The 128,023-nt window shown below is 30.8% G+C and overlaps 7 protein-coding genes and 1 pseudogene across 9 annotated transcripts; 3 read left to right on the top strand and 5 right to left on the bottom strand.

Moving 5' to 3' along the window:
* Positions 1-11,703: 11,703 nt before the first annotated feature.
* LOC100817001 (trihelix transcription factor DF1) lies at positions 11,704-15,182 on the bottom strand. The gene is made up of 2 exons (XM_003556104.5): positions 14,594-15,182; positions 11,704-13,756 (listed from the first exon to the last, which is right to left on the bottom strand). Exons 1-2 carry the CDS (start codon positions 15,073-15,075, stop codon positions 12,121-12,123), a joined length of 2,118 nt encoding a protein of 705 aa, XP_003556152.4. The 5' UTR covers positions 15,076-15,182; the 3' UTR covers positions 11,704-12,120.
* A 15,416-nt stretch (positions 15,183-30,598) lies between these two features.
* LOC100816474 (uncharacterized) lies at positions 30,599-36,207 on the bottom strand. The gene has a single exon (XM_003556103.5). The coding sequence runs from the start codon at positions 35,579-35,581 to the stop codon at positions 34,244-34,246; it is 1,338 nt and encodes a 445-aa protein (XP_003556151.1). The 5' UTR covers positions 35,582-36,207; the 3' UTR covers positions 30,599-34,243.
* Positions 36,208-38,925: 2,718 nt separating this feature from the next.
* On the bottom strand, positions 38,926-43,727 carry LOC100815943 (fructose-1,6-bisphosphatase). Of its 2 annotated transcripts, NM_001255239.3 has the most exons (12): positions 43,452-43,727; positions 42,733-42,780; positions 42,504-42,578; positions 42,322-42,383; positions 42,133-42,199; positions 41,848-41,961; positions 41,491-41,577; positions 40,951-41,021; positions 40,797-40,862; positions 40,021-40,107; positions 39,859-39,934; positions 38,926-39,213 (listed from the first exon to the last, which is right to left on the bottom strand). In NM_001255239.3, exons 1-12 carry the CDS (start codon positions 43,608-43,610, stop codon positions 39,106-39,108), a joined length of 1,020 nt encoding a protein of 339 aa, NP_001242168.2. In that variant the 5' UTR covers positions 43,611-43,727; the 3' UTR covers positions 38,926-39,105. The 2 variants fall into 2 exon arrangements, with proteins under 2 accessions (NP_001242168.2, XP_040869002.1); XM_041013068.1 differs by lacking the exons at positions 42,322-42,383; positions 42,504-42,578 and having other exon boundaries at positions 38,928-39,213; positions 43,452-43,547.
* Positions 43,728-48,739: 5,012 nt separating this feature from the next.
* LOC100815405 (ubiquitin carboxyl-terminal hydrolase MINDY-3) lies at positions 48,740-60,284 on the top strand. 2 transcript variants are annotated; one of them, XM_006606100.4, is made up of 8 exons: positions 48,740-49,785; positions 51,338-51,416; positions 53,341-53,486; positions 56,164-56,190; positions 56,475-56,598; positions 56,756-56,941; positions 58,779-58,850; positions 58,973-60,284. In XM_006606100.4, the coding sequence occupies exons 1-8, from the start codon at positions 49,379-49,381 to the stop codon at positions 59,795-59,797; spliced, it is 1,866 nt and encodes a 621-aa protein (XP_006606163.1). In that variant the 5' UTR covers positions 48,740-49,378; the 3' UTR covers positions 59,798-60,284. The 2 variants fall into 2 exon arrangements, with proteins under 2 accessions (XP_006606163.1, XP_003556149.1); XM_003556101.5 differs by lacking the exon at positions 56,164-56,190.
* Positions 60,285-65,298: 5,014 nt separating this feature from the next.
* On the top strand, positions 65,299-75,293 carry LOC100814875 (eukaryotic translation initiation factor 5B). The gene is made up of 13 exons (XM_003556100.5): positions 65,299-65,473; positions 65,569-67,811; positions 68,445-68,935; positions 69,022-69,129; positions 69,215-69,315; positions 70,185-70,275; positions 70,369-70,479; positions 70,554-70,619; positions 72,190-72,249; positions 72,356-72,913; positions 73,968-74,087; positions 74,465-74,584; positions 74,681-75,293. Exons 2-13 carry the CDS (start codon positions 65,636-65,638, stop codon positions 74,744-74,746), a joined length of 4,068 nt encoding a protein of 1,355 aa, XP_003556148.1. The 5' UTR covers positions 65,299-65,473; positions 65,569-65,635; the 3' UTR covers positions 74,747-75,293.
* Positions 75,294-80,739: 5,446 nt separating this feature from the next.
* On the bottom strand, positions 80,740-82,051 carry LOC100814343 (vacuolar iron transporter homolog 4). Its single transcript, XM_006606099.4, has one exon. The coding sequence runs from the start codon at positions 81,688-81,690 to the stop codon at positions 81,031-81,033; it is 660 nt and encodes a 219-aa protein (XP_006606162.1). The 5' UTR covers positions 81,691-82,051; the 3' UTR covers positions 80,740-81,030.
* Positions 82,052-95,904: 13,853 nt separating this feature from the next.
* LOC100798511 (serine decarboxylase 1-like) lies at positions 95,905-98,068 on the bottom strand (annotated as a pseudogene).
* A 5,998-nt stretch (positions 98,069-104,066) lies between these two features.
* Positions 104,067-114,657, top strand: LOC100797987 (serine/threonine-protein kinase STY46). The gene is given in 17 exon segments (XM_026127498.2): positions 104,067-104,407; positions 104,520-104,634; positions 104,885-104,994; positions 105,156-105,278; positions 105,567-105,639; positions 106,393-106,503; positions 106,934-106,964; positions 106,967-106,983; positions 107,151-107,290; positions 107,407-107,514; positions 108,112-108,185; positions 109,926-110,101; positions 110,655-110,750; positions 111,868-111,948; positions 112,112-112,162; positions 112,906-113,046; positions 113,381-114,657. Coding segments are annotated over 17 exon segments (1,656 nt in total). The 5' UTR covers positions 104,067-104,225; the 3' UTR covers positions 113,408-114,657.
* The last annotated feature ends 13,366 nt before the right edge of the window (positions 114,658-128,023 follow it).

Genomic DNA, 128,023 nt, shown 5'->3' with positions numbered 1-128,023 from the left:
CCACATACATTTCCTTTTTCTGGCATCCCCAAGTTTGGCCTGGTAGGCGTGGGATTGGGCTTTCTTTTACACAAAAAGCAAGTCAACTCCATCTGTTGGCTACACTCTCCTTTCAAACATTCCTTTGTGCATGATATATCTCTATTCAAGTTTAGTAATAATCAGTGATAACACATTAAGCAAGAACATGGATTAAGTCTCCAAGAGAAAATAATCCTGTCTCTGTTCAACTTGTTCGTTAGAGACCGAAGTTGAAGGGATATAAAGGCATGCATAAGTTTTTTTTTTTTTTTTTTTTTTTATATCTTTTGCCAAAACATTTTAGCGTTTTGCAAGAGGGTAAAAATGGATTTAGGTAGATTCAACAACTCAATTTGACCCGAATTAAAATGAAAAAAATGGGTTGATGAAATATTCAGGATAAATCAGACTAAAAAAGTGTAACATGATTATTATTGGGTAGACTACTAAATTTGGAATAACTTAAGTTTAATGGATTTGAGTTTACTATACCTAATTTGGATCAAGTTTAATCGGATAATACCCTACATTTAGAAAATAGCTTATCACTAGTTTATGACAATTAAATCTGAACCTTTCCTCAATATTGTCGAAAAAAATCCCCTTTGACTAGAGTTGAATTTAAGTATTCTCCTCTTTTTAGATGTGAGATCAAGACCGAGGATGTGAAAAACCTCGCCTACATAGATGTATGTGTGCACACATACAATTAAGTGAATTAACAATAAATTTAATGTCAATAATTACCAGAGTATGTCAATCAAGTAGTGTGTGAGTGATCTTGAGTTCTAATCCTACTATGTAAATGGCGGAATAAGATAAATTTCATTGAATTTGGTCGAGGACTTTTAATACATTATTTTTTTGCTATTTATAGAGTTTGGTTAAAGATTTTTCCTTTAGCTGCTCTTTATGTTTCAATCTTTAGCACATGTTTGGGCTTGGTTCAGATCCGAGCCATTGTATTATGCCCACATTAGTTGTCAAAAAGGACTAAATTATCTGCCAGCAGTTTATTTTAGTGTTATCAACATGCAGGTGTGTCAAATATTCTAAAAGAAAGTAAAAAAAAAAAATACTTGGAGTCTCTGCCAAAAAAATTAAAAAGTTACTAATTAAATCAACTATATTTCTTAATTCTTGTAAATACTACCTCGAGAGAGAGAATAATTTCCAAGTAAAAAAAAATGTTTTTTATTTTTTCTTTAAAAAATGATGCAAAGTGCAAACAGAGACTCGAATAAAAACAAAAGTAGGTGTAAAATTTGGAGTCCACGTGCAGCAAAAATTTATTGGAGTTGCCGGCATTGTCATAGTGCTTTGATACATATGTTTTCTTGCTCCTAATTTTATGTGGCTAAGAGATTTTCGCATCAACACCATATATAGAAAAGCAATAAGAAGTTAACAGCTATCCTCTGAAATCCAAAGCTAAATTTTAGCATCCCATGGACCATCATCCATTAATATCCTGATCTTCTTGTTTTCCCACCGACCTTTTTTCAGATGGAAGCACATTCATGATTCATTAATTCGGTCCAACCCATCATACACAACATATATACATATACATATGCATCTGCACCATCTCTAAAAAACACAATGATTACACTACACAAATTTAAATTAAACAAACAAAAGAAAGTTAAGAGGAGGCAGAGCCATATGTATAAAGAAATGAGATGACAAAAGAAAAAGTTGTTTGGATTCGTTACACAAAACTGAAAAATATTACTGCTTATTAAGAAGAAAATCCACCATGATTTTCCCCATAGGTTTCTCCTATATAAGGTTGAGATCAGCACCATTCTTCTAACTACTAGCTGGTTTCGGTGTTGTTTCTGGCAAGTGACCTTCTTCTGCAGAAGTGAGATTTTTCCCCTGTGAAACCAAATACAGGTAAATATATAGAGATAGATTGACACTGGATTTTATCATGAAAGTTACCTGCAGACAGGAGTCTCGTAACTTTCTACTTTCTTGGGTTTTGTATGTTTTGTCATTTCTTTTTGATATAGGAGTGATCAATTTATTCTTAGGGTTATTTATGGTTCTTATCATTCACTTTTTAAAAATCTAATAATATATATATATATATATATATATATATATATATATATATATATATATATTTGGATTCAATTATAGGAATATAATCATTCCATTTCAGATTATATGACATTTTAAATTTTGACATATATATTAAAAAATATAAATAATTAATTAAATATAAAGAAAATATTAAATAACTTTTTAATATAACCTTTATCTCTTTCATGACTCATTTACTCATTTATTTTTCTTATAAACTAGTAGTCTCACTAAGTATGAATTAGTATTGATCAAGGATAATCTTAAAAATTCAACCAAAAAAAATATTTAATGAAATATTAATTTTATAAAATAATATTTATTTTCTAAAACATCATATAATCTAGAATATATTATTTAAACTTAATTTATATCGTTTATGAAATATTGAAATTATTGCTATCAAACGAATAATTAATTCCACCCGTTGATAATTAAACAATTATATTTAGGATGCACTGATACGGCTCAATGCTTATTATATTATGCTGAACATTTCGATGTATCATTCCAAAGCTTTTCTTCAATAGAATCTTTTCACTTCATGATTAAAAGCTTCAATAAGAACTGCCGGTTCTCGATTGAATATTAATTCTGTTATCCTTCTCCATTAATGCACAATATTCTTTATTTGGGTGCATAATTCAAAATATTTTACTATTTCTTTATATAATTAATTAATTACAATTGCTTCCTATTGTACTTTTAATGGTTAAAAAATTATAATTGTTTATATGATTCAAAGAAACTGTTGCTGACCACGTATTCGGCAAATGCACATGCTAAAGTTATAAATTGGGTGGTAATCAGATTCCAATATCTTTCACGGTTCCAACCCCCCTCCTCCACAATTAATTTTCAACTTTGTGATATTGTTTTATAAGTTAAGAAATTTATATCTTAGCCATTTTTGTGACGTTTCTCATTATTGTGATATGAAGTCTTATATATTCCGTAAAAGAATTACTGAATAGTATCAACTTCTTAATTACTCACTCTTATTTACCAACTATGAAGTATAAAACCGTAATACAGGAAATAGCTTTTTTTTATGATTATACAGGAATTAGTATACATTATAAAAATAAACTTTAATACTAAAAAGTATATCACAATCCTCCTCTAATTAACTTCAGAATTGAAATATTATTTTTAAGACATGTTGTTTGATTTTTACTACAAAATCATACAACAAATAAAATTAAAAGATAAGATTCAATATAATAAATTACTCCTACATTGTAATTGAATGGTTTTCAATTAGATACATAAAACTACTTTCGCAAAATATATGAACAATAAACTAACCATTTATTAACATTTTCGACCATTTCTTTCTTAGAAGTTACAACAATATGACTACAACCGCCACTTCAATCGGTGGTTATATCTCATTCTTAATCATTAAGTCCGTCTTAATCTTTTTTTCTTCAACTGAATAATATATATACACACATCCATAAAGAGTACAAAAATGTGGTACCATTATTCTTTTCCTCAACCCAACACGTCTCTTTATTTTAGAACTATTTTTCTATTTTATTTTTATCTCATCTTTTTTTTCCCTATTAGATAGTTATTATAAACATATGCTTCATTTTCTTCTATCATATTTTCACTTCATTACATCCCCCAACTTGAACGGGAATCTAAATTGGTTAGTGGAAGAAAATTCAAATCCAAACTTAAATTTGATGAAAATGGGATCTTTTTATCAAAGTTAGGTTTGGATCAAATGGGTAGTCATAGATTTCGATTTACTTGTCATGCCTACTAGATTCTTTTAACAAGTTTTTGGACTAAAATCTTGAGAATGAAAAATAAAAGTGATTAAAAAAGATGACTCTATTAAAGATGATTAATAAGATTTTTCAATGGAAATTATTCATTTACAAAGTGTTATTTTTGTTATGAAAAATTTTTAAGTTTGGGAAATCAAGTCTGGTTTCAATGGTTGAATTTTTTATGGAGAAAGTTATTGACAAAGGTAAAGGAAGCATAAAGGGTCAAATATACATTTGAAGAAAGTCATTACAACAAACTAGTTTCGATATGATTTTGCACACTTGAAAGTGTTATTTTGATGAAGAAGATTTTGATAGCACAATGATGCACTCCAAAAGAAAGTTTGAATTCAAATTTAAATGAGAAGTTACAACGATTGATGAAAAAGGTTATGAGAAAATATTAGACATCATTAGATCTAAGTAATTAAAAATTTGTTATACACGTGTCAAAAATCTATGATTTAACCATTAATATTAGGAGTCTATAAATAAAAACCTATGATAACTATTTTCATTGGATTGAATTACTATTATTCAAATCATTAAATACTAACAATGTCACACTCAAAAATGGTTCCCGTTTCAAAGATTGTAGTGTATGTATTCATCCCACTTTTAATGAATTTATGTTTCATTTAATTTTATGTATCTTTCTAAACCTTTTATTTTTTTCAATCTCCATTTCTTCTCTAAACTTTACTTTTATCCAATCCCATTTGTTTGTTATTAATTGAATTCATAAGAGATTGCATGATTATAATTATTATTGAAAAGTATTACTATAGGAATTGTTAGAGAAAATGTTTATATAAAATCCTTCGTTATGGATACCACTATTGAGATTATTATTGCTATTTTCATGAATAGTTAGACAATTATATTAAGTTGAAAACTATAATTGGTTGTTTGATTAAAAAAGACTTGTAATCAAAAATGGATTTCATTTCTTATTCTTAAAGATTTATTTGTTATAGAATTACTAGAAAAAATTAACTTATTAGAAATATAAAATAATTTCCAAAACTATTTACAATTTTCACGGTTAACACAAAATCAATAAATATTCCACAACTACAACATAGTACCCAAAAAAAAAAAAACACAAGGACGTGAGCATGTGTCGATAAACCTTCGAATTTGATTGCCTTGAATTGACCTAACTAGAATTTAACTGTCTGGATTTGGTTTGCTTTCATTTAGTCAACCCTATCATATAGTTGGGTGTCGGGTTAATGAAATGTAAAATTGATTAACTTGACCTAACTTATTATAGTATGGCTTATCTATCTTTTTGATAAGTACAATTTTTATCCTTTTAGTTTTAGTTATGGAATGTCGTCTTTTATTTAATAATATATTTGATTGGGTAAATTTTTTCTCTGATTTTTTTTAAAAAAATTCATAATATAATAATATTTTGAAAAGTTGTCAAACTATCCAATGCAAACCAATCTGACTTGAATGAAATCGGTTTGGTTCGAGTCTTTTACTAAAAAATAATGAACTTATGGCTCAACCTAACTTGTCAATCATGTTTTATTGTTTTGAATTTTAAAAATGACCTGATAGAGGACTATCCAATGAGGAAGAGTTTGACTTAGGTGAACTCAATATGGATAGACCAATCATTTGAGCAAGGAGTAAAAGATTTCAAGAATAGCTTGGCAAGAGACTAAATTCTCTCATGGAGAAAAGAGAAGAAGAAACAAAGCTTATAAATTTTAGCCAACTTTTAGAATATAATTTATTTTTGTTTTTAATTGTATTTTTGATTTATTTTTGGACTAGTAATGGGCTATGCCCTTTTATTATTATTTTTAAGTTTTTTAATTATTAGATTAATTATTGGGCCTTGAGCCTTGGACCTAATTTAGGATTTTTAGTATGAGTTATAAATATACTCCTTAAACATTTTATTGGCAGCTTTGGATGAAATTTCAGATTAGACGAAATCTTAAGTTTCCATCAAAGAATTCTATTCTTTGTGGGAGTCGTCCTCAACTTATCAATCTTCTATGATTGTGACGTTGTTTTTTTCATCTCCTTTTCTAATTTCGTCTTTTCCTTTTTATTTTCCCCAATTTAAGAGAATCTCAAATATGTTGTTTATTTTGCTGATGCTAAAAATTAGATTCATAAATTAGGATTCCATCATGACCATTTTAGACCAAATACAAAAAAATTGGTTTAGGATTATCAAGTATTCATGATTAACAAATATTTATATAATTTATATTGGCAAAATTACAAATTTGGTCTTCCTATTTGTCCGAAATTTGCAATTTTGGACCCCTATAATTTAATTCACCAATTTAGTCTCCCTGTTTTTTGTAATCTCATTATTTCTGTCTCCAATCCTGAAATTAGACGTTGATTGTTAATTGCTTACCTTGACCGTCATGTCTCATACTTTATTGGACGCTGACTATCATATGTCGTGATTTTATTGGAGATTAATGTTAATTAGGTACACGAAATTAACATCCAATAAGTGTGCAACACGTGATAGTCAATGTCCAATAAAAACATGACATGTGACAGTCAACATTAGCAAGTAACAGTCAATGTCAAATTTCGGGGTTAGAGACTGAAGAAATAGGATTATAAATGACTATATTCGTGAATTAAATTATAGGAGATCAAAATTGCAAATTTGGGACAAATAGGAGACCATATTTACAATTTTGCCATATATATTCAAATTTTATAATTTTTTTAAAAATTAACAACGCTCAATCACATTTCATATAAAGATTAATAACAACCGGATTAATACAAGAGTATCCAATAATTTTTCCCTTATTACACCCCTAAAATACACTGAATAGGAGGCGATTCTTATCAAATTGAGATGCAGTGATTACTCAATAAAGTATTAGGTGTAAGAGTCTAAACAATGAATTCAACAAACCATTCTGTACTCAAGAAAGATTGGTATCTATTTCAAGAAGAAAGATAACAAAACACATCACATGTAATATGATATGTAGTATGTATTGAAAGAAAAATAAAAATAAATAGAACATGAAAATATCGTATAAGTATATAAATATGATTGTTGTTGTATTTTTGTTAGTATTTACATCAGTATGAGTGTTACATCATCATTAATTTGAATGGACTAAACTAAAAATAAACATAACTTATAAGAACTAAAATAAAAAAAAATGACATATTTGTAGGGTTGAAAAATCATTTAAGTCTCAAATGAAATATTAAAATAGATCCTCAAATTATAAATATTAAAATTCATATATCTAATAATGTGATACACTTAACACTATTAAGTTTTTATAAATTCCTACTATGAAAAATGGCTTTTACAATTGTTACTATTGTCACTATCATTAATACATGTCATTGCGGCCATTATCATACTTACATTGTTGTAGTCACCACCATCGATAATATTGTTGTTGTCACCACCATAGTCACCATAACTATCACTACCATTGTTGTTTCGGACACAATTATTATTGTCATTATCATCATCACTAGCATCATTATTTCGGCTGCTCCCACCACCACCACCAATATTACTATCGTCGCCTTCACTATCACTATCATTACTATCACAATTGATTGGAGGTAGTGAAGTGTGTGAGAAAGGCACAAAAGGATGAAGCATGAAGAAAGACTCAAAAAAAATATAGATAAGAAAAATAGTTTGACGATAAAAGGAGTGTAGAGATTAAGATCTGAATAAATTAATATTAAAATATTTATTTATTTTATTTTAATACATAATTAAAAGCTTAAATATTTTATTATCCTTGTAAATGTCATTTGTTTGTTTCAGTCCTAATAAATTATATTTATTTTGATTTTCATCCTTTTATGTTAATGATGATCTGATACTCCATACTAATATGATATGCTGATATCACCAAATAATGACGTGATATGTCATTAGTATTTTTGTCATGTAATCATTTTTTTAATGGTGACTAGTAATAGAGATGGTAAACAAAACAAATACAATTTAGAAAGATTAAAATGAATACTTTTTTTAATAAAAAAACAAAAAATACTAAATTACAAAAACTAAAAGAATATTTAAACCATAACTTTTTTTAAAAATCATATGAAATTCAATGCAAGTTAGTAAAATAAAATTTATTTTTAATTAGTATTTACAATATCATACTTAACTTTTATCTTTTAATTAAAACTAACGGTGAATAAAAGGAACAAGAGTTGAGTCTAACAAAAAAAAGTTAATATCTTATAACGAGTTAAATCAAAGCTTTAATATTTATTGAGAGTGTCCAACAATGTATTAATTGAATAGAATTGTCTTCAAAAAATCTAAAAAAAAAAAGAACAAAGTCTTTAAAAGACAAGAAGTTGAGTAAAAATGGCACAATATTAATTGAAGAATTTAACATAAGAGATATAGTAGTTTATTTCCCAAGTGTCTGAGTCTGTTAGATTAGATAACAGTGAGCAGTGATTGATGGCAATGAATAAGGTGAAGCGGGTGTGTGAGCATGAGTTGAATTTGTTTGCCTCCGACAAAGGAATAGGGTCCGTAGACTTTTTCTGCATGCACGTATATATGAATGAAGGTACTGCTGTAACTGGAGCGTTTATGCCTCAAACTGTTGATGTGTAACAGAATAATTATTCCTATCCGTAGGAGGTAAATGCAGGCCAATCAATACTCTGGGCCACATCTTTAACGCGCTATTTTCATCAAAATGGACAAAATTGTAGGGCATACATAAGTCAAATAGAGACATGCACCATCATGTTCATGGGAGAGACTCGTATTTTCTGCCAAATCCACAATTTCGAATATAACATCACCTGTAAATTAACCTTCATTCCCCTCTCACTTTTTTTAATTACTCTTTGTTATTTTTAATAATTCTACTCAAATTATACAAGTACCTAAAGATTTATATTTTTATATTATCTTAACCATAAAATTGAGGGTTTTCTTTATTTTGAGGCCATGAAGTGGGACTTTTGTAAGTAGCGATTATTCCTTGCGTGTCCCATTTTGGTCAGAATTCATAAAATAAAAAACGGAGGATAAGATTACAGGGTGTAATTCAAATTTGTAGTGATGAACTCAATAATAAAAAAATCATTAATTAAAACCATGTAGACATTAAGCATAAATACTATTAATTGGACTATTGGAAAAATAATTAAAACCGTGTAGAGATGGGGAAATCTGGAGGCAACAATGCCTGTCAATTTAAGAGACAAAAAGTTTGATTTTATCTTAAAAATAAATCGAATTCAATTCTTATAAATAAAAAAATTTACTCTTTTAATAGATTCACATGATGACTAAACATGAATTATTCAAGATTCAACCAGTCTTCATACATTAAAAGTCTTTGACAAAAAAAAAACCAAATTTATTGATAGTATATAAATAATTAACACAACAATATGATGTATAGTATAAAATGCATTATTGCTTGGTACAGATTCAATAATTCAAAATTAAAATAAACTAGTATTTTAGCTTGTATATAGTATATGATAAAAGTTTATTTTATATAATTAAAATTTATAATAAATAAATACCTTTTACTATATAATTATATTTACTATATAATTATATTATAAATTTATAATGAAGAATTTAAATTATAATATAATATTATTTTTAACTATTGATAATTAGAAGTAAAAAAATATCGATAATTTCTTTAAATTTAGAAATAGAAATAAAAGAGAGTGGATTGAAAATGATATGCAAATAAGAAGATCAAATGGAGGGTAGTTTGAGATGGTTCAAAGATAATTTTTTACTAATTGAAGGACATATCCAAATAATAAAAAATGGATAGAATTAATATTACAAATATAGGGAGTGAAAATAATAAAAGACTCACTCTCTAAATTGTATTTACAAAAGTATATATATATATATATATATATATATATATATATACACACACACACAGAAAATTAACTAAAGAATATAAGAAAGGAGAATTGGATACCCCTTATCATCCTATCCTTTGTTAAAAAGTTCAAAGGAAAATTATGAAACATTGAAACCTAGAAATGATTCCGCCAACTAAATGAATTTGGAAGTGATAAATTAACTCGGGAGAACGAGGAGTATGATTTGCATTGACAACAGTAAACATACGTCAACATTTAGTAAGAGCAATAACTAGAAAAATAAATCAAAAGTGTATAAAGAGGAGAATTAGATACCCACCAAATCATTGTGCATGAGTTTAAAGAAAAATAATGACCTGTTTTATTCCAAGTGAAAATTCCTTCATCATAGCAATCTCTCATATGTGCAAATATGTATATATAATATACCAAAAGCACTACATAATCTCTCCCATTCCCATACTTATAAACCAATCAATATACACGTCTTTTTAGAGAAAAGAAATTAATAAAACACATTTATCATTTTTTTTAAACAAGTACACATTTTGTTTTCAGAAACGGGATCTGAGCATACATTAGATATTTGGATGCTGATGAAAGCCTGACAAAAGCACATTAACAGCAGAAAAAGTTGACCCATTTAGATGATGATCATGATGATGATGATCATGATGAACCTTCATCTCTTTCTTAGGACTGACACCCATGAAGAGAAACACATCACCTTGCATGCACAGTGCCACAGAGACAACAACTGCATGCTTGTGTTTTAGGTTCTTTTCAGAGTGAGGTTACTCACAACTCACAAGATTCCTCTTGGTGGACCCTCCCCTTCAAGGGTTTATGATTTATGACTCCATGTGTGATGAGCATTTTCTGCTTTCAGAAGAGTCTCTTACAATGCAAAATGTAGGGTCATTATCCTAACAATTTAAGGCTCCTTTAATATCATTTATTTATCTTTCTCTTCTCACTTTTCACGATTAAAACCTTGTTTTGCAACCCATTTTTTCTGCTCCAACAACAGTTAAATTCCATAATTTTCTGATCCTCTTTTATGATATCTGACAAATGGCTAATAAGTTAGTGCAAAACGGAAAACGGGGCAATTAATTCACCAAAATCTCAAATAATTTTTTATGATGAACTTAAATATAAATAAATTTATTTTATTTTATTTTATTTAATATTATTATTTTTAAAATATCTTTTATTTAATTTTAATTCCTTTTTATTTATAATTGTAAGTTTCAACCAAGCACATTTTAAAAATAATTTTATTTTTTTACTTGATATTAGAAAATTAAATGATGTAAATTAATATTTTTAAATAGTATAAAATTATTTGTTTTTTCTTTTATATATATATATATATATATATATATATGTGTGTGTGTGTGTGTGTCTAAAGGAAATTACTTTTTAATATTTTGAATTTTTATATAATTAGAAGTTAAATTTTAAATAATTTTAACGTATTTGTTAGTCACTGTAAATATAATAAATTTTAATTTTACTGTGAAAAAATTATTAATTTTTTTTCTTATAAATCTTAAATATATTATATTTTGTTTTGCAATAATTACTAATGTGACAGGTCTAAATGCAAGCCACATAAATAATAAATAATGATAAAGACTAAACTTTTGAAAAAAAATTTATAAAGAGCAAAGTTAATTTAAAAATTAAAGGAATAATGTTCAAATTTAATATATTTAGGCAGAATAAAAAGTATTTATAATATTTAAATAACATATATTTAAAACATTTGACTGTCTACTATCCTCTGTGCTAAACTTAATTTACACCAACATATAAGCTAAAATAATAATAAAAAGAAGAAGCTAAAACAAGAAAAAAAAAATGTGGGAATTGAAAAAGAAGTCAATGACAGTCATTGGAAGGGTAAGAAGATGTCAAAACTGAGAGATAAGAAAAGGACAAAACCCGAATTAATCTCCTCCCATTTACAGCACCAGGAACGAACATAAAAAACAAGATGAAGATAAAAAAAAAAAAAATACAACCTTAATTAAGGCCCCTCTTCTTCTTTATTGGTCTCTATCTTAAATTCCCTCTCTGATCGGACTTTTATTTATTCTCCCAAAAAATAAACAACTTTTTTTATAAAACAGAAAAAAGAAACATATAATCTTACTGACTATATGCTACAACAAAGTACCAACCAACCAAAGCAAACCTCATCTTTCCACCACAGGTCGATACCACCATTACCCATGCCATTGCCATGTGTAACTTCACCCTACTTGAATATTCAGTTTCTTAAATTTCTCCACCACAATGGCCACCTCCGACAACCCCTGCACTTTCTCTGACCCACCCCACACTACTCCGTTGAAGCCCCCACTGAAGCAGCAGCACCACCACCGCCACTTGTTTTGTTTGCCACTATCTCATAGTTCCCACCACCACCTTCTTCATCCTCTTCATCCTCTTCTTCTTCTTCCTCTCCTTCCCTCTCTTCCTCATATTCATCATCTTCGTTCTCCATGTCTTCCATTGTGATGTCCCTATCATCCTGCTGCTGAGGTGGCCATTGCTGCTCCGGCTGCACCATCAACGGTGCCACCGCGCTCTCCGCCTTCGCCGCCGCGGTGCTCTCTTCGGCTTTGTGCTTCTGCCTGTACAGCGCGTCCAGCTGGTGGAAATAAGGGCACGTCTTGGAATCTTCCGGTCTCCGCTTGTTGCTTTCCTTCACTTTCTTGAAGTACTTGTTGATGTTCTCCCATTTCTCCTTGCACCTTTTCGCGTTTCGGTTGTACCCCAGCTTCTTCATTGAGGCTGAGATCTCCTCCCAGAGGGGACCCTTTGGTCCATTCTCTTGATACTTCTCATCCATGCTCGTTCGAAGCTTTATCAATGCCTGAACCTCCACTTTCGGCCACCGAGAAGAACTCGGTGGCAAGAAATTTTCGCAGTTGTTATTATTGTTATTGTTGTTATTATTATCGGCTTTCATTATCTCCATATTGGTCACTTGTGATACCACTGGCAACACCACAGGCTGTGTAACAATCACAGGCAGTGGTTGTTGCATAGGAGCTGGTACTATATTAGGTGGTGTCACTTGTTGTTGTACCGGTGGTTGTGGTTGTAGTTGTGGTTGTGGTTGTACGAGGTTGATGTTGGTCAACGCTTGACCGAGGTTTTGTTGTTCGGCTATTTTTTGAAGGAATGACATAACGGCTGCGTCTTTGGCTGCGGCTATGGACCTTTCTTGTGCTAAGATTTCTCTTTCTCTATTGATTCTTTGCATCTCTTGTACTCTCCATGCTTCTTCTCTTGCTATTCTGTCGTGTTCGCGTTTCTCTATTGCTTCCAAGAACTTCTTTTGTAGCTCCTCTTGCTTCTCGATCACTTCCTTCATCAGTCTCTCGAAGAAATCCTTCCATTTGCGCTTCCTCTTGCGTCTCCTTTCCAATGTTTCGTCGGAGGAGGTGGAGGAGGAGGAGGTGGAATTGGAGAAGGTGTCGGTGGGGAAAGAGAGTGGTGGGGTAGGGTTTGATGGCGGTGGGAAATTGGTAGGGTTTGATGGAGGGTAAGAAGGGATTGTGAGGTTTATTGATGGGGTGGTGAGAATGGGTTGAGGTATGGTTATAGGGAGTATTGTTGTTGATGGAACAGTGATATTGGGGACACTACTTGTGGGTATAGTGTTGGACAATATTGGCTGCATTGGCACTGTTGTTGTTGGTGTTGGAATTGGTAGTGACATTGATGATGCAGTTGTTGTTGCTACTACTCTTGATGGTGCTGATTGTAGTGGTTTTGATGAAGGGTTGGGGGAATGGGGTGTTGGAGAGTGGTTCTCAAGGGCTTGTAGTTGATCAAAGAAACGATATGTTTTTCCATCTTGTTTCCCACTTCGACCTTCTTTGGTTCTCTTGTGGTACTTGTACACGTTCTCGAATTTTTCTTTGCACTTCTTGGAGCTTCTGTGATACCCAAGCTCTGCCATTTTCCTGATACACAAGGAGAAGACAAAAAATGAAAAAAAAAATAAGGAGAGAGAGAGAGAGGAGAGTTTTCTCCTGGGTTTATCTTATCTCATCAAATTCAGCTAGAGGACAAAGGATAAAAAGCATTGTGAGCATGAGATAAACATAAAATAAAAAACATATATGAGGTGAATTAATCAAGCAGTGGGAAAAAAGAAGTAAGTGAAAAAGAGATGGGAGAAAATGTAAAAGTTGCACGTAATTGAAATTTTGGGTAACAAAATGGCATGAATTGATGATGAACAGAAATGTCTCCCATGAGAAACACATGAACCCGAGTTAGAAGATTTGACAGATAATCTTCTTCCTTAATTTCCCGTAGGAGTTGGTATGCGAAATAAAAGGGGGAGTGGGGAGAAAAATCTCGCTTTTGATAATTCAATTCAAGTGGGTAACTTATTTGGAAAATAGGACATGAATCAAAGTAAATGTCAGAAAAGCAAATCACACCCAAATCGTGAAGACTGCAAATCTAAATTCTTCTATAATTATTTTATGCTCTTAAACTCCAAAAGAAAGAAAGAAATTAAGAAAAAATACACAAAAAGGAACTGGAAAAGGAAGCAAAATCCAATAGAGAGGAAAGATTGAATTGAATTTGAAGCTAGAAGAAAACTGAAAACCGAATACATTTGCAAGAATAAAATTTAAAAAGCAAAAGCAAAATTATTGAATCCACAGATCTCCTCAGCAAAATTGACATGAATTGAATGAGAAGAAGCAAAGTGAAAAGAGAAGAGAAATGATATATATATAATAAGATAGATTAATATATATAATTGAGTAGTGAGTGACGCATACCTGGATACTTCTTCCCACAAGGGACCTTTAACACTTGCATCTCGAAACGCCACGTCCATGTCGGAGCGTATCCTTAACAAAGCCAAAGTCTCTTGTCGCGGCCACCGGTTACCGCCGAAGCTACGTTCACCTTCTTCGATTCTACCCCTCTCATCGTCCCCCGAATTATTTGATCCGCCACCGCCTCCTCCGGTCGTCGTCGTCGTTGTCGCATCATGCGTGGCGGTCGCCGCCACTACATCGGCGGAGGCACCACCTTCTCCTCCTCCTCCTCCCAACAGAGCTGAGTCCCCGAGCATAGTCTCTTTTGGGTCTCTCTCTCTCTCCCTCTTTGCCAAAACAGCACCGCAACAATTACTTACAGCAGCTGAGAGCAGGAGAAAAATTAAAAATATAAACAGAGCAAAAAGGGTGGTGAATTCTTTCAAATTTTTTAGATGCCTTTTTATTTTGTGTATATGTATATGTGCTTGTATATACATACCAAACTTCTCTCTCTCTATATATGCGGGAGGTGAATTTATTTATTTTTATTATTTTCTAGGAATTATTAATTGTAATAGGAATAAATAAATATTTTTCTTTTTTTGCTTTTTTATTATAGTATTTTATAACTTTTTTAACGTGTTTCCTACTTTCCTTTTCTTCTCTTTTTTAGCTGTGGAATCTTCAGTTATTTTTATTTTTTTCTGTATTGTTTATCTGTACTCATACGGTAAATTCACCTGACTCTGCTCTTTTGATATGGTAATAAGGAATGTGGCACGGAAAAATAGAGCAACTGGAGTATTTATTTATTTTTGTGTGGTAGTATTTACTTAATTATTTATTTATGAAAATAATAAATCGATGCATAGATTTTTGAACAGCTGCGAACAGTGACGATGGAGATAATTGTTGATTTTTGTCTGTCCAGCTATATTTAGTTAAGGGCTGGCTCCTGTAGGTCACCTTTTTTGTTTCCCTTTTTTTATTTTTTCTATTTAAAAGTATTTTTTAACCCTTTTTTTGGTCTGAAATTTACGTTATTATTAATTTCCTTTTCTTGGGATGAAGATGAAGATGAGCTTTGTTGCTTTTTTTCTTTTGGGATGTGTTTTTTTTTTTTTGGATTTCAGTAGCGGTTAGACATACTCATTGGGAAAAGACCAAACAGGCCCTAACGTGGTTCCTGCATTGACCTTTAATCATTGAAGCTAATCTATCCTATATTTTATTTACATCAGCGTGTTTGTGATCTGGGTTTGTCCCTCAGTTTCACACCTTGTATATATTTTTATTATTATTTTGATTTGATTTTTTACAATGTAGATCTATGGCTTACCCAAAATGCCCTTCTTTTAAAATTTGTTAATTAACTGGGGAAAAACATCGGGGTCTTGATTTTAATCTTCAACTTGTTGCCTACAACTGTGGTACTCTACATGTGGCCTTTTGGGGTCCTACCCTGATCGTGACAATTGAAATTTGGACAAATTTTCGTTCACACACCCGATAAAAGAAAATTGACAAAAATAAATAAATAAATAAAGGCTTAAATTAAAATATCTTTTTGTGATTCTACGCGGTGTGTTTTGGTATTCAAACTTGGTTTGTTATTAAGAAAAAAAGTGTAATTCAAGTAGTATTTCATAACGGAGAAAATTGTTTATCTTAATAAGTGGGAACCACTGTTGAATAGAACTAGTTTGAAGGAGGTCGTATTATTAGGCCAAGCTATTTATGAACAGAAGTAAATGGTGGCCAGTTCTGTTGGGTTTGTGACCTACCGTAATAAATGGCGTCAAAGTTTTGATGGCCGTGATATTGTGGATCATGGGTGATTCCGAGAAGAATTATTGGTTTGCTAAATTTAAACAAAGTAATTACTCTAAAGGAGTACAATTTGGTACTACTACTCACCATTTTTTTTACTATGACATTTGTTATATTAATGTGTTGAGGTTTTGGCTAAAGAATCAAAGTACTCCTATTAGGTGGTAGTATCACATAATAATAAGAATATTAAAAGCTTCAATGAAACAATATTTTAGAAAGAAAATAAACAGGAATTCATATTTGGGTAAGGACTAACAAGAGATATCATTATTTTTTGTTAATGTCTTCATTTATTAATTTATTTACTCTGTTCTTAGTATAAGATTTGCGTAGTATTTTTTTAAAAAAAAATTATTGGAATCATATGAAGTATTTTTCAAAAATTTGCATATCTTTTTAATTACTTAAAATACTAACTATAAAAAAATAAAATTACTAACATTATTAACTTGATACAATTATTAACTTTTAAGTTTAAGTACATTTTTGTCTTATGCTATCGTCAAAATCGATTTTCATATTCCTATTTTTTTTTTATTTTCTTACAATTTTGATTTTGTAGTTTTAGACAACTTGATGTCAAATATTTAATAAAAATATTAACATAACACTTTATTACAAGGTTATATTAGCATGTTGATATTGATGTAACACTTTCTTACATTGTCACCATGTTATGTCAACATTTTTATTAAATGTTTAATGCCAAGCTAATAGATAAATCAAAATTTCACAATTAAAATAGTAAAAAAAAAATATAATTCATAAAAAAAATTAAATCAAATTTTGACAATAGTAGGAGAGCATAAATATGCAATTAAGCTTAATTTTTATTTACTCAAAAAGTCGTTTCATTTTTCTGAATAAATTTTGGCGTGTTATTAAATATTTAATGGTTGTTTATTAATTATTAGTTCTTATAATAATGAAATTAAATATATTAAAAGAATCAAACAACAATCAATTCTTCTTTGATCAGAGAGAAAGCAATGTGATATCATCTGGTCCAATTCTAATTGTCTAAAACAAAATAAAATTGTTGAACAAAAAAATGTGTTTGCTTAAATATTTCATAAAACATCCGTTTCTCACACACACAAAAAAAATGTAAAACTATCTTTGGACGCAAAGGGGGAGAAAAAGCGGTCCATAAGTTTTAAAGTCCTATTCCAACTTTTTTCAACAAACTAAATTTTGAGCATTTGCTCTAACATGAAGATTATTTTAGAGTATTTTAAAAAATCGAGATAAATACTTTTTTCTCTTTCAAAGAATATCTCTATTAGTATTCTAATATATAAAAGTAGTTGTCTCATTAATCTATAAATATTTTACGAATTAGCATATATAAATATGAATTAGTTTTCTTATAATCATTTTTTTAAAATAACTATAATGGTTACTTTTTAAAATAATACATGTTGATAGTTTATTCTTATACATACTGAACAATCACTTCCCCTCGCGGCTATGTGATTAGAAAATATTTTCCGAAAAATGTGGGTTCGAACGTGAGAATCAATACTGGCGAGGGTTTGGTTTTCTAAAAACACATATGGCTTTTAATCTTCTTTTCATTAGTAATCAAGATTATTATTAACCTTATTCATTAGGAAGATGCATGTAAAAATTATCCATTTAAATATAGTGATGTAATTATATATCTAATAACATGCATGATAAGATTCTCTTATGTTTTTTTAAACAGAAAGTAATATTACTTGAAAAGTAAAAAACATGAAATAACATAAAAATATTAAATATTTTATTCTATTGATAAATGAAAGCTTATTAAGTTAATTTATAAGAACAATTTATATAGAAATATTGTAGAAATATCAAATTTTTTAAAGAGAAATATCGATCTTAAAAAACTTGGATGTTGTGTTAATTCTTAAACCAGGAAAAAAGGATTTAGATTAGTTAATTGAATAGTATATATGAATTATTGTAAATTTTTTTAATACCGAAGGTTGAATTCATATGGATAAAAAATGAAGAAAAATTAGAGAGCAGGGATATATAGGTTATGGTGTGACATATGGGATGATTTCCTATTTATATATATATATTCTATATCAAAGACAATGGCTCCTACAGTCCTACACATATACAATTATGGCACCACGGCTGAGCTAAGTGAACGTTGCGTTTCTCTTTCGAATTTTAAATTCTAAACCTCTTTGATCGTTGCACTTGCACTTGAAAATGACTTGATATTGAGATAAGGTTGTTGAATATTTGAATTTTTTATTTTTATTTCACTTGTTATGTATTTCATTTTGTATTCTTCTATATTGGGTGTGTATTTTTGTCAATTGGAATCCGTTTTGCGAACCATTATTTTACATGAGACAAAAAGAAAATTTCTTTTGAAAGACATTATTCCTTAGAATTAGTAACCATAATAAATGTTTACAAAATCATTTTTTCCTGCGGAGAAATGCATTCTTTAATTACGTTAACTTTTAATGTCAATAAATATGTGTGGCAAAAAAATTTGGTCAGATATGAAATGAAACCCACACGGTTAAAAGAATAGGAAATACTATAAATGGCATGATTCACTTAGGACAAATTACATTTACACTTTCGGAAACTTAATAAAATTATATCTGATATTATGTTTTTTTTTGCGCCTTTTTTAATCCATATAATATGACCATATAAGAAAATGGAAAACGAGTGCCAAAGTTATATTATCCAGCTGCCCGATAATATTGAGCCAGAATATTTTCCCATTCTACCACTTTTTTTCAGTTAAACCTTAAAATTTGTATGTGCATCCTGTCTCATTAACTATAAAAAAATGGAACTGAAATATAACAGGGGAAAAAAAATGAAAAAGTATATTTACTTTATCTTTTTTTTTTCTTGCCATCAATTCAGTAAGTCAATAATTGAAACAAAACAAGGGGAAATGCAAGCACATATATAATGCAAGGATGCGGGTCCCACTTAATCAATATACCATTTAATGCATATAATCATCTAGGATTAGCTTTTTATTTCGAGATCTATTTGTACAAATCTAATTTGCAAAACACCTGCGAATCATGCGCAGAGGGCATTTTAGTTAAAGTAGACTATACCCAAGGGCCCAAGGCAATGGGTAATGGTGGGGTATCTAGGTAAATTGGTGATGGCATGTGGAGTTACATTTTTATTTTCTTTTGTTTTAAAAAATGGTGAATCATAAGCTTTTTTTTTTTTTAAATAACTGGTTAAACCATAATAATTTAAGTAAGTTAATCTATGTGTTCGCCAATTGATGAAAAAAAAAGGTAGGCAATTGATAATATAAAAGAAAGATTAATGTTTTTTATATTATAAATTGAATTATCACATTTCATTAAAAGTGTTTCAAGAGCAATTTTCAAAGCTAGTATTTTTAAGAATAATTTTCAATAAAATATTTTTTTAAGAGTTATTTTCACTTTAATTGTCTCATTTTTTTTCATTCTTAAATATATATCGAGCATTTACCAAAAAAATTATATCTCAACCATGTCAATCGATCCACTCTCCTTTTTATCTTTATTCATGTACCCGACAAAACTAGAAAGTGTAAACTTATTAATAGGAATATTTCATTCATTAGATAACTCAGAAAAATTATAATCCCTCAATCTTAAAATAAGTGTCATATTTTTAAAAAAATAATTACAAAATAATTGTCACATTTTATTTTCAAATGTAACATTAATTGCTTTTTTTATTTATATTTCTAATAAATATTACTTTATTTTTAATATAATATTAATATTATTCTCTTTTATCTATTTAATAAAATTAGTTTTGTAAAATTATTATTTATTTATTATTTTTTTATGCATGTAAAATAATTTAGGACGAAATTTATTTTGGGACAGTAGTTATCTTTTATAAAGTCGTAATAATAATATTTTTAAGGAAAAATAAACTCTTAATTTTAATCCAGCTATCGAATTTGATCTTAGATATGAAAAGACTTTAATAATAAGCAATAAATATCTGATTAAAATCTAACTAAAATGATACCAGATTGGATCGAAATATGCATGTGTCAAATAAATTAATACAATGATTTACCTATTTCGTCTAACCAATTATTTATTACATTTAATTTTAATTAATTCATTATAATGAACTTAGTTTGATGTGTCAAAGGTTGATTTTACTTCTAAATGTGTATTGTACAATATAAGTAAAAAAAAGTTGAATATATACACGTGTAAATCAACTATCATGAATTAATTTAGCTTAATTAATAATTTTAAGTTTGAAACTTAGGTGTAGAAACAGAAATGAAACGAATAATTTTTGTTTGGGACCAAAAATTTAACACATGAATCAATCATGAATATTGCTATAAATAAAATATATAAAATAAACAGAAAAAAACTACACACTAATAATATTATTAAAATAATTTTACATTGTTATTCAATTATAAATAATTATATATGATAAGTTTTTTATTTCTATAATATTTAATTTAAATGTTATTGACAATAATTTTTAATTAATTTATAATATTAAATTATCAAGCATAACTATTAAACTTTTTTTTAAAAATAAAACAGCAACAAGTAAAAGAAGAAAATGACACTGGCTTGTGCTGCCATGCAGCCTTATACATTTTTAATTAAAATAAATGTATCAACATGGTAAAATAGTTGTGTCATAGTAAAAGAAAGGTAATATTAGCATATAGAATGCCAACTGCCAGGAGAAGGGAGCAAATATATAGTAATGAAAATAGATGTAAAGGGAATTTTGTTAATGTATGAGGGCTACTGCCGCTGTAGCACTTAACAAGGTTCCGTCCTTGTATATATATGTTAAAATAAATTTTTTTATCGTTTATGATAATTATATTTTCAAGTGAGATTGTCATTCATGTAAAAAATATGTGATCTTAAACAAAAGTAAATAAATAAATATTTAATGCTATTATATGCATGTAAAAAATTACAAATACATGTATAGATAGGTTAAACCGAATAGCTTAAGTGAATTTGTTACACCCTTAACTATCACCATAAATGCGTAGCTTAAAATAGATTTTAAAAAATTAAGATGCACATTATTTTTATTTTATCAATTGTTTTATAACATGCGAATATATTTATGACACTTGAATAAGAAGTTGTTAGATTAAACAATACTTATTCAATTTGGATAGTTGTAGCCATTGTTTAATAGAAAAATATAGGGGGGGGGGGGGGGGGGGCTTATGGAAATCACATATAGCAGATATTTATAAATCATAATGCAAGGAGTCAGGACCACAGATGTTTGGTAAACAATATTTCTCTGTTTTTCCATATAAATAGTTGAGGATGCAATTTTTTTTCTATATTTTCAATGTGGAGATATTATGTGAGACTATTCCTGTAGGTTGGATCCTAACTAAGTTTATATATATATATAACATTACTTGAATTAAAAAAAATATTATTCGCAACATTGCGAGAATTTGAACAACATACAAAATGAAATTCCAAATTCTAAAATAAACTTGCATACTTTTCAGACACATGAATCCAAATGTCATTTTATTAGTAGTTTTAAATTCAATCAAGCAAACTCCACAAACCATTTTAGTATTCCGTAAAGAAAAAAAAATTAAGACACAACCACACATGAATATGTCTCTCTTTTGTTCATTGAACATGTGAGATGGAATATCTGATTGGTTAATATTGACAGTGAATAAAGGATAGGAACTCATGTACAAAAGTAAGCATCTCATCATAACATTTGCCATACCCCTTTCTTCAAATACTTTTTCTCCCTTCCTTTTTTTCTTTAATCTTTCTATCTCTCTACACTTCAACAATAACTTGCTTAACCACATTGCTTGTCTTTCAAAACATCAAATTAGATTTTATTCGTTTAGTTCTATGTCTCCTTTGCTTCGCTGGCAGAACTTCTATATATCTAGCTGGATAAGATGTGTATGTCTCTCTCTATATAGAGTATCAAATAAAAAAATTGTTTATACTAGTGATGAATGAGAGTTATAAATATAAATTATTAGGCCTTATTTGAATATCGATCGTTAAGATTCAAAGAAAAATACATATAATTAAATGATCATTAAATAACTTTTAATTTTTTACCAATATTTATCTAAATTTTTTACTTTTCAAAATGACAATTGTTCTCACTTTATATATAAAACTTTTATATATATATATATATATATATATATATAACTTCACAACTTAGCTAGCTAGCTAGAGAGAGAAGATGCCCTACAAAATATTTTTTGGTATTTTATTATAGTAGCATAATAACGCATACCATAAGTGTAATTTCTCTCTCTGTACATTCACTGTGTATTATACGTGTAATATATACAGGTAGCCTAGGGTATGCATCATCGACAATAGCACCCTGAAGTGCGGAATAATATAATTGGATGCAATCACATAATGCAATGGCATTGGCAGCTTCTACCAGAAATTTATTTTCACGAAAGTTGTGATGGAAGATGTTGACTACATTATGTGAGTTAACGCATATTCATATATGCCATTATATTGAAAAGCGAATCATGCCAGTACTTAACAATATGTGCTTACCAGAAAAACGAGAGATATATAGTGAAAAGAAAAGACTAACAACACATTCAATCAATGGTAAAGGTTTCTTCCAAAGGCACTCACAAAGGCCACAATCTAAATGTAACCAATGCAGACGCTAGTGGTATATATGTCTTTCAAAAATAATGAGGTTATAATGATTGAAAGTAGATGGAGGAAACAATCTCATCACATCTTTCAACCAGTAATGATAGTATTTTTTTTCTATTAGTCAATATATGCTATAAATTTCAATTCGAATGATTGGAACTTACAGAATTTCAAGTATATATAATAAGAAATTTTCATTAATTTTTTCTAATTAATTACATCCGCGTAATTTAAACTATGATCAATATCTTATATATATTACACTATAAAATTACTTACAAGCCCCTGCAGCTTAATAAACTGCATTCTTGTGACTTCCATTGTAAAATAAATATAATTTCTGCATAAACTAGGGTTAATTTATGTATTATATTTTCAAGTTCAAAAGGCTTTTTCATAGAGTACGTAATGAGTGTTTACTGTAAAAACAATGTTTAGAGTGGAGCTAGTAAGGATTTACAGTCCTATTACAAATAGGCCACCAACAAACGAAATTTATATTCAAATTCAAGTTCTGTAATTATTAAAAATATATTTAATATATTAACTACTTTATATTATTGCATGTTTATATGTTTATCAGCATTAATAATAATTTAATAATAAGGATAAAACTACACAACAAGTAAACAGAAAAAGTTTAAGTCACGATTTCTACTTTACAACTAGGGGATATACACTTGTGTCTCCATATTTAAAGTAATTAACTATCATGAATAAATTAATTTAAATTAAAAAACATAAGAAATGGCCTAGCTGTAACTTGCGTATTGCAGTTAATCTTGTATAGGAAACATTGAAAGGGAATAATATGAATGGAGAATGCAACTTGAATTCATCCATATAGTAACAATTCATGGATTACTTACTGTGTGTGTCAGTTTGTCTTTTACTGAAGAGAAACATGCTTCTATCTAACATTTTCCTCTATGTACGTGGTTAAAAAACACACACTACAGCTAGCTTTGATGGTATATATGAATATGAAGAAGGTTAAAACCCCACCTCATTCTTTGTTTTCTAGCAATAAACTTTCCTTAAAAGAAAAATAATAAAAAAGAAAGTAAGAAAGAAACTGCATACTGACCATGCAGACAAGGAAATTACTGAAAATAGTGGAAAATGGGGATCGGTTGTCACTTATTGCAGTTGCTGAGACAGGAAAAAAAAAGGAAAAAAAATAAAAACCATATACATATGCATATGCACTCATTAAATACGTAACAATTTATGGATCTGGATGACTTTATATTTACAAGGACCCATATGAGAAAAAAGTTTTACATGTAGACAAAAGGTTTACTTCACATGGGGGGTGCATGTGATGTGAATGTACACTTACATCTTCTGTCTACCATGTGGATTAACCCTTAGATTTATCTGTCACCAGCTAAGCAATCCACCAATCTGATTCATTTTTTTTCTTGCCCCCCCTCTCCCTCTCCCTTCGTCTTTTCTCTCTCCCCTATTCCTTCCCTCATAATCTTGTCCAAGTTAATTTAAAACCTAGCAAGCAAATGACACGCATGCCCACTACTATGTATATATCCCAAGGACTAAGAAAATGGTAAAGTAGGGCTAAAAGGGTGATTATTGACCTTGCTACAGCCACCTCTCCTTTTTTACTTCCATTTTTCTTTATCACGGATGAAATTATTGTTGCATTTTGGAGCAATCGTGATGGGTTAAAACAATGCTACCATTATTCTTTAACTTTTCTCAAAATTGCCTCACATGCATCTTCCTCTTTTTCCCTAACCTTTAAAATGATTCATCTAAGAAGGCAAGAAGGATTTTCAATTTTGATCCGTTAATTATATGAAGCAAAAATATAAAAGTATCAATTAGTTAACAGATCATTTTAATTTTAAGTTAGTGGTGTCGTACAAATTAACATTCACACACTCTCTCTTCTAAATTAAATATTATTATGCATTAAAGTTTGCTTCATTTGGCGTACAATATCTGGTTTGAAGTTTGGAATATAGAGTAAACAACTGCACGGGGGAAAAAAGATGGCGGTGAAGAGTAAATTGCAAGCAATCATAACCATGTGCAAACGATTTGGTCCTTTACAATAATTTTATTTCTTTATTACTGCCCTTACTTATAAGCTACAGTAACATTATTCCTCCACGTCTTGTACCGTAGATTCATTGGAACGTGGAACCATGTGCATATTGCACGTAGGGTCATAAAATAATTAACCAATGTTACTTATTATTATTATTATTACTAGTACGTATTACCATTTCTGGGAGTAAGTAATAAATTAACTATGGATCAACTAATGAATGAATGCTCTAAGGCTGTTTTTTAGAATAAGATTTTTTATTAGAAATTACTAGCTAGTATCATGGAAGTGTGTTTCTAATAATTTTCTATTAAGCCTTTTCATTTTTAATCAATGATTTAATAGAGACTTGTTAGCAGAGCTTTCTTCGTACTATACAATAACTACATTTACCCACTCTCTTTCAATGCTAAACACTTTTTGCTAAACATTGCTAACCCTAATTAAGAACCCACATTTATAAGAAGAATGTCGCTGTAAATGGGCCCAAATGTGGGCCCCAAGAAAGAAGGCACTCAAAAAGCCCATATTGAGCAAGGAAGGGTGGGAGGGCCCTTGTCCCCACAAACAACAATTTACAAGAGGGAAGAAGAAAGGGAGAGTACTACGTAACAAATAAACACATCCTTTCACGTCCACTTCTTAGCTTTTCAATTTTCTTTTGTATATCAAATTTAATGGCCTGAATTTTTTGTTTTAACTTTTTTCTTCTTTCTTCTTTTTTTTTTTTTTTCACTCATCCACTTCCGTGATGTAAGTCTCAAATGGTTAATTGGATAAGCATGTACCAACGGACTTCACATAAGTGTGTTTCGTAACTCTTTCTTCGTTATCATCCTAACGGACCACAAAGGCAATAACCCCAGGAATTCCAATAATATATTTGAGACCAATACAAAACTTATATATTTAGCAGCGAATATTTAACATCAATCATCAACCACAGTGCCAACACAATGATATAGATAAGCAGAGTTCATAGTCTTGATCAGGTCATAGCGGATGGAAACAAAAAATGCAATAAAAATAAAGTTGAAACAAAAAAAAAAGCAGCAAAAAGGTGTCACTGTTTTTCAGCCACGTCTAACTTTAGTGCCGCCATTGCTAGTGTCTTTTATTTTATTTCTTTTTTGTCGTCACTGTTTCACACATTTTGATAGCCAGAAGAGGGTGCATTTTAAATGAGTGGAATATTGTCTTCTTATGGAGCTTCATTGATTCCAGTTATATATGTGGCCACTGGCATAAAATTAATTAATATTAACAAGAGAAATTTGATTTCTATTTTGGACTAAATGGAGCTACTCTAAAAATTCGTATGCGCATTAGACCCATGGGTTGATGATTAGATGTAAGGAAAATTCTAGTCAACAAGTAGAGGGTAAAGGAGAACACTTAAGAGTTGAATTTATATTACTGATTAATTAGAATTAGCATAATTTATATTTGACCACTACTGCCTTTGACTTTGCATTGGTTTAGATTGAAAAGTTTTACAGGGAATATGGAACATGGACGCAATAGAAAAGAAATGAAGAAAACTAATTAGTGAATAATAAAAACTATAGAGAACAAAATATGTTAATAGTTTTTAGGCATGTACGATAATTTAGTGTTGGAAATTTTAAATGAAGTGTAAGATTTGCAACATGATTAAATAATATTTGTTTATATTTGACTCCTCTAAATAAAATATATTTTTTATAATAAGAAATACAAAATTATAATCATTAGTTAAAATAATAATAGTTGAAATTACAATAAAATGCATGTAAATATATTATTTTGAATTTATTTAAATGTTGAAATTTTAATTAAAAATACTTATAACTTCATATATTCTACTTTCTAACATATATAATACATTTTAAAGAAATCAAATTCTACATTTATACTTTTGAACTCCTATAATATATCTTAAGTTGTTCTTTTTACATAATTAATTCCAAACATTTTGGTATTAAAGAGTTACAACTATAGCAAAATAGGTTGAGTCTAATGAGTTGACCTAATAAACTTGATATAAAATATAGTTTGGGTTGAAAAGTATAAATAAGTCTGCATTATTTTGCTCCAACTTGATCCAATCCAAAAATCTTTCAACTTGAAGCTGGTAAGTCTTTTCTTTTGATCACATCTTTTTATCCATGAAATTTGAATTCAATTTTACTTAAATTTACTTAATGTTGAAATTTAGGATATTCAAATTAATAGAATTTAACTCAGCAAGGTATTTAATAGAATTTAGGATATCTCACGAAAGTGGTAAATGAGTTTAAGTGTGTTTTGATGTTAGATTGATTAATAGTGTATTTAAACAGGTTTGCATGTCTTACTCCTTCAACCTAAATAATAGGATAGAATCAATTGACTCATGTTTTAAAAATGCGGTGAGAAATATAACTCATTCTATTTTTGTGGTAATTTAGATCAACCAACTATTAAAATAACAGGTTTAAAGAAACTATTTATAAAAAAAAGTAAAAATTAAGTTATGGAGGTTAATAATTGATATTTGTGTATGAAATGTCATCACTCAACATAAATAATATACATCAGCATTTCGCTCCATCAATTTAAAAATTACATGTATAACATTGTCTATCTAGGTAAAGCAAAGTCAATTTTAGAAAAAAGAAAAACAACAATGTAATAAAACCTATTTTAAATAGAATAGTTTGTGAAATGTATTCCTTGGTTTTAAATGCATGTATATGCACATTTATTCTGATTCAGTTCCATACATTCTACGCAATGTTCTTATTTTAAAGTTTCAAACAAGAAACCATCTCAACAGCCAGACATCAATAATCCCTTGGTCGAAATTGATCTAGTAAGTTGAAAAGCAAACCTTCTAGCTATCTTATAAGTCAATATCCGTTATAGTGTCATCTATCTGTCCATTAAAATTATTGACAAACTATACTAACATCATTATCGATGTTATTTATCTTGTGTTATTATATATGTTATAAATACCCACGTATTGACTCTTGAGTCAAAACAGCTCAACTTTGGGAGTATATATACGGGTAATTTAGTCATTAACAAAAAATAACCCAAATGTTGTTTTTTGTCAAATAATGGTGTGGACATATGGCTTTATATAATTTGGATTTGGAAGAGGGAGCCATGATTATATGATTTTTTTTTCTTTCTAAAATATGAGTAAAGTATTATAACATTTTATAAGTTATAATTATTGGTAAAGACAAGCATATACAACAATGATTGATGAAATGACAAATAATAATATTGAAGCTAAAAATTAATCAAGTTTGTCAACAAAAAAGAAAGAAGAGTTCATACTTTGGAAAAGGAAAGTGAAAAGAAATCAAAGTCTTGCCAATATGGCACGCTCCGCCCCCCGCGCGGCCGTGGTGCCCGTACTGTAGCTCCTTGTCGCGCAACGGCACACCTGTCGTCACACTATCTTTGAACCAATTTTTTTAAACATTGATTTTATAACAAATAAATACTATATATTATCATTTAATTATAAACCATTATATACAATAAAAAATTAATTATATTATTGATATGAAATATTTACTGTCTTTATTCATAGTTAATAAGTTTGTTAAGAGTTAAAATTTAATTCTAGATCAACATATTATATATAATAAGTTTGTTAACTTTTATTAAAAATTACATTAAAAATTATAATAATTCTAATCAAAGAGAATAAATTATGTAAATTAAATTAACTATTAGATCATCAATAGTTTCATATGGAATATGAATTTTTTTATCTAAATGTTGAATAATAAAAACATATTACTTTAATTGTTTGTAATAAATTTTATTAAAATAAAATAATTATAGAAAAGTAATCAAATAATTATATATTATTTTAAAAATATATATTGTGTTAATTTTAATTTATATAAATAAGGTAAAAAATAATTTTATATTAATTCAAATTTATAAATAGGATACGTGTGAAATTAACTTTCATTCCATTAGTTGATATAAGTTGACGGCATGCAGTTCTAGATATGTACAAAACTAAAATCATAAGAATTTGAAAATATATAAAGTTATATTTAATAAAATTCGTAATAAGATAGGATTGGTGCAGAAACATCACAGTCACACATGCAGAAACTACTGATAAGTCACGTTTAACAGAAAAATAAAAAATAAAAATTGTATTATCAAACGATTTGCATTTTCAATATGGGCTTTCAAATGTTTTTGGTGAAAACTGGGCCTTTAATTTGAAAACAATAATCACCATCTCCTTCGAATGAGTTGGAAATAATGATTTCTAGCATGCTGGATTATTGTTTTTAAATTACCTTTTTTCTATCACTATCATACATTTATTTTACTCCTCCTCCTGTCTCTCTTTTTGTGTAAAATTTGATGTACAAAAATTGTATATAAATTACTCTCATTTTTCCCCCGCTAACTTAAATCATGTACATTCATTCTGTGGACGAAATATGTAGTGCGATTCTTCATTTATCATTCATGATTGAAACCAAACACTTTAGATGGATGGAATTTCTTGAATTTGGTAGAAATCACTTTCTCGTACCAAACCACCCTAAAGGAGGAGAAAATGCCACTTTTATTGGTCCAATTTTTACCCTTTACAATCTTTATTGACTTGCGTGACATTTTGCATTCTGAAAAGGATCCTTAAAATACCGAACAATTGTAAGCATGGTCCCTAGATAAAATTAATGAGAAAATTGCATATGCAAATACCAGAGAAATATTGATGCTGATTATATTCCCATTCTAAGTGCTGCATTATTGGAAATAAATAAGTTCATAAAAGTTGTACTCACAAGAATACACATTACACTTCACTGTCTGCAGTCAATTGGATAGCTGTAATCAGGTAACTAGGCAGTAAACCTGTTTACACGGTTAAAATCCCCAATCCATTTTCAAAACAGCAACAAAAAATAAAGCACAGGGGTGGGAACAGATTGGATACGAAGTTAACACCTATCTAAATTTTGGAAAGATTTATGATGCTATAGATTAGCCTTAAAGAAAAGACAATAATCTCTTTTAGGGGATGAGGTAGAGGAAGAAAGAGTGTTAGCTAAGTTTTAAATTGCGGTCACAGACACAGTCATGATTTTATCACGATCCTTAATGTTGCACGAAATTATAGAAACCTGCTATCCATGCGGTCGCAATGCAATCAGTGACTCCAAAAACATTGATGATTATGATGTTGCGGCTAGTGAACCATTTTTTAAAACCTTGGTTGTTAACATAGATAAACAATAGTTGCAACTTGCAACAAATGTATCACATTAAATATAAACGAATAATATCATCGGCTATCCACCCACAAAACTTTCAGCTGAATAGCTCTTCAAAATTTCAGATCCTTTCCTTGATAAATTGGAAAGTTAATCTCTACCCAAATTCCCACTTACCCCAACAATATAAATCAGTCCCAGGTGGCAAATTCCAATGACTTTTTTAAGTATTAGTAAGCTTCCAATACTCTGCAAGTAGAAAACAATTCACCTATTGTACTGCATCCATGATTGAGGCTTTTTTCTTCTTTCGTTTTTTCAAGATCAACCATTGAAGCTATCAATTCAGGTTCCGGATTTCTTGAGCATCAGATACTAGACAAAAGTAATGAGCAAAAGCATTGATCCTCTGCTAAGCCTAATGATTACAATTTTGATGGACAAAATATTCTCAAAAGTTTAGAACATCATTTGTTGCAGCCTCTAAGATCAACAAAACAGAAAATTCCTAACAGGGTAGTAATGGTTTGTATGGAAGATAGAAGGTCGTTGGCTCGTGGCAGTTTCTGTCAAAAACATAAAGAGGAAAGCAAATCTATACGGAACAAATATTTCTGAAACAGCACCAACCATGAGAATAGGAATAAGAGCCAAGCATTTGAGTGTGTTAGAGAATGAGATAGATTAAGAAAAGAAATTGGTGTCAAGCATATAATCAGACTTATGAATCCCAAAAATTATCAGCTATATTTAATTTGTAAAATTAAGTACTTATCAGTTAAAAACCATCTGTTTTATAGCATAGCCAGAAGACATATCATGAGAACCATTTGTAGATGTTTAAACACAAAATGAAAATGATGATTTTGTCAATTGCTCCACAAATAGACATATTTCCCTTCACCCTTGCATTCATTGGACTCCCTACATAATGCTGAAGTACTGATAGAAGTAATCATTCATTAACAACCACAGGAACTAGCTCCAAATAAAGAAGTAATCCACTGAAAGTAGGATACTCATATCTATATTTATCTACACTAATATAAAGAGAACATCTCCCACAGTCCTTCACGTCAATTAAAAAAAATCAAATACCACCAGTATGGAAGTAAACAGTTCAGGTTTGGGTTGGATCAACCTCCATACCCAAAATTCAAATAACTGAGACATTTCCATAGAAAGGGAGTTCTATACCTACGGACACTGGATAAGGAGAATTTAAGTAAATGATCTTGAATATCAAATCCTCCTTTTTAAGTCTTTTTTCTATCTATAATTTATTTGAATTTATTCAATTACTTGAAGACAAGTATTAAATTATTTTTATACTTTAAAGTTTCAATGTAATAAATGCTTTCCTTTTCATTAAATACTTCATTGTTTTGTTTTCTTAACTACAGCACTAAGGATACTCTTTAGCAATCTCCTTATATCAAATAAAGTATTGTTACTGGTTTAAATATTTATGCAGGTATTCAATTAAAAGTTCAAGACATAAGAGAGCACACCCATATGCAAATAAGAACTCCCCCATACCACATCCACATTCAATCAAATGTGTTTTTACTCACCCATACCTGCATTTGAGTAGGGTATATAATGCTAAATGGGCAACCTACACCCATTTACATCCCTGCATTCATTTTTAAAAAATATTTTATCATGCCGTGCGATTACACTCATATCAGGGTTGCCATTGACGGTAGAAAAAGTAAAAAGAACCACACATTTACTCTCCCCATATGGAGTTGAACCTAATTCACAGCAAGTTGAACACATGGCATTTACCCCAAGAGACACAGAATATCACTACACCTTTCATGATATATTAAATGCATTTTACATCACAAATCAACATAATAAATGCATCTTTAAGATAAATTCACAAGGTCATGTTGCACACACAAATGAATTTACATAAACACATTAAATCCAATACAATCAAGATGATTATCATCTCCAGTTGTGCATTAAGGTATAACTTTATTGGAAAATCGCCCCATTTCATCAGCTAATAATAGACTACAAAGTGCAAACATAAATTCACGGTGTTCTCAATGCTAAAAATATGTCAATCTTTTATTCCTAGCACCAAATATAGAGACACTTAAAAAAAATCCCTCAATAAGAAGAGCTGAATTATAAAAAAGAAAACTCAGCTTTAATAATGAATTAAAATCAAGACAATTGGAACCAAAATTATAACTAAACCAGGAGAAAGAAATATTGTGAACAGTTAGATAAAAGAAATTCCGGGTGACTAACCTAAGAGTGTAAGGCTGTAAGCTTTTAGCAAGATTTGGTTCTCAAAATAGTACAAAAGCCTTATGACCAAGTAGTCAATAGTTTGATCCTTGGCACTCCTATTTTTCATAACTAAAAGTTTCAGTACAAGTTATGGCCTGTGCTTTGTCCATCCATCCTTTATGCCCAAAAGATTTTCCTATGATGGACACGTTAGAGATATAAAAGCATTTCCAAGTCTGTACCTAATCATTGACTTGGTGGCCAGGAGTTTGATCCTAACCACCCATAATTTAGACAATTTTAAGATTAAAAAAATAAATAAAGCAAGAAAGTTATATAGAATATTTATAGTTATACTATAAGACTAGTATAGAATGCTTCAAAATCCGGACTCAATAACATACATTGTTGTAACTACTAAATAGGAATGGGATTCTGCAGTATTTACATGTGGTTTATGTTTGTGTAATAGAATGAGATAAAATGATGTCACCATACATGAAATTTGTAGCTTAAGTAACTTAATAACAAGCACAATTTCGTCACAAGCAAAGATGGCATATATTTCATAAAAGGGAAATGATTTTTTCACACTTTTTCCCCTTAAACCACCTTATACACTTCTTTCCTTGAAAAGGGATATGTTCCCTGCACAAGAAGGAAATTGCCCCAAAATATCTCAGTACTTCACTACAGCCAAAGACACCAAAGAAGAGCATAAAATGGCACAATGCCATAAAACTTTGTCCACCTACCACCCCAACCCCAAGCCTTTAAACTAATGGAGAAAACTGCTACAACCACAGAAGACAAACTGAAGATTCACAAAAAGAACACCAAGATTCCTATTTCAAATGTTACTGGCTTTGGGGCAATGTAAAACTTCTCTGTATGAGATGCAAGTAACCCCAAGTTGGTGAGGCCAAAAATCATAGCGCTCATAAAACAAGATAGGACTTCTGTGGAAATATCTCTTTGTATTGATCGATATGAAAAAGATGCAAATATGAGTAAGTGCATGTTTATTTGAGAGCTAGTTAACAACTCATAAGATTGCTTACAACCTAACTAACTAGTACAACTAACATAGTTGATTAAAATCCAGTAATAAGGCTTTCCAAGAAAAAATAGCCATCTATTGAAGCAAAGAGTGACAAAATGGAAAAAAAAAACACAAAACACTTGGAAGAAAACTCAACAGCAATAGTCTAAACATAGATGGACATAAATGATTTCAAGAATGAAAATAACAAATAAATAACCAGAACAATATATACAGGCTGTAAAAGAAATGAAAGGACAGACAATATGTAATATTAGAAAATTAATATTACAAAACAAAAAGATTAACGGTGTTTCAGCTACCCAGTCTTTGAACATAGGCAACAAAACTTCAGTAGAGCCTAATCATTATGCACTACTATTAAATTTAAACAATACAAGCAGGAGTGAGAGTTAGATTTGCAAAGTTCCCCAATAAAAAAAAAACCCATAGTTTCAACTAAACAAACCACATCTTACCAAAGACAGCAAAAACAAGAAAAATGGAGCACCATGCATGCAATGCAATTGCCACAAAGCTTGCAAGAGTGCTGACCTATTTAAAGCCAGTGCCCATTTCCTTTCGCTTCAGTTCTAAAGCAATACGTTCATTTTCAAGCTTCATTCTTTCATTTTCTAGGCTCAGCTTCTCCAACTCCCGATCCTTTTTCTTACTAAACCTCTGCCACTTGAATCTCTGTTTCTCTAGTTCCAGCATCTCGACCTGAATTTGTAGCTTTTGTTCTTCTAACTGAAGGGTGTGAGATTCAACCCATTGCTTCTGTAACCAAGCTGCTCTCATGCCTTCAGGTAAACCTTGATTCACATCAGATTGGATCATCTGTCCATGGGGATATGAACTTTTGTTGTATTCCTGACAATTTAAAGACTTACCAAAAGTATTAGCATCTTCTTGGCCTTGGCATTGTTTCAATTTCTTCATAGATCCGCCTGATGGCCCATATATTCCTCTACTATCACCATGAGAAGCACAATTCTCTTCAAAGTCATCATGATCATCAATTTCCGCATCTTGATCATCTTCATCATGATCATCATGATGGGACCTTCTGATATCATCATCATGATCGTCTCTATTTCGGAGAGCTAACTGCAGTGAACGTTGCAATGCAGGATCATGGGGTAAATGCAACCTGTTACCATTATGATAAGAACACATCTCTTCATAGAACAAGTGTTTTGAGCTCAATATTTTCCGGACGTCGTCTTTTTCTTTCTCGGAAAGAAAATCTATTACATCCAACAGTGCAGGATTTTCAACAACCTGACAAGAAGTACCCCTCCCTAGCATATCATTAAGCTTTTTATACCTTTTATTAAGGTCATTGAATTTATCCTCACATTGCTGAGGCGAAACATGATAACCCCTTTCAGCCATGACCTTGGAAACAGATTTCCACTTACCCTTCTTCTGTAAGACTGCAAACTTTCTTCTTCCGCTGCTACCACCATCAGCAGTTACATCCTCGCCTATATAAGAAACAGCTGTTATCAGAAGCCTTACCATCTTATCAGTCCACTTCACACGCTGCCAAGGTGATCCTTTCTTCCCTCTAGTTGTTTCATGGTGACAATCAACACCATCCTCAGTATAGCTCGGCTCATCTTCCTCACTCGCTGAGTTTTTGCTTCTGTCTCCTTTACTAAAGTCAGTCAATGAAATGGTTTGGTCACAGTTCTGCATGGTTCCCATTGTAAGTGGAAACCCATCATGAACGGTGGAATGTACAGAAGACCCTTGACGCGGATGAGTTTGATGTTGGTGCATTGTATGGGGATGCTGTGCTTGATGCTGAACCCGAATCGGCAAATCAAAGCCACCAAAAGAAGTTCCACCTTGAATTATACCTCCCTGTGGCAAATTACCTTCCATTGCTTCACACAAACCACAACCCAAATCAGACAAATGAACCCATTATACCTCAAATCCTAGTTCCAACCCAATTTCTTTCAACCCTTTTCACCTTATCTACAGAATAAAATCATGCAAAGCCATTTATGCTCAATCATCCAACAGCTTTTTCAACCTCATCTATTACACCTTAGATCTTCAAGTAAAAAAGCCATCAAGCTAACAGGAATCTCTCCACCAAATATCATTTCAGAGAGATCGAGAGACCATTAGACCAATATCTAAAATCCACACATGTAAAAAAAACTCACATGCCAACAGTGGGAGATAGTTCCAAAACAACACCCAGATGCAAAACAAAGGTAAAAAGGTTCAAAAAGTGCAGAAAAACAGCATCAAAAACCTTCAAGGCTTATGAACAAGGAAGCTAAGCTACTTATCTGCTGAAAACCTGCACCCTCATAAGCCAATAAAAAATGACCTTTTTGCAACCAAGCCCAGAATCCAGAGCTGAAGATCAGGAGAAACACATCTATCACGCAGAGAAAGAGTTTGAAGAAAGGCTGAGAAAACTGAAAAGAACCCCACCAAAAAGGGAGAGAATATCAGGAAAACCTAGTGAAACAAACACACAACCATGAGAAAAAAAGCCGTGTGATATAATTAGTGACTGACCTTTTGTTGTTTAGCGAAAGATTATACTAATAATTAATTAATTAATATACTAATCTTTCTATTAATAAAATTAATTATTTATTTTGGCATACATATTTTTTTTTAAATTAATCTTTAATATATATAATTTTTTTTATTTTCTTCATAAACTATTAAGATATAACTGTTATCACCTCCTTTAAAAAAAATTGCAATTATTTTTTTTTACTGCTTTTTTTATATTTTTTTAAAAATAAAGAAAGAGAGAATTGTGTCTTTTTCAATTAGTTATCTTATAATTTCATGTTATTCACTTAACAACCCTGGCAGTTTGTTTTAAAATAATGCAAAAAATATTAATTATTTTGATTAAAAAAATAATGAAATCAATAATTATTGATATAAATAATAATGACTTGTGTTTTTTAATAAATGATTTATTATTTGAATCTCGATTGATTATTAAATATAAAATAAATTATATTAAAAAAATATCAATGTCATGAAAAAAATTAATAAAATATGAAAGTCTTGTTTTAATTAAGAAATCAGGCAATAAATGTATGGGATATTATACTTAAGCTACTTTCGTTTTAACAAAAATACAGAAGTGGTTATGTGTCAATCTAGTTTAATAGTTGATGTACATAAGACGCCAAGGATAGAAAGAAAAGAACCTTAACAGGTTCAATGTATTGGGAGATCTGGTGGGTCCCACCCAAGGCAAGTTGGTGTCGCATTAAAAAAAAAAATACATATATTAATAATTAATATATTTGTTATGATTAATTGAAGATAACGCCAAGCATATTATAGTCGTCAGTCACAAAATGATGTCGGGGCCTCTTTTTGTTGCAACTTGGCAGTCCAAGAGAGATCTAACTAAGCATAAAACAATGTCATGTTCATGCATCCTCTCTTACTTTTGATTTAATATATCCATTCTCCCATATAATTTGAACGGACAATATTATAACTTATTGATATATTATATGAATCAGAGTTCTAAAATCAAATCTTAAACTCCTTCTTTTTAGACGATGACAAAAGTGGCGTAATATTTTTAATAACAACTTGTAATGCGTCATTCTAATTCCCAAATATAGACTATTAGAAATGTGTCATTCTTAGTCTCAAATATAGACTATTGGAACAAGTAGGCATCAGTTATACATGGCTGACTCAATGACTTTGGCATGATTCTCTATTTTTTTTTTTTAAATTAACGCATGCAATTAAAAAATATAGAGGATGTTTATGTGAGTGTGTGAATGGCAGGAATTACATCAACCCCATCCACCACACCAAAAAGCATGTATAATTCGATAAAACATTATAATTAAATATATATATATATATATATATATATATATATATATATATATATATATATAAACAGGTATAAATAAGATTAGACATCACAATACTTGTACTTGTATCCAAATTGTAAAAAAATTGTTCATAATTACTGACGCTTAAACCTACACCACCAAAAATGTTGTTGGCCAACTAGGCTCTTAGATTTTTTTACGTAAAGTCTATAAGTCTGACATCGGTTAAATACTTCGATGGATTGGATACTAGTCAGAAGAGTAAGAGAAGATAACCTACAAAGACTGATGCTCAAGAATCAAGACAGCTTGTGGTGGAGGTATAAGATGATTAAGGTAGAATTGCACATGAATTGTGTAATTGTAATACCTTCATAAGGTGTCCTTTCATAGGATAAGTCAATATAAAGTAATTATATTCATTATGGAAAAATGACTAAGTCTTTGAATTAACCCTTGTTTTTGGGGGCTTCTAGCCTTACATTAGTTACTTCTTCATTGGCTTATTGAGACAAATTGCTTGTCTGTGATTAAATGGAGTCCATTAGGCCTTAGTAGACCTAGGTTAGGTCCAAAACATATAATAATTATCAACTATACTTAAATTAAGTAATGTACGGAGATAATTTTTTTAAAAATGCATAATTAAAACAATTATAACCCCTTTTATAGATTAAATTCATTGAGCTTGAATATATTTCACAACTAGCCCAAATTATTAATTACATACTTAGTTTAAGATGTTTGAGATTTTTTTTTACTAGTTACATAAGCAATGTGTGACATACATGTTCAAATAAGAGAATTTGGAAAATTTTAAGTATATCTAATCGGAAAAATGAAAAGAAAAATCACTCTCCATATAATTTATAATATAGGAAAAAATTATTTCTTTCAGTTTTTCTTTTTTTTTTTTCTCCTTTTTCAATCCTTTTACTTTTCAAGCACACCTACAAACTAAAATAAAATAAATATTATTTAGATCATAAAAATTACAAAAACATAGAAAGGTAAAAATGATAAAGTAAAATATCTAACAATAATAATAATAATAATAAATTTGATCCATCTAATTTTTGTTAAAGTGGCAATGTGAGGAGGTTTATCAACCACTAATTTTAAAACTAATTTTTTTTTAAAACATAGCTCACTTCAAATCAACAATTAATAGACCCAAACCCCCTCACTTTACATATCTCCTTACTTTAGAAGAGATAAACCCACTAATCATAAATTTTCCCAAAAAATCAGAAAATTATAATAAATAAACAATAACGTATCAAAATATCGAAAATAAATTATATCAATGATGAGATTTAAAAAAAAAATCTTATTAATCCCTCTAATAATAAGATTATAATAATTAATATTATAAAACTATCTGCATAAATTATAATTATTATTAAATTTTAAAATATTTAGATATAAGGAATAAAATAATTTTTCTAAATCACAAAACATTAATAACTTTTCTTAACATATACATGACATGTGTAACAATTAGATAACAATTGCTTGTGAGTAGCGAAAGACAAAGATAGCTTTCTTCCAGCTTCATTCCTATTTTTCATCAGCAGAGTAAAGAGCCTTGATTTCCTCTACATCTTCATAGCTACCAAGGAATATGGGAGATCGCTCGTGCAACTTCTTTGGAACCAAATCAAGTGCCTGTTGACATAGCTAGCAGATTCATCACTTTCACTGGCATATGATGCATTTATAATATTCTAATTAAAATCAATATGGATTCTCTTATTTTTCTTAATGCTAATAGAGGAGAACAAGAAACACAAATTTTCTGGTGCTCAAAGTAGTGGAAGTGAATTTCAACTTCAGAGGAAAAAAACAAATTGTCTTTGGAAGACTCTAGTCGTTTATGTCTCTTTCATGCTTGTCTAATGTAAGTGAGGTTTTGGAAAAAAAAAAAAAAAAGTTTAGGAGAATTGAATTATGAGAACTCTAAATAGTCAAGACATGACTCAAGACATTTGTAATTATATTTATAAATTATTCATCAATTAAATTCTCACATCAATAATAAAATTCAAACTCAGATCCTTGTGGAATATTTATTACAAACGTGATCAAAATATTTGGATGAGAGAAAATAAAATAAAGATGAGAAAAAATATGAATAATAATATATTTTTTTGTTTATTTTTTTTAAAAAAAAAAATCTTTCTTTCTATTTTCTCTTTAATTTAAATTTCAAAATTTCCTATCTTTCTTTTTTTTTTTTCCCTCTCAAAAATGGGTCGAGATAATTTTAGTCTAAACTAATTTTTGTTTTTCTCCCTATTTTCTGTAAATTACCCTTTGGTTGCCGGTGAAAGCCTGTCCTCCTGCTTGTTCCATCAAGAATGACATTGGGAAGACTTCATAGAGTACACTGCACCAATCAAAGTTAATCCATAAATTATGTCTTCACACTTCATTCAGTAACCTTAAATATGAGAGAGATTGAAAATGGCATACCGAAGTTTCCCATTTGGACTCTTTTTATCAGCCGGGTACAGAAAGATACCTCCATAAAGCAATGTGCGGTGAACATCAGCAACCATGCTGTTAAGTTACAGAAATCACAGACAGAGTAATGTCATAAATTAAACATATATTTTTGTTGAAGGTCACCAAACATTTGACTCAGTGATTCAGTAGAAAAATTCAGGTACAATAGTTTATGATGAATTGAATATAATGCAAGGACAAATTATCTAGAAGTGTCAGTCCACTATTAGATTTAACGATTGCAGCTACGGATTATATTACATTTTTCTTTTATCAAATCTTCTATTAAATTAATCATCCATAGGTACTGTAAAAAAAATCCATAGGTAGGTTCTTTAACATTTCAAACAAAGAACAAGGTTACCCTGTTGAGCTTTAGTAATTATAAGTCATGTAGCTGAACGAAATATGAATACTTTCAACAAAAAAAAAAAAACTGAAATTATACACACTACAGCTGCTAGAGTTGGAGTAAGTGTTAACTTTTTTTTTTTTTACCATAACTAGGAATTCTATGCCAATGAATGGTTAAATCATATCTGTTTTGCCCTAAATGACAAAATGGCACACTTCATTATAGAACTGTCCATCTCATGCAATGGATTAGTTATCTATATAGGCTGTAATCTGTGTTTGTTTTATCATGGTAGATGTTTGCATAACCAACTACGAGAGGACTAAATCAAGAGCAACTCAAGCAAATTAGGCTCCTTGGAGGATTGAGAATTCACTATACTCTATACCTTCCAATATATCTTAGGGACTTTGGTGATGAACCATCTTTTGGATACTTGCAGTTTTCCACATACCTGAACAGAAAGAAGGAAAGGAAATCATAGTGTCACAAACTGCATTATAATGCCTGAAACATTTTAACACTATTGGATTTATACATACATGGTAGTAGGGCCATCCCAGTTTTTAGCATTTCCTTCATTCACTGAATAGATCTTGCCTTTCTTTGGGATCTGAAAGGTGAACCACAGATCAAGCAATTAAATTATGACTGAAATCAATCTTAGATGGTTTCAATAAAGATCATGTGTGCCCTTAATCCATGAACTCTGTGAAGATTCATTCACTAAGTTCTAATTAACAGATAGACAAATATTAATTGAACGAACAATCATTGCTGCTTTGACAATAAAAAGTGGATAAGATATTTTGTATAACATATGGATGTGTCCTTAGATTCTTAACTCCAAAGGGTTGAAACGGGCAATTCTCTTTCAGCAAAACGATATTTATGACTACCTAAACAGAGATTTTTCAAGGAGAGAAAATTCTGATACTTGCTTAAGAGAAAAGAAGTAAGCGGTTGGGTAAGGATTGAGATTTTAGTTTGAACAAATGTGACTTTTTTAAGAGTTGAGTCGTCAGACCAGAGCATTTACAGAGAGAATAACAATTTACTATGAACGACGGGCAGATTAATACCTTGATGTCAGGGTGAGTTAGAATGAACTCCCCAAGAGATGGATCAAGGGTGAAACCATTAACACCACTTCCAGTGCTTAACACAAGCTGCAAAATATCCCAAATTAGTGATTAAAAAAAATTAAATTTTAGAATGAATTCAAAAGAAAACTTAAACTCAGTCCATAGGTGCACAGAAACCAAACAAAAATTCATACTGAGAAAATGTACTAGCATCTATCATTAGGAAAAATTGATCAGTAACTTGTACTCCCCTTAAAAATTTATCATAACCAGAGGGAAAAGATAACCAAAAGAAGAAGAAAAATCTGTTTTAAGAGAAAAAGAGTTTTAAACAAGGGCTTAAATTTATCATACCGTGCAAGAGCTTCCATACATGCAATAACCAGCTGCCAACATGTTCTTCCCAGGTTGCAAAACATCTTCTACGGTTGGTTCATGGTCTTCTTTTATCAAATAAATCCCAAAGATCTAAATGGAAGACAACACACTCAATTGAAAACCGCAATATTCTAGTCAATCTGTAATATTCTCAATTAATCCCTTCCCTGTGTCTGGTATACTAATATTGCAAGAGTTCAATGGAAAGAGAGAGAGAAAAACATGGAATGCATTTCAAGAAGGATGGAGGAGGGACCATACTGTGCCAATTGAAACACCACAATCAATGTTAGAGGAACCATCCAGCGGGTCAAAAACAACACAGTATCTGCACAATCAGAAAATTTTGAACTAAATGATTAGACTCAGAGGAACAATGATTAGGCCAAATAATATACACCGAGGAACAAACAACTTAAAACACTGCTAAGCTATAGATAGATTAACAACTTTCCACGCTTAGAAGGTTCCACAAATGTTGCTTCCTCATCTTCTTCAGACACCAAGATGCACTGGGAAAATATCTCACACCATCAACAAAAGCGCGCGCACACACACACACATATATATATATATATACTATATCTTAGTTCAAGACACATCAAATCACATATAAAATATTGATGACTTACTGTTCGTCCACTGCTGATCAATGCCTTGATGAAGACATCATTGGATAGGACATCCAATTTCTTTTGCTCTTCACCCTTTAATCCAGATAATAGGAAACAAATTGGATAAAAATGAACACCAAAATAAGAAAAACTAATCAAGGAGGATCAAATCGTCATGCATTAGTTAGTAAGTTCTCGTGCCGGAATATTAAGACTACTAAGATTTATTAATTTATCAACCACTTGCCTGAACATTTGTCTCTCCTGCAAGTCCAATAAGCTTAGCAAGACCCGCCTGCATGCGTAATCAATTGTTATAATTAAAGATTTTATAAATAGTAATAAACCGATTCATCAAAGATAAAATAAAATAAACCTTGGGCTTGTATATGTTAAAATGCAATCTAAAAACATTCATGTCAGATAATAATTTAAATTTTTAGATTAGTTATTTCATTGTATTAGAGAGACCTGATCTATGTTTTTTTCTTTTTGCATTTTTGCAAAATGGGCTATCTGGCCTCATGCAGGCAGGTCCAGTGTGGGCTAAAACGGGCTAGAAAAAAAAGTCCATTTTTAATTCGGACTTCTAAACTGATGATGTTGTTTAGAAATTTTTACATGTTAAACCTGGATCAAACTTGATCAAATCAGATTAAAAAAGCCTTGAAACTAATTTAAAGTCGACCACTTTGGCATGTGTTATTTATACTTGGATTTTAAAGGAGTCTTGCGTGAAAATTGAAAAGAGCTGTTAAATGTGCATGCAACATAACACTATTATTTATGCGTTTTCACCTGAAAATTATTGAAATAGGCTGTTTCTTTTTATGATGGAAAATTAGCAATAAATTTTTTTTTCCTCTCAATATAGGTGCTTCCTTGAACTCAAATGAAATGGATGCATGCATGTGTGGTAGAACTAGAAGAGAAAGAGATTAGGGGATTATAGGAAGGACAAGGAACCTTGTTAACAGCAGAGCAGACGAACTTGCAGCCGAGAACAATGTGACTGAGCAGGATTGAGAAATCGCCACGAGACTCTGGGTGCTTCGACTGTTCGTTCAGCACGAAACGGGTGATGGTCATCAGGTCCGTGCGTTGAGCATCCGCACTGTGATCCATTTTTTCACTCCTCTCAACTCAAGGAACCAAACCCAACACAAGTTTGGAATTTGGATACCAATATATGGCTTCCTTGATAGATTTTGTTTTGTCCTGCTTAAAGATCACGGTCTTATGATGTGTGACTCTTGCTGGCTCAAGAAAATTTTGTAGAAAAAATCAAATAAGTATTTTTTTCGCTAAATAAATGATTCTCATACTTAAGAACACAAGTAACTTTACAATATTATGTCTTGCTTGATAGATATAATATATATGGTAATAATATTTTATTTGATTAGAATATAGCCAGAGAAAGAGAAAGAGATGGGGCTATCTGATCTGCGGGGAAGGGAAGTTTCGGATGACACGTGGAAGGCTAAGGGAGAGGGAGGGAGCTGGTGGTCATGACGGTGGATAACGATTTTCGTCGTCTTCTTTGGCGGGTTCCTTTCTGTGGCTTGCCTCCTTGAGCCCTTCTTCGTCCTCATACGTCAATCAACAATGACCAAGCACGACACCACCATGCAAAATTTCAGGTACAAGGTTATATCTTATAATATTATATGTGGATGCATCTTCTCCTTCTTTCCTTTACACCTTCTCTTTGGTTTCCAACAACTAGCTTCAACTCAAAACCTTACAAAATTCTCCATTTTATCCACATTCAATATATTCTCAGCCTTTTAAATTAACTAGTGTACAACATATATGCATGTAACTGTAACTGATGTAAGAGAATCACTCTCAAATTAATTGAATAGAGTTTTGTCACTATCCATAATAATTTAGTATGCCAAAACACAAATATTTAATATATATATAGAGAGAGAGGAAGAGGAAGATTCAAATTACATTGAAACTTTTATTCATATTTTAGTATATTTTAAAATATTTATATTAGGTCAAAATTTTGTGTGTGTGAGAGAGAAACATAATAGGACATTAATTTTATAAATCAGTAATTGGAAATATTTATTTATTTATTAATTAAAAAACATGTCTTTCAAGTATATATTGGTCTCGAGCATTTTATTTTTTTATTTAATAAACATATATTTCCTTTAGTAATATATAAATTGATTGAAATAACAACAATCACATTAGAATGAAGGTTGAATAGTATGCTAATAGGGTAATAACTTTTTAAAACTTTTAACACAGATATAGACATATATGTATATGTATGATAAGTCGTCCAATAAAAAGAAAAAGAGTTTTGATAAAACCAAGCTTGATGGTCTAGTGATTGAATAAGAGAGTTTTTAAAGTAGTTTTTTTCAAGCAAATACTTGATAAGAAAAGAATAGTAAAAAGTGTTAAGAGAATGTTTAAACTGTTAAAAATAAAAATAGAAACACTTGGTTTATTCCGGCTCACTTAACCTGAGTTATGTTCAGTTCTCCTTTACATAACAGTTAAAGGTTTCACTAATTAACACTTGATTACAAAACAAGTATTCTAACATGCTTTTGGCTATACAAGTAATCTTAACACCGCTTTTGCCATTGTTTCAAACTCCCCTTAAATTTAAGAAACTCAAGTATTGTTTAACACTAAGTCACTCCTTGCTTTTACAAATAGTAGTTTAAATGAATGCAAGTAATCAATAACACTCAATGAGTAAATAAACAGTAAAGCTCAACTACAAGATAATTTTGCGAAGCAAAGGATAAACAAATAGATGAAAGCTTAAATCACTCGTCCAAAGATTTCAGTAGATTTTTGCTTCAGAAATATTCTTGTTTTCTCATGATGATTTTGTCGTTCTTCTCTTGAGTAGAAATTACTTTTTATAGATTTCAATGAAAGATTCATTACAGAATTAATGTCAATTCCTTGAAAAGATCATTGTTGTCTCACATTAGGAGATAAGGTTAGGTGGCATTCGCTGATTCGCTAGGATATGCGTAAAAGTACATTCAGCTACATATGCTTCTTGTACTCGATAAAAGCGACCTAATAGGAATATTCTTGTAGATCTTCTATTATATCTTTTCCTTGAATTCAAATAAAGAGAGACAAAATAAGAAATAAAAAAAATTGTGTACTTCCGTATTTCGGTTATCAAAGTCTTCTCAAATTATGTTGTTCACTTTGTGAAAGTGTACAAATCTTGTACTAATTGGATGCAAGTGGTAATATTACATAGTGTTACGCTCTTGGTTGTAACACGTTGAACGCTTGTTGATGTTTAAGAAAGCATAAACCTCTTTGTGTGTGGACGATGCATGTAGATCATAATTAATGATTAATAACATTGATCATAAATTCATTAAAACATCAATAATTTATACTTATTGTTAATCATCAAAATTTAAGATAGATGTAAAAAAATGCTAAGTTTGATGTTATGTTATATATGTTACATTTTTCTTAATTAGTAGATAAAATTAGAGATAAATAACTTAATAGTTGGAAAATTATGAAAACTGAATGTTAGTAACGGAAAATAAAAGTTAGGATATGTGAAAATATATATTACATAGGCTAAAATAGCTAGGAAGATAAAAAAAAATACAATTAAGCTCATTATAAATTAATCATGTTTATGAGTTTCTTTGAAATACTTTTGGAATTAAAAGTAAATTTTAAAAAAGTAAAATGTTTTTAGAGAATGACAATAACTGTGTAGGGAATATGTTAAAGAATTATTATTTTTTTAAATAGTGTTGATATACTCCCATCTTAATTACCAATTAATACAACTCACTTTAATTTCTAACAATTTTTTTTATATTTTAACGATAATTAACTAATTTATTTAGGATATTTGTTTATATTACTCAAAGATTTATAAGAGTACATAATATTTGAATCCTATTAAAAAAATGTCGTAAGTAAATGGTTTAAGACATGAAAACACGAATACTTCCAAATACTTATGTATCAATATAATCCACAAGAGAGTTTACGAAAAAAAAATCTTATAATGGTTTAAAAATATTATTTTGGTATACACTAAAAATATCTTTCATTTGAATAACTCATACTAGTAAGGTAGAACTATTGCGGGTGACACATTAAGTTCTCCCTTTGAATATTAATGTTTAAAAATGTTTTTAAATTGGAAAAAAACAGAAACAACATAACATCTTTAAAGAATGATAATTTTTAAAAAGCACGACACATTTCAATTAAAAATATAACCAAATTGTTAAATATTTAGATCAAAGAACTATAAGTAAAAGAAATCCTTAAACATGATAAAAACAATATTACTAATTGAAAACAGAAAATATAACACAAATTTTAAAATAGTTTAAGAACTCAATCAGACGGGGATTGCCACAAAAGTTGGAAAGGAAATGTAAAAACAAGTTTAGACCATATAAGTATTATGTTAATATTTGTGTCAATGTCTATGTATACTATCACATAAGCATTAGAGTGTCATGCTAGTAGTCCACATCATCACTAGCATTGCCATGTAATTGCCAATAAGTCAAATTAACATTTAACATTTAAAATTGGGAGATTAAATATGTGTAATTAAAAAATAGAACTAAAATCACATATTAAAAATCAAAGGAGGACAAAAAGGGTAATTAATTTAAGACATACTAATTACTTATTTTTCTATCGTTAACAAAATATGCCTTTAAACACTATCCCAAAAAGAATTTCATAAATTGGATGAGAGAGAATAAATTGGATGCATCAATCCTAGACTAAGGGTTCATCCTTTTTAGTTCCACAATATGTTGCCATGAATAAATCAAAAGAAAAAAATTGGAAAACATACGAGAGACCTTCGATATTTTTTATTTATTGGCATAAGTAGAAAAAATCTCAATTGATATAGAAAGAATTTCATATAAACCGATTCAATAATAAATTAAAGTTAAAAATCAATAACGTTATTTAATTGATTTCACTTTGACAATATTTTTCATTTAATACTAGTCACACGGACAGTTAAAAAAAACAACCTATTTTTTTAATAAAAAATATACAGTGCAAGAGAGAAAAAAAGAGTACAAGATAAAAAAGTTGATATAAGTATTGACACCTATCTAATTTATTGGATAGTTCTCAGGCATGAGGTACAGAGAGGAAAATGAGAAAGAATAAAAAAAAAAAAGAAGAAGAAAAACAGTGAAGTCAGTTTTCATAAATTATCGACACTTGTACACATAAAAGTAGTGGTTAGACAGATTTAATATAATTATAAATAAATTACATTAATTGCACCTGTATAGAAAGTAAAGTTGTGAAGTATACTTCTAATCCATATATTGTTTGATTTTAATAATTATTTGTAAATATATAAAAGTGTTGATGAATCCCATTACTCAGTTAAATTTCATTTGAGAGTCTCTAGCTAGCACCATTAATCCCATGGCCATGGGGTCACTCTCTCATGAATGGTATCGCACAAGCTTCTTTCGTTATCATTTGCTTCTCTGTCACTAATTAGTGCTGCATTTTGTCACTGTAACATAACTATCACAAACAAATACAATGACCCTCCTTGGCTCCCAGTTAATCACCCATCTTCTTAAACAAACTTCTCAATTTTTTTTTTGGCATTAGCTTCTCAATTAATTTTATTTCAATGAAAAAGGTATTAGTAGCTTCTCAGTACTTGAAAAATAAATAACCAATTAAATGGTGAATTTAATACGGAGTCACTTGTTACTTATTAATTTGTAAATATCGTCAATTAATTGAATAAATAATCATTCTAAAATTAGATAGTCTTTTAATTAAGAATCAATACTTGTGTGCTTGTGTTTTCTTAATTAAAAGAGATTTAAAAAAAAAATCTTCAGCAGTATGTTTGCACTAGTTTTTGGAAGAGGGAAAAAAACCTTGTGCACACACTAAATGTGCATTTTACTGTTGGATTTGTATGTTTCTTTAAAAATGCAATTTTTTATTTATAGTTTTAACTTCCACTTAAATTTAAAATAGTTATATAATACAAAAATTATTTATCAATTGTATATTAAAATGATGAAATAATTTATAAGAAAGATTAAAATCATGTGTCAGTAATAACAGATATAAAGGATTACTTAAAAAAAGCTAAATAACTTTATTATTGGGGGTTAGTAATTTTTTATGTGTTACATGAATTTTAAAATTAAGTAATAATTAATTAAAATTTTCAAATCATTTAAAGTTATAAAACATACATATTTAATTTATATTTTTTTAATATGTTATAATAAATTATGCTAACTATTTTGACAAAATAATTTATGAAAAATACTTGTTTATTTTTAAACAAAACGAGGAATAAAATTATAGTTTTTTTTTTGAAAAGGATAAAAAAATATATTTTTGTTTCCTCTTAAAAATAAAATAGAAAAGCAATAGTTATTTTTTTCTTCTTATTATTCCTACCCTTTTTTCAATAGGAAAAGCAGGAGCGCTTTTGTTTCCTCTCCGTTAAGTATCGCCGGTGGCTTGCGCAATCAAATTCACAATGTTTCATTTCCCACACTACCCTCATTTTTTTCAGTGAAATTACTCACTCTACCACTGCGTCTAACCTTTAACTGAGGGGCCTCTCGATCATTTCGCAGGCAACGCCACTACAAAGATTCATCCTCACACGCCACCGTTTTCACCCACTCCACGCCACCGTCGTGGCTCCACCCCCGCCAAAACCACCCTCCCAATTCCATTTCCATTTTTACCCCTTCCCAGCGCTCCGAATTCCAATTCGCCCCAATCGCAGTTCGGTTCTCGATCTCCAAGAAACGGAGTCCTAAAAATAGTTCTTTTAGGGTTTCTCTGTCTCGGTGGTTTTGGGATTGAAACTTTTGATCCGTTTAAGAATGGGGGATCGAGGTGAAGACGAGGATTTGCAAATGGCGATTCGGATGAGCATGCAGCGCGGGACGCCGGAGCCGAAGCGCAGCAAGCCGCGTGACGCCGTCGCCGATGCGGTTTCGGGGTCGCCGGAGGAGTTGCCGGAGTACAAGACCCGGCGAAGGGAGCTCATGGCGGCGGCGGCCGAGAAGCGGATGGCGGCAGCGGCGAGGGTTTCGCCTTCTCCTTCGCCGTCGCCGTCGCCGGTGAAAAAAGGCGGTGAATCAGGGAGGAGAGAGGAGGATTCGTGTTTGAAGAGTGTGAATTTGAGTAAGGAGCTTTCTGTGGAAGAAGCTAATCAATTGTTTGGTATGGTGTTTGGGAATGAAGTTTCCAAGGGCATTCTCGCACAGTGGAGCAACCAGGGAATTCGGTATTTATAGATTTTAATTTTTAAATTATCTTTTAATTTATCTGAACTCTGCAGTGTATGGATATGTTGACAAGTGTAGGATTAACAGACACAAACTCTTTAGCATGTCCATTTATTGAAGCCTCTGTTGTATGCTTTATATTTCAAGATGATGTTGTAATTGATACCTTTGTCCATGCTTTGTTTATCTTATTTGATGTTGCAATGCACATTCCTGCTTCCCCTAATATTCCAGCTGTCTGTGTTCCTTGGTTCTATGTGATTGGAGTCTGAGTCATTTTGGCTTGTGAGCTTGGCCTTAATGTGCATTCATTGTAGCCTAATATCATGCTGTTTTTGTTTGTTCTGAATCAGGATATGCATATAGTTGTTTTATATTTGTGATTGTGAAGTGAGTTCAGTCCAAATTTTTACTCATAGTCTCATACAGTCTCACAAGTCCCATGACTTCACGCATGTTTGGGATCGCAGCACATTAATAAAAAAAAATCATGTTCCATCCCACGTTGAACCCAAAGCAACTGCTTCTACCTTTTCATGGTATCACCATGATTTTGTGGGGTTGAATTGATTGTGAGTGTTATTCAAACACACTATTCATTGCTATGCTCTCAATCCTGGCATTTGAGATTACAATATATATATATATATATATATTACAAGAAAAGGGGAAAATAATTGGAACCATTTATCTTCAAAATAATGCATTTTCCTGGTAGTGTAAACATATGTAGGGTTTTTGTAAATTGAACTTAATTGTTAGAGCATTGGTGATGATCATTCAAAATTTCTTTTTTTCCTATGGAGGAAGGGTTGAAATTCTTATGTACTGCTGGTGTTAGACAATTTTCGTATTTACTACTCTTGATTGATTGCTTGATGGAAGCACTTGATCAAATAATTGACTGATAAAAGACTGGTTCCCCCTTCATTTTAAAGAATGAACAAAGTTTCTGTTAAGACAACTGGAAAAAAAACCAAAAAAAGAATACAACATTGCTATTGAACATAGTCATTTTTGCATGGAGTAGCAAAATTCCGTTATACAAAGTTATTATGTTCACTTAATGCTACACTCCTTAATTTAATAGCAAAGTCATACAGGTGTTGGCTTTAATACTATGTGTTTGTTATTTCGAGACTTTTTTTTTCCCGAGATTCTGTGGAGGTCTGTTTAATAGTATAATTTATTGGCATAAGCTTTGTATCTTGTCCTGTAATTGATGACCGACTTTTCTTATTTAGCAACTTTTGCTTCTGTGCATCATGTCACTAGAACCTTTCTGCTGTGAAACTAGTGCTATGCTGCACATTTTCCATTTGTGAAGCATAGTTTTTGAATGGATTAATTTCATTCACTTAAAGACCACCATTATAAAGGAAGTCATGAACACGTATTTTCAACTCTTCATCTGCATGCTATGCTTTTGAACATTTTGTCCTTTTCTTAATGTTGTCTTGACTTTTGAGTTATTTGTTTCTTATACTTTTAAATTTGAATAAGATTGTCTACTTACTTTTTATTGCTTATACTATGAAAACTTTGCTGTAGGTTTAGCTCTGATCCTGTAACATCAATGGGCCTAGTGCAGCATGAAGGCGGTCCCTGTGGCGTATTGGCAGCTATTCAAGTAATGGCTACTTTTTTCAATATTTCTTATGAACTTGAGGCATGCTGTCCATTTTCCAAAATCACTGAAAAAGTCCCTATTTCAAACAATGCAAAATGGCACTTATTTGCATAGTTTTAAAAATATGTCTGAACCGGCTGGTCTGACTGGGAACCGGTGGGTGGACCGTTTTGGTCCAGCTATCGGATCGGGAATTCTATCAGCCCATGCGACCTAGCCGAGTTTTTGGATCAACTGCAGGTTATGGGCAGTGGCAGATCCAAAAAAATTTCTCAGTGGGGGCAAGGAATAGTTTATAATATTTTCACAAAAAAATAATCTCAAGCTTTCACAAAATACTTAATGTCATGACAAAAGAAATCCAAAATACTTAAAGCTTCTACAGATTACAATTGTCATGTATGCATTTTCATACTTTGAAAATGTTCTATGATTTTTTTTTATCGTCAATACTATAAAAAAATAAAAGGATTAAGTAATACGATTAATATCAATTTATTTTCTATTTTTATTTCTTATATTTTTCATTCATTTTTAAAAAAATATATTGTATGGGGGGCAACACCTATTCTTTTATGGGGGCATTTTTTTTTTTAATTACGCATACAAATAAAAAAAATCTCGTGTGGGTAATTATTGCCCCTACACCCTATAAATGTGGATCCGCCAGTGGTTCCGGGTCCCTGTTGCCTGCTGCACTCATTTCAGTAAAAATACTGAAAAAGTGTCTTGCCATGGTTGGAACTCACGACCTGCACTCGGGACGAGTGCACTATGCGCTTTACCACTGCGATGGAAGCTATTTATACCATATATAGTATTCAATTGAACTCAATATTAACAAAAATGACACCTAACATGATTCGAAAACAAGACCTACAGCAGGGACAAACAAACTCAACCACTAAGCTAGAGACTATTAGTGGATATAATATTAACAAATGTAATATTTAATTCATATATACTATATAAATTATATATAATTATTTATAGCATTGTAATACCGGGTCATGCGGTTCAATTAGTGATTCACTAGTTCGACCATTGACTTAGTGATCAGGTGCCTTGATCGGATTGATTACTGGTTCAGTTTTTTAAACTATACTTATTTGGTTGTGATAATTTCACTCCAAATAGGGACCTTTTGGATAGTAAGCCCAACTAATATTTACCATAACAGGCCCTAAATTATTGAGACTGTTTTCAATGGTTTTGGACTATGAGGAATAAATTGAATTTAGAGTGAAACTATAGGCACTAAATGATTGCTTTATCCTATAAAATATTAGCCACTGGCTGTAGTTTAAATGTATAAACTATACGCACTAAACAAATATTTTACCAGCATAAAATATTAGCAACTGGTTGTATGGTAAATGTATTCTGTGTTTTCTTTATATGATTTCCCGTGTATATGTTGCAAGTAAAATGATTTTATTGATGGCAATGGGGCAGATGAGTTTTGGTAGTGCTTTCCCTCTGCTACATTTGTTTCCATTTACATTAGTGGGTATCCATACAATGTATCGGGTATTTATTTATGGATATCCACAAACATTTAGAATTTAAAAACCATGAAAAGGGAAAAAATAACATCATATAATATAACTTCATTTGTTATTTTTTATAATAAAATTGAATAGTATTGCAAACAGCACATCAAGTTTATTTATATATTTTGTATTTTGTTGTGGGTAATCAGTGTTGGTACCCATGCGTGCAAGTTTCTTTAACATCTGCCCATTCATTATTTTAACTTTCCACTGTAGTAATGTTGAATTTGTGATTCAATGAATAATATATACTATAGATATGTCCATTTGTTATTTATTTATTCTACTGAATGCTGATACACAATATAATTTCCAAAAGCATGTTTTTCGTCCTTTGTTGATTTTGCTGATGTTTTTCTTTAACTTTTCAGGCATTTGTGCTTAAATACATTATTTTCTTCAGTGATGAGTTGAAAGATGTGTCATGCATGTCACAGAAGGGTCCGGGTGCAGCATTTAAAAGTCAGTCTGTTCCATCAAATAATTTTTCTTCGCTCACTGAAGGTGAAAAAGTAAGGTGATTAACTTTTTTCTGATTAGTCATTTGTGTTTAGCTAGGTAAAATTCATTATAATAAAAATATAAAATTGTAGAGTTCTATTTCTTCTACGTTGTACTTCATGCCTTCATTGTGTTAATTTCTTTGATCTGTGGCACCACATTTTCTGGTGTACTGTGAACATGAATATTAATTTGATTCAATTAAGTACTTTTTTTCTCTACCTTTAATAGTGTTTTATATGTTTCCTTTTAATCAATTTCAATTTGGATTGAGTTCATTGTTAAGTTATTCTATTACATGTGCAGTAGACAGTAGTGGTTGTTCATTTGGCTACATTAAGTTGAGTCAGGACTTAATATATTCCTCAAAGTCTTGGTCACTGCTTGGATATGGTTAAAAGTGATCAAGGGTTCTCACATTTTCATGAAAGGGTGACTAAAGAAGTTAGTTCACAGGAGGAAGATTGGTTTAGGAACATGGAACATGGGCATACTTATAGTTACAGGTAAATGAATGGAAATAGTAGACCGTATTAGGAGGAACAATTTTATGTACCTGTAAAAAGAATGTTGGGCGGTCAAGAGCCAACATGAGAATAAAGTAGGTGTAGCGGAGATGAGGATGTCGCGGTGGATGTGTGGTAAGACTCGACAGGATAAAATTAGAAACGAAGCTATTAGAGAGAGGGTTGGAGTAGCGCCTATTGTAGAGAAGATGGTGGAAAATAGACTTAGGTGGTTTGGGCATGTAGAGAGAAGACGGGTAGACTCTGTAGTGAGGAGAGTAGACCAGATGGAGAGAAGACAAATAATTCGAGGCAGAGGAAGACCCAAAAAGACTATAAGAGAGGTTATAAAAAAGGATCTCGAAATTAATGGTTTGGATAGAAGTATGGTACTTGATAGAACATTATGGCGGAAGTTGATCCATGTAGCCGACCCCACCTAGTGGGATAAGGCGTTGTTGTTGTTGTTGTTGTTGTTGTTGTTGTAAAAAGAACTATGTGGGTAGGAGAAAAGGGTTAAGGAATTAGACACTCCGGGTAACTTGTGGTATTTTGGCAAGGTTAAATCAAGAAATAAGGTGGGTATAATTGTAGATAAGTATTGAAAGAATGAAGTTATAAATGTAAAAAGACTAGGAGATATGTGTATTTAATGCAATAAGCCTATATATACAGTCATCCGTGGTGTATTTCAGACACATGGTTTCAGCCTACTATGCCTCTGATTTATGTAATTTAACAGTACGCACAAGGAAATGCAAATGATATGTGAGAGTGAGACAAGATGGTCAAAAGGATTAGGAAGGTAGCAGAGGAGAGACTCTTGGTGAATCAAGAGGCTAAGGACTTAAAGTTGAAAAATCTTAGTGGTGAAATACACATATGTAAGATGAAGTTAAGGAGTGTTATAAAGCAAGGTTTTCATGTAAAAATGTTGATAATTAGGAAAAGTATGTGATGGCTAAGAATGATACCAAGAAGGTGGTTAGCAAGGAGAGTTGGAGCTTTTGATGAATTAAACAATTCCTTAGGCCTCAGATAGAGACCGAAGTATTTATAGGCTTGCTAAAAGTAGGAGGGAAAAAGTCAAGACTTAATAGACTTGAATAAAGAGAAATGGATTAAGGATGAAGGTAAAGTCTTGGTAACAAAACAATATATCAAAGAAAGGTGGAAAATTACTATGACAATTTACTTGATGAAAATGACATGGATTTTTACATTTGCGTAGGATAAATACAAGGGATGAAGATTAAAATTATACAGCTTATCATAGAATTCAATAGCCTAAGGTTAAACAAGCATCAAATATGATGAAAAATGGCAAAGCACTTGATTTACATAATATCCCTATTGGTGTATGGAAGAGTCCAGGTGAAAAAAGTATTAGTTGGCTCACAATGTTGATTAATGAGATCTAAGAAAATTCTGGTTTAGGAATCATTTTCAATTTAGGAATAATTGACCAAAGAAGTGATTAACAAAGGTTCAAAGAATGGTTAATCCTTAATGGTTAACTATATATTGACTTTATAAATCACTTGTCTGTTTAAGTTCCTAGGCTAGATATATTTTTCCCATGTGTTAGAAACTTGTATCTAGAGTTGTCCGGGGAGATGAGAAAAACACAAGAATGAAAGGAAAAAGAATGCTTTGGCAATGTTTATTTTGTTACATACAATGAGCATAAGGAGAAGATTCTACTTCCAAGGGGTTTCCCCTTTCTGCAAGAGCTAATGCTCAGTTTCCCAAATGATAACAATTCTTCTCTTCTGCCTTCTCCTGTTTAAAATAATTCCCTACCTTAACACTTTAACTGCCCAAATGAAGATTAACATTTGATATGTGTCCAAATAAGTTTTCTTTTCCTTCTGTTTCATCCACTCACCTTGACCATGGTGATCAAGCATTGGAGGCATACTTAGTCATAGCTTTTTAAGTTATGTGTGCATTATTCGGCCGTTTATTTATTTATTTTATTTAAATGTGGGATTTAGTATAAATACCAGATCTTGGGTTTTTTTGTGGGTTCATAAAAGCTTAACCTCTATTTCTCTCTCTCTCTCTCTCTCTCTTTTTATTGAATGGTGAAGATTTCAGGTTTTCTGGTTGTGGAGTTCATTTGCTTATTAGTATATGTCCATGCATATATTTAAATTTGCTTATTTCAGATTCTCCTATGTTCAGGATTTTGAAGGGATTTCAGAGGATGAGGTACCTTGGTTATTGTACTGATATTGGTTATTTATGTGGCATCTGGTTTGTGATAGATTGAATTGAATTTCCTATCTTGTTATTGTTGTCTTCTATTGTGATTCTTGTATGATATCCTTATCTGCTTAATCTATTCTTGTCCAATAAAATTCATGTCTATAAATTTTAGTTCCTATCCAAATTCCAATGTCCTTCTATGTTCTCCTCAGGTCTTTGATATTGGTAGGATTCTTTCATGATTTTTCATAGCTATGCTCATGATAAGTTGTGTGATTTCATGGCAGAGCTCTTGTAAAAAGTATGGGTGAAATTTTATTTTCATGTGGAAGTAATAGAAGGGCTGTCATTGCAACTTTGAGCATTTCCGAGAATGACATTCAGCGTTTTGAAGGGATTTCAAAGGATGAGGTACCTTGGTTATTGTACAGAATACTGATATTGGTTATTTGTGTAGCATCTCGTGGCAGTAGATTGAATTGAATTTACTATCTTTTTATTGTTGTCTTCTACTGTGTTTCTCCTATGATATCCTTATCTGCTGAATCAAGTCTTGTCTAATGAACAGGTTGTTTCAAAATCACTTCAAGGTCTTTCCATTGAATCTGCCTTGGATCTGCAGAAAGTTCTTAGAGTTGAAACATGCACATCACAAACAAATGCATTGCAAAGGCTTGAAGCAAATCTTCCCCTATTCCAAAGTCGAATGGGAGCATTGCTTTTCCTAATCTCTGCTTTACTTTCTCGGGGACTGGTATGTTTGCCTGCTTCAAGCTCTGTTATCTACTTCAGTTGCATTTTACAGTCTCTGAATTTACTGTCTTTTAAAGCTAGAGATATTGGGCTATTTCTTTCCCTCTATTTTCTTTTGCTGAAAATATGTTTAGGCATTTTTCCTACTAAGAATGAACTGCTTAATATGCAATCTCTTTTTGTGTGAATAGTAGAATTTCACTGGATGACTTGGATACTGTATTATTAGCTTGATTGTGTTTTGTACATCTAATTGCTCCTATAGGAACTTTCATGTGATGGAAAGAGTAGTACTGCATGACTGTTTGAAGAACAAGCAACCCAAACAATTTTAAAACAATGGCAGTGTGATGTAATTCTTTTTTGCGTTTTGGTTGTCTAGGTCTTTTGGATTACCAAGTGCAATGTATTTGAAATATGAATGTTAGTCTTTGACATTTCTTGGAAATTAGCAGGAGCCCAGTGACTGCCTTGCTAATTATGTATGTTTTTTTACTGGCAAAAACCTGTGCTCAAAATAAAAAAATATTTCCTTTATTTTGAGGCAGTGGTTTACCCTGTAGCGGATGTCAGCGGTTGTGTTGCCGTGGCTTGAATTGGCTAAAAAATCTTTTGCAGGGTCCCATGATGCCATTCCCAGCCCCTGCCCCTGAACCCATTTCATGCTCCTAAGTTGTTCAGGACCTACACAAAGGTCCTGAGCTCCTGGAGCTACCTGCACCCAAAGTGGTCTGGTAGTGGTGGGTTCTTAATGATTTTGCTAAGGGTCTTTCTTTCCCCTTCCAGCTTCTCTTAAAGATAATCTAAAAGATGTTCAGGTTTAATTCTCTGATTTGTTTGTCAAATTCTCTAAATTGAAAATTTTACTGGAAGATGCAGTTTTATTTGACCAGAAATAGCTATTTTCAGAATAATTCTTCATGGTTTGCTAAGCTTGAGGGAAAATTCAGAGTTAGGGTTTTTCTGGCAAATAGTTTTTTGAATGTCTGGACTCTAGTCAATAAATTGTTTCTGACAAGTCATCAAGCTTGTAAGGATTCCACAGAAATCATAGTGATTGAATGGAAAAAAGAATAGAAAGTAAATATCATGCTAGGACAACAAATGGCTGTGATTTTGACATGATAAAAACACTGGCTTAGTACTTGTATTTATTCTTTAGAACCAATAAGGAGACTGAGTATTTTAAAGTAAAAATATAGAGGACTTCTGTATTCTGGAAACTTTGGTGTGGATACACCGTGGACATAGCATGGTCATGATGAATGGCATTGCTTTGATAACATGTTGAAATTATATGTACTGGGTGGAAAAGTGAAAAGAGACAATATACTTTATTTTACCAATAGGACTCTATAATTGTTATATTGTGATAATAAATCACTAATGTTATTATCCTATTTATACTAATATTCTAGGTCAATTACAAGTGTGATACAATGAATTAATACACACGCTTAGCCCAATAACACTCCCTAACATAAGACTAATATCTTGGATGCCAAATTATTTTGGAAACTGGAAATGAAAATAAACTGGATGACAATTTTTCTTTCAAAGGGCTTGTGTGCTCAAGGATCATCATCAAGCTAGATCCTGGATTTGAACATTCATAGTTCATCCTAATCTCCTTTAAATTTTGAGCTGATGTAGTAAGCCTTTCTTGTTACTATTGTCTATGTCTTTAAACTTTTGAGTTCTATTTCTATGGCTTTTTGAAAATTTTGGGTCTGTCATTCTATACGGTCATTAAATGTTGGGGAATAAAATGGTAAATTAGACATGATAAATTCCAATGGGTAACTGGATTGATGTATGCAAATTTTGCTTTCCTCTAGGACTTGGTTCAAAGTGACAGGGATGATCCCAGCCTACCACTGGTTACTGCACCTTTTGGGCATGCCTCCCAGGTATATATGTACATTACAGATAATTGAAAAATGCTGCCATCCTTTTAACTAATGCTTATTGTAAACAATATTCTAGAACTAGGATATATAAGATTGTTTTTTCTATGGATCTTGTGCTGCAGGAAATTGTGAACCTACTGCTCTGTGGGGAGGCTGTTCCTAATGTGTTTGATGGAAGGATGGATTTAGGAGGAGGAATGTTTGTGAAAGGTATATCCGGATATGTGGAAGTTGGATTTCTGACTCTATTAGAATCCCTGAATTTTTGCAAGGTTGGTCAGTTTCTGAAATCCCCAAAGTGGCCTATATGGGTTGTGGGGAGTGAATCCCATTACACGGTGCTGTTTGCTCTTGACCCCAGCGTTCAAAATGAGAATGAACTGGAAGGAAAGGAAACTCTGATTCGCAGAGCTTTTGATGCACAAGATCAGAGTGGAGGTGGTGGTTTCATTAGTGTGGAAGGATTCCATCAAGTCCTCAGAGAAACAAATATCAAATTTCCACCAGAGAAGCTGGAACATCTTTGCTCTTCAGGGTTCATTGTATGGAGTGAATTCTGGCAAGTAATTTTGGATCTAGACAAAAGCTTGGGAGGTTTGAAGGATTCATCCGGTTTGATGGGTAAGAAGGTTTTTGATCTATACCATTTTAATGGGATTGCCAAATCAGACCTGAACGGCAGTCAAGTAAATTCCCGGGGTGAAACTCCACTGCAAAGACCCCGGCTCACAAAATTGAGAGTTTCAGTCCCCCCAAGATGGACGCCTGAGGAATTTATGGCAGATGTGAAAGTTTCATCTGCTGCTAGTGCAAGTGAGTCTACTGGGAAGGACGACGAAGTATCTAAACCAGAGCCTTCTCAGCATGCACCTTTGGTGGACTGCATAAGGACACGCTGGGCACGTGCTGTCTGCACCTGGTCAGGGGATCCTCCTAGTATAGTTTGACAGACATTATATAGAGTCATTTGTGGTGGTTCTTACAAGTTTCGTACAGGGAAAGCACAATCGGTTCAGCAAAGAGTAGATAAAGTTTTTATGTTTTAATTTGATGTGGTACCTCGAGGCACATGAACAGGGAGGGTTCAGATCTCCAAATTTTCTCCAATATGTGCATAATAGCCGTTATATATAGTGTGGATTAGTGTATATTCAACGTTCTCTTCGATTTTGTCATGCTATTCTAAAGGTACAAAAAAGAGGGATGCGATATTCATTGTCAAAGCCTAAGTGTAACATCCATTTTAAATGTATTGCCACCGGAAGAGTTATATACAGTTCGTGGGGGGTTATTAGTAATAAACGTGAAACCGGGTCTTGTTTCTGAAATTGCTGTAATAGTAAAGCATCATGCTTGGCTTCTGGAATATGGGAAAATGAACAGTCATATAATAATATTATCGCACCTAGATGTGTAGGTTGTGTTTGATTTATATATTTTAGATGTCAGCTATGCCCTCCCGCCATTTCTGAAAGATGATTGCATACTATATTTACTTATTTATTAATTTTTTCTTTGTTGGAGGTTTAGAGATGATGATGGGCAGATTAATGTGTGCAATTCAAGGTTTCCAACTTGCCACATTTCTTATGTTTTAGGCGGGGATATATTTATCTGGTGGTTGTTACATGATTTGGATCTTCATCTAACTAACTCCTATGAAGGACTGGACAACAAGAACCTGAGTATGAGCAATTTTTCCCAATGATGAACTTAATGAAAAGATCAAGTCTTGACCTGAATTCTTGTATTAGTTTCTAATTATAAGAATTGTGAACTGCAATTGCATATTTGTCAATGTTTCTTTCCTTCATGCTAAGTTCATATTTTCTTGGTCCTCCGGGGTCTTGCATCAGGTCATTGTAACCAAGGTGAAACTTGTTTGATATAGAATAGTGTTTAATATCTTAAGCATGACATCTATCAAAAAAAGTAAAAAACAAAGAGGATAATGAGCAGATTGTTCTCTTGCCTGAACAGCAAAGTTCCAATTTCGATTTTATATGTGAACCTAGAAAGTTGGAATGCGCTGTGCTAATCATTCTCTACATTGTTATTGTTATCCTTTATGATTTTATATGTGAAGTTTAATGTTTTTTATCAATTTGACAGGAAGTCAGTCTGTTTACTAATCTCCGAATAGTTTTATGCCTGTTTGGCTTTGAGCTTTAGCATCAAGCTAGATCTAGAATTTGTGTCTCCATGTGAACTGCAATGGAGCTTAAGTTCCAAGTATGTGAAACTTTACACGTTTTTTTTTGTTGGAGCGGGGAACTATTTATTTGATTTTTAGATGGTTAGTCTGTCACTTCGAACAATGATTAGTCAAATATCATAAGTTTCAAACAATAATTGTGAATTTGCATTGGTTGTTAACTTGTTATTGTCAATTTACAAATTGATCATGTTATTGCATACAAGGTTATGCTTTCTTCTAGGACATGGTTCAAACTGACTTGGACTACCATGAAAAATGCAGTTTTCCTTGTACTTGTTTCTCACATTTTAGGAGTATCCTTCTTTTCCCCCTCTTGAAGATTGTAGTGCAAGAAATTGTAAACTTCTCCTGGGGATGCTGTCCCTAATTTGTATTTGATGGGAGGATGAATTTAGGTGGAAGAATGTTTCCGAAAGGAACATCAAGATATGTGGAAGATGGATTTTTTGTTCTAATAAAATTCCTGAATTTCTCGATTAATATATGAAATACTCGAAGTATGGCCAATATATGAAATTAATTAGTTCAAGTAAAATGATAAATAGTTACTCAAATATTATATAATTGAATAAATAACTACCTTTCTCGTCCAAACTCAGGCTGTCACATGATCAACATATAACGTGATGTATCATGGGGTCCATTCGGAAAACCCTATGTATCAGCGTCGACATGATTCGTAACTGTCTCCTGAGGCTATTTATAAACCTCGTCAGCAGCATGATCCACATGGTCAACATCTACGTGCAAATATTGTCGGCCTTCAACGCTAAGGGGCTTCTTCCGCATCACCACTAACCTGTCTCCTTACGGTTACGGTCCTTCCTAAACCTATGCTTAAAGCCTGATGCAATCATTTTTTTCTAATCACAATCTACAAATTTAAACAGTAATAACAAGTAAGGTCACCGTTCAAATAATAGTTGAGTTTCATATTTCATAACAAATTTTTGTCATTCTATTAATCAAAAGCTAACTAACAAATTCACAAATAAATCTTCTAAAATCCTATTATATAATAATATATAGTATATTTTAACAAAGGTAGTAAAAACATTTAAATTAACATTAAATGATTAATGTAGCAAACTAAAATATATCATCAAAATCAAACTACAATTTAATATAAAATATTTTATAAATTACTATTTAATAATTCATAAATAAATATTTAATTATTTTATAAATAATTATTTTAATACTTTTATATATTCATAAATTAATGTAGAATTTTTTTTATATAATTTTTATACTCCACATCACTAATTCTAGCAAACTAAAATATATAATCAAAATCAAACTAAAATTTTCTTTTTTCATTTCTAATAAATGACTACTTCATTATTTTATAAAAAACTATTTTAATACATTTAAATATTTATAAATAAATGAAGAAATTAACTTTTTTTATACTTTCAAACACTATTTATATAAATATTTAATAATATCTATACAAGTATATTAATAAATAACATTTGTCATATACAATATTACCTTTGCTTGTTTAACTAAATTCTAAAATATATACATTATACAAATTTTGAATTTTTGTTATTTAACAATTTTATAAATAACTATTTAAAATATCAAAATTAATTAAAATACTTATTTCTAAAATAATTAAATAACAAAGATATTTATACATTGATTTTTAAATCACAAAATTTGTAAAAAATTATTTATTAAATAAAAGAATTATTAAAAAACAACTTAAATAAACAAATATAGTTAATTAAATAAATAAATATTTAATATAAACAACAATAGTTATTTATAAAATAATTAAATAACAACAATAATTCAAAATTAATTTTTAAATAATCAAATTAATTAAATTAATAATTTATTATATAGAAAACAAAATACGGATTGATAATCCGTATAATCCATACAGATTATCAATTCGTATGGTCATACAGATTCTCTAACGCAACAGTAAAACTTAAACTTTACGGGAAGATAAGTACTCATGGCGACAACGACGATGAAAGTGGGAGAGGACACCACCAACTATAATGGTGAAGATGAACAAGGGAGAAGGAAGGGAGATCGCGATGCAACAAAGGGAATGAGAAGAGAAACACGAGATGAAGGAGATAGGTGTTGGGGGGAGTTTGGTGGTTTTCAATTTTAAGTGAAAGGTAATTTCGCCAATTCACTTTAATTGTTGGGTGTATAAGAAGTATTGAGGGTGCAGGAAGAAAATCCTTCCAAACTACCAGGTAGCATACAACAATGAAATGTTTGACCCAAATCCTTACTATTGGTCCCAACTCCATTCGTTACTAACCCCTACAAATGTAAGAAAAAGACCTTCATACCCCTCCATCTTCCTATTTTCCTTCTTTTCAGTCCACCCAATCCATCACCAATGTACTAAGGCCGCAAGCCACCACCTCACCGGCCATATATGAATGCAACATCACCAATGACGTCATGCGTTGTTCCCAACTTTAGATCTGTGAGTGCATGACCCCTCACCGGCCTAGCCAACACCACATGTCCTCACCATCATGTCCAAATACCACCATGCTGCCATAACTCCTTTGTCTTGGTTTGTGTGCCTCCACCATCATCAGACATGTTCATCTAGAGGAAAAAGAAGAAAGAAATGGGCAATGAAAGTGTAGTTCCATTTTTGGGTTGAAAAAATAAATAACATGATTCTGTTGTTTTTTTTTGTACCCCCTTTGAAACACAACAAAATTGTACTTTGGTTGTTTTTTTCGCACCCCTTCAAAAAGTAATGAAAACATGATTCCGTTGTATAGTATGCAACCAAATCGTGCTTTTGCTATTTTTTCACACCTCTTTTAGAAAATAACAAAAGTAAGATTTCATTACTTATTTTTATTCGCACCCCTTCAGTATACAAATGAAAACATGATTTTGTTATATAATTATACAACATAATCATATTTCTTTGAAAAGATATTTGTGGGAAAAAAAGATGTTAGCCCCTTAAGGGCCAATAACAAATGGAGTTAGGACCAATAATAATCCCCAAATAAAAAGACACCAAGGTTACTAAGGTATCATGGACATGAGATAATGACAATAAATAAAATAATGGGTCAAATATGTTTTTCATACTTGGAAATAGGTTGTTTTCAATTTATTACCTAAAATTTACTTTTGGTCATTTACGTACCTGAAATTTTTTTATGTTTCAATATAATACTTGTCATTAGTCTCATTCTCTTAAGTGATGATGTGACATATGAAGTGTCACATCATCAAGCCTAATCATTGACACGTACCAAAAAATTCATCATTCTTACATGTCACTCAACCCTATTCTCTTCCCTCTCATCAAACCCACCTGCATCGCCATAGTTGTGACCGAATTCTCCTTCAGGTGCCTCCACTCTCCACCGTGGCCATCACCGCCAACAGTGTTTCCACCACCACCTCCCTCCTTTCCTCCTCCTCCTTCACAATCTAGCCCACAACCCATCCCTGGCCCCGTCGCCTCACCTTATTCATCTTCTTCATCCTTCCAGCACCACCCAAGACAGTTCATCTTTTTCATCCTTCCACCGCCACCCCTCTTTTGCGCACAACCACGACCCTCTACCATACTAGGTCAGTGTGTGCACGATAGGCACCACCAACCTCATCACCACACGTCATTGCCACGATAGTGTCCGTGATCTCCCCAACATGAGAGGTGTTGACGTGGACAAGGCGGGGGTCGAGGTCAGCCGTGGGGGCGAAGCCAACTGCGAGGTCGATGGACCTAAGGCAGAGGATGAGGTGGTAGGAGCGGAGGCGATGATGGGCAACACAAGGGAGGTAGGCGAGCAAGTGGAGAGCATGACGACGGATTTGATCTTACCAAGGGGAAGTCATTTTTTTTATTAGTTAATAAAATATAATAATTGAATTTTTTAAACAAAGTAATTAATAGATAATGATATGATATGTTTGATGATGTGACACTCCGCCTAACTCATCATCACTTAAAAAAATGAAATTAGCCACATATACTACATTAAATTTTTTTCCCAAGTATAGAAATGACCAAAAATAAATTTTAGATAATAACATTAAAACAACCTATTTTTATGCATAAAATAACATATTTAGGCCTGCCTAAAATAATTTACAAGCGTCAGATGGACCAAAAAATACAACCCTAGAACAAGAACACTAATACTCTTGCCTATTTTATCATTGCCTATACATACGTACACAAATACGTATACAATACTATTTAAAATTTACACATAATTCGTTCACTCCCATTCCTTCAGGGCTTAAATATTTGCTTCATTCCTTCACCGCCGCACTATCGTTTCCGAGAACCATCACTTTTTCTCGCTGCTCTTCAAAGCAATCGCAACGCGCGTTTTGCTTCTCTTTTCATCGCAGATCCTCTGCGTCGCCACCAGATTCACTCACGGTGCGCCCTACACGAATTTCGCACTTTTAATTTTACTGTGGCGTAGAAATTGTGCTTATTGATCTTATTCTTCGTTTTCCCTTTCGATTTTGCAGTTTCGTGATTCGAACGCGGCGTCGTTTAGACTCAAGCTTGCGGGAGAAGAGAAAACCCTAATCAGACATGGGGAAGAAGAAGCCGACGGCGAGGGACGAAGAGAACGCGGTACAGCAAGGCGGCGGCGGTAAATCGAAGAAGAAGGCAGTGTTAATCGACGACGACGAGTATTCCATCGGAACGGAGCTCTCCGAGGAGCCGGCGCCGGCTTCCGAGGAGAAACCCGTCGTGGCGGGAAAGAAGAAAGGTAAGAAAGGTAATGCTAAAGCCAAGAGTAATGATGATGATGTTGATGAGGATGAAGATGATCCTGAAATTGTGTTTGCTGGGAAGAAGAAGGGGAAGAATAAGAAAGGTGGTGGGAGCAGTGCGTTCACTGCTTCTGGCTTTGATTTGCTCGGTGATGAGAGGGATGATGATGAAGAGAAATCCGGGTTAACCGGTGAGGTTGATGGTGAGGAAGAGGATGAACCTGTGGTTAGTTTTACGGGGAAGAAGAAGGCATCGAAGAAAGAAGGTGGTAGTTTGTTCAGTGCATCTGCTTTTGATGCTATTGATGATGGTGAGGAGGAGGATGGGCCAGTGATTAGTTTTAAAGGCAAGAAGAAGTCCTCTAAGGGTTCGAAGAAAGGCGGTGGCAGTTTGTTCTCTGCCTCGGCTTTTGATGCTATTGATGACGATGCGGATGGTGAGGTGGTGGATGATAAGAATGACGATGTTGATGATGATGAGCCTGTTATTGCTTTCACTGGGAAGAAGAAGTCTTCCAAAGGAGGTAAGAAGGGTGGTTCAGTGTTTTCAGCTGCTGTTCTTGGTGAGATTGATGATGGAGAGGAGAATAAGGATGATGGTGGTGGTGATGATGATGATGACGATATTGGACCGATCACTTTCTCTGGTAAGAAAAAGAAGTCTTCCCAAAAGGCTGCTAATTCTGTTAGCAAAGGTGCTTCTGTTGAGGAAGGTGATGACAAAGATGAGGATGATGTTTCGTTAGTTGCATTTTCAGGTAAAAAGAAGTCTTCTAAAAAGAAGGGCAGTAGTACTGCTGCCAAAGGGAGTGATGAAAATATGGATGCAGTGGATCCTGAGGCACCCAGTGTTGGTAGTACTGATGCTGGCAACAGCAATGTAAATAAGAGTGAAGAGGTCGCTGGAAATTCCAAAAATAAAAAGAAGAATAAGAAGAAGAGTGGAAGAACTGCTCAAGAGGAGGAAGATTTGGACAAACTTCTTGCAGAGCTTGGTGAGACCCCTCCTGTACCAAAACCCTCAACTCCACCCCAGGATGATAAAGTTCAGCCTACTCCTGAAGTTGTACTGGTTGCTGATGCTTCGGGGGAAAAGGAGGGTGAAGAGGAGACTGTAGACACAGCTGCTGCAAAGAAGAAGAAGAAGAAAAAGGAAAAGGAGAAGGAGAAGAAGGCAGCTGCGGCGGCAGCAGCAGCAGCAGCAGCAGTAGCAGGAACTGTACCAGAAAATGAAACAGCAGAAGATAAAGCTGAGGTAATTGAACCAAAGAAGAATGATTCAAAGGCTAAAAAAGCAGCTGATAAGAAAGTGCCAAAGCATGTTAGGGAGATGCAAGAGGCACTAGCTCGAAGACAAGAGGCTGAAGAAAGGAAGAAAAGAGAAGAGGAGGAAAGGTTAAGGAAGGAGGAAGAGGAGCGACGTAGGCAAGAGGAACTTGAGAGACAAGCAGAAGAGGCTAGACGTAGAAAGAAGGAAAGAGAAAAGGAAAAACTCCAGAAAAAAAAGCAAGAAGGTAAACTGTTAACTGGTAAGCAGAAGGAAGAAGCCCGTCGTCTAGAGGCAATGAGGAAGCAGATTCTCAATAACACAGGGGGCATGACTCTCCCTGGTGGGGACTCTGGTGCTCCAGCCAAAAAACCCATATATCAAACGAAGAAGGTAAAACCAAATAACCGTAATCAGAATGGTGCTGCTGCTGCTCAGATTGCTGAAAGTGTTGAAGCAAAGGAGACTGCCACTGATGTAGCTTCAGAGGAACCAGAAAAGATTGAAGAAGTGGAGTCAGTCCAGGTGGATGACAAAGTTGAACTTCCTGTAGCTGTTGAAGAGGATGGTGAGGAAGATGATGACGAGGATGAATGGGATGCAAAAAGCTGGGATGATGTTAATCTCAATACGAAAGGTGCATTTGCTGATGAAGAGGCTGACTCAGAGCCTAAACCTATCGTCAAGAAGGAGATAAAAAATGCTGTACCTGCTCAGAATGCTGGTGAGATTTGCATTTTATTCATATTTTGACTTGTTCTTATCCTGCCTGAAATTGAAACCACTTGGATGGTTGAAAATGAAAAGCTTGGTGCTGTAGAGTTCTGGTCCCTATCGTGGTACCCTTATTATAGCTTATAAGCATTAATGAATATATCTACATATCTATGAACTTGTTTTGGTATATAGAACTAGAAATAGTGGTGCTTTGAATTTTGGGCCAAGCACTTAGTTTTAGAATTTTTTTCCTGCTAGCAAGTGACTTGGTTATATTAATGTTATTATCATCTGTTTTCATAAAGCAGTAAATTGTCCAGAGATTCTACTGACTACAGGAATTGGTGTCAAACATGAAACTGGCAGTGGGATGCATTCTTTCTGGTCTAAATATGATAACAATGTGTAGTTTTATCTCCACCCTTGCATTGGATTAAAACAATGGTGTTTGATTGACCCAAGTAAATCTCCCTGTAGCATGTGTTTAGTTGTTATTGTGTGTCTCCAAGTGCCTGAGGGGTTGAGTGGATGGATTTTGGCTTATACTTTTGTTTCCCTAGTAAATTTAATCTTTTGATTCTTTACTAATAACTACTTCCCAGCTAATATAAAAATTATTTTTTTTCCTCCTATGCAACAGGTGCTACTAAGCCTGTGGCTGAAGAAATTGAAAATGGAAAGCAGATTAATCCTCACTTGAATAGGGAACCAAGAAAGTCTGTTGTGCCTCCTAAACCTAGTGATGAGAACCTCCGCTCCCCAATTTGCTGTATCATGGGGCATGTGGATACTGGCAAAACCAAGCTGCTGGATTGTATTCGAGGTACTAATGTTCAGGAGGGTGAGGCTGGTGGCATCACACAACAGATTGGTGCTACATACTTCCCGGCTGAGAACATACGGGAAAGAACGAAGGAACTGAAAGCTGATGCAAAGCTGAAAGTTCCCGGTCTACTGGTTATTGATACCCCAGGGCACGAGTCATTTACAAACCTAAGGTCTCGGGGTTCAGGTCTATGTGATATTGCAATTTTGGTTGTTGACATTATGCATGGGTTAGAGCAACAAACAATAGAATCCCTAAATCTATTAAAAATGAGGAATACGGAATTCATTGTTGCCTTGAATAAGGTGAGTATTTATGTCTTACACTTTCTTGATTGTTTTTTTAAATAGGTGATGCTCTTGTCTTTCACACTGTTCTTGAAACGTTGCAGGTTGACAGGCTTTATGGGTGGAAAACATGTCGGAATGCTCCAATTGTTAAAGCATTGAAGCAGCAGACTAAGGATGTTCAAAATGAGTTTAATATGAGGCTCACTCAGGTAGCAAAAGAATTTTTTTCTTCAGCGGCTGTACCAGACAATTGGTATTGTTTGCAATCTTAATTTTCTTCTGTTTCATTGCTAGATTATTACTGAATTCAAAGTACAAGGGCTGAATACCGAGTTGTATTATAAAAACAAAGAAATGGGAGAAACGTTCAGCATTGTGCCTACAAGTGCAATAAGGTAATCATAGTAGCCTTGTAGCCATAATACTCTGCCCATCTCACCCTCCTGTCTGAAACAAAATAATTTTGGATTGGTAATTGCACAATGGCTGGTTTTTGAGACATAGTTGGGCTTTTGCCATTTCTTTTATGTGGTGAAAATTGCCATTGGATCAAGTTCTCTGGTCTTATGAATGCTGATGTCTCGTTTGTCATTAATAAATGGATGGGTTATGCTTTTGAGACCGATGTACTGCTCTTGTTCCTGCACACACCTAACATTCCAAAATCCAAATGGGATTATACCAAGAGACACAAATGTCTGAAATTATTATTTTTGGGAAAAATAGTGTATGGGATTATGGGTATGCATGTATATTCAATAAAAATATTGAATTGTGATTACCTGCACAAGATTTTTACTAGTGCCTGATGTAATATACACAATATTACTACACGTGTCATCATTTTAGTAGAGCCCAATTTCTAAATCTAACATTTTGTTGGTTTTGAACAATTTCTGTCCATCTGCTTTTAGCATTTTTGACACTGTTAGGAGGCATCTTTTGCTGCTTCTAATATTTGAGTGTGTTCCAGAACATCTTAATTTCTTTGGAATGTTTCAAAATGGGTTCAATCATAGCTCTACCTGAAATCATTGGAAAAATGGTGATTTAGTGTGGGAGAAGACGGTAGGTGTATGATAAGTGGGGACACATTTCCATATATCTTGGGATGGCACATCTAGAGAATTGCCCAAACTTTGCAATGGGGCAGAATCTATCTTTTTTATTAGTGTTGCCTAAAACTGTTGCACAATCTGCTTAATGCTTTTCCTGTGAGTGAATGGTGTTGTATTGTCTGAGTTTTTATTTTTTAATATTTCAGCGGTGAAGGAATTCCCGATTTGTTATTACTATTGATTCAATGGACCCAAAAAACAATGGTTGAGAAACTTACATACAGTGAAGAAGTGCAGGTTAGCTTATTGTCACATAATATAAAAGCTGGTTGAATGCTTTATGATAATTTAACTGTACGGACCTAATTGTTTGTTGATTGTGGCCACCAGTGCACTGTTTTAGAGGTGAAGGTAGTTGAAGGCCATGGAACTACTATTGATGTTGTTTTAGTTAATGGTGTTCTTCATGAAGGAGAACAAATAGTTGTCTGCGGAATGCAGGTAAGCATCTTAAACTCTCACTGCATCATCTATTAGTACCTGATAGAGTTCAGCCTAATGAAATTTTATTGTAGGGTCCTATAGTTACCACAATTCGAGCTTTATTGACACCTCATCCGATGAAGGAACTTCGTGTCAAGGTACAGCCACACAATTACTGTTTATTTATTTTGTTGTCACATTTACTACTTGATAAGTTGATAGGAAAATTAGAACTTTGCTACATAACTCTACTATGAATGTGAGCAAGAGTTTATTTGGTCTGAATTTATCGATTTCATGCACAAGTATGGTTTTGGAAGGAAAAGAGACATTTGAAATTTTAATAAGTTCCAGTGATCAATAATCAGGGGTGCATTCACTTGCTATTTGGATTTTTTTCTCATTCATATGCCAAAGAATGGAGTGTGATTGACAATTCTTAATGTAAATAATATACTGGTTCAGATGAAACCCCTGCCTGTTAGAGGGTTCTAACACTTGAACAAATCAATTGCTAAGCATACTATTAGTAACTGTTAAGATACTCTGCCTGAAGAACTTAGCTGACACTAAGGTAAATTCAACTTGTAAGCTTGACAAGTGAACTTGTAAGAGTTTACATTCTCATATAGTATTATTTAAAATAAATATCCTTTTATTCTAATTCCTCAAACATAATTTTATAACATATCTGTAATTATTATTATTATTTAAATTATTATTTAACATTTCAAATTAATAACACAGCATACAAAGTAATATAAAAAATTATATTATACTTAGTTAGCACTACATTATTTTGTAGTTTAACAAAATCAATCATAACTGTGCATTTTGAGGCCAAAACTGTGTGTAAATCTAGTATTGTAGGCTAAGTTTGACAATGAGAGTTTACGTGTGGTATGAAAACTGGGCTTGTAGCTGCAGCCTATGTGGCGAGTGTATGCAGACATGCCTTTGGATATGAAAGAGAATGTTCATTTTTCAAAATGTGTCAAAAACTTTGTTGATGGTGAATGAAAGACTTACCCATATTTTCATGTTACTAAATGCATGTATTTGTTTGTCTAGATAATTTTAAGATTTCTATAATCTAGAGCTAAGAAATGTTCCAGCCAGTTGTTCATTCTTCATGTTGTTCTATTCATGTGGATCAATTGTTGGAAGAGGTCTTCCAATCATAGAAATTTATGGTGTTATGTTACCAAGGCCATGTTTGGATTGATGGAAAGAGATGAAATGGAGTGGAATGGAATGGACTAGTAATAGGTTCCATTGTTTAGATGGTTTAAAATAATATGAAATTGAATGGAACCTGATGGAATGCATTCCATTTCATACCATATGAGGCTCCTCTTTCCCTTACCCTTCAATTTTGAAGGATATGGTATGGAACCAGCCTTTTTTTTATTCATTTCCATTTCATCATAATTATTTGGACTATGAAATGGAAATTCATTCCATTCTATTCTACTCCATTCCATTTTATTCCACTCACCATTTGATATACAAAAATAGCCCTCTTGGATGTGGGGTGGGTCTTGGATGATTAATTTTGACAAGAAAACTATTTGAATAAGTTAATATCTCATCCATGCATATATCAACATCAATACTTTGTTTATTGTGTAATATGTTCTATAATGAGAAACTCCGTCTAGGCAGAGGGAGTGTATTGTTTAGTATGTTTTGCTCATCACAACTCAGTAATATATGGTCTAATTTCAGGGAACATATCTTCATCACAAAGAAATCAAAGCTGCAATGGGTATAAAAATCACTGCTCAGGTACTTCTTGGTGATATTGATTGGTTCTTTTTATGCCATTTTTATCCAATTGTCTTTCTTATGCTTATGAATGTCTAAGCTTTGTTTTTATTTTGTGTTTATTCAGGGCCTTGAACATGCCATCGCTGGCACTGGTTTATATGTGGTGAAGCCTGATGATGATTTGGAAGATGTTAAAGAATCAGCCATGGAAGATATGCGGTCAGTAATGAGCAGGATTGACAGGACTGGGGAGGGTGTTTGTGTACAGGCATCTACCCTTGGCTCCTTGGAAGCATTACTGGAGTTTTTGAAAACTCCAGAAGTGAGTATCCCAGTTAGTGGTATAAGCATAGGCCCTGTACATAAGAAGGATGTAATGAAGGCCAGTGTAATGCTTGAAAAAAAACGAGAGTATGCAGCTATATTGGCATTTGATGTCAAAGTTACTCCTGAGGCCAGGGAACTGGCAGATGAATTGGGTGTCAAGATATTTATTGCTGATATCATTTATCATCTGTTTGACCAATTTAAAGCTTATATTGACAACATTAAGGAGGAGAAAAAGAGAGAAGCTGCTGATGAGGCAGTCTTCCCATGTGTTATGAGTATCTTACCAAATTGCATTTTCAACAAGAAGGACCCAATTGTTTTGGGAGTTGATATCCTTGAAGGCATTTTAAAGGTAATATTTTTTATTGATGGGTTTTTTTTATTTTTTAATATGGCTGCATGTCTCTGGTGAATAACAGTTTTCTTGATACAAGGTACTTTTGGCCTGGAGTAAATACAACAGTTTTATTTTCGTTTTGGACCTATTTTTTACAAAGGAATTAGCAATTGTCTGACTTGTTGGAAAATGGGGAGGCGGAAATTTTGAAATGAAAATTATTTCACAGTTGCTGGTTGTTAGTACAGCAAAAGTATTGGAAGAGTGAAAGTGGAATACCCACCTTATAAATTTTGGTCACTTTTTAATGTGGAAGTGAGCTGAAAGCGACTTTTGACCCTTTACCAAGCAACAGTTAGTGAAATTAAAACTTTTGTATCCTCCTTGTTTTTCATTTTCATCCTCATTTTTCACCTACTCAAATACTAATAGCCTTAGTCTGTTGATCACACTTGGAAGACTTTTTTTGTTCCTTATTATGATCTATTAAACAATTGATTTTAACATGGAGTCTTTAAGTTTGGAGGAGATCTCCACTATTAAAATTGTTTGTCTCTAGCTATGACATATTAAACTGGTGTTGTCATATACACTAGTATAAACTAAATGTAGAACTGGAATATTGTGCTTGATCATAATTTATCAGCTGATTTAATTTATTTATTTTTATATCCATTCTGTATCAAAATGCTGGAGAGCTTGAATTTTTTTTGTCCAAATGGTTACTTGTTCTCACTATTTTATTCCATCTAATAAGTCAGTAGTCATACTCAAATTATGTAAATTCAGGTTTTATTTTTCTGACTCTACATTGTGCTTCCCTGTTTTGATTTTGCACTTATGTTTTATAATTATTGCTATTGTGTGTTCATTTTATGTATGCTTGCCCTCATCAAATGCTTAACATATTTTTCATTTGTCTATGTGAACCCTATCCTCTTAAGCTTTTGGGTTTATGATGTTAGCAATGGGGTTATGCTGTGAAGTCTGTTGTGCACAATGCACAATGCATAAAAGTTAATTGTTTTGATTTCTTTAAATTTGCACCTAATATTTGTCTATTTGACAGATTGGGACTCCAATTTGCATTCCTTCTAGAGAGTTCATTGATATTGGTCGCATTGCCTCCATTGAGAATAACCACAAACCTGTTGATTATGCAAAGAAGGGGCAGAAAGTAGCCATTAAGGTATGTTCTTGGACTGAAATTAGATCCTCTATAATGAACCTCTCTAAACTCAAACTTTTCCCCAATGAAAATGGAATTTGAAATATGGATTAAAAACCTTCTATGTACTTAACAAGAAGCTACAAGCTTATCGTTTAGTTGCAAAATGTTAAAAAGGGTAAAAGATCATTAATGCCTGATTTAAATTATTTTAAGTAATAGTTTTATTACATTGACAAAATGTCATAATCCATTTATATGATTTGCACGTGAATTAGACATGGTTATTGAGAATATGGTGAGAGAAAAAGTGAAGAGGTGGATGATGGGGGAAATGGAATGGTTTTCTTGTTGCTTTGTGTATACTTGGTGTCAATCTTACCCAATTTGTTTGACAGATTGTTGGCAGCAATTCTGAAGAGCAACAAAAAATGTTCGGGAGGCACTTTGAGATTGATGATGAACTTGTAAGCCATATTTCACGGAGATCTATCGATATACTCAAAGCTAATTATCGGGTAAGTTTATGATGATGCATCATGAGCAATGTGTATTTAACTGTTTATGGATTTAGTTGAAAATGTCTCTTAAGTTATGCCTGTTGATTGATATAGGATGAACTAAATATGGAGGAATGGAGGTTGGTTGTGAAATTGAAGAATCTTTTCAAGATACAATGAGGAGACTTGATGTGTGGGCATTCATTTAAGAAAAAACAAGGTTTTAGTGAAATGTTTGGTTTTATGCAACACTTTGAAGGATTTGTTGAGCATGCGGTTGGATCCACCAGAGACCAGTAAAGATGATGCAATGATTCAGATAGATGGCTGTGTCATGGAGAGGCAAAAGTAACTTAAACAGACGAAACTCCAATTCTTTGTCAGCTGAGAAGCGCAGGTAAAAAAGGTGCGGAAAGGGAAACAGGCAAGGTCAAAATTGTGAATTACTACCCCATATATACATATCTGTGGCATACATGGAAGCAAATAAGGGTTCTAAATGCAATTCAGTGAGGAAAAGCAAAATTTTACGGAAGTAATTGATTTGACTAAAAAGTTGTTCACTTTTGGTTTCCTAGTGTATTATTGTACAAATTTTTTCCATTTGTAGCTGAGAGGCACTTTATTTTTCGCGGGCTATGTATCCTTTTGGTGTTTCCTACCAAGCATTTGGTTATGGAAATTGGTATTAATGGCAAAGGTTCAATAAGCCACGTGGAACCTGAAATGTTTGAATTTTTTTGGCATTGCAGCTCCATAATCCATAGCTCTAGGACTCACAAAGGTTAGAGTAGAAAAGAAAAAAAAATGAATTCATAGTAGAATGCCAAAATAAGGTTTTGTTTTGCGTGTTCGATAATGAATTAATACTATAAAATATAAATTAAATGTACAGCTAATAAATGAATAAACATTTAATTCTTTTATTATATATCTAGGTTTTCTAAGGCCCCAGAGTACAAGTTAAGAAAATAAATTGAATTAAGTATTTTAAATGTTGGTAATATACTTTTTGCGTTAGATATCCAGAGGGTGGTTTATAAAATATAGGAAAATTAAAATAAAAATATTTTTCTGTAACTTAATTTTTATAAAAGAATTTTCTGTAACAAAAACAAGGAACTTTTAGGAAAATAATTAGGTTCTTTTGTTTCTCACTCCCTACTCTCTTTCTCGTATTTATTAATTTTGTTCATGATTAATTTTTATTTGAGGTTTTTACCTATCTTTTAAAGGCTAAATAAAGTAAAAATTACTAAATAGTTTTAAAGCTCCTATTTTGAATTTAAAGCATATTTTTTCAAAACAATGATAGCAAGTTTTTAAAATTTCATTTTAGTTATTTATGTTTTTAAAATGTATTATGTTGATAATTTTTTTTAATTTTTTGTTTAAATGTTAATATTATGTTAATATTTAAATTTTAAAAATAATTAATTTAACATAATAACAACTAAAATTCATTACTATCTTTATTTTACAGTGTCACAATTCCATAAAATTTCTATTAGATACACCACCACAAAATGCACCATATCAAGTGACACGACAAGACCAACGATGAGTCCTGTGTGCCTAGGTGGGATGTTTGGACGGTGGTGTTAGTTGGACGGTGGTTGTGGAGATTAGGTTGAATGAGATGATTCTTTTTAGTAATTTAATTTTTAAAATAAAAAATAAAGGTAATGACAATTTTTAGTTGTTATTATATTAACTTAGTTATTTTAAAATTTAAATATTAACAAAATACTAATGTTTTAAACCTAAAATTAAAGGAATGATTAAAATGGTACATTTTAAAAATATAAATGACTAAAATAAAATTTTTAAAACTTAAAATATAATGGATGGAAAATAACATTAAGCCTTAAAAATAATAGGGACGGAGACAACTTAATTTTTAAAAAGAATTTTGAAAAAATAAACTAGATGAAGGAACTTTTGGAAAAAAAATTATCCTTTATCTTTTACTCCTACAATAAAATTGATTTAGAAAATATTTTTTACTATATGCTTTGGCAATAATTCTAGATTTTTTTTAATCTTTGTGTTTTTTTTTTATTTAAATGTGTTTGATCTATCTTTTCTTCTTAAGGAGAAGAAAATGAAAAGGGATTTGTGTGCTGGTGGTGTCACTTATTTAAATCTCCTAAATATCACCAATACTTGTTAGTTCTCTTATTAAGGTTTCAAAAGTATTAAAAAATAGCATTACTCTTGTACTTGCCAAGTTTTATCAATATATTCTGTAAAAAAAAAAGTTTTTATCAATATACAAGTTTTGATTTTGAATTATTTGTGTTCATGAATGTATCTTTACGTGTAACATTAGCTGGTGAAAATATAATTTTTTATTGAAGAAGTCACGAATTTCAATTATATGAAGCATTAATTCAATCTCATATAAAGATATGTTCATTTTTTCAAAGTAGTTACTTCAATCACTTGTAATATGAAACATTAACTCAATTTTAAGTGAAAATATCTTAATTTCATACTACCAAACAATTACATATACCAAAGACATAATGTCAAACACATTCAATTGAATTAAATCATATAAAAAATCCATCACAGTTTAATTGATTATAAAAACATACCAAATAATCATGATATCAATCAATCTTATAATTATAAATTATAAACATAATTAATAATATGATGTATAATAATAATGAAATATACATAATATACTATTAAAACAATCAAGTATAAAATTTAACATCAATAAAATCTAATATCTAACATCTCATCACCTATTAGAACTCTTTAGATCACGCGTATGCACAAGTACATATATAAGTATTAGAAAGCTTTTTGTTCAAAATCAGTTATTCTATATTGAAACCACTTTTAGAAATATTATTATTATTTAAGCCATAACCTTATACTTTAGGAAACTTCAATTTACCCACATGTGCATATAATTCATGTATTAAAAGCAGAACTCTAATGCATAAGAATTGTAATTGCAACGGTCACATAGAATCCATTCCTTATATACCTACATGACCAAAGGGAATCGTAAAATCAATTTCTCGTTCAAGACATCAATTTCGAGCAGAAGGAAAATAGAAAATACCCGTCACGATATATCAGAACATAAATTTGGCACAACAATATAATCCATTTAAAAATCATACTCGACCAGTATATATATAAGTTTCAAATGTAATTTAACCATAAATACTAATAATTTCAAGAAAAACAATCAGAAAAATAAATTATTTCAACAATCATACCATGGAAGTTTTAAAAGTATGTTTTACTCATCTCTTGAATATTTTCTTAAGCCTCTAGATTAGAGTTATGTTCGGCAAGATTGGTTTCTAACTTTTTTTATTAACAGAAAAACTTTGATGTTCGTTAAAAGAAATTTTTTAGTAATTTCTTAGTAACTTTTAATATTTTATTAAAATGCTACTTGAAGTAGTATTTTTTTTATAAATGTTAGCCTCAACTTTTTATATTTTATTGCATTATTATTTTCAATATATTTATCAATTTTTTTTTATTTACTCTTTTTAAATAAATCATGATTTTATTATTTTTATATCATTTTATACTTTTTAACTACTTCAACAGTTAATTTTACCTAATACTTATAATTAATAAACTAGCTTTTCGGCTACTAACTTTCAGCCATTAGCTAATTTTACTAAACATAACCTAAATATTTCCAGAAGGTATTCTTTCTTCTTATCTAAACTTTATATTTTCTATCCTATCAAATATTTTTTTATATAATAAATGCTATTATTATTTGTTTTGATGTTACAGTGTCAATGATTTAAATCTCTTAAATATCACCAACACGGTTAGTAAAGTACTCGGAAGTCTGAGTGTCAAATTCACGGAGACTTTGTTTATACTTAGATTGATGCAAACTCAATCTATAAACAATAGATAAGAAATTTAAAATAAAAGATAAAGAAAGATAAAAGACAAGATAAAAATTTAAATTAAAAGATGATAAAGATAAAAAAGAGTAGAAGATAAAATAGATCAGGAATTTTAATGTAAAAGATAAGAAAAATAAAAGATAAAGATGATGATAAAAAGATAAATTTAGAATGCAAATATGTTGGGGCCTAACATGCCAAAACTACTTGTGATGCAATGTTGATGATTTCTCTCTATCTAATGCTTTTCCAATTTCCACCCACATCTACTAAGATACTCAACCTTGATCCCTCATGATGAAGAACTTAATTTATCTATTCTTTCTCCCAAATCCCTTTGCAAAGATAGAATAGTAAATTACATGAAGTATGAAGATGTATAGAGGGGCAAAACAAAGTCACTCTATCCCTAACAATGATTTCATTTAGTTGCTCTTTTCCAGTTCTTTAGAAATTATCATTTCTCAATGTATAACCCCTGAAACTAATGCATGGATGATCAGACCATACAATAACAATAAAGCACAGGAAAAAAAAAAGAATTATCATTGCATTAAATAAATAGTAAGAAAATATTATATTATAAGAGTATTTGGCCGCTAGGCTCCCAACAGAGGAGGTTTAACCTTTCATTGTCATGAAAGACTTTACATTGTGGATAAATGAAGAGAAATGGATAATAGACATAGATAGAGGATTTCCCCTATTTGAGATACTCAGGCTTAAGATGTATTCATTAGAGAGTTCTGAGTCTCAATGTCTTGATGTGTAGGTGTGTAGGGATTGGTATCCCGGTGTGTATTTCTCCTTTGCTTCATACTCCTTTTATAGGCCTAAGATAACTTAATTTCCATGCGAACTCGTGCTAAGCTAGTCGTTGGGCTTCTTTGTGGGCCTTTTTCGCGCTAAGCATGAACTGACCGTTCAGCATGAGCTGGCCGCTAAGCGAGGAAACACGTTGAGCCTATCTTGTGCGTTAAGTGAGCTGTCCTGATTTTTAACTTTTTCTTCAAGTTTTTGCATTAATTTTCCTTCAAAGCACTTGGAATCTTCTTCTTTTAACTTCTGCTAATAAAAAACTATAAAGATATTAATTTTTTTATTATTTTATTAAAAATAACAGTAAAGTAAAGAAATTGTAATCATTCTTAGTCAAAATTGACTATCAAATTAACTCAAATTTCGCAGTTATCAATGATCTAATTAAAATTTTTGGATCTAAACAAAATTATATTTGATCAAAGTTTGTTCTTGGTATTGGTTAGTGGGGAAAAAGAGGAGTTGCCTTGTTCTTTTCCTAACTGGTGTATAAATCTCCTAATTATCTTGTTTCTCAAATGTAATAGTTTTATTGGCCATTCTTTGTACTCCCTTCTTAATGTTATCTTTCCTTACAAAAGCAAAACTTAATATCTTTTTAATTCCTGCAATATTATGTTTTTTATTTTTTGTTATTGTAATTTTTTTTTATTATTTTTAGTTCTTGTAAGTTTGTATACTTTTTTTTTTAATTTTGGTCTTTGTAAGATTTTTTGTTCATTTTTAGTCCCTATAAGTATGTGTCTTTTTTTCTTTCAATTTGAATCCATCTGAGTACAAACTTATGGGGATTAAAAATGCAAAGATACAAACTAAAATTTTTAAAGGGACTAAAATTGAATAGATACAAATTTATAGGGACAACAAGTTAAATGAACAAAAATTTTACAGGGACCAAAACTTAAAAAACACAAATTTACATAAACTAAAAATGAATAAAAAAACTTACAAAGATCAAAATTTAAAAAAGTACAAACTTAAAAAGACTAAAAACATATTTAAACTTAAAAACAACAACAAAACTTGTTGCCTAAAAAAAACTCTTAATTATCTTAAATATGTAACTTTCATATTTATGTTGATAAAAAATTTCAAATTCATCATCTTATGATTTTTGTCCTTTTTTTTTGTTGTAATACAATGTTCTCATTTCAATAGTATTAATTATAGCTGATATATTAAAAGATTAATAACCAAGTGATCAGATACAAGTGATTAATGTACTGAAGTTAATGTTGAATCTTTTGAATATTATCATAAATTTAACTTTTGGCGAAAATTATTTTACTTATCTCTTGATTAAACTTTTGAATTAGTCAGAGTTTTCTTTCGATAAATCGAAGAGTTAAAGATAAAAAAATATTAAAAATTGACATGCATGCATGCTATCCTTCATAGGGCTCGTACACAGTTTTGATCATTAACTGTATTATATCTCTACTCACTATATCATCCATAAGCTCTTGGTATTTTCATACATAAAATAACAATACATGTATAAAAGGTTCAAATAGACCTCATTTAATGCTAGCTTATTACCAAGCCAACTTTCTTCTATTCACGTCTCACCTCACCATTTATTGTGAAAGCAAAATGAGGGGACTCTGTAAAGAGAGAGAGAAATGATAAAAGCACATACATAGAATATACTTAATTGACATAGTTAGCAAAACTCTCTTTCACAAGACCTAAATGATATATAAAAGCGTGCACACACATATATATATATGGATCATAATCAAGCTAAAGACCACTTGACCCAATCAACTTGGTTAGCCCAAAAGTAATAGCCATGGCTAGCCACCCCCCAAGCAAGACTCTCACACAAGACCTAAATGTTGGAGCCTTACCCAACACTGCCCCCAACCAACCAAACACCACAAGAGCTAAACTCACTGCTCCCAAAATCACACCAAGCCTCACCTTATAGTCCCTTATAAAAGAGGCTGCAAGGAGAGGCACCAATGCACCAACTGAAAATGCAAGAGCTGATGCTGCTGCAGCATGTATAGGGTTTGGCAATTTCTCTTTCTCATAACCATCTTCCTCTTGATCTATGTTGTCCCTTTCTTTCTCTCTTTTCATTTGAGCAACTTCTATGTCCAGCTGCGAGTAAACCGACACAAACTCCCCAATGGCCATGCTGCATGCCCCAGCAACTAGCCCTGCAAAACCTGTTAGGATCATGACTTTGATGTCTTGCTTCACTGCTCCCACACCCATCATTAGTGATGCTGTTGAGACCAACCCGTCATTGGCACCTAAAACAGCAGCACGTAGCCATTGAGATCTCTTTGAGTAGTCAAAGTCCTTGGTTTCGACCTCTAGGGCTTCTTGTTGCTCAAGTTCATTGTTTGGATAGACAAATTTGGGTTGGTTGACGGACGAGTGATCTGATGCCATGAAAAAAAGGGTGAACGTGTGCTTGAGGAAGGGGTAACTAATGGAGGATGTGGAGTACACACGCTAACAATGAAGGGTATTTATGGATGAAAGTTGCTTATCTTTGGAGGCAACGGTGGGGCAAACCCACTAATCAAAAGACAAATTTTATATTCACCAAATGCATTCGGAAATATATGTATAATGGTTTAAAGTAAATTAAGCTAAAGTTAGTGCAATTAACAAGGATTTAACTCATCTCACGAGAATGAGTTTGAATTTTATTGTTTGTTCATAAGTAATATGTATGTATCTTTTTAAGTCTTAATTTAAAAGTCTATTTTAATCTTAGTGAGCTTCCAGAAATCAACTACACTATTTTTTTCATAAAAGATAAATTAATTTTGCCCCATTTATTAAAGAATGTATGAAAAAGAGGGGAATGATTGAGGAAGTATGTGCTGCAATGGTGACATTGGCAAAAGTATGTTAATGTAACTTTTTTTGGGTGGTCAAATACGAAATGTACTTTTGAATGTGTAGTCAAGCTGTGTGTGTTTTTGCAACTTGTGTTGAGCCTTTAGAGCCTTAATAGTCATTATGAATTGTGGAAAATAGATTGTTAATATTAGTAATTGGTTGGTCTATACTTAATTTATACATCCTACACAAATCCCACGATATTTTTTGTTGTAATAATTTGGGTTGTATAAAATTTGTTGACGGAAATAATTAGCTATTAAAAACATTAAAAAGCAGTCAAATGCTTTTTGGGCCGTGCCGTGTTGAAGAGAGTCAATTAGATGTGATATTATTCTTCAATATACATCTCAAAAGTTGGAAAAGAAACCAGATATAAGTTATAATTGGAGTTATCATAATTGACATAAGTGACACCCACCAAATAAATATGAACATACATCTTAATTAACCACAGTACATTTTACAGACACACCTAAGAAGTGGCAGAAAAATATTCATGAAATTAATGTAATATCACAGCTTTTTTCACCAAAAAGAAGATAGTGTACCTCTTTCAGAGGATTTCCGAAATTATATCTGTTGATAAGATAAATAGCTAATAGCAGTATTTTAGAATTTAAATAATTGAATCATAGAAGTGGTAGAATGAATAATTAATAGATCGAGACCATCATATATAGAATTATCATCTATCCATAAATAACAATCAAAATGGGGATGTACACTTGAAGGAAGTTATACCTGACCAGAAGCTCATGAGTATGGCATGACTCAGATAAAGGACAAAACGTAAAGATAGCCAAAATGAATTTGCTTTTTTTCACACCCGAAAAGAAGAGGGAAAAGCATATTATTGAGGCACCTTTGTTCCTTCAGTTATAACTCTAGGTCTAGTACCACAAAAGAGTTTCGTATTGCATTGGAAAACTGATGAAAGCTATATATGTGTGCATCAAAATTATATAAATTCTTTACGTATAGTTTCTTTGTAGTTGATACAAAAATGCGTTGGTCATTTTCACAGTTTCAGCTGCAAGGATATGTGGGATATGAGTCGCCTCTAAATCATAATTAGCACTAGAATTTGCAGGCTAACATATATAATGTATAGCTTATAAAATTTAAAGAAAAATCCCTGTATATATAGAATTGATTCAACTATATATATATATATATATATATATATGCGCGCGCATAAGACAACTTATCATCACGTGTGTTAAAACCATGCATGGACCAATATCCCTATGCAAAAATATGGCGTTAAAAGGTGGTTAAAAAAAACGTAAAAACAACAGTGCCGGTATATATATAGTAGCTCATGTTAGACAGAGAGTAATTGTTTTTCCTATTAAAATCACACGTGGAGGAGGCAGTGAAGATCTGGATGCTAATAAATTGTTGTAGCTTGTGCTATATTAGGAAATGTGAACCATGTTAGTTAGCTAAATTTATAATTGATGAGATTTCATTTGCTAGACAGGCAGCAAGCTATAACAAATGCAGCTCAAACCAATGACAACCCAGTTATGGTACATAGTTTATGCATGACTTGGTATTTTGGGATGCTGCTAGATGAAATTTCCGATTATTATATCCAATTTAGCTTTCTTTTAAAAAAAAATGAATCCAACTCGACATCGGTGTTTTGGGCTTGATAAAGAGTAGATCATGGACATGGTTTAAGGCCAAAATAGACAATGCTCAATGTGCTTTCTCTGATTTGGTGCACTGATTTTGTAGCTTGTTTTTATTTATCTCTCCAATTTGACCTTGTTAGACTAATGTTCTCTAGTTAGAGTACCCTTTGTAGTTTGTACTCTCTTCTTAATAAACTTTTGCTTGTATATAAAAAAAGAATGATCAGGTTTGGACAACCTAGAATATAACCTAAGCTTTTCATCAAAATACAGCGAGTCTAATTAATTTCTTAAATATATTCTCATCAAAAGTGATTTTAAATAAAATTGAGTTAATGAAAAGACGTGTTATCAGCACTCCTACTTGAAATGAAAGATTTTCAAAGAAAACTGAAAACTGAAAACAAAACAGCTAAAAGATAAGGTATATTCTCCTCCAATTTGAGTAGATACCACATAACAGTTTGTACCATAATACCAACCCTTTAGCATATTACTATATCACGCATATGTTGGGTTGTTTATAATTAGGTAAGCAGATTTAGTCTAGAATTATCAACAATTTCAAGAGACAAAATTCTATAGCATACTAGAAAAGATTTTTCAACAAGGTTTTAATTGAATTGCAAATTGCAGTTGTTATTAAGATTTTGAGAGTTACCACAACTGCATTTTATTTTTGTTTTTGGTCCAAACGACGGTATTTGGTTACATTTGTCTGCAATCTCAGCAACAGAAAACACAACTAAATTTTTGCCCAGTTGAAATGGCAATTTGAAAGCCAGATGCTCAAGTCATATGTAATCAAATTGAATGTATAATGTATATATGGCAACGAAAAGTATTGGGCTTTATCAGGGTAATATTATACTTAAGTAACACGAACTAAATGAAACATAATATATATGACTTCTATTTTATATTTGATACATTTAAAAAAAAAAGAGAGAGTAGGATAAAATAACAAGTAATATTATACTTAAGTAACACGAACAAAATGAAATATAATATATATGACTTCTATTTTATATTTGATACATTTTAAAAATAGAGTAGCATAAAATAAAAGTAAAAATATTGTACATTTTAAATCTACAGAAAATAGTAAGATTAAAAAGAACATATATAACATAGCAAGGTATTTTATTTCGTCCTATTTATGTATCAAATATAACTTTATGGTCACGAAGCAGTTGATGACAAGTGGCACTTTATTTCATGAAAAGAAATACAGAACAAAAGTACGGGAGATTTTAGTATGAAAATATATTTTTAGCTTCAATAGAAATAACTAATTACTACATTTAGCATATATTTTTCATGTTATTATGACAATAAAGCTTAAAGGAATTCTTAACTATTTACAAGTTGCAACAATCAAAGTTTTCTACTCAAACCTTCAGAACTTGATTAATTACAAGGTTTACTTATTATAATTTCTCATCATATCCTAACTTGAGAAACAGATAATTGGTAAATGTAGAATGAAAAGGCTCAAGAGCTAAAGAAGAATGGATTGCTGAAGAGGAAAGCACTAATTGCTGTGATAAAAAAGGAAGAGAAGGGAATTGGATAATTTATATAATGGAACAGATCATGAGTGTACATCCTACTCGAAGACCACCATATATATTGTGAATTATTCCTATTCCAATCAGAGACAGAAACTAGCTGAGTCTTCATTGTTTTGCTCTCCAACTATACGTACTTGCATTATTGGGTCACCAACTTGGTTCATGATGAGGGGGAAAAAATCAAACAAGGTCCACAACTCTTTGTCTCGTTAAAGCCCAATTTACTAAAGTAGGTCTCAAGAAAATAAAGGTGGCTAGCTACTACTACTTCAATAGTGACATCCATTAACAAATTGGCGTGGTTCAGTTGAATTACTGTCGAAGAATGGGTGCAAGATTTTTGGTTATCTATGATGATTCGTTTTCAGAAATCAACTAATGAATTCGGCAACTCTCTATAGCTTTATCATTAATTTATTATTATATTTGTATTAACAAACATTTCTTCCAAATATTCTTTTTGTGTAAGTATTAATAAAGCTATATCAAAAGAAGTATATCAACATAAAATGTTTGTAGACAAGACAGCATTTCGTGTTAATTTAAATTAAACTGTGTTGTGAATTTAAGTAATTTTTTTTATTGGATAAGTCAAAATATGTGAATTAAGTAGATTAAACACATATCTAGCTAACATTGAACTACAACAGCAAGATTCGTCCTCGATCATAACAACAAATTGTTTTTTTGTTTGGAATTATCGTGCATTAATGTAAAGTATTTATCAATTTAGTTCATATATAATTTTTGTCAAAATATTTGGTTGACCATCTATAATGTACATCCTTCTAATTATATTTTTTTATTATAATTTTACAAATTTTACATTTGAGATATTACTTACAAAATTTAAATTTAATTTTATTCGAATTAACGTCATGTTGGTGTAATAAGGAATTGTTGACAAATCAGATGAGAAGACATCTCTAGAATTAAAATGAAAGATGCATATTAGCAAATTAAAATTCCAATTTCCAACTAATTAAATTCTTGCCTACAATTTCTTTTAAAAAAGAAACTCATTTGAGTTTGTCAGTTCCTGAAACCATTTTTATTAACCACCTTAAGAATAATATTATGTTTTGCTCTGGTCAAAGAAACGACGTAAAACATGATTCATATTCCAACTATTTTAAAGGTTAAATTAAAGATCAGGTAAAACTAAAGGAAAAAAGCTAAAATAAAGACAATGTGTGTGTGGGTCGTCAAGCTAAAAAATGAAGAGAATGTGATGGTGAAAGATGATATTAGTTAAATTTCGAAATTCATTCCCTGAATAATTTGTTAAATTCCAATTGGAAATCTCTTTCGACATTTGTTTCAATAAAGAACCGTCGCACCGTGCACCTTTCAAATGACAATCGTTCATCTAAAGTTTAAGATTCCTTTTCTTTCTTAGTAGCCGAAAAGAAACCTAAATATAAAATTAGACACAGACGCGTGCATGAAACACTACGTGTTATTATTATTATCAAAATGAAAAGTGATTGAAGTTTTCAAGATCATTGCCATGGATCGTTGATAGTCCATGCGGCCGTAGCACATCTTCTAATTTTTGGGCGTTTAAAGAAATTCATTAACATCCTCAAGAATGGAACCGTAACTGTCCTACTCTTTTTAAAAGAATCAAAAGTTAGATTAGAAAAGCTCAAAACGATAAAAGATAAAGAGAATATGATGGTGAGACATGAAACTTCCCTAGCTCTGTGAAAAGAAAAGAAAATTGATTTGTTTTATAAACGCCATGTGGCACACTACTGATATTAACGATGACTTACATTATAAGAACAATGAAAATTAATTAACTAAATATAGGATATTGATAATTAATCTATAATATGCCCATTATTTTTTCTGCTTCCCCTTTACAGTTAATATTGCAGAAGCTAGAGGAATTAACTTTCATTTTTATTGTGCATTTGATAAAGAATTCAAAGCTTTCTTTTTTTCTCTCAAGAAAAAGCCAGCGTAAGTTTTTTCTCCAATAGTATAATCCTTAAAACTTTAAAACGAGTCCTACAATTGTCTCACAATAAATTAAGAACTGTTGTTTATATAAACTATAAGTCTATGATTCTTAAATATTCTAACGGAAATTAATAAGTCAACAAATTTAACATGTATCACCATTTATCATCGGATAACAACATAAATACTATCAGTATATTCTAATTAAGTTTTTATATTATTATGAATCTTTTTTTTTCTTTTAATGAAAAGAAAAGAAAGATACTAATCTTCTCAGAAATGAGTACGCTCGATCTATCTGTAGTAAACCGTAAGCCACTGGTATATAAACTAGAGTTGAAGTTGACTATGTAGTATAGAATAAATGAAATATTGCATAACATTTTGTTGATGCGGCGGGTTGCACAACCCTACCAAAACTGACAAATATTTGTTAGTAACACCTTAGATACGCTATCATTTATATCTTGTCTGGTGGATTGAATCCTAGCCTAATGTGCATTCCACGTTGAACCAAATTAGGTGTTTCAATTTCAGCATATAGTCCAACTTCTAAGTTTTGATAAGAGAGGATGAAGACTATCACTAATGGATTCAACCCAAAAGTCACTTTATTGGGAGAAGATGCACCTAATATAGCATTCAATCAATAGGGCCAGATTATATATACAAAGAGATTTATTAAAGTACCTCCAAATTAAATGTTTTTTTAGTTTAAATACGTTAGCAAATTAATTTTTTTATATCATTATGTTGGTAAATTATAAGTAAAGATTATCTTTTTTTTTACATTAAATAATTAGAGATTGTTTTAAAATATATAGAAAAATTTGTTAACGTACACTCTTTTTTTTTAATACATAAGTTAATTATAACTAAAAATTATCTTATAAAATACATGCACGTGCACGGTATAATTTACTATCCAAGGACATAGCCTTAAACTTTATTTGAGGGGAGCCAAGAAAAAAAAACATAATTTAATAAAAAATATATTTTCACATGCTTTTATGCAAAAAAAGTTTCATATATTATATATCTAATATTTATAGTTTTTTTAAACGTATGTGTAATTAATGACTATAAATAACAAGCACTCAAATAACTACTATAGTTTTATTTACCTCCCTTTTTTCATCATATCATGTTACCTATTATATTTACTCTTCTCTTCCTCTTTCCCTAAGTATCAGCTAATAAAAATAATATAATATTATGTATTGCGAATTAATATTTAATATTAAAAATAATACTATTTATATACAGATCAATTTGTTAATTAAGTTTAGTAGGCTTTTTAGAAGTCCAAAGCTTTACTTAACTAAAAATGTTTTTTTTTTTTTATAAAAAAACACTTAGTCTACCTCTTTTTTTCTAAATAGGCTAGGCACAAATAAGTTTCTTTTTTACTATTAGTGGAGAGTATTGTCAATTTTGTTAATATCAAGAAGTTCAAACCCAAGAGACTTTAGTTAAGGAGACCAAATCTAATATCAATGGAATCAACAATTTATTGAGTAAACTCAAACAAACTTTAAATGAACACACAATAACAATATTATGAATATAAAAAATAACACAAAAAATAGAGACTAAATTTATATGTTTTATTAGAATTTAATATCAAATTTATTGTTATGAAAATATAAGAATTTTGATCACGTTTGACTAGAAATATAATGATTTAAAACATATTTTTTCATAATAATAATACTAATAATATCAGTTGTTACTTTTAATTAACGACTATAATTTCATAATTTATACCATATCCAAAGTGCCCGAGTGCATAGGGTTGTTATTCTATAATATTTGGTTTTGATTTGACTATATTGTGATCGGTTTCTTTAATACAATCTCATTATTTTGATAGTGCCTTAACACAATCTCATGCAATATTAATTTTCCAAATTTAAATGATGACTACCGTCTAATTGACACAGACAAATGGTTACATAATTTGAACCGAAATATCCAAATGATTAAAATATTAATTTAAGAGCTTAGTTTCACTTTCAATATGATATATTGAGTTTAAAAGCTTTTGCACTGTTAATCACGGATTGACAAATCATTTGTCAAGCATGGTTAAGTAATTGTATTAAAAGATGCAATATCATCACTTTATCAGTGAGTTAAAATTAAGCATACCCTTCATTATCCCATTGCTTTACATTAGCCAATTTCAATAAATATGATTTGCACCGCGCTAGTTACTTATGCAAGGGAAATATGCTACACGAGCTGGGCTGCTCAGGTTGAGTTTCTACGCACTGCACAGTTCTCAAGTAGGAAATACTATTAGCACCTGCTTTACACTGTTGTTACCTATAGTGATGAAAATGCCCCACACAACAGAAACTGCATTTCTTCCTCTTACATAATGAAAATCGTTGTGTATAAGAGTTCTTATATACAATAGAAACTTATTTGTGCTGTATTAGTTGGAGGTGTAAATTCAAAATATATAACGGAAATAAATTTGTTATGATAATTTTTCAAAAAATTTAATGTTTCTATTGAATTAAATGTGTTTAATTTTTTCTTCAAAAAAAAAAATTAACACAATGCAAACAAGAAAACAAGTTTTCACGCCATTAATTTTTTTTTTTAATTCTTTTCTCTTTAAAAAAATTCACACAACAGAAAGACAGGGGTTGCAAATAGAATTTCCGATCCCTTTTCAAAGTACCTGAAGCCTTAAAATGGGCTTATGTACGAAGAAAATGGATTTGGGATATTGCAATTCCTTTTTGCCTTCTTGAAATGGTGAATTTCTAATGTAAAATTACATTCTGAAATGTATTATTTTTTTGACTTTCAGAATGATCAATCTGTTCAGATTAAAAAATATTCCAAAAAAATTCAAGAAATAACTTGAAAAGTGCAGGAAGCAGCAACCATGAGTTTGTTGTTTTCATTGGATACAAGACTTTAAAGCGGCCAACAGATCCAAACCGAAAAAGAAATGCAATAATAAAATAAGAAGATTAACAGTTTCATAATTATCTTTTCATGGAACAAGAGATCTTAAATTAAGAGATCACTTCTCTCAGGAGATCATGTTGGAATCTCCCAACTTCATGCTAAACTTTATCCTCTCAAGTTGAGAATTTTTAATTCTTTTTTAATTGATATAAAAGGGAAACGTTCATTCAAGGAAATGAAAAAAGAAATTTCAAATGATTTTCGAAAATAAAGATCAAGTGATAAAAAAAGGACCAAATTGGACGTTCACAATTATTATTTTTTGAACGTAAATACATATTTTTTTGTTTTGCCTTTTCTTGAAATAATTCTTTTGTTGTGTTTTTTTATTTAGATTTTTTTATATATTTTTATCTTTGATGGTCTAGACGAAATTGATTAATTATGAAAATAAAAAGTTATTTTAATTTTAAAATTTTAATCTCCCTCTTCATTTATTGTGGAATATTAATTACTGCCATCTTGGAGGTGCCAGGATAATTCTACCCTCTTTTTTTAATCTGTCATCCTGCCCGATTGAACACATTTCAGATAACATCCTGACATAGCAGTGATCTTTCAAACATTCTTAGGACATCTCTTCAACTAAGCAACTCATGATAGTTGCTAGACAAAATATTTTTTGTTTTTTTTATATATAATTTTAATATTATATTTTTTTTTTACAATTTTATTATTTTAAGTAACTAAAAAAATCCAATCCAGCAACTCTATAAAGTTATTTAAATGGACCCCACAATCTAATTCTAAAACGTACCTGTTGTTTGGTTGAGCAATCCACTGTTTTGTATTTTCAGTTTCTCTTTGCAGCTGGTATATAAGTTACTACATTTGAATTCTGATCACTTTCTTTAATTTTTTATGTGATTTTAATTTTGCTATTTTATTTTTGTGGTTTTAGTTCCCAATTTTTTTTTTAAAATCCATCATTTTAGTTAAATTCTCAACTACACAATGTATACGTTGATTGTTTAACTTAACAGTTGATTAATACTATGTCTGTATTGCGATGTCATAGAAGTTAATATTTAATAGCTAAAAATAATTAAATTAATTAAAATATAAAAATAAAAGAAAAATTATAACTTGACATAAAAACAGCTGATTTTTTATATTACTAATGACTATTTATTAAAAAAGAGAATAGAAAACTTAATTAAATAGATATTTTTGGATTTTTTTAACGTGCTAATAAATACACAAGATGAAATCATTAATTTCACTCCTTTAAATATATTATAAAACTAATATTTATTCCTTTAATTTCTTTTTTCATTTTCTTTATACATTACATTTAACTATAATTTGACCTTTTCAATTATTATATTTTGGCTCTTAGAGATAATTACTTAATAAAGATGTCATTAATTTTACTCATTTAAATATAATAAAAATTAATATTTTAATCTACTAATTTAATTTATTTCCATTTTATCTTTACATTTAATGATAATTTGATTTTTCAGCTACAATATTTTTTTATTGTTTAAAAATAAAATAAAAAACCTGATAAAGAAGTTAAATGGAAACAAAAAAGGCCAATGACAACATTATGGTAAAAATATAAAAATAATCAAATTGTTTCTAAACATTTCAAATTATTAAAAGAAATAGGTGTTAATTATTAGTATTAGATGAAATTAACGTTATTAATACAGTATTTAAGAATGTACTTGAAGTTGAACAGTAGGGTAGTAAACAGCACCCTTCTTCAACTTCAGTTTCTGTTTCTGACATCTCATATCTCAACTAAAATCCAAATGTCCAATCCCCGTAAAACAGATTTTTATTACTTTCCACCAATGGACCCTGACTTCGCCGGAGCACCGCCGGACACGGCGTTCCATCAGATTAAGGAGAAGCGGCGTCACCGGAACAGCTATACCGTTGCGGCGTGTGGGCCAGTGGTATCTCGGGGGAAGAGGGCCATGGACTCTGAGGAGCTTGCTGAACTTGCTAGGGTTGATCCCAAGAGGGTTAATAGGTGGTGTTAATTACATTTTATTTTAATTATTTTTTTAATAAAATAATTTAAAAGACTTAACATGGAGTAATTTTATAAAATAAAATATGAATTTTGCGGATTAAACTGTTTAATTTTTCTAATTTTTAATTATTGATTTTTATGTCATTATTAATTATATTAAATATTATAATCAAAATTAATGAAAATATAATTCAATGTTTTTCTTTTATAAGTAAGACCTTTGTTTGATCGATTTTTGCGTGATATTTTGTAGACACCCACTTCGTCAAACCTCGATCCTCTTCAACCAAATTTCCAATGCAATCAATATTCTGCAACATCACAAGTTAAAAATAAATTTAAAAAAAAAACATTAATGAACAAATTAAAGAGGTTTTGTTTTCAAGGAAAAAGAGTTAGACCATATACTACGTAAATTAAATTGGCCTGAATCAGTCTTTGCTCGTGTGCGTGCATCTGCGCAACAAAAGTGTTGTAGTCAACGAAATGTAACACATGTTTCTGGAAGAAATAGTAGTTTATTTTTTTAAAAAGAAAAAAAAAATCAGTTGATCATATGTACTTGGGAAAATAATTAAGTTTGGGGGGTGTGTGATTGATGTTCTCAGTGATATAAGTTGAATTGTTTTGTTCTGTAGGATTCTTGGCAATAGAAAATCTGCTGCTAAATCAAAGAAGAGGAGAGTGCTTTATTAAAAAGAGTTGCAAGTAAAGGTCCAGCAGCTAGCGATTCAATCAGCTAACCTGGATAATAGTATTAGCTTTCTTCAGGTATGTGCGTTTTCCTTTTCAATTTTATTATGGTTCTACATAAACATAAATGTGGCAACTTGGGTGGTGCTTGTGTTAACAATGCTATAGATCTATTTAATTGATAATTGTGAATTGTGTGGTGGCAATTCTTTAATTTGTGGAAGACACCCACTAAATAGCGATGCTTTCTTTCTTAGAAAAAGTTGTCAATTGTGAATAAAAGGTCCATAGTATGGTAATAATAATTAGATTAAATTATAATATTTTACATTTTTTTTTGTTAGCAAAATTACTAATAAAATTAGGCTATTCTAAGATCGGGATCAATGTACTAGCTAGTGGTAGTGCCTGGGATCATATGATTACGTAAGGAGGTTACCAATAGAATTAAAATTTATCTCTTAAAACTATACAACTAGCCCTAGGCTCCCTAGCATGGATGACCATCGTGTAACTATTTATTAGCATAAATGCCTTCCTGTATCGCGTGTTGCACAAACTCGTCTCTAAAATTGTTATTTCATTTTTAAGAAACTTTGATAATGCTTCACTTATTTAAGATCTCCTTTGAAAAATGATAGAAACCTACACAAACTCATGAAGCTCCCCTGAAATATAAATGAGGTTTATATTATAAAAGAAAACTACAAAAATGGTAAGAATAATTTCACCCCTTACATTTTGCTCTAAATATACAAACCTTCCTTCTAGATTAAGGATGTTCTGTTAGGGTTTGGATGTTGCCTTTGTAAATTTACATTTGAAAATTCTATGATATGATTTTAAAAATTTCTGACCAAATAGTTTTGTTTTTTTTATTATTATTATTCATGTTACTTTGATTTAACCATGACTACAATGTTTTGCGAATTTATGTGAAGATATATGTTTCACTCTTCAAAGAAAAAACAACTAATAAACACTGGTAAAAATTAAAGATGGTAAGCATCGTTTCATATTTGTTTATGCCTAAAGAAGCAAACTTGTGCTATCCCTCGCATCACATATATATATATATATATATATATATATATATATATATATATATAACAATTACCGCTTTCCAAAAGGCATGCATGAAATTAAATAACCTTTAAGTTCATAGGAGAACTTGTTAGTTGAAGCTTAATTAATGACCCCTTTTTGGTAGTTATTAGCTTGTAATTCTGCACCAGTTTGGACATCTATTTAGCCTTTGTTGCTAATTTATAAATTTGGTACATCAATATTATCATGGACATACTCTTGTGCTTGCAGCTGCCGCTGCAAAGATAAAGGAAGAACTTCGAAGCCTCCTTAGGAATAAATATGATCATGTTGGTGTTATGTCGAGTTATGGTTCTGTCGACGAGTTGTCCTCTCAGTTTTCTTCATAGTTGGCTCTACAACAGTTTCATAACCCTCCGTCTCATGATCAGCAACATCTTGACCCTCAGCAAGCACAGCTCTCCATGCCTAATCCTCTTCCTTCCTCTAGTACTCAGAGTTTTGGTGGGGAATATGGCCTTAATAACTTCTCCAACTTCAGTCAGCTAAACTAGTTCATTATAGCAGCAGCAAACGATATCACAAGTATCATCTTGTGTATGTATTTGTAATGGCCGAGATTTGTGAAGTTGGTACTTTGTTGTTATTATGCTTTACTGTTTTAGGCTAGCCAGATAGCTTATTCTTGTGCGTTTCCTACATTAATTTTTAGGTTAAAACCAGAACTCGTTCTTTATTTTCTTCATTTATGTGGTGAAAACAGTTGAACATCAAGATGTTGAAGGATAAATAGGTGATGGGTGATGAATGAAAGTATTCTGAGTTATGGCTTTGTAGCTTCTGAACTTAATTACATGCATCAAACTTTCAATCATGTACATATGTTTGTAGATGTGTGTCCCCTCGTATGAGCGAAATCGCTGTTATGGTTATTATCTTACACATAACCTTTTACACCCATGCATCTTTACTCCCTTTGATCTTTCTCACTTCACCAACACCACCAGCACTTTTCCTCATTCATTCACCCTCGGACCTTTCTCTCTCCCTCTCTCTCTCTCTCACACACACACGTAGTAAGTTAACACACTCATCCTATCAGCACACATGATCTTCCGGTTCTTAATTTGTCCTTAAGCTCTCTCCACAACCCACTTAACTAGGATTTACTCATCCTCTCAATTGTCCTTCAGAGGGTTCTGAAGCCATTCAAAACGTTTATTTCTCCAATTATGACGATTCTTCCTTTAATAAAGAGAAGGATTTGTGAAAACATTCAGGAGATGAATTTAAAACTTGTAGGTCGATTGGGACGACAAGATTTGCTGCAACCAATCAAAACCCAAATCATCAGCCACAGACGGAGAGGGAGACAGAGCAATAGCTGGCGGGGATGGTGTCGGTGCTGGTACTCGCGCGTGATCTGGAACACATGTTAACAATAATAATGCAGATTTGGTGGAATTTAGTGGACTAATGCAGTAGATAGAGGAAGAAGGAGGGGGTAATTTGGGAAAAAGATAGAAAAATGAAAAAGAAGAACAACTATTAAAAAGAAAAATTCTCATCCATTGACTTAAAAATAAAAACATATCCAACTGTTGAAAACCTATAGACACTATTCATTGTAGTCTTCGTCATCGATCTTTCAAAACATACTTATGGAGTGGAAGATTAATATCTTAATTAAATTTTTTCATATACTAGTAAATAAGAAACACTTCTTAACCACATTTTTTATACACAAAATCATAAAATTAAATTCAGATCACATGCTTAAAAGACTATTAAGTCCCTTTCATTTAGACCAACATCACATATTTATTACTTAAAAAGATTCTCTATCATGATATAGTCAACGGTGCATTGAACAGGCACAATTTCTAGAACCAATGTCATTTGCAATGCACAGAGGCTGAAGTTGCCCATCTTCGAACCAAAAGGATCGTTTTTTGCGAAACTCACCAACAAAGGAGTCCAACATTTTAACGGTAATGTGTTGCATCACCATCACATGTGCAATATTCCCATTGCATGCCAAATTCCAGCATTGTACGAGTAAAGTCATGATCTAGAGGCCTCTCAAAGATGACAATGTTGCTAAACTTGTTTAGTATTGTACCAATTCCAGCATCACCTAGCCGATTTTGTAAATACCGTGCTTTCATTATGCATTTTTGCACTTCGTCTTGGAGTCCTATTAAACCTCTTTTTTTCAAGGCATACCAAAGAAATATTGGAGCATGCTGACAACGGCTACCTGTGATTGTGGTATCTCTTGAAGCAATAATTTCAACATCTTTAGACAATGCATTGATGTATATTCTAAATGAGTTATTACAACACCACAAGGAATTGGGCATCCCAAGAACTTATGACCAGAAATAGTCACACTTCCAATAGGTTTCTTGAAGGTAATCCTCAGTGTCTGTGAATGTGAAATAACCCACACAATATTTTAGATGAAATCATAATTAATCAGTTTCTTAGCTTGGATGATTTTTGGTCTCCACACATCCGACCTTCAATTCATAGCATCTTCATTAATTCCTAAGAATACATCAAAGCAATGCTTTTATTAACTAATAATTAAGTAACTTTTTAAACTCACTTGTTTGACAAAAGGCAACATCATTCCAAATAGAGCTCCATCACAATGAATGTAGAATCGATCACGAGTGAAACCACATCCCTCAAGCGTTTGTATTACAAGATCAAGGTCATCAATAGCTCCTTTCATAGTCGTCCCTGCAATAACATACTTGTTCTAAGTTTGGTATATGTCTACATTTGGAAAAAAGTTTGTGCATGAGCTTGTTCAAATTAAGTGTAACTAGCTAGTCAAAGACAAGAAGAGACCTATGTTTAAATTGATAATGGCTGGCTTGTCTTTGTGCGCAAGAACTAAATTCCTCAGATTAGCACAATCAATCTCACCGGAGGTTAATTTGCTAATCTTCACGCACTTCATTCGATATATACATTCTAGCTATTTTGAAGATTGAATAATGTGAATCTTGTGAGGTATATAAGATCCCATCACGAAGTTGCTCTCTCCTGTATATAAAAGTATATATATATAAATCAAAGTTTGTGTCTGGGATATTTTTTTAAAATAATGAAAGAAATGAAATCAAATTCAACAAAACTGACCCAACTAAAATTCCGTGAAGATTGCCTTCAGTTCCACCAGTTGTGGCGTATCGCCAATACTCATTCTTCTTTATCTCCCACAGATTTGCAAACCAGTTAAGCACACAAACCTATGAAATATGGACACTCCATCCCCTTGCCGTGTCCGGGTGTCCGACATGTGTCCGTATCCGACACGGACACTGACAAGTAAATCAGCATCTCATTAACTTTTTCAAAATGTGAGGTGTCCACGTGTCCGTGTCCAATGTCTGTGTCAACGTCGATGCTTCATAGACACAAACTTCAAAAGTTGTTAAATTTAGGAAGAAGGCTGCTCCCTAGAAATGGATCACCAGCATTGTTTAGGTGAAAATGAAGTAAAGGTTTTATTGCATCACAGTTGAAGTCCCGATTAGTAGGATAGCCTGCAATTGCAATTCATGGATGTTATTAGCAGATAGAGTCTGTCATAATATTACGAGGAAATGTGGTGAATCCCATTCAGAGTTACCCCATCTATGAATAGTTATGGTTTTCCTAATCATTGTTTTAATTGCCAATAGTATTTTAAAAAAATTTAATAAGTAAAAAGCATATTTTTTAAAACTACATGTGTCATTCATTAGAAGCACACTTAATTAAAAGAAAATTAAAACACCAAAAGCGTACGTACCCAAGTTGCACAAGCTGTACTGATTTAGAGTTTCCACGCAGTAAGCAGTAGCAGAAGCTAAATTGGCTTGTGTGTCGCCACTGCACTGGGTGATAGCAAGGTTCATATGACTGTTGTTATTCTCATATTTTTCTCTTCTAGTAGTAACCTTAGCACCCCTGACAACATTTGGCAACAGTTCCGTGGCATGAACTGCTGAAATGAAAGCCATTGTCATGTTCTTCTCCATCAATTAATTGCGTTTGTAATTTCAATGGGTACGTGTCTGAGATGGAGGGATGAAGAAGTGTGAGAGATAGGTTTGGATGTGTATTTATAGCCAGAATTAATATTGCATTCGTAATTAATTTGAAGATAGGTCATCACTGCATGCATGTACACACAGAATATCACGGTAAACGGTGTCATGTTTGCTTGCGTGAAAGAACCCGGAATTTTTAAGGATGTACAAAAACAAAACCAAAGGGATCAATGCATACATATAAAAAAACGTGCTAAAACTAAAACCCAAATATAAGACAAAAGCCGACAAGAAATATTGACGTGAAAAAGGTGTTAAATTATTAAGAATTTTGCTAAAATATATCTGCCAATTATTTTATGCGAGTATTTGTCAAACTCTTATAATATATTTTAAAAAAATTATTTGTTATAACTTTTAGTTATTTAAAACAAACATTTATTTTATCCAATGCACAGACTAAAATATTAATTTAATAAAAATTCATACTCTTTCTCTTCACTTTCTTTCCTATTTTTCTCCCATATTAAAATTCTATTTTGAATCAAATAAAGCATATACAAAAACTGGCCAAAATAAATTGAATTTTTCTTTTCTTTAGGCTAAAATATGTCAGATTAATGTGTCCTATATATCTGTTAAAGATTAATATAAATCTGACTCCAATCGTGTTTCGATCATGCCGTACAACTGACTTGTCAAATACTATGGAATTGGAATGGTCAGCATTTGGAAACCAACTTCAATCGTGAGAGATTAATAAAGATATTTGGAAACCAACTTCAATCGTGAGAGATTAATAAAGATATTTGGAAACCAACACTTTTGGTTTGAATACTATAATTTGTCAAAACTTTTGGGATTTGATTGCAAAATTAAAAAAAAAATTGTGCTTCAGTTCGTCAGTCGTTCTTGACTTGGCTACTGTATAGAAGTGACCAATTGTGAAACAACAATATTTCAAAAAATTAAATCTTTTCCATACACAATTTTTAACCACAAATCAACGTATACTTCAAAGACTCTTTTTACTGTATATTATATACTCTTAATTGATAATTTTATCTTATTTTTATTTTTAAAAATAAAAATATATAGTTACATACCAAATATCATAATATGTATAAAAGTGGCAAAGCATACCAACATGCTCTAACCCGTTTGCAATTTGCCTTAACAAATGAAATTGAGTTAGGAAACATAACACTCACCAAAAGATAAAATGGCAGGTTGACATTTTACAAAGGTTAACAAGTTTATCCACCAAAATGCACCCAAAAATAAAATAAAATATTATTAAAAAGTATTATTTTATTCATAATCAATTCCAAATTTCCAATTAATCCTAATTCTCATGTCACACAAAAACAGGAAACAAAAAATTCATAACCCTTACTCAATATTAATGAATAATTGTCTAGGAAGTCAACCACCACAATCCACCATTAACCTTTCTAATTGACTAATTAGGTGAGTTGTGGGTCGAGCCAACTAAGTAACTTCACCATTTAGACAAGTTCAACTCACTTTGAAAACTTTAAGCATGCATTTATAACATCGCATGTATTATTTACTTCATATATCCTCAATCATGTCATTGAATTGTGCATTGAACAAGCACAATTTCTATAACCAATGTCGTTTTCCATGCATATAAAGGTTGAAATCATCCATCCTTGCACCAAGTGGATCGTTTTTGAAGAAATTCACCAACATAGGAGTTCCGCATTTCAATGGTAACATGTTGCATCACCACTGTATGTGCAATATTTCCATTGCATGCCAAATTCACCTACGAAAAAAGTCTTCATCCAGAGGCCTCTCAAAGACGACAATGTTGCTAAACTCGTTTAACATTGTACCAATTTCAGCATCAAGTAGTTGATTATGTAAATAGCGTGCATTCATAATGCACTTCTGCACTTCATCTCCTATTAAACATCTCTTGTTTAAGGCATACCAAAGAAATATTGGAGCATGCCCACACCGGCTACCTATGATTGTAACATCCCTTGATACAATATATTCAACATCTTCGGATAATGCGTTAATGTATTCTGAACGAGTTATTACAACACCACAAGGAATTGGACATCCTAAGAACTTATGGCCACAAATAGTTATACTTCCAATGGGTTTATTGAACGTAATCCTTGATGCCTGCAAAATCACACACACATTAGTTCAGATGAAATCATAAATAATTTGAGTCTACCTAAATTTTTTAGAAGTAATATTGCAGAAAAAATAGGTATATACATATGCAATACCCAACAAATTAAAAATACTATGAAACCTAGATAAGCATTGCAAAATAACCAAGACATTAACAAATATTAATATTTTTTGCTCAGCAAAAATACTATAAATATATATATGAGGTCAAATATACACAAGTACCAGAAATACTATAAATGAGGTAAAATATTAATTTTTTATTTTGTTAATTTAAATTTGTGTTTTGTTCTCATTGTGTTATTTGAATCTGAATTTTAAATAAATTTACTTCCATTGTTGCGAATGTGGAAGAAGGCCTGGGTTCTATTTTTGTGTGAAATTTTTATTTTTGTTTGGGGTTGAGTTAGGTGGTGAGCAGCATGTGTTGTGAATATGCATGAAAAAAGAAGAGAGAACAAATTGATTGATTATGCTTAATGATGATATTAAATAGCTTTTACTAGAAATAATTGTATGTACTTGAGTTTTATGAAGAAAAAAAAATCATTCTTAAATGTGAAGAGAAGAGAAGACTTGATAAACTTGGTGTTGTCATTGATTTTATGATATCAATATAGTTTTGTAAAAAGACTTCTCTTGTACTTGAAAGACTTTATATACTTGTTTGTTCTTAAATTTCACAAATACTCACCATGATTGACAAAAACTTTAATATTATTTTAAAAATACCTCTGGCTAGCATGAAACATTGAACTTCCAATAGTAATTAATTGTATTTTTGGTATAAACTATTTTAAAAATATTGATAAGTTACCTCAAAATAAGTAACTATTGCTTCAAAATAAACTAAAATAAAAATCAAGTGCTGATTGGTAATTTATTTGTTATGTTTGTGTTCTGATGGAAGAGTTATATATTAGGAATGTTGATGTTTGTGGTTATAATCTTGAAAGAAGTAAAATAATTTATACTTGTCTTATGGGTTAAGTTTTACATACTTTCTACTTGTGCTTATTCATTATGTGCTAGCATTGTTAAGTGTTCTTATTTTTTTTCCCATTTTTTCCAAGCAGGTGCACATTCTCTTGTGTTTTTGCTGCAGTTGCTCCTCCGATTGTCTTCAAAGGGAAATCTCTCATATGAGTTCCTTTTATTTAGTCTGTAGGTACACCATACTTTGATGTGTTTTTGTATTCCTCTTTTATTTGGTTCGGCATAATTGCTACTAGAGGGAATATCTTGTTTTTTAGCTTGTTTTATTGAAATAGATTTTACGCTTTTAGAGAGGATTTTTCATGTGCTCCCTTAGGCTGCGACTTTCTCTAGACCAAATCCTTAGTTTTTCATCTAAAACTTTCAAAATATGCGGAGAATTATGCAAATTTGTCTAGAAAAAGACAATATTTTCATTGTATAAGCTCATAAGTAATTGTGGCTCTTACCTTTGATACCATACCAACACTCTGCATGGTGGTGATTCTTCTCTGGTTTCTTTGGAACCGATGTGGTGTTAGGTCATTCTTGTTGTTCTCTTCAAAAAGAATTGATTTGCTCTACAAACCCATCTATGTTTCTACCTTTCTGGTTAAGATTTTTTTGGTTTGTATTTGACTTGTGAATGATTTCATGTTTTGTCGCTTCTTTTTAGTTTTGTTAACTGTCTGACCTTTTATAAATAATTGCGTTGTGCCTCACAATTATGGGAAATAAAACTTTACCCATACTGCTATTATGCATATTATTTGTTATTTGCTTTTTTTCTTCCTTTAATAGAGGGCTTTTGTGAAAAGTTTCAGACTTGGGGCTTTTTTTCTTTTGGATGTTTTTAGTTCTCTTTTGCATTATCTTATCAGTTATTCTATGCATGTTGTGTTTTACCTTTATTGCTTTATGTTTTACCAACAATCACATTATTTGATTGTTGTGCTTGTCTATGTTATGTCACTTTCAAAATGGAAATACTTCTTGGTTGAATGTCGTGTGGAGTGGATGTTTTGTGTTTGTTAGACTCGACATTGTCTAGCTTGTATTTGTATCTGCACTATCCCCAAGTGTTGTTGGTTGTTGATTGCTATCACTTTAATTAAGTTATTATAGTTTTCTCTACATTTCTAATTAATTGTGTTTGTTAATTTTTGGGGTTAGGAGTAGGTTACATTTGTATACCATGTGGTAGTAAGGGATTATGGGAGGAAAAGATGATTTTTTTGTTTCTCTCACTTATTTTGTTGTGTATAATTGTGTAGATTAATTCAGAGGATTTATGGTATGTAATGTTTTCAAAGATTTTCTAGTAGATATTTAACATTTGAGTGCTTGAATCTATGATTAAATCTATCTTTCAAAAATTTGCAATTATATTGTGTTGAACTAATGTTTATTTTATTTTGCAATACAACTTGTTATTTATATACAATTATATGAAAATTTCATAAAGCAACTTATTATTTTATTTTGCAATACAACTTGTTATTTATATACAATTATATACAACTTGTTGAAGTGTATCGTGTCGAGTGGTATGTGATGTGTTATGAAAATTTCAATTTGTTATTTATATACAATTATATCAACACCCTAACCAATAATGACACATTTTTTATAAAGTGTGGATTTAGGTTGGAATCAACTATCAATATAATAAAAAGTGAGTTTTCATTTTGTCACAATTTAAAAAAAGAAAGTTGTACTTAATTTTCCTACTCTTGGGAAAATTCAGTATTTTTTTGCCAAAGATTTAATAAAAGTAATTAAATAATATTCAATAATTTTTAAATTATTAAATATTATCTAACATTAAAAATATTTTTGAATTGTTAAATATTTAAGATTATTTTTTAATTATTAAATTTTAAAAATAGCCAACATTTATTTTCAATAAATTATAATATTGAAATTTCAATTTTTATATATAAATTTAAAAACAAGACTTTACTTATGAAGGAATTAAATTATCCTATCCAAACTAATAACTTGAATTATTCTATCCAACCAAATAATATAAAAGAATTCTAAATAAAAGTAATTCAAATTCTTTTGAATTTTGAAATTTCTCTTCGAAACACAAGGTAAGCATTTTGAGAACTTTGACCACCAAAAGTCTTTGCTCCATTGTATATCACAAACCCATCACAGTTTATAGTTATTTTCTTAGACATTGGTGGAACCCAACGAAGTAACCACTCCTCTCCAACACATTACCTTGATTTAATGTGATTTTTTTTTTTTTTTTGCATTGAATTAAAGGCCTACACTGAACAAAAAACCTTGTCAAAGATGACACGAATGGTTTGAATTCTAATTTTCAATAGAATAATATTTTTTTTTTATTTTGAGTTTTTGTTTCCTTGTTTGTTGAAAATGAAAACATTTAAAGCCTACACTTTATCATAAGTTCATTACATATTGTTATGTGGTATACAATGATTTAAAAATTCATCTAACAACACAAAAAAATATAAAAAACAAGCTTATTATTGCATAATTATATAATTTTTTTTTAAAAAATCGAACCCTTCTCAACGTTGGGACCTAGGCCATTGCTCTTTTGGCCGAAGCTTAAGGTCAATCCTAATTGCATAATTATATAATTTCAATAATTTTTTTGAAACTAAGAGCAAGAGTATTGTTTAAGAGGAACCTCAACTCAACTAAAGTCAGTGTTATTTCTTCTTATTTGTTTTTTGGCAACGTTTCTTTTATTGTTTACTTTACTTTAGTATCCAATTTAAATTTAAATTATTTCTCAATCCAATTCAATTACTATCTGCCTTTTTCTCTCTCTTTCTTTTCCTAATATCTCGCCTTTTTCGCTTCCGTGCCCCTGCTCAGCGGCAAGGCAACCTCAACTTGGACGAAATTACCCTCCATCCCCCCTTAAAATCACACACACCGAACCCTTCTTTTTTATTTTTCCACTCACTCCACAGTCAACTCCATGCGCGCTTGAATGGATTTGGTGGAAGGCGTTGGAGAGAGTTCCTCGCCGCCGCGCGCCTTCAGCGGCTGCAGCAACTACGACGTCCATAACAACGTCTACAACCGCCTCGTTGAAACCGGCCACGACCAAGCCGTTTCCAACCCCAACTTCCGCGAACACTTGGAGGCTCACTTCAATCGCTTGCCACCGAGGTACCTTCCTCAATTTCACTCTCTTCTTCCTTACTGTTTTTCGATTAGCAATCGAAAGTGTTTAAATGGAGTGTGGATAATCGGTTCGGTCGCTGCTTGTTGTTTGTTTCAGTTATGGACTGGATGTGAATATCGATAGAGCTGAAGATGTTCTGTTGCATCAAACCCTTCTTGCTTTGGCTAAGGACCCTCACAAGCGCCCTGTATACCATATACGCTTCCTCGAGGTACTAATCTTCCTTATTTTGCTGTGCCTAACTCCATTTCTACTAGCTTAGCATCATTCCGGATTCATTTTAATTGGATGTAATTTCCATAATCCGTGTTTATGTATTTTGATTTCCAATAAGAGTTTGTCATGTATGGTCGTGTTTGGATAAACTTCTCGATAAATACTTATAGGAAAACAAGTCTATCATATTTCTTTCAGTTTTCCATGTCTATTGAATTTACTTCTTCTCTCAATTTGCTGGGCAGAATATTTCAACTAGAACAGATGGTGAAGATGAACAAATTTTAAGTACTCATTATAGCCCTGGATCAACTTCTCATGCAACAAATGGGGGAGCTGTATCACCTGGTAAAAGGTATGCTATCCAGTGAACAGTGAATTATACTACTATATATGAACAAGCATTTTACAGGAAGGTTTCCGGTAACTGTTACTTAAAATATCAATTCTGTATCTTTGTAATGCATTTTTTTTTTATATTTATTCAATGTAATGTAATTATATAATTTGCATCAGTAAGATGAGGGATATTGCAAATGAGTTTGAGCCTTGCTCGAAGCTCGAGGACCTAAATTTGGATGTCAGAAAGAACTCAAAGGTGACAGAGGAAAAATTTCTCACTGACAATTTTTTCCAGAGGTACCACCTGAATAAAGTTACAATGCTGTTTCTTACTTTTTCTTTTAGTTTTTGAAATAGCAGTACGACAACTTTTGTTAAAACTGGTGGCCATGGCTGCAAATTTTTTCCTCTTTGGAGAGCAGGAACGTAGACTCTATCTGTTGCCAAAATTTATGTTCCAAATGTTTATTTTATTGATACATCTATCTCACCACATTTGAAATTGAAATAGTACTTGCGTGTCAAATTTTACCTGAATATCTTCGCTTGTGGTAAGTAAGTTAAACATTGCAATTTAAAATGCAGGCACGAACATTCAAGTGTCCCTGTTCATGAAATAATATTTTCCACTGTTGACAAGCCAAAGCTCTTAAGCCAGGTATGTTTGAAGAGTTTATCTTATCTGTTGTTTACTGTTAAAATTTACATCTGTTGTTCTTAAAATAATATCTGGATGTTGGAGGAAGTTGTCAAGAGAGATTTCAGGCTAAATTATTTTCTTGAAGTTTTGATTTTTAATTGTGCCAAATGGCATCATGTGATCCATGTAGCTGATCTCACTTAGTAGGATAAGGCGTTGTTGTAAGTTAATTGAAAGTTCAAAACTCCCAAAGATAATGAGCTAACATTTTTCAATGTACTTAGCTCAGAACATATAGGTTTATTTTCCACACTTCTATCAACTTAATGAAGCAGAAACTTTCCTCAAAATTAAAAGGTATTTGATTACTAGAGATTTATTAAAAGGTCATATGAAGCATAGGTAAAATGAAGCCAATAGAAGCTATATGAAAATACTATATGGAATATTTGATGCTGTCGTTATAATGCATATTTTTGTTGTATCATTGTTTTCTTGATACTGACAAGTGATTTGTATATTATTGTTTATGTTTATTCCTGTATTCTTACATAATCCAAAAACATTGGGTAGAAAAGAGTTTGAGGGTGTAAACTGAATAACTGGAGTGGATTTTACGTAAGATCTTGAGAGTGGAAATCAGGGCATTCCCTGTGTAAATGTAGCTTCATTCTGTTGATATAATCTAGTGTGAGGTTCTAGTTTGTTAATACCTGACAATATGATTGATGGATAGTGTGATTGCTTTTGACGGATATTATTTTCTTTTAGCTGTCCGCTTTGCTGTCTGATATTGGACTTAACATACGTGAAGCTCATGTTTTCTCCACAACTGATGGCTATTCCCTTGACGTGTTTGTGGTAGATGGATGGCCAGTAGAGGTATACTTATTGTGATGCTATTTGCTTTCCCCTGAAGACCTCTGCAAAGTTGTATCTTTGAAACCTGTCATTGTTCATTGATGTTAATTTTACAATGGCATCTGTTTTATTGGCATGTTGCAAACACTTTACAACTCTTAATTGATTATAATTTTGTACTTAGTGGTTGAGCACTACTACAATTATCTGAGCTTTGATTTGATGGCAGATTAGGTAAGATGACAATTATTGATACCCACAAAGGATGCATCTGCATTTCTTTTTTAGAAAAAAAAAACATTTTCTTATCACAGTTTTTAATTCAGACAAAAAATGGTCTATCTCAGGAGTCAAGCTTGTAGGTTATTAAGGGGCACTGTTATTATATTTATCTTATGACAGGGATGTGTGCTGAGTCCAAATGTCGCTGACTTTGCAATCTTGTGCTCAGGAAACAGATGATTTGTATGATGCTATGGAAAAGCTGTAGCAAGAAGCGAGGTGCATTGGGTCTACTTGACTTTCTATCTACACTTTCATATGTTGGTTTTGAGTGAGATGTTGGAATTATATCTCTGAAGAATGAATAAATGATTCTTGTGTTTCCTGGAATGTACTTTTGAAACATGTACTTGTAAGATTGTAATCAATATTCTTCCTTTCTCTAGGGGTCATGGTCTCGTTCTTCAAATTCTCATTCAGCTGTGGAGAAAGCCTTAGCAACTGAAGGAAAATCAGGAGATTGGGAAATAGATAGGAGGTTGCTAAAGTTAGGAGAAAAAATAGCATCTGGATCCTCTGGAGATTTGTGAGTTGTGTTGTATTTTCATTACTTATTTGTGTATTTCTTTTAACTTATTTTTCGTTCTATTCTATATCGTAATATTTATCTTGTTTTTAATTTGATTTATGATTCATACTCAGGTATCGTGGAGTTTATCTTGGTGAAGATGTTGCTGTTAAGGTTCTGAGATCAGAGCAATTGAATGATGCTTTAGAGGATGAGTTTGCTCAAGAAGTGGCCATTCTGAGGTCAGTACTTTGCTCTTTGGAGTTTAAGACCACACTACATATCATAATATGTTTTTGTAATTAATCTTTCTTATAATTTCTCTTTCTAAATGATTATCAAACATTTGTTCTTGTGTTGTACAGTTGAATTTATTTTGAGCAATTATTATGTTCTCTTTTTCTTGAGGAATATATACTTAAATTGAAATATCAACTCTAGTACCAACTACCAAGTTTTAAGAAGTGGTTAAGCATGACAAAATTATCAGTCTCAGTAAACTTCTTAGTTGGTTGCATCCTTGCAACTGTTCACTTGGTTCTTGAAGGATTGGATGTCTGTATACTAGAAACTTGTGACAATTGATGTCAGTTGTAGCATCCTTACAACTGATTATTTCTCAATTGATGTTTAAGCTGGGATTTCTCCATCTACTACTTAGTTTTATCTTGCCATTGCTTTTGTTTATATTAATTATAGTCTTGCCAGGATTTGATTATAAATCTTTAGGATATAAATTCAATTATCATCTACTAACTTTCTCATTTAGGTTCTGTCAATATGCTTTTCTCTTTCCAGAAAATCTTTTGACAATTTGGCTTCTGTATTTCTGGATGCAGGCAGGTGCATCATAAAAATGTTGTTCGTTTCATTGGTGCATGTACAAAGTGTCCACATTTGTGCATAATAACAGGTATAAATTAATCCATTTGGTTCTGCAGATATATTGTTGTATATTATCCTATTTAATGTGGAAACAATAAGCTGTCCTTAATAAACTAGTTTTTGTGTATCTAAAGATTATCACAATCTCATCCCTTAAGTTTGAGGTTCAAAACAAGAAAAATAGATACTTACTCTGGTCCTTTCTAGTTTCTAATAGAACAATGATTGCTGAAGAAGAACTATTGGGAGGACTTCTTATTTACGAGTTAGTCTCACAATAATGTTTATCAGAATATTTTAGTCAATGATCAGAAAAATTGATATGGGATGACAGTTAATTGACACAAGTAAAAAAAAATATAAGTAAAAAAAGAAATTCAAGAGATCACCATGTGTGAAGTTCTATGAAACATTTGAACACCATATATATGGGGAATTGCTAAGTGCTAACCTCCACACATTCATGGGTTGATTAGCATCCTCCACCTTTCAAGACTAAAAACTCTTGCTAACCAAATCTTAAGAAGTGAATAATGATACCATTTTATTTGTTTTGAAATTCAATTAATATTTTAGCCTTTTTTGTTACCTCAAACTTTTGCTTATTTTCTTTCAATAGTTATTATTTCGTTTGTATCATCTCTCATTTGTACCAGAAAGAAAAGGTGAGGTTTAGTCTAAATACAAAATGAGGAAGATGTTAATATGTGTGCATATATATGTATATGTATGTATTTATATACATACATATGATTAAATATTATAAAAATTTAAATATTTAATTTATTTTAAAAACTAAATTTGTATTGATATAAGTTAAAACGTTGTGCTAATATGTTTAAGTGTTTTCTGTCTTAAATGTCAAGTGCCTTTTGGTTTAGTATGGTTTTTCTTCTGATCACTTGACCTTGTGCTAATATGTTCGTCATTTAGTACTTTTCAGGGGATTTATTAGCTCAAAACAATGGTTATTGCAACATTTTTAATGTGACTATGCAAATCAATGTTATGGGACTTAGAAGGTTTCTAAATGTCATGCAAATTGTTCCTCCATTGTTTTAATTATGGGATTGTGGATCCCATGTCTAAGGCAATCTTCCTCTGTATAGCTGTTTTATGATATCAAGAAAATTGTCGGAAAATCAAGTAAAAAAGCATCCATTTCACCAATTCATGTCATTAGATATTAATATCTTGTGGATAAAATGTTCCTTAATGTTTGGGTGTCAAGCTAAGGATTATTTTCCTCTATCTGTGTCACTGCAAGTGTATTATCCATTGTTTGCTGATTCTGGACTAGTTCACTCATGGATATTGTTCATTTACTCTAGTGAACGCAACCTACTAAATGATTTGGGATTTAATTCCTCCTAATGATGTTGGATGCAAAACTAAATTAGTTAAATAAACCAGGGTTTGCTACATCAATCTCGATTTCCTTCCTTTTGAAAGATTGCCTAACTGAATCTACTCAGTCTCATATGATGCACCATTATACTGATGGTGTTATATGTCATTATTCATTTTTTTCAACCTGTAATGCTTCTTCTGGACCTTGTGTCTTCAGTATTTGGAAGAATGTTTTAGTTCAAATAATTTGAAGGCACATGCCTAATTTGGCTTTGAATAATTAAATTCATATAAGCTTAGGAATACATAAATTGATTACTTAAAAGCTGGTCTCCTCTCCTGTTTATTGTTCAACTTGTCCTTTCTTTTCAATTTATTCTATCAAAATATTTTTTAAATTTTGTGTTCTTCTGTGCAGAGTATATGCCTGGAGGAAGTCTGTATGATTACATGCATAGAAATCATAATGTCTTGGAGCTGTCTCAATTACTAAATTTTGCAATTGATGTCTGCAAGGGTATGAAGTATTTGCATCAAAACAACATAATTCACAGAGATCTGAAGACGGCTAATTTGCTGATGGATACGCACAATGTAAGAATTTATTGAAAGTTTGAAACTACTAATTTTCTACTCTATAACATTGCCCTTACTAAAATGGATGTTACCTTGTATGGAAGCAACATTAATGAACCAGATCTTTTGCTATTATCTGTGTGTATGTTTAACCAATAAATTCATTTCAGTTATAATTGTGTGACAAATTATCCACAGGTTTTCTGAATAATTTATTGAAGTATGATAAATGATAAAAAATTTATAATAAATTATAATACAAAGTTTTAATTGACATTATGATTCACCCAATGCTCATGACAAATAGCATACGTTGAAAATGTGATATGAAAGTGGCAACTGCTAAAACTTTCAGAAACACTGCACCCTATTTTATATCCTAATATATTTATGGATAATGATTTGCTTTTTTCTTTTATGAACCATTGTTGCCACTGCTGGATCTTTTAAATTTTCTTAATGTGACTGACAACATTTATTTTGCTTTGGAATTGCATATAAATATTTTTATAAATTTTTTATCATTAAGTTTTTAATATTTTTTCTTTTCCAATTATTATTATCCAATTAGGTTGTTAAAGTCGCAGATTTTGGAGTTGCTCGATTCCTAAATCAGGGGGGAGTGATGACAGCAGAAACTGGAACATATAGATGGATGGCACCAGAGGTTCGTTACTTGAAAAGAAAAAGATAAAAAATGCTGTTGTGCTTTTTGATATTTCCATATCAATGTTAATGTCTAAGTAATAGATATTGTAAAGCTAAGGGTGCCGGGCTATTAATAATTAATAATAACAACTAAATGTTTCTTTTGCTGACTGCTTGAGAGTTTCACTTGATCTATGGAGATTCTTATATTGGCCTCTACAAATTTAATTTGCATTTTCTTGTTCAACATAACCATGACACATTCTCTTAGGAATCACTATAATTTATCTTCACAATCAAATTTGTACATCTGATGAAAACAACACATCTTTGCGCTGTGATATGTCTAAATGGTACAAATCTCAGAAAAATATTATAGTTTTATTTTGCAGTTCTATCTATTAAAAGTTTTCTGCCTTGTGTGATGTTCTTGTTTGTATAAGTAGAATATTGGTATGTTTACCTATCTGTTGCCTTTTTGATTATGCTTTTGTTGTTTATTATATATAAGAAGAGATTTCATTAGGGGGAAAGGGAGGTCCCAAAGAATGAGAAAAATAAACAGTTGAGAAAATTCATTCATTAATAATTTAATACAGAAGAAACCTTGCCATTATAAACTTTGGTCAGCACTTAGCACCAAAGTGAGAACATAAACACAATCCTATCTAATAATAATAAATAATAAATATATACATGTATATCTCCTTGGTGTCCAGAATACATTATAACAGAGAAATGGATTTAGTCCTCTGTTACTCCTGCAAACTTTTTCTGAAGCTAATCAGAAGTTGCTCAAAACTCCCCCACCCTGGGTTCAGCAACAGGCCAAAATCCTTATTCCTAATAGCAATTTCTGAATTAACCAAGTAGGAGAAAATATGATGCTGTTTTACTAGTCATCTTTAACAATTTAAGCTTTAATTATAATGCCCATGATAGTCAATTTACTTTCTCTCTGTTTTTGTTTTGCATAAACCTAAGCTAGTATGAAAGGAAACAAGTAGAAGAAATGAACCCTCAAAATCTTTTTTCTATGGATTTCTCACCATCTCTAGACGTAATTGCCATGTGTTATTTTTATTTTGTTCTGGTTTTACTTTTAAGTATCTTACTGTAGTGGATTTTCTCACAAGGTTATAAACCATCAGCCTTATGATCAGAAAGCAGATGTATTCAGTTTTTCCATTGTACTGTGGGAATTAGTGACGGCAAAGGTAAATAGCCTGAAATGCATTATAATATTGCATTCTCTTATCATATTCCTAATATTGCATTCTCTTATCATATTCCTTTTCCATTCCTTGAACTGTATGATTTTCTATAAAGCAAGGGAATCGTTGTAAAAATATTTATATATTTTTTCATCTGGTATTACAGGTACCATATGACACCATGACTCCACTACAAGCTGCCTTGGGTGTGAGACAGGTTTGCTCTTTATTTATCAATTAGATTTGAATGTTAAAGCATACATAAAATTGAAACCTCAATAAATTATTGCTCTAAAGCTAAAGCTGCATGATAACACCATACCTAATTGTATGCAACTAGGCCTGCTTCTTATTTACAAAATAATACTTTATTACTCCCTTTATTTGTAAATCTTGAACTGGATTTTCTGATACAAAATTGTTTGCCTTTCTTCTATCAACTAAAGCAAAATGTGAATCAATTACTGTTGATGTATTTACTATATATGCCCCATACTGGTTGTGCAAATGTCTCTTAGTTCTGCCATCAGTAATTATGACTTGAGTTTAGAATCTGTATTTCTCACTTAAATAGTTTTCAGTAATTGCTTAATATCATATCTTATCATCTTGAAAGAGATGAATACTGAATTAATTTGAAGTCATAGGGTTATAGCCAATAAAAGGATGTCAAACGTGCAAGCATTTCAAGTCCTCCCCCCTCCTCTCTATTTGACAGCAAACTATTATTTGTAGCTTCAAATGTCAACGACAAATAAAACTTGGGTATAGAATTTTTTTTCAACAGAAATAATCACACTACCTCAGTGAATGCATGCTTATGAGAGCATATTTGCAGTAAAGGTTTAGTTGCAGTGTTGGACCTATATTCATGTTATGGGAGAGTGTATAAGTTGCAGTTCTCAACTAGGATCGATCTCATTTATTTCTGACCGAGCTGTAATGCTGTACATCCTTCAGGGTCTGCGTCCAGAACTTCCGAAGGATGGGCACCCTAAACTATTAGAGTTGATGCAAAGATGTTGGGAAGCAATTCCAAGCCACCGTCCATCCTTTAATGAGATAACCATTGAACTTGAAAATCTTTTGCAAGAAATGGAGGTAAATTATATTAACTGTTATTTATTAATTTATTAAAAATTAGGACAAATTACATTCATACTCCCTGAGCACAAGTGACATTGCACCCAATATCCTTCTCTTTCCCGTACAGGGACTTTAGTTAACAAATTAGGGTTTGTTTCTGTTAATAGGAAGAGACATTGTTATGTTTTTAATTTTTATCTGTGGGAAGTTTGTGTAGAGTCAAAAGAGAGATATCTGGTGCAATTTCACTTAAGTTTAAATATCATTTGCCCTAATTTTATCCTTTTTGTTTTTTGGTAAACATTTAATTTATCTGGCCTGATTATAGTTTATTACGTGCAAATTGCAGAAAGATTCAGAAGCGAATGGTGCTTGACTAAGCACGAACTAATATATATTCCAGACGGCTGGATGGATCTGACCTTTTTTTCCCTCCCTCTGGCCGCTGTCGAGTTTTTCTCACGTTCCCTTGTGGCACCGAGGGAGAAAGCAGTTCGCAGAAGTTGTGATCGTTACAAAGTGAGAAAATGTAAAGAGGTATACTAACATTATAGCTGACTATACTTAAAAATATATATATCCCAGGATCACGTCAAACGTCTCTGAAATTATTTTGATTAGAGAGAATCATAGTTGACGCAAAATCAATGAAGTGTACAGTGAGGGTAATGCTGTTGAGCTTTAATGTTTCATTTCTTTTTTATTTACTTTTTCTTCGGGTCAAATATTGAGCATTTATGTTTCGCACTGTAAATTAATGACAAGCATGAACCGATGAGCCCAGGTATCTAAACTAGTTTAATGCAAAGTGTTACCTTTGCCTTATTATTCATATACATGTTTTTATTGTTATGAGGAGTAATGTCACCAAGTAAGGACATATTCTCATAACATGTTTTATGCGAGATTCATTAAAAAAATCTTGTTGATAATTGTTTTACTGGAGATTTAAACTTTATGCAAGAGGTGTAACAGTTTTTGATTTTTTTTTTCTACTTGAGATTTACAACTACCTTTACTAGTTTTTCTCTCTTATTTGCTTACACACTAACTCTGGTATTAGATGATTGTAATAGGAGACATAATTGCTGGCAAGGGTTCTTAAATGTTTTTCAAGCCACTTATGAAACACCTAGAAGATTCAGTGTTAGTTGTTTGCAATCTGGTGGCTAGTACATCAGTGGATGTGCAATGTTCATAGCCTTATCCTTTTTCTGTCAAAGGCAATCTAGTTTAGATGAACAACAACGATGCAGATTTTATCTAGCAAAGTTAAGTTGCTTCCAGTGTGTTTTTACACTTTTAATTTTACCTGCAGGCCTCTGAGCTTCTACTCTTACCAATATAAGAACCTGCGCAGCATATCTGTGTTCTCAAGAGCAGAACAATGGCCAATCAGGAATTGGGCTTATATTACCCGGAAAGCAGAGTAATGTCCATTTATATTATTTATTACCTATCCATCAAATTTTTTTTTTAAATGTTAAGAAAATAAGAATCATTGTTGTTTGATTTTTACAAGTCACCAAATGATATAGAGTGATAAGAAAAGATATACGAATGTGGAAACTGGAAAACTTTCTATTTAAACTAACCCAATGATATAACTTCCATGATTTGTTATAACATTCACATTGTACTTTTGAATTTGCTATAACACTAGATAAAATATCTTACTTGTAGTTTTTTATGCATGATATATAAACAACTTAAAATATCTTTAAAGTGATTTTTTCTTAAAAAGAATAATATTGTCAGGAAATAATCTTAAAATATCGACGTTTTAGTACGCTTTGATTAGTTCTCTTATGGTATGACCATAAACATTTATTCAAAAACTAAAATTTAAAATTCAATTATGAATAGCATTTTTAATAAATCTGTACAATGTGAAAATTATTCTCATATCTACAATGTTTTTGGATTCCTCTCGTTCTATTGTGATTCAATTAGGGTGTTACTAATTACTATGTTTGAAAAAAATTATTAAAAAAATGTTCATACTGTATGAGATATTTATTTAACATAGACTTAATGTTACTTTTGATTCATACATTTCACGGTTGTTTCATTTTAGTATATTAAGTTTTAAAAGTTTCATATTAGTCTTTTATGTTTTTGAAATGTATCATTGTGGTCTTTTTTTGCAATTTTTCGTTAGAAATGTTTTGTGTTTTGTTAACTTTTAACTTCTAAAATGATTTAATGTCACTTTTGATCCATTATATTTTGTAGTTGTTTCGTTTTGGTATATTATGTTTTAAAAGTTTCATTCTTGTCCTTTATGTTTTCAAATTGTATCGTCATCGTCGGTAGTGGATGATGTTTGACTAGTTGGGTCGGTCAGAATCATTTTTTAATGAAATGCATCGTTTGACCCCTTTTTGCACAGTTCGTCTTCGCTCGACCCTGTTGTAGATGTCGGATGTGAAATTCTCTACTTCTTGGCCCCAAGACAGGGGAGGTCTTGTTCGCAGATCTTACAAAGAGTCACATTGTGACTTCCTCGTTTAGATTTGGATTAGTTAGCAATTTAGGATCATGTTTTTGTCTTTCGTTGAAGATAACTTTTGCTCCAATCTTCCCTACATCTGTTTCCAATAACATAACTATATGAAAGGTTTTTGTTTTTTTGGTGATGAATATATGAATTTTCAGTGATTTCAACGAGATTATGTGTTGATGTTGTTCGATTTGTGTAAAGTTGTATTTTTTACCTTTTTAAATATGGAAGAGGTCGGAGGAGATGATGATATTCTTGGTTCTTTATTTTTTAAAAATAAAATAAAGATAGTGGAGGTTTTTACCCACCACTATCCAAAGTTAATTTTTTTTTAGGTTAATCTCACTTTTGTTCCTTTATGTTTTACCGTTGTTTTGTTTTAATGCATTAAGTTTTAAAAAATTTATTTTGGTCATTTTTTAAAATTTAAAAGTTAACAAAACACTAATGTTTCTAACAAAAAAATGAAAAAATGATTAAAGTGATATTTCAAAAACATAAAGGGTGAACATAATTTTTTTAGAACTTAATATAGTAAATAAAACAATTATGAAAGATAATGGACTAAAAGGTGTGAATGTATGAATACATGATTTTGATGATGCCAAAGAATAATCAAACAAGTCTGCTTTCAAGATTAATCAAACAAATATTTAAAGGTTAAGTAAACATTGCTTCAAGATTAATTCAAGATTAAGCAAACAAGATCAAGAAAAAAATAAGGCCTCAAACAATCTCATTGGTTGATCAAGCTTTTGCCTCAAAACAAAATGTTTTCAAGAGATCAAGGCTTTGGTAATCGATTATTAAACAGTGTAATCGATTATCAGAAGACAATTTTGAAAATCAGTTTTTAAAAAAGGTTTTGAATTTGAATTTTGAATCATGTAATCGATTACTAGATGTTTGTAATCGATTACCAGTAACAACACTTCAGAAAACACTTTAAAAACTTATATGACCCTTTAAAATATAACTGTGTAATTGATTACCAGTGACAAATCTCATAAAAAACTTTTTAAAAAGAGACATCTCTTCTAACCATTTTGAGAAGGCATGATGGGCTTATATATATGTGTGTCTGACTTCAAAAAGTAAGAGAGAAGAGAACTTAATTGTCAAATGCTCTCTCAACAATTATTGGACAAACACTTTAAATCTATTGAGAATTCATCAAAAACTTTCAAATTGTATTATCTTCTTTAAAAGAGAAATTTCTCTAGAAATTTCAATTTGTATCATCCACTCTAAAGGAAAGAAATTTTTCTATTCATCTCAAAAAATTAGTTGTAATCAACATACTGATAAGTTATTAAGAAGGGACATTAAATGTTTTAAAGAAATGTTCTTTTTTTTCACAATCTTATAAAATGAACTGAGACGAGAAAGTGCAAACAATACATTTCCTGCGCAATGCAAATGCTGAAACTTGGTGATTTCCATAGGGCACATGGAATGAAGTGGGAGCACATGCGTGGCCGAGACAGATCCATGTTCATGTTACAACTCTCAGGAGTTGGTGTATTATTGGAGTAAGTCAATGGCATCCATGCTCATTTCTTTAAGTAAAGCGAGATAATTATGACGTAAATATAATTTTTTATTAATATTTTGAAAATTTGAAGAAAAAAAAATTCTTACTTCAAGTTGAGGTACTAATTTTTTTTCTTCTATCAAACAAAGAATTAACATGCGTGTTACTTTTGTTTATTTCAAAAAATTATTATTATTATTATTATAATTTTAAAAATTATAAAATAATTATGTACCGAAATTAATTAATCAACTTGCAAGCACTGAACAACTGTATGTATATCAACATTATGTTTATCTGAATGAAAATTAGACTCAATTTTTTTACATTCGAGTTTTGTAAATTATAAAAGCCTAATTTAGAAAAACAAATCATATTAAAAGTGATCAAATAAGTTTTTAATAAAGATTAATCATTAATAAAATTAATAAATTATTAATGTCTATAACATGATAAATAAATAAAACATCTTATAAATTATTCTTATATTTTTCATGTTCTACGTTGCACACTTTTTTTTTTATTATATAACAACCAAAATAATAATAAAAAAATCGGAAAAGTTTAGTCATCTTCTCATTAATGTTATGATAACTAAAATTAAATGTATAATACTGTTAGAAGGGTCACCTGAATTTATATACTAATATATTGCCATGGATGCATCATGCCAAAACAATATGTATACTAATTAATGGAACTTATTAGTGATGATCTCCAACCAGACACATGCTGTTTCTACGTGAGTATGTTTGTGATGAGCATTTGTCTACAGTCATAAACTATAAAAAACAATTTCTTATAAATGTTTTTCTTCTTTTTATTCTATATATATATATATATATATATATATATATATATATATATATATATATATATATATATAGGTTATATATTCCTACTTTTACTTTATCCCTCCCTGGTCGAGTAATATGCATTAACTACTATGACAAGGTGTATCTGGGTCAAGGAAAATGCTAAAACAATGTTACGAGCAGTTATTTTAATAGTAATGAAAAATAAAATAAAAGACAAGTATTTAAAAATACTAGTTTTAAAAATTTTAGATTTAATTTAATTCATAAAATACGATCTTAAGAATTTAATTTAACTGTTGATACAATATTTTATATTGTACATCCGATAAAAAAAATTGTTATATATAAGTTTTTTAACTTTTATAATATAATAATTATCTTTAAAATCCTTTCAATGATAATTTCTTATTAGTGACAATATAAATTCGTTTATATTCACAATGCATGACAATTAATTTCTTGTTTTATACAACTGTTTCATTATATCTAACGTTATTTATATGAAAATAAGTATAATTAAATATAAATAAAAAATATCCTTTAATTAAATATGAATTTAAAATTGATTGTGAATAAAAATATTAACTAAAGTATTTTGGATAATGAGATCACATAAATTATCGCATTTAAAAAAATAAAGACTCAAAAATATTTATTATGCCAGGGAATATTCTTACACTACTCCGGTATTGGTAATTAAATACATGTGAAATAGAAAAGGATAACTTAAAAATTTTAAGAAAATATTATTTTATTGGTAATTAAAACATAAAATAAATATATTTGAACATTTTAATTTAATTAATAAAATATTATTTTCATGATAATTTATAAATTTCTTATTATATATAACACTAATTAAAAAAATTAAATATTGATTGAAATATTCAAAGAATTTGTTTGTTAAATAACTAAATAAAATGAAAAATATAGTTTGATATAAAAAAGACAACAAACATGTGTCATAAAATAAAATAATATGTGATTGTATAAAGGAAACATGTTGGGGGATTATAACCAATTGCAAAAGAAAGTAACTAAAAAGTTAGTTTATTTTATTATTTTAACCATAACCGTGTCCTTAACAAAATCCATGAATTCCTCTCTACAAATATTTTTTTTAATTAAAAATGACGTGATTTCTTTACTGATAACTATTATGAGTATATTTTAGGGTTAAATTATATAGGAATTTATAAATTTTTTCTTTTAATTCTTTATTTTTGAGCAAATAATTATTAAATTAACACCATTTAAGTTTTTGTACAAAAAATATTAAAAGTGATGAATTTATTATGCTTAATTAATGAATGAAATAAAGCCCAAAAAAATAGGATAATTAAGAAAAACAAACTAATTAAGGAAATAAAAGATGGGCTTAGCACCTATTAAACATTAAGTTAATATGCACCTATAAAATAAGAAGAGAGAAAAGGAAAAAATACAGAAATTTTAAGAGAATACAATTCTTTGTAGAAGATAAAGACTAAAAGAAGGATAAGCAAATATTGTGAGTCATTCTTTTCCTTCATTTCCTTTCTTATCTTGTTTCCCTTTACTAAATATTCTCATTTTGTAATGGTAAGATATCCAAATTCTTTTGTTGGGAACTTGACAGTTAACTACTCTTGACGTAATTTCTCTTCCTATCTATTTAAGAATATTATATTTGTATTATTTTTTCTTGTGCTTAATATTATTGCTTGTGGTTTGATCCCCATTTGCATGATAAGTTTTAGGGATAGCGTTGGAAAACATTATTTTCTAATAGAACCGGGAAAGAGTATCTAAATAAAGTTATCACTAGGGATAGGTTGGTATTTGTTTAGCATGTTATAGATATTTGTTCTTAATGCAATTTACTATTTTAGCTTTGTAAAGAAATTTGGGAGACAATAAATAAATTAGGTTCTTTCATGCTCGGAATCAAAGTTAGAGTATATTAATAGATGCAGGTGTAAATTGGAATAATTATAAATAGAAAAAAATCATTAACATTACATCAAGGAGTAGCTCTGGTAAGCTAAGTTCTCAATATTCTAATATTCTAAATTTAACTTCTATAATAATTGGCTTTTCTTTTCCTTTCTCTTTTTAATTAATTAATTTAAATTCTTGTTTAATTTTTCCTTTTATTTGATTTAATTTTCTGTCAATTTAAATTAATGTTTTCTCATAACCTTTTCAAATCGATTTTTCTTTAACTTTTTTTATTAATAAAATATTTATCTACCTAAGTACAAACAAATTTTTTGTAGATTCCACACTCAAACTCCCATTTTAACTTTATTACATAAAACAAATCGGTGCACTTATCAATCCATCAGCACACCAATTGACTGATGAAAACCACACAATCTACCACATTGCCCTCTCTTCTTTGTTACAGTTTAATGTTATATATAACTCAAAAATTAAGAAACAACAAAGAAAAGAAAGTACAAAATAACATGGTCATCAAGAATATGCCAAGATCTCTCCAATATATATGATTTTGAAACTCAACATAGTTCGTTCAATTTGTTTGTAATCCAAGTTTTTCTATGGTTCGTTTTTCTTTTCTCATTCTTTCTACCACATGGCTTTTGGATAAAGCAGACCCCATCTACCACTTTATTTTGTACAAAAATGGACTGAGTTTTGAATCCCATAAAGTAATATTGCTATATATATACCTAAACTTGTTATGTATTGGCCAACTTATTGACAAAATGTGTGGCAAAACACATCGAGATTTAATCTGTCCACTCAAACAATAAAGTCATCAATTATTAGATCTGTTTGATTTTTTATCTTTCCGTAAATAATGGAGCTGGCAGTCATCATTTTTAGTATTTGTTGCTATATCTATATTGAGGGGTAAAAAAGCATCTTGACTTTCTTGTGCTGGATTTTACGTATTGTAATTTTCTCTCTATAGAATAAAAAAGATATCCGTGTTTGTTTGTGGATATCAGTGCGTTTAAAGAAAAATGCATTGAAAAAATGATCACTCCAAAAGTTGCAAGATTTTTAGTTAAAACTTACCTGTGATTTTCTTTTACTGCCAATTTTGAAATAAAAAATATTTTGATCAGAAAACACTTTGCCAGTATAAAATGCACATAATGAAGAATTATAAGGGACTCATTATTATAGAAACGAACTTTTAGGTTGATTATTTTATACATATGATATCGGTTACAAATCATCATCGTAAAGAATATTATAGAATATTCAAATGTTTACAACGATGATTCTCTATCCATTTAAAATGTAACACATTTTAAGACGGTTTTCAAAATAAGATAGTATGAGTAAATTATTTCTTAAAAACATAATCATATAAATAAATTATGAAATAAATTATGATTTTGAGAAATTATGGGTGATTTTTTAATTATTTATGAATAAATCTGTTAAAAGTAATTTAAATTATTTATAATTAAATTCTATACAACTTTTCACAGGAGAGAATGTGACCCGTAAAGATACAACCTACTGACTTACTCTATTCAATTAATAGCTCAAATTGCGACTTATATGCAAGACCTAATTTTATTATCTCTTGCCTATTCTTTCTCCATTATACTAAACAAGAGAAAAACTACTTTTCTATCCATTTTGTCTCTTTTTTCCACCAAGCCACAGCATTGTAAGTATAAATCTTGACAAAAGTTTGGTATTTCTGCCCAAAGAGTTTACCTGATTTTTGGTTGGTGGGTTTTCTCTCACTGATTTGACATACAAAAATGCAACATAATTTGTAGAATGAGCTGCAGTTTAATTTATATACTTTGTAAAAAAAAATATTTTCGTAGACAATTTTTATATCACGTATTTATCATAACTCTCTGCTTTTAATATGTAGTAGAAATGTTATTAAATGTCAAACGAAAAATATAAGAATAGTAAGTGCATTATATTTTACCATTTTCCTATTAATTACATGTGATCATGTCTGCCACACACTTGGAACATTGAAGATTGTAATGGAAGGATCGAAAAAATAAGATAAATAAACAATTTTAAAATGTGTCCTCCACACATACACTAGGTCAGTTTAGTTTAATGAAAGGGTCCCATATATTGTAGCTGGTTCATATTTCACATTATGATTTATGATGGAACCCTTGGACCCTACTATATTAGATCATGTCTTGCTTATCCTTTTTTTTTCTCTTATTATTCTTTTTTTATTAAGTCCTCGTTGCTTATTAAGTAATCTAAATACTGATTAACAAATAATAATTTATTTATTAAAATTTACAATAAAATACATTTATATATTTTAACAAAATTTTCATATATAATTTGTTAACTAATATTCTAAAGACACATGTTAATGTTTGTCTTTATTCAAACATAAGATATCACAATATTAATTAAATATTACTAAATATTCAATTTTAGAGATGAATGTCACAATGAAAATGATGGTTCTTGTCAACAGAGTTATTAATTTAAGAATTAAATGTAGATATAATCAATTATTTCTCTTTAATAATGTGTGTCGTTATATATATATATATATATATATAAAAGTTAGGTTGTAACAATCTTTCCTATTTTGTAGAACATTAAATGTATACTACATAATTAAAAAGAACTACAAAGAATAAAAATCTTATTTATGTACATCTAATTATGTACTTACTTTCTTTCCTTTCTTCTTTTTTTGAATGTATGAATACACGAATTTTGATGATGACAAAGACAAATCAAACAAGGTCGCTTCAAAGGATAAACATTTCCTTTAAGATTAATTCAAGATCACTTCAACAAACAAAGTCTTGTTTCAAGATTCACTAAAGATCAAGTATTGCCTCAAAATAAACGGTTTCAAAGTCATGCAAGGCTCTCGTAATCGATTACCAGGAAGTGTAATCGATTACCAGAAGAGAAGAATGAAAAAGAGTTGTTGAAAAGGGTTTTGAATTTGAATTTTGAACATGTAATCGATTACCATATGTTTGTAATCGATTACCAGCAACAAAACTCTGGAAATTCAAATTCAAAAGTCATAAGCCTTCAAATTATAATTGTGTAATCGATTACATAAATATTGTAATCGATTACCAGTGGAGAGTTTTCAGAAAATCTGTTAACAGTCATATCTTTTGATTGGATTTGTGAATGGTCATCAAAGACCTATAAATAGGTGACTTAGACACGAATTTTAAAGAAAGAGTTTTGCTTGTTCAAAATGTCTTATCCTCTCAAAAGGAAATGAGAGAGATTCCAAGAGAACTTCATTGTCAAATGCTCTCTCAAAAGAAACTCTTGGGCAAACACTTGCAAATCCATTAAGAGTTTCTCCAGGACTTCAATTGTAATATCTTTCTCTTTAAGAGTGAATTCTTCTTTATTTCTTCTCATTCAATGAGATTGATTAAGGGATCGAGGGTCTCTTAAGTTGTAAGGAATGCTGAACACAAGGGATGGGTTATCCCTGTGTGGTTCAGACTTTGTAAACGGATTTTTACAAAGGGAGTGAAAAATCTCAAGTGGATTGCTTGAGTACTGGACGTAGGTACGAAATTTGTCGAACTAGTATAAAACTGTTTGCATTATCTCTTCTCTCATCTCATTTATTTTGTTGCAATCAATTTTGTCTTTTATGTTTAAAGAACATTATTAAATTGATTGTTGCTTCTACTTCTTCATTCTGAGCCTATCATTTAGAAGCTGATTAAAAGTTTGTTAGTGAAAAATTAATTCACCCTTTCTTAAGATAAATGAGGTCACTTGTCCAACATTTTTTTTCTAGATTTTCAAAATTTAATGTATATATAATTAGTTATAAAAGTATTTTCATTTATCTCACTCCAAGAAAATAAGCATAGACTCACACCATATTCTATCAAATGTCATATGTAAGACTTTACCTTATTCCACTTAATAAATCTCTTGAAATCTGTATTTAGAGGTTATTTTAAATAGCAGCCAATCTAAATTTGAATTGAGTACATTTATTTAAGGAAATTAATTAAGAAAAATCTTTTTACACTTCTTTCATATATAATTTTTTCTCTTTAACACCTTATTTAAAGAAAATTAAACTAATTACCACTTAAATCAGCACACATTCATATAGCATATATAAAACTAGTTTTGTTTGATAAATTAATAATAATAATAATAACATTAGCTTTGAGAGGTAAGTAGAATGAGTTTCAAATATATTAATTGTTGATTTTTTGGAGAATCGATGTACAATGATATAAAAAAGGGTTTTTTTTATCAATTTAATCATTTATATATTAATTTTAAACGTTGGTTGTCAGATTTATTTTTATCTTATTATCATATAAAAATCATTATCTTACTTAATATATGTCTCATATAAAAAAGTAATATATATATATATATATATATATATATATATATATTAATTTTAAAAAAATTTGTAAATGAGTGCCATAGAAATATATTAATATATAAAACATATTTAATTTATTCAATTTTACTTTTTATTATGTACTTTCACTTTTAAATCCTTAACTACGATGAACACTAGTAATCTGTTTTAGATTTGGTTTCAAATTTAGAAGCCTTAAACTCTTAAGTCAATGAAACTATATTCATGAATTGGAAAATTGTACATAAAAATAATGTGGGTGAATTGTAATACAAACACATACTTAAAGAGTCTGTTTAATACCAGTTGAACTACGTTAAACACCGAAAACCTATGAGAGTGAGGTTGACATTAAACATGCCAAAAAAAATACTTCCAAACATGTAAAAACACACATTTAATAGTTGCTGCTGAGTGCTGATGCACGGCAAAAGAAAATAAATGGAAAGAAATTAGCCCAATAAATACCCTTGCCAATTAATTGAAAACACTTGGTATAATGAATTGTGAGTATGGCAAGTTTGTCACTTGCTCTTGGTCTTCCTAACACCTTTGGACCCACCTTATCACAAAACATTATTATAGGCCCTACCATCTGTGCTATCATTTTTTAGTATGCCACTTGACCCGTTTACTTGTTTAGGTTCATAACTTTGGGATGCTGAGAATAGTATTTGTCATTTGTTCGATATTTTTTTTTAATAAAATGTTAAAGTTATTGGATATTATATTAAATACAATTACTTTAATATATATTATATATTTTTTGCAAAAATTTAAATAAACTAATATTTTAGTCTATGCATTGCACTAAATAAGAGTTTATTTTATATAACTAAATTTTTAGTAAATAAATACATCTATATATATATATATTATAATTGAAAATTTTAGTTAAAAATATTTTTGAACTTGTAATTTATATTTTAAATTTATAATAAGAAATTTATATTATCATACGATGTTATCTTCAATTATTAATATTTAAAAAAAAAATATTGTGAAACTCAATTTAAAACTAAAAATATTAAAAATGATGGGTGGAAGAAGAAAAAAAAAAGTAAAAAAGAAATATCATATATACAAAGTGTTATTGAATTGAATGAAGTCATTCTTAAAAAGTATTTAATGTTAATGCTCAGGACTTAAACTTAAATTCTCAAGATAGAATAATTTTAGGCTAGTTGATCTATACACTTAATGATATTATAAACATAATCTACTGATGCAAACTTTTAATTTGCATATTGGATTAACAAATGTGATATACCTAAAAAGTAATTGAACATAACAACTTGGTTTATTGGTATATTTATATAGACTCTCATTAAATATTTGGTGGCAGGAATTTTATCGCACTTCGAAGGGGAAGTAATACAGAGGGAGAAAGATTATTACGGATAAAAAAATATAAAAAGAGAAATAATATTTATATAATAAATTATAAACAAAATTTATAATTAAGAGAGAAATAAAGAAAAAGGAGATAAATTTAAATTTAAAATATAATAAATGATAGGATAAATGAAAGAAATAAACGTAAAATATAATATTAAATAAACTATTGTACAAATTAAATTATTGTATGTATATCAAATTTTATATGAAAGATGTCTTTGTAGAACTACGATAGAAGACTAAGTTGCTCAAACATGCTCTCTTACTCTTGAAACTTACCGCACATATATATATATATATATATATACATGCTTTCCGGATTGAATTCCAAAAGCACACTTATAATGAAAAAAATAATTGAGTATAAATAATTAATGTGTTAAAGTTAAGATTGAATTATTTAAATAATACTTGAGTTTGATCTTTAATGAAAGTAATTTTTAGTTAAATTTTATTTACTTTACTGAACTCTAGATTAGTCACAGTTTCTTTCTTCTAATGAATCGGATGGTTAAGATCAAAAAATTACTTAATCTTAATGATAATAATATAAGTAATTTGCGAGTGAAATTTTCACCAAATCTTAATGACAATAATTGTAATAAAGTTTTTTATTATTTACATAAGACTTGATATTTTATAATTTTATAAAATGGATTTTATTTGAAATTAATTTTGAAGTGTTGTGATTTATATTTAAATATTTTTATTATAAAAACAGGTTATGAATAAATTTAAGTGTAAATTTTTAGTGCAAAAGTTACTTCAAGTGTGAATCAATTTTAGACTCTTCTTCAATGTGAAACCAAACTACATCAAATAGGTATTTGACCTAGTCAAATATCCAAGTTATCCTAGTAAAAGCTTTTGGACATCGAAGCATATCCTTTAAAAGTATCAGGTACTTGACTTAACCGAATACTCGAGTTTTGTGATCTTATCTCTCATGGATTATCCTTTATCTAGTAGTGTAAGGTATTCAACCTCACCAAATACTTGAGTATTGTGATCTTATCTCTTAGGAATTATCTTTTGCTTGGTAGTGTCAGACACTTGGCCTCATTGAATATTTGAGTATTGTGATCTCATGAATTACCTTTTGTTTGTTAGTATCAAGTATTTGGTTAAGTCAAATGTCCAAACACTGTAATTATCATATCCTTCTAAGGTGTCTTCTATGCACAATATTTCGTATTCAGATAGATCGAATACTCAGAGTACTATACTCATGATTGTTTGTACTTGGTACTTGACTTAGCCGAACACCTAATACATTCTACATGATCGAATATCAGACACATTCCACCTAACCTATAATTGCAATTCCATAATGATAATGAGAAATACATTAGGTAAAAAGATAACCTTGGAAAAAGACTCACAAATCCAAAAACCCACTAGCTACTAAATATCAAGATAAACTATGGTTGATTTTCATTTATTATTCTTGATCGAAATCTTACTTGAACATTGAAATGTCTTTTACCAGTATCTCATCTTCTACTAGTTTGTCAAGTACTATTTGAAGGAGAAAGATCGACTAAAGGACTTACACAAGAAAAAAAATTGACCTATCTACTTTGGTGCACATATAAAAAATTTACTAAAATTAATTTTAGACTAAAGTCAATTAAAAATATGAAACCAAATAAGCACTAAAATAACTTTATTTGTTTTTCACAACTAACACATACGTCAACAACACGTGTCAAACCACTCATTTTCAACAATAAAAAAATAAATCGTAAATGATTTAATAAAAGAAATGATATTAAATAAAATAAATATAAAATAGTTGTAATAATATTTATAATTATTTACACCAAGACTTAATATTTTAAGGGTCAAATATCCATACATTATGAGTATAACAATTTTTATACTGTTAATTTGAAATAACATTTTAATATTAGTTATTATAAACATAAAATATTTTAATTATATAACAAATAAATAATATAAAAATATTCCTACATATCAGTATATTTCAATTAAATTCTGACTTAATTTTTACATAATATATTTTCTTCTTTTTAACATAAAAAGATCCAGGTTTACGAGTTAAAATGCTGATAGACTGTGTCTATGGTGCAGGAGTCTAAGTTTCTCACTTTCTCTGTCGGGATTTTTTCTGTCACATTCTCAATTGGTGCCCGACAATTAAATAAAAAGTTACTTGCGGAAACGCACATACTTTTCAGACTGCACGTACGTATATAACATCAAGAAAACAAAAAATAAATAACCCAATCTTTGATGAAAAAATCTAAAACATAAACCATTTAATTCTTACTGCCCAGTCAAAACTATTATTTTTTTTTTTCCTTTCTAATAAAGTAAACTATATACAGTGATATAAGTCAAAGTATCTACTTCAATTGATTCAACATATATAAATG

The sequence above is a fragment of the Glycine max genome, chromosome 20 (genome assembly GCF_000004515.6).
Source record: "Glycine max cultivar Williams 82 chromosome 20, Glycine_max_v4.0, whole genome shotgun sequence".
NCBI lineage: Eukaryota > Viridiplantae > Streptophyta > Magnoliopsida > Fabales > Fabaceae > Glycine > Glycine max.
Note: the sequence above shows the minus strand (reverse complement) of the source record. Positions and strands in the feature narration are given on the sequence as shown.

What these genes read in the sequence shown, in the direction of transcription:
- LOC100814343 (XM_006606099.4), bottom strand. Translation starts at nt 81,690, where the DNA reads ATGGCATCAGATCACTCGTCCGTCAACCAACCCAAATTTGTCTATCCA.
- LOC100815943 (NM_001255239.3), bottom strand. Translation starts at nt 43,610, where the DNA reads ATGGATCACAGTGCGGATGCTCAACGCACGGACCTGATGACCATCACC. An exon ending in TGTATGGAAGCTCTTGCACG is followed by an intron (nt 41,578 to 41,847) that starts GTATGATAAATT and finishes GATATTTTGCAG; the next exon opens with CTTGTGTTAAGCACTGGAAG. An exon ending in CTTTCACCGGCAACCAAAGG is followed by an intron (nt 39,214 to 39,858) that starts GTAATTTACAGA and finishes CTATGTCAACAG; the next exon opens with GCACTTGATTTGGTTCCAAA.
- LOC100817001 (XM_003556104.5), bottom strand. Translation starts at nt 15,075, where the DNA reads ATGTATATACAAGCACATATACATATACACAAAATAAAAAGGCATCTA. An exon ending in TTGTGGGAAGAAGTATCCAG is followed by an intron (nt 13,757 to 14,593) that starts GTATGCGTCACT and finishes CTTGTGTATCAG; the next exon opens with GAAAATGGCAGAGCTTGGGT.
- LOC100814875 (XM_003556100.5), top strand. Translation starts at nt 65,636, where the DNA reads ATGGGGAAGAAGAAGCCGACGGCGAGGGACGAAGAGAACGCGGTACAG. An exon ending in TCATTGTTGCCTTGAATAAG is followed by an intron (nt 68,936 to 69,021) that starts GTGAGTATTTAT and finishes GAAACGTTGCAG; the next exon opens with GTTGACAGGCTTTATGGGTG. An exon ending in GGCAGAAAGTAGCCATTAAG is followed by an intron (nt 74,088 to 74,464) that starts GTATGTTCTTGG and finishes TTTGTTTGACAG; the next exon opens with ATTGTTGGCAGCAATTCTGA.
- LOC100815405 (XM_006606100.4), top strand. Translation starts at nt 49,379, where the DNA reads ATGGGGGATCGAGGTGAAGACGAGGATTTGCAAATGGCGATTCGGATG. An exon ending in GCGTATTGGCAGCTATTCAA is followed by an intron (nt 51,417 to 53,340) that starts GTAATGGCTACT and finishes TTAACTTTTCAG; the next exon opens with GCATTTGTGCTTAAATACAT. An exon ending in CTTTACTTTCTCGGGGACTG is followed by an intron (nt 56,942 to 58,778) that starts GTATGTTTGCCT and finishes GCTTTCCTCTAG; the next exon opens with GACTTGGTTCAAAGTGACAG.
- LOC100816474 (XM_003556103.5), bottom strand. Translation starts at nt 35,581, where the DNA reads ATGGAAGGTAATTTGCCACAGGGAGGTATAATTCAAGGTGGAACTTCT.